The sequence below is a fragment of the Lissotriton helveticus genome, chromosome 5_1, assembly GCF_964261635.1.
Source record: "Lissotriton helveticus chromosome 5_1, aLisHel1.1, whole genome shotgun sequence".
NCBI lineage: Eukaryota > Metazoa > Chordata > Amphibia > Caudata > Salamandridae > Lissotriton > Lissotriton helveticus.
The window spans coordinates 877,997,317-878,141,495 of NC_136065.1; positions in this window are offsets into that span (position 1 = coordinate 877,997,317).

Below are 144,179 nucleotides of genomic sequence, written 5' to 3' on the forward strand. Positions count from 1 at the left end.
TTCCTCCTGCTGATTTAAGGTCCAAGCTTATTGCTATAGCGCATGAGGGTCATCTTGGCCAAACCTTAACGCAGCAAAGACTTAAGCTGAATTTTTGGTGGCCTGGGATGGACTCCTCGGTCTCTTCCTGGGTTGAGGATTGTCCTACGTGTAAGGTGGGGGAGAAAAGGTTGAAAATTTCTGTTGGTTCTCAGTTTGGTGAGTTGCAATTTCCTGAGGTTCCGTGGCATACCATTTGCCTGGATTTTATAGGTCCAATGGATGAGTTACCTGTGGCTCAGAGGTTTGCTGTTGTTGTTGTGGATTGTTTTTCCAAATAGCTGTCAGTCGAATTGTTGAAGGATATCACCACTGATACCACCATCAAACACTTGAGATCCTTGCTTTTCTTAGAAGGTTTTCCTAATTTCATCATTACTGACAATGGCACGCAGTTGGTTTCACATAATATGCGCACCTTCCTAACTGAGGGTGGTGTTTCTCATCACAGAACTTCCCTCTATAATCCTCAAGGGAATGGTTTATGTGAGCGCTTAAATAGGTTGGTCAAAGGTACCATTCAGATGGCCCTCTCTAAAGGCTCTTCTGTTTCTGGTCTTGTATGTGAAATGGTTTATGCCTATTGCACTACTCTTCATGGTGCTCAGCTCAAGTCTCCCTTTGAACTCATGAGGGGTAGGGTTCCTAGCACTAAGTTGTCTCCCTCTTGGCTTAAAGATTTGGTACTACAGTCTGATTTAACGAGGAATGTTCATGAGTCTGTTTCTCCTTCTTCTAGGTCTTTTTCTTCTCCTTCAAATACATCTTCATGTGGGAGGTTACCGAAGCTTGTTTCAAGTGGACTTTCTAAGGGTGACCTTGTTAAGGTGAAGTCTGGTAGAGTTTCTGGTGGATTGTCTAAATTTCGAGGTCCTTTTTCTGTAAGAATGGTTTATCCCCATTATGTTGTTCTTTCCAACGGGGAGAAGTGGAGCTTGAGGAGAGTGGCTCTCTATCAGAAAGCATGTGCTGGTACTGATTCCAAGGTTTCTTGTTCAGTTCCTGTTCTGGTTCAGCGTGATTGTAGGGATGATTGTTCTGGTTACATGTTCATTCCTTCTCATGTTTCTCCCTCTTCAAATTCTGTGCAAATGTTAGGAAGAAGAGATGGTGGGGGTGATGCTCTTGATTCCCAGTCCATAGTGGGGTTTCTAATCCTGGTCCTGGCTCTTCTCAGCCTTCGTCAAGGTGTCAAAGGGCTCGTAGACCACCCCTGTATCTTAATGATTATTGTTGTGACTGATCTAATGTTTGATGAACCGAGGTGTGTTCCCTTCTTCGAATTAACATTTTGTTTTCTAGTTTTCTGTTTGCTTTGTTTTTGTTTTTGTTTTCAACGAGAGAAGATGTGTTGTACATTATTCCTACCTTTGTTTCCATGTTTCCCCTCCTGTGGCCTTATCTCATGTGTTCCACAATGTAGGTGGCTCTGGACTCTTCCTGGCATTCTGGGTTGAGACAGTTTGTGCCTGGCCAGCTCCTTTTGAAGATGTCCTTCTGTTCCTCTCTGAAATAAACCTGCTGTTCTGCACTGGAAGCTTCCGAGTATTTACTACAGAAGGTCTCCACATTATGGGTAGAGAGAGAGCCTTTGGAGTAACCCAGAGACAGCTTGCACCGCTTTATCAAGTGAACAATTAGTCAGAAGCTACGAGGGGTAAACTCACCCAACTCTATGAGAGCTCAGCCATTGGGACCCTCACAGTCACGTTTTTGAAAATAAAGTATAATTACAAATAAGAGCCATGTCTAGATGAGATACAACCAGCATTAGCCAGGAAACGTTATGTACAGTTTAGGCACCGGTCTCTTCCTCTGCGTGCAATTTCTTTTAAATGGGCTGGTAACTCCACCCTACGGTGCCCAGCATGCAATAGTGAAGAGGAATCCAAACTTCATATATTCTTTTTTGCCCCGGTTACAAACAAATTAGGTGGTTGATACAATGGTGCAGGAACCAAGGTACAATGAGCTGTGAAGAAGCATTTAGACTACTGAAACATAACTCTCAAATGCCAATTGTATATGCTCTGTCGCGTTTTTTAACCTTTATGTGGTGGGTGGGTGTCACGAGGTCGAGGTTGACTTAGGGGAAGAGATATACTCCCTGATGTTTGTGGTGAATGAGGTACTATTACTTCCTGCACAGGCTTTGCCTCCTGTCTGTCCCTTTGAAACTATGGAGTGACACATCCGAGAAGAGGGATGTCCTCAAACCATTATGACGAACCTACCCCCTGACCAATGGGGAGATGGAACATCGCCAACGGATCTGGATAAGGACTCAGGAACTGACCCTGACGTCAGTATGAGACCCGGACAATGCAGAGAGATTCCAGAGAACTGGAGATCGTGGAGTACAACTGGGATATCCATTCCAGCAGAAAGCAGAGAAATCGTCCCCGGAGGGGAGGAGACACCAGGACGCCAGCGGTCCCGTGATTGGCCCGCTGCACTCCTGGGGGAGCGTGGCCGGCCAAGGTACGGCTCCGAAAGGAGGGTCATGGGGAACTGGGTGGGGGAGCAAAGAAGTAAGGGGAGGACACACGTCTAGTAATAAGACAAGAGCCTGTGAAAAAATCAGACTTCACTTCGTGGTGGTATATTGTCTTTTTTTGGTTGATACCTCCCACACTGTCACCCTACCCTATAAGCTATCATCAGTTCCCGGACAGTCACCTGTGACTTTCTTTTTCTTTCGAGGTGCATAATCTCTACAACATGACTGAGTAGAACCCCGAGCTCAAGGAAGGAAGAAGAACTCCAATCCGAGGCCCACAATCCCTTGAACTGAAGGATTCTGACTATATGAAGGAAATATCTAGCTCTCAATAAAAACAAGCATTGGCATAGCGAATAGGTCTCAGTTTTGGGACCTTAGAAGTATTTAGTTATGCAGCACAATATCCTTGGTGCAATAACATCAACTTTTGCATGGCTAAAAACGTATAAGCTTCCAAAGGAGAGAGCTATTGGCTATGCCAATGCTTGTTATAGATCCTTCCAGGCAGGTGCACTTGCTTTGGATTGCTGTAGCCCGAGATATAGTTTATACTCACCAGGACAAACAAGAGCAGAATGGAAAAAAGAAACACTAAAGTGAAATACTTGACCACTAGCCTTAGCACTTGAAAGTGCATTTCCAGTGTCTTTTTAGAAAGATGTGTATGTTTGATACGAGATACAATGGCTAAAGTGAACTGAACCGAAGCACCATGCAGAGAACAGCATATTATTCCAGAAGGAACAGACAATAATGATGGGGAGACACGGGGAGAAGAGGTATCAATTAAAGAAATGCATTGGCACTGCCGAGGGAGGATGAAGTGGAGAGGCTATGGGGAAAAGCTTTCAACTACAAAGAATTAAAAAAAATGCAACATTTGTTCTGTCTTGTGTATAAGAACTCTATGCGCACATGAATGCTAACGTTAGCTTATGGAAGACAACACAAGGTTAGTGTGTCTTTCTGGAGACAGACAACGGCGGCTTCGTGGGAGTGAAAGCTATGCTCTGCCCAAGTACAGGAGACACTTCGTGAACACTTTGCTTTTTGTAAAGCAGACTGTTCTTTACGCAACTACAATGCTGGCTACACTCGGATCTAAAAAGCACAAAAAAACAATAAAGGACCAATATAAATGCTTTCTTACATTTTTTTGATAATGTAAATATGAGCAAACAGTGTCATAGCAGCGATTTGATTGGATCATGGCAGTAGATCCATAGGACAAAAAAAATAAACTAAGCCTTTATGTGCTACTTATTGGTGGCACTAAATTACTGAAAGAAGGCTCAAAAGAGCTGTTTTCTCATTACATGGGGGTGAGAACCAGTTGGCAAAACTGTATTTTACCTAGAGCTTCCAATATCCTTGTACATATTGGGGATGGTAGGAGTCCACCGGTACAACAGATGCTATGAAATACTTTGCAGTGAAGCGGGAGTTGTGTGCATGCGCGGCCAATGCTTGGAAAAACAAGCAATGGCCGCGCAGCAATACAAAAAACAAGCATTGGAAGCATTGGCCGCGCGGCCGGACCGCGAAATGAAATAATAAACAAACAAAAAAATGTGAGTTGTGAGTTGTGCGCAATGAAAAAAAGTGCCATGCACGTCGCGCGCGCTTTTGCGTGTGATAGGAAGCTGGCCGCCGCTTTGGAAGCACTTCAAAAACCGGCTTACTAACTGTCTCGGCCAGGCCAGCGCATGCGCTGGATCAGGCCGAGACCTAAAAAAGGGTTAAAGAAGCCAAGTACCACGTTGTTTCCTTCCGGGGTTTTACCCCTTCCTCAAAATCCTGCTGACAGTGCGCAAGGCGTTTTTAGAAACTTGTCAATGGACCTTATGTTTATTGATCTTTTATAATGTTCTGTACTAATTTTTCTGTCTTTTACTGGGTTTTTGTTTTTTTATCTGCTTTTATGCATTGATTGTTTTTGTAATTCTCTGTTATGGTCCACGGACAAAAATAAACAACGAATGGATGGATACATGTTACAATTCTAAAGTGCATACTGTGAAATGAGTCACATCTAGGTATGTGAGTGAGTTCAAGCTGTGGATGAGTTTTCAGGATAGGGTGCACATTGACAGTTATAGAGTTGAGGATGAAGAGGGTGTAAGTCGCAGTGCCTGTCAGTGAGCCATAAAGGTGTCCAGGTTACATGCTCAGCCAGTCTTTGTGAACTCTGCAGAGCACACAGACCATTGGTCACATATGTGCCAAATGTAATCACCATTTTATGTGAAAATGTATGAAGGAGGGGAACAATTATCAACATGTTGACAGCACCAAACAAAATGAAAAAGCTTTCTGGTTAGGAATTAGTGTGTGGATTTGTGTGTGAAAGAGAGAGAGAGAGACAGATATGGTGAAGTGGAGGGGACACGAGGAGTACATGTAGATGGACAGAGTGAAAAGGCAGCGATGAAGCTTTCCTGTTCTGGCCTTTGAAATATACAGCTGGAGAATTTCAGAAAAATGTGGGGAGAAAAAGAGGGTATGTGACTAACAGAGTGGATGACAGATGAGGAAAGCTGTGTAAAGAAGAGAACAGAAGTGACTGAGGGCCAGATGTACGACCAATTTTAGCACGCGCAAACGGGTTAGCGACCCGTTGGTGCATGTTAAAATTGGAATGGCCATGCACTAACACAATTTTGCGAGTTGCAAATTAAATGAGACTCCCAAAAAAGTGATACTCGCTATTTGGAAGGGGCGTTCCCTTCCACATAGCGACTCTGTAACCCAGTACGAATGTTTTGCAACCGCAATTGCTGCATTAAAAGAAAACTGCTTTATTCAAAAGCAGTCCCAGACATGGTGGTCTGCTGAGTCCAGCAGGCCACCATACCTGGGAAGCCTGCCATTCCCAATACGCTCGCAAATTGCAAGAGGCTCATTAATATTCATTAGCCTCGCAATCTGCGACCCCATTGGGAATCGCAAACGGTGTTGAACACACTGTTATAAATCCAGTTTTGCGATTTGCAAATTGCGAGTTGCAATTGCGACGTAATTTGCGAGTCGCAAAATTGCTGGTCGTACATCTGGCCCTGAGACATTTTGGAGACCACTGACCCTTTCACAGAGTGTTTCATAATGCTTAAATCATAGGCGCAACATTTTAGAATTTAAACATTTCCACTTTTCACAACAGACTCGTTGTTGCTATTTTATCTGATACTTCTAGGGGGGACCCGGGGAGAGCCGTGCGCGAGCCGGTCTCTCCCCGGGTAGGTTCGCGCTAGGAGATGGCCACGACAGGTGGGGTCCTGATTAGTGAGGGACAGGTAGGGCAATTAGGGTCAGCGCGAGGCAAGGATTCATTGCGCACTAGGGAGGCGGGCAGAGAGGTTCGTTTCTGTGTCTCCGCTTCCTCGCGCTGCTGTGGGGCTCTGGCTCGATGGTGTGGCTCCCCGCCACCTCCTGAAGGAGCAGACCTGCACACCCCCTCACCCTGGTTTTCCCCATGGCCTCCCCCAGGACCGTGACCATCGTGATTCTGTCCGTGGCTCTCGGGCTCTTCTTCGTTTTCATGGGGACCATTATGCTGACCCCGCGGCTCAGCAAGGATGCGTACGGGGGGATGGTGAGTGCCGCGCCCCTGGGAGCGGGCTTGGGTGCTACAGTGCCTTTTGTCTCCTCCTTGGCGCCTCGATGCCGCCAGGGTGCCTTGGCACGGCTTGGGAAGGGGGCAAATGCACGGGGCGAATGCCTTCGTGTCTGGTGCATTTCACAGTGGCTGAGGTGCTCCTGGCACCCGATGTTATTTTGTAAGACACATGTCAATTAGAAGTGGACATTCGGAATCGGTGTTAGTAAACTAGAAGTTTGATGCATGCATGCATATTTGCCCGTTAGCAACACGCCGTTAATTTATACGGTTATTCACCGGCTGGTGCAGCACTACCGGTCCTCACTCACCGACATCCACATGGCAGATCCTTGTGTGATAGGGTTACCAGGCGTCCCCGTTTTGCCAGGACGGTCCCTGTTTTTAACCAGCTGTCTCAGGTCCCCGCTTTTAGGGAGGGTCAACTGAAAAATGTGAGAGGTGTTTTTTCGGTTTTACAATGCAGAGATTGTTAGCAGTTGCTTCAAGAAAGCAATTTAATTAACAGGCAAGCTACTGGGCTTAAAAATTGCATTTTATGTATGTTCTTACTGCCTGTTCTGTAATTCTCTGCTGAGGAGCGCTCTCATCGCTTGTAGTAAAATTGTAGTCCTTCTATTTTTTGTGAAATGTCCCGGTTTTTGGCTTTACAATTCTGGTCACCCTATTGTATGATGGTGGGCGGGGGAGGGGTGCTGGGGTCATATGGCGACCCCCAGTAAGTGGCTGTCCACTGAGCTCTCTGTCCTCCAGACCGATGTCCCAGCGTGCCGCCTCTTAGTGGACGTCTTCCAGCCGGTGTTCCGCGCCGCCACTTACAGGGCCATGGCAGCTTCGGGACTGAGTTTCTGGGTATCGACACGGAAGGCAGCAGAGTGCCATTTGGCAATGCTTTTCAATCTCGTAGTTAATTGTGGTCAGCGTCTAGGAATATCAGGGGGAGGCGGGGGAGGAACCTGGTTATTGGAGCAGCCCTCGCTCGGCTGTTCCTTTATTTTCTTCTCTCTGTTTTATTTGCTGCGGTTTTGTGTGGCGGGGGTTTTCCCCGGGGGTGTCAGAGCGCTTTGCATGGAAGCCAGATTGCAACTGCTGTTTTCTCTTTGTACTCATGTTGGGAACCTTTTTTGTCCCTTGCACACACCTTTTTCTCTTGTAACACACAGTATGCTTCCTCTCCCATTTTGTTTGCCTTTGATACTTGCACTGGTGCCCCCATTGCCTACGTTACGTTTATGCTTGTGCCTGGTTGTCTTGCTTCTATTGCAGTATTATACCTCTACTTGTTCTTTGTTTGGATGCGCATGGGTATACTCTACGGGTTCCTTAGGAATTGTAGAGTACAGAGGGCTACTGCATATCTCGTGCTTAGAGTTATCTCTTTATATACATGGGAAGGGGATGCGCATGGATATACTCTGAGCGTCGCATCGGCATAGTTCTGGGTACAATGGCCCCCCCTCATGCCCCTGTTTCTCCGGTGAGTAGTGGGGCTGGCCAGGTTTCGCTACGCCTCTCCACTTAATTGGCAGGGCTTATGTGCTGTCCCCCTCTCCCAGCAGGTTCAGCCTGGGGCCCTTGGTTCACTTGTTTCCTCCGTCGGCTTGTTTGTGGGGCGTGGGGGTGTGTTGCCACCGAGCTCTGCTCCTTTTCCTTTGGGGAGCAAGGTGGTTGGGCCTGACTCTATGCTTGCTGCGGTATCCTTGTCCGGGAGCCTGCTTCAGGGGGCGATTCATGCGCGGTTGTTTCCACTGCTGCGGTGGGGGTCTGTAAGTATATCAGTACGGTGCAGTCTGGCTTGAGCGGCTACAACGGCAAGGATACAGCTACAGTACGTCGGTCCTCGGCTGACAGGACACAGTTACGGGCTGAGCAGGAGGCGTTTCAGTCTGGGGCGGAGGGCTCTGGAAGGGGATCTGGAGCGGATTTCTCTTCTGGTTTGTGCGGTGCAGTGCGCAGCGAAGTTATCCAAGGGCAATCCTACGTTGGTGGACTTGGTGCTGGCAAGTTGCCTAGGGGCTGTGGGGTTTATGTTGGACATGATGATGACCTTATTTTGGATGTCTCTAATGACAACATGGAGGGGGGTGAATTACGAATTGAGGATGTTGCACATGTTTAAGTCACAACGGAGAGGGGTGGGTTGGGGCAATCTGTTTCTCTCAGTATTTTGCAGGAGTCCTGTGCGGACCATGAAAAAGTTCAAGTCTCATCGTCAATCGAGTCGCGTCAAGGGGACCCTGAGTTGTTTCAACAGAGACTGTCGCGGTGTCAAAAGGTAAGTAAGGCTGGTGGTCTGTTTGGCACAAAAGGGAGAGTCTCCCAGTTTCGTACTAGATCTATTGGTATTGGGGATGAGGTTGTGGGGGAGCAAGTTGCTCTTCAGACGCTGCTTGTGCGGCAAGCTGATGTGAATAATAAGTTTGGAGTGGACGATGCCGCCATTTCCCGTGAGCGGACAGGGGACTCTGTTGCGGGCTGCCCCAACTGCGTTTTTTTGGGGAGGGGAGAGCGGAAGAGGTTTCTGGAGCGGATTCCTCTTTTACGGAACAGGGCGCAGTGCGCAGTGAGGGTATTCAATGGGAGTATTACGATGGAGGTGTGGGAGATGGGGAGATTCCTGGTGGAAGTGGAAATTATGTTGAGGAGGATGGCTTGCATTGGGATATTGACGATGATGCTTTGGAAGAAGGAGAAGTACGTGCTGAGGAGGTTAGATATGTTCCCCCAAGGGTTTGGAAAGGGGGTGTGGGGCAATCCCATGTTGTTATTTTTTGCAGGAGTCGGGTGTGGACCACGCACAAGTGAGAGTTCCGTCTTCAACAAAGCTACGCCAAGGGGATTTCTGCGGTGTTTCGACAAAAGTTGCCGCAGTTGCCTAAAGGTCAGGAAGGGTGGTGGTCTGTGTGGCAACAAGGGGAGAGTCTCCCCATCCACCGTACTCGTTCTCTTGGTGTTGGGGATGGGGCTGTTGGTGAGCAAGTTGCTTTTACCAAGCTGTCTGAGCGGCATGCTGCTGTGACTTAAGTCACAAGGGGATGATACCGTCGTTCGAGCGGGGCGGACAGGGGATGATGCTCACACAATGACTTCAAGAGAAGGGGACCAGTCTGTTCACAAAAGTTGCCTTACTCTGGCATTGGTATGCCGTTTCGGTTCACACTTATCAGAGAAACCTAAGTCTAGGATTTGGAGTAACGAGTTTGTTGATGTTTTAAGTTGCCATCTCTGGCAAATTGGCGGGGGTCTCTTTTTATGGGCTGCTGCGGTGGGGAAGAGATCCGGTGGGGGGGGGTGTTGGTCAAGGTTTTGAAGGGCATGGGTAGGCTGCAGTCTGTTTCCAGGTGTTTGCGTCGGCCGGTCACTTTGGATTGCTCCAACAAATGTTGTTTCAATTCAGGGGTTGCTGTTATGATGAGTTTGAGTATTTCGACCTTAGGTTGTGTTTTGTGTGGTTGTTTTTCGGGGGGGGGCCTTTCGGGCCTCTGAGCTTTTGGGCTTGCGCACCGGGGGGGCATGACCAGTGAGGAAGTGGTTTTTGAACCAGATAGGTTGCGCATCTGTTTGCGCGCTTCCATAACTGACCAGCTGGGTAGGGGTAAGTGGGTTTTCTTGTTAGGAGTGGTGTTGTGGCTTGTTGCCTGGTGTGTGAGTGGGAGTGTTTTTGAAGTCTTGTGTTTTTTCGTCTGGTGTGCTCTTTTGTCACGCTGATGGCAGTCCCGTCATAGTTGTCCAGTTTTGGCTGTGTTCTGGAAGGTACTGTTGACTTTGAGGTTGGAGCCTTCGCAGTTTGGCACTCATTCATTTAGGATTGGGGCGGCGATGGACGCTGCCCGGCTGGGGTGGGGATGGGTCTCAGATCCGGAGAATTGGGAGGTGGAGGTCCAGGTGTTGCAAGAAACATGTGCAAAAGTAGCCTATCTTTTCTTCGTTAACATTTCTTTTTCTCCTAGGTCCATGGCTCAGGCTGGCTGGATTGAACCGGAGGGTGTGGATTATTGGACACTCCTTCGTGATATGGGCCCCAGTGGCTGCAGAAGGGCAAATCTGTGGCCGATCTTTGGGTCTTAACAGTTCAACACCTGTGGTTGTTTGGCATGGTATTGGGGGTATGCGTTGGGGGGGGTTGTCTCCTTTGCTGACTACTCTTTGTGTTACGGGTGGGGGCCCGCCTGACCTGTTAGTCATTCATCTGGGCGAGAACGCCCTGGTCTCTTTATCTGGCTTAACTTTGATTAAAACAATGCAAATGGATCTGAAAGTACTCCGAGACACATGGGCGAGCACCATGATGATCTGGGCAGAATTCGTGCCTCGACTTCACTGGACTGGTGCACGGGAGGATTCTGCGATGGACAAGGCGCGGAAGACGCTGAACTGTTCTATGCGATTGCTTTGTAACGATTTGGGTATTTATGCTTTGTCTCACCCTCATTTGCAGGTTTCGAATGGCACCTATTTCGTGCGGATGGTGTCCACCTTTCTCGCATGGGTCAGTCAATTTATCTCTTAGAATTACGCGATTTAATTGCAAAAGTTCTTGATGTTCAATTGTGGTGCTCTCAGAGTTCAATTGAACTGTTGGGGTGGGGGCAGGAAAACTCTAAAGGTTTTCCTGGGTGGCGGATTTTAGTGGGGGGTGGGCAGCCTGGAGCGGGTTGGTCCATCCTCAATAGACAGTTGTAGGAAAGGAAGGGGTATACATAAGAGTTAGGGGCTTCTGGTTTGGTTAGGTTTAACTTGGTGGGGGGGTTTATCAGTGGGTAGGAATGACCTGTTAGGCTGAGAGCAATTTGAATTAATAATTAATATATAAATAAAGAAGTGGTTTGATGTTTTGTCTATAACCTGTCTTAATAAAGTGGCCTTTCTTGCTGACTAAGAAGTTGTGGACATGGACTTTATTGCGCGAGGGGGGACCCGGGGAGAGCCGTGCGCGAGCCGGTCTCTCCCCGGGTAGGTTCGCGCTAGGAGATGGCCACGACAGGTGGGGTCCTGATTAGTGAGGGACAGGTGGGGCAATTAGGGTCAGCGCGAGGCAAGGGTTCATTGCGCACTAGGGAGGCAGGCAGAGAGGTTCGTTTCTGTCCCACCCACCCTCCCCCTTTTTTCTTTAGGCCTTTTTTGTTTTTTCCAGTGCTTTCCGTGCTGGTTTAGTTGTTTTTTATTTTTGCCACTTTAAGACAGGTTGTTTTCCTTTGTAGGTGGATTTTAGTGGGGGGTGGGCAGCCTGGAGCGGGTTGGTCCATCCTCAATAGACAGTTGTAGGAAAGGAAGGGGTATACATAAGAGTTAGGGGCTTCTGGTTTGGTTAGGTTTAACTTGGTGGGGGGTTTATCAGTGGGTAGGAATGACCTTTTAGGCTGAGAGCAATTTGAATTAATAATTAAATATATAAATTAAGAAGTGGTTTGATGTTTTGTCTATAACCTGTCTTAATAAAGTGGCCTTTCTTGCTGACTAAGAAGTTGTGGACATGGACTTTATTGCGCGAACAAACATTGAGTAAGCGAATAGGTTTGGCTTTTTTAGGCATATGTTTGTGTTGTGTGGTATGTCGGACCGCAATCACAGAAGATTCACAGAAAAGGGCCCACATACTGGTCAGGTGGCGTGCTGTCTGAATCACAGAATTTTTGGCCACAGGTATTAACCGGAAGCCTTAATTACACCTGACACTCCTTTTGCAAAGGATTCCTAGTTCCACTTTTTTGCCCACTCTCCTTTCAGAAAACCCCCGCCATGTTCATCCCACTTTAAACATTGGTCGTCGAAACACCTTTAAACACTAAACATAAAAAATATATTTTGCTGTTCCTTCACTTACTGCTCTTTCCCACGAAAGACCTGTTCTGTTGGTTATTTCCATCGCTTCTTTGGCGCCTTTTCCCCTTTTTAATTCAGGCCCATCTTTATGGTGACTTATTTATGTCAGCAGGTCAGCTCTCTCTCTCATTCTTCAAAGCGAGGCGTCTACTTCAGAGAAAGATTCAACTAATACCCGCCATTACCTTCGGCCCTGCGACATCGCCTTTCATTCCGGATCCATTACAATTGTCTTTGAAGAGAAAATCGTTCTTTGTCCAGCTCCTTAATTTCAAGGCCTTATTTCCCACCCCTCCTCTTTGGCGCTGCGAGTTATACTTTTGTTTGAACAAGGCCAGCCTGATTCAATTAGAAATATTCTCATGCATCCCCTCCATTAGACTTTTAAATTTCTGTACGAGATTAATCAAGCCACAAGGGGATGCTCTTGTAAGATATTTAAAGTACAGCTCTACTACCAGCTACTCTCGATTGTTGCACTATCAAACTATTTCCGAAAATGGACCGAGGGGCTTTGACCTTGGGATTCCTGCTTTCCTTACTTTATATTAAATGAGGTAGCAAATCGGCTATGATGTCCATCTCAAGAATAGGACTTTGTTATAAAAAAATAAAAAGTGCACAATTCACCCAGGTCCTGCACTGGACCTGCTCACTCGCGTCTTAAGTTCCATAATTTCCAGGTTAATGCAGGAAAGTCATTTTTTATTTGTTCTGATAGTGAAACTTGACAACACTTTGCATTAAACAGTATGGGCATCTTTGTTTTTCTTTGTATTGCATTGGAATGAACGAATGAATGAATGAATGAATGAAAGTATTTGTAAAGCGCGCGATGGCCAAAACGGCTTCCTGGCGCTGGGAGCTCTAAAGAACCGGACAGACAGGGCCAGGAGGATTAGCGGGGGTAGGCCAGGGCAAACAGAAAAGTTTTTAGCGCTTTACGAAAATGTGAAAAGATAGGGATCGAGCGCATAGAAAGAGGAAGAGAGTTCCAGAACCGGGGGGCAAGAACAGAGAAACGGGTTCCACCAGTGCGAGATTTGTGAAAACGGGGAACAGTGAGGAGGGCAGAAGATGATGAACGGAGAGTGCGGGCAGGGGTGTGACGGGAAATCAGAGAGTTGATGAAAGCAGGTGCAGAATGATCAAGGGCCCGATAAACAAGGCACCCTAATTTGAACAAAGATCTCTGAAAAATGGGCAACCAATGAAGGGATTTAAGGACGGGAGTGATGTGATGAGTTTTGGGCAGATGAAAGATGAGACGGGCAGCCTGATTTTGGATAGCTTGGAGCATTTGTATTGTGCTTTCTACCCGCGAGTGACCTCCGAAGCACATTCTGATTGGATGAGTAATTAAACACTCCATTTGTTAAATGTAATGGAAAAGTGTTATTTTTGGTTTAATGTATGAATGGTATGAGTTTTTATGTCTGAGGATCAGAGGTATGGTCCAATCATGCTGCGCATATTGTGTAATTCAAAAAGGTGTTCCTCCTAGGTACCATGGGTATTGAGAATCAATATGCACTATCTATACTGTTGAAGAGTTGTGGCGCCAGTTGAAGTGGTAAACATAGTGCTGTTATGTTATTATAAAGTGGCCTTTCATAGTTCTTAAATTACGCTTTGAGATGTGCTAGGTTAAAACTAATAGCTAGAATGCAGTAGAATATTTTCAGGAAAACAAATGGCAATTGACTTTTATTATTCTGCAATCATTGCATCATTTCAGACACAAAATCAATAATTAAGTTTATTTCTGTTAAAATGTAATCATGAAAACAAATAAGGGAATTCGGCTCTTGAAACACAGTACAGTGCTGTAACATGTTATATTGGTGCGGTGCTAAAAGAGAAAGGATGTCATCCTTGCATCCCTAACACAGAGGTAAGAACATAAACACAAGTCTACTAGCACACGCAATATTATATAAACACAATTAATTCCCAAAATATAGTTTGGGGTGATGATGGAATTGTGAATATAATCAAACATCTAAAACACTATTCCAACATGACTCATGCCTCTTTGTATACATATTAATTTCATAGGTGACATACTTTGCGCCTTCTCAGCATCTCTCACTTTGATTGCCACTACACCCAGTGTGTGTGTCCTTAAAATCTACGTGGTGTCAGCTGAGTACAAGTATCACATACTGTGACTCCAAGCCTTGTCCATAATTGTGTCTTGGTAATGGGACAATTGTCCCATTTGTAATCTGTGTATGTGACCGTCACCAGTCTGTAATATGTACCCGTACTACGTAGTCTCACTCTGTGGAAGGATAAAATAGCATCATAATAATAATATTCTCACATAATCTTGAAGAAGTGTAGTCTATAAATTGTAGCCTCAAGGGGATATTTACTCAAGTGAGTGTCAGAGTTTATAGGTGTTAAACTATATAGTAACCGACTACAAAAGTTAAATTAGTATACTAGGTACACTACTACTGAGCGATACTACTTTTAACATTTATTTTGTTAGTGGCTGTGTGACTGTATCCTTGTGCATATGAGTGTGTAATTGGCTTAATGGGTGTATAAGTGGGACACCCCCGCGCCGCACGGCCACCAGCTGCTGCGTGTGCCCCCTGCCTACCGTGCGACGCAGGTGAGTGTGACCCACTTGTGGGACACCCCCGCGCCGCACGGCCACCAGCTGCTGCGTGTGCCCCCTGCCTACCCTCTGCCCCGCTGCTGCCTCGTCTGCCGGTTGCCGGCTGCCCCCGCTGCAGGGATTGCTTTCCCTTGTTTTGTCAATCACTTGTGCCTGTATTGCTTAACTTCGCCCAACTTCTCTTTTTCCCGTGTTTTTGTCGATCATTTGTGCCTGTATTGCTATCTCCGTCTAACTTCTCTTTTTCCCGTGTTTTTGTCGATCATTTGTGCCTGTATTGCTATCTCCGTCTAACTTCTCTTTTTTCCCGTGTTTTGTCATTGATTTGTGCCTGTTTTAGTGTAACTTCGCTTAATTTCATTTTGCCCGCGTGTTTTGGCTCTCCTTCCTCGTTGTCCGCCTAACTCGCTGCCCTCCGCCCTCCCTTCCCGCCGCTTGTCCCCGCCCCTTTTTTCTCTTCTGTAACCCTCCCCGCTCCCGCCTCCCAGCTGCTCCGCCCACCCGCGCACTTCGCCTTAAATGGAGACCGTGCGAACGCGCAGCGGTGACGCGCAGCGGGCGCGCCGATTGTGCGCCGAAGGCGCGCCAAAGGTAAGCCCGTCTGCGCCCGTCCGCGCCTGGACCGCGCCCAGTGCCAGGACCCCTGTCCCCCACCGACGGAAGCCGACCCGACGAACCTACAACGCCACGGAACTCCTCGCACTCAACTCCGGCCGAACCCCAGGATGCTACCGAGCCACTCCGAAGCACACCCACGGAGCCTTCAGCTGCCACGCCTGCAAGTTCTCCTGCATCCGGACCTGCCTCGCACCAGCACCAGCCAAGCAGAACACCAGCAGCACCCACCTCAAGTGCATCCTGCTCAACACCCGCTCCGTCCACAGACACGCCATCGAGCTCTGGAACCTGCTCGACACCACAGCCCCTGACGTTGCCTTCCTCACGGAGACCTGGATGAACGCCTCTTCAGCTCCCGACATCGCCATCGCCATCCCGGAGGGCTACAAGATCGTCCGGAGGGACCGAAACGCCAACCAAATGGGAGGAGGCATCGCCATCATCCACAGGAGCACCATCCGTCTCACGACCAGCACCGACAACACCCTGACCAGCGCCGAACACCTGCACTTCCAGATCCACACCAACCCGAACACCACCCTCAGAGGCACCCTGATCTACCGACCCCCTGGACCACGCACGCAATTCAGCGAGGACATCGCCGACTTCGTCAGCCCGCATGCCCTCCCCTCCGCTGACTACATCCTCCTGGGAGACCTCAACTTCCATCTGGAGAACAACAACGACCGCAACACCAGCACCCTGCTCGACAACCTCGCCAATCTTGGACTCAAGCAACTGGTGTCCACCCCCACCCACCTCGCCGGACACACACTCGACGCCGTCTTCTCATCCAGCACAGACATCGACTTCAGCCACACCACAGAGCTTCAATGGACGGACCACAGCTGCGTCCACTTCACCTTCAAGAGAACGACGACCCACCAACACCAGCAACAGGCCGCCCGCAGAAGCTGGAACAAGATCACAGCAGACCAGCTCGCCACCTCCCTGAGCCAGCACCCTCCTGCCAGCACAGCGAACCCCAGCCAGGCCGCCGACAACCTCACGAAGTGTATCAGCAACTGCACGGACGAACTCGCCCCACTGAGGGCCCCGCCTAGCAGACCCGGCAGCAAGAAGGCACCATGGTTCACCGACGAACTCAAGAGCTCCAAGAAGAACTGCCGAGCCCTCGAGAAAGTCTGGAAAAGGGAACCGACACCGGACAACAGGACCTCCTACAAACTTGCCACCCGGAAACACCACCAGATGATCCGCACCGCCAAGAAAACAGCATACAAGGACCGGTTGGACAACAACGCACACAACTGCAAGGAACTCTTCAACATCGTGAAAGAGCTTTCCAACCCCAGCGCAGGAAACAACGACATCACCCCTTCGCAAGACCTCTGCAACTCCCTCGCTGCATACTTCCACAACAAGATCACGGACATACACAGCAGCTTCAACAACCAACCAACGCACACCATGACCGAACAACCACCCCCCACCACCACCCTCCACGCCTGGACCCCGATCAGCACCGAAGACACCATCCGCACGATGAACTCCATCCACTCCGGATCACCGACCGACCCCTGCCCTCACCACGTCTTCAACAAGGCCGACGCTGTCATCGCACCCCACCTGCGAGACATCATCAACACATCCTTCGACACCACCATCTTCCTTGAGAGCTGGAAACACGCCGAACTCAGCGCTCTACTCAAGAAACCAACAGCGGACCCCACCGACCTCAAGAATTACCGCCCCATCTCGCTTCTCCCGTTTCCAGCCAAAGTCATCGAGAAGACCGTCAACAAGCAGATGGCCGCCTTCCTCGAGACGAACGGATCCCTCGACCCCTCACAGTCCGGCTTCCGAGCCAACCACAGCACCGAGACCGCCCTCATCGCCGCCACCGATGACATCCGAGCCCTGATGGACAATGGAGAAACAGCGGCCCTCATCCTCCTAGACCTCTCCGCGGCATTCGACACGGTCTGCCACCGCACCCTAGTACGGCGCCTCAGCAACATCGGAATCCAGGACAAGGCGCTGGAATGGATCATCTCCTTCCTCGACGGAAGAACACAGAGAGTCCGCCTACCACCGTACAAATCAGAGGCCTCCGAAGTCATCTGCGGCGTCCCCCAAGGATCATCTCTGAGCCCCACCCTCTTCAACGTCTACATGAGCCCCCTCGCGGCCATCGTACGCAAGCACAACCTTAGCATAATCTCCTACGCCGACGACACCCAGCTGATCCTCTCCCTGACCAACGACCCCGCCGCCGCCAGAGCCAACCTGCACGAAGGGATGAAAGAGGTAGCCGAGTGGATGACGACCAGCCGCCTGAAACTAAACTCGGACAAGACGGAGGTCCTCATCCTGGGCTCCTCGCCCTCCGCCTGGGACGACTCCTGGTGGCCCCCCGCCCTGGGCACCGCACCCAAACCGACAGACCATGCACGCAACCTGGGCTTCATCCTGGACTCCTCCCTCTCCATGACCAGGCAAGTCAACAACGTCTCCTCGGCGTGCTTCAACATCCTACGCATGCTACGGAAGATCTTCTGGTGGATCCCCACCGAGACCAGGAAGACCGTCACCCAGGCCCTCGTCACCAGCCGACTGGACTACGGCAACGCCCTCTACGCCGGCACCACCGCCAAGCTCCAGAAAAGACTCCAGCGGATCCAGAACGCCTCAGCTAGACTCATCCTCGACATCCCACGAACCAGCCACATCTCCGGACATCTGAGAGTACCTTCACTGGCTCCCCGTCAACAAAAGAATCACCTTCCGCCTCCTCACCCACGCACACAAAGCCCTACACGACCAAGGCCCGAGCTACCTCAACAGCCGAGTCAACTTCTACGCTCCCAAACGCCACCTCCGATCAGCCAACCACGCCCTCGCCGCCATCCCCCGCATCCGAAGAGCGACTACAGGAGGAAGGTCCTTCTCCTACCTGGCCGCCAAGACCTGGAACTCCCTCCCGACCGACCTGCGCCTGACCCAAGACCACCTCTCCTTCAGGAAGAAGCTGAAGACCTGGCTGTTCGAGCAGTAGCGGCACCCCCCCCCCCCCCCCAGCGCCTTGAGACCCTATGGGTATGTAGCGCGCTCTATAAGTGTCACTGATTGATTGATTGATTAAGTGGATGTGTGGTGGCTGCGTGGGTGAATGAGATGCTTTGTGAAAGGCTGTACAGCTGTATTGGTGAGTGAGTGAGTGGGTGTGTCAGTGACTGTATGGGTGAGTGATTGGGTGTCTGAGTGGTTGTATGAGTGAGTGACTCGGTGTGTAAGTGGCTGTAGGGGTGAGTGTGTGGCTGTTTGAGGGGGTGTTTGGTCAAGTGAGTTGGTGTGTGAGTGGCTGTGATGGAGAGATAGGGCCTGATTACAATGTCAGTCGGATGAGCATCCGACCAACACCGTAGCAGAGTGGTACCTCTCAACTATTAGCCGGCAGTTCCAACCCTACTCCCAATTTGTATATCTGAGAAATGTTTCAATTTCTCAAGAACTACTTACACCATTTAACAAAAAGAGTGCTTTCTGAACCAAAAGCTAACTTTTTGCCAAATTTGGTGTAATTCCGTTCAGTAGTTCGGGGTGGGTCTAATGAAAATTAACATGGAGAAAAAGTGTTTTGTGACCCCCTTTTTTCTGCCCCCCACTTGATGATTCACCCCAACATTTTCAGCACACCAGCTGAAGTGAGTGGGCCATTAGTTTTGAAACGCTTGCGAAGATTCGTCAAACGGGGCCAAAAATAATGGCAAAAGAACAAATGCTTTTTTAATCAAAACAAGATCCTAACTTCTTTCCCAAGATCTGATTGGCTGCCAACACTTCAAACCAGGAAGTGTTGGCAGTCATCTTGTGACTCGGTTGAACTGAGTCTCAAGAAAAAACATTTAAAAAAAGAAACACCTGGCCCCTTGGGCCTCTTGGGGTGGTCGGGGGTCCCACAGGAACCCGCAGGTCTCAACCCTATGGTTGGCTGGCAATAGAAATTGTTCTACTGCAGCTTGTGCAGTGGCCAGAAAAAGGCTGCAGCACAAGTTGCAATAGAAAAAAAGGATGTTTTCAAACATTCCTGCACCGTGTAGCAGGCACTTCAGCTGTTGTGTTGAACGTTTTGGGGTGATCCATCAAGCAGAGGGCCAGGGGGAAGGGGGACCTTCTAGGGGCCCCAAAGTCACTTTCAACCTGCCTTTTCAGGGTGTGTGGACCACCATGAAAGGGCAGGAGGAAAGCAACATCATAATCCTGATGGCTGAGGCTGGCTCTGCTGCCATTATGGGACTACTATTTTGCCAGCCGCCCTGACGGGCCAAGTGAGCCCATCGAAAGGGGAGCAGAATTACTCTGCGGGTTTCCCTCTGACCTTCAGTACCATAATACAGCAATCGGATGGAAACCTACGATGTGGGGCGGAAAGCCTCCAAAGAACTGTCAAAGGGCATTCTGCCCTACATCATAATAAGGCCCTAAGTGTCTGTTTGAATGGCAGTGAGTGAGCGGATGTGAGAGTGCTTGTATGATGGGTGTGTGAATAGGGATGTAATTGGTTGTGTGGTTGTGTGAGTGAGTGTGTGAGTGCTTGTGTGGGTGAGTGAGTGGCTGTGTTGTAAGGTTGTATTGGTTAGTGAGTGGGTGAGTGAGTAAATGTGTTGGTAAATAAGTGGGTGTGTGAGTGGTTGGTTTTTTGTGTGATGTGTGTATGGGTGATTGCGTAGCTATGTGAGCGGCGGTACGAGTGAGTGTCTGGTTGTATGAGTGCCTGTGCAGGTGAGTAAATGGTTGTGTGAGTGGCTGTATGAGTGAGTGAGTGCCTCTGTGGAGGAGTGTGTGGGTATGTGAGTACTGGGGTGGATCTGTGGCTAGGTATGTGAGTGGTTGTATGGGTGTGTGAGTTGGTGTACAAGAGGTTTTATGGAGTGTGAGTGGGTGTATCAGTGGTTCTGTAGATGATATCATCAGTGATGTAATTTGAAATGTCATCAGTGATGTCATCGGTGATGTCACTGACTATGTCATGAGTTATGTAATATGAGAGTTCATAAGCAGTGCATCGCAGGGGTATAATCAATAGTTAGCTCAGGTAACTCTAACTGCTGAATTTCACTGGTTTCGTATGAGGGAAATCTGAGCGTAACTATAACGTCCCTGTAACATTTGTTTTTTCAGTAAATTTCTAAGGTTGTTTAAAATCTATTTTCTATCTATAACGTCCCTACAAGCTTTGTTTTTGTGAGTGAATTTCAATGCTTTTTTGACTGGTAGTCCTATATGCAAAGTGGTGGAGAAAGGGGGTGGCCTTTGACCAGCTGTCAGAAATCCCACTGTCAGGAACTTACTGGAGGTAACAAGAAAGCTTCTTGCTCCCCATATTCCTTCAGTATCCAAGAGGACTTTATACCCCAATCAGTATTGCACCAGGAGCACATTTGCAGAGTGGTCGAGAAAGGGAGCGTGGCCTCTGAAGTCTTCACAACAATCAAACTCTGTGGAACTTAGTGGATGTGCCAGGAAGGCTCCTGAGCCTCAAGAACCCCCAGCATGCAGGAGGACTTTATCCCTCAACCAGCAGTGTTCAAGGAGAAAGGGACATGGCCTCTGAACACCTCTCAGCATTACCACTGTGTCGAACCTACTGGTGGTAACAGGAGGACTTGTTAACCTCCCAAGGACACTCAGCATCCATGGGGACTTCATTCCCCAATAGTAGAGCTCCAGGAGGCCCTTTTGCAGAGTGGTGGATAAAGAGGGAATGGCCTCTAAAGACCTCTCAGCAATCCTGCTATGTGGGACTTACTAGAGGTAAAAGGAGGGCTGGTTGCCCCCTAGGGATGCTCTGGAGCCAAGGGAACTTCATTTCCCAACCAGCTGTGTGCCAGAGGTGCATTTGCAGAATGGTGGAGAAAGGGGGCGTGGCCTCAGAAATCCTCTCAGCAATCAGGCTGTTGGTACTTACTGGAGGTAACCAGAGGGCTGTAGGCCTCCAAGGACACTCAACATCCATAAGGACTTAATCCCCAGCTAACAGTACACCAGGAAATGTGTTTGTAGAGTGGAGAAGAAAGGGGGCAGCCTCTGAGGACTTGCCTGTCTTATTTCATTTTTTACAAATTATTCAGGAGAGAGGCTGCATGGCTCCCTCCCCAAGCTAAGTTTGCCCCCTAGGTACTCTATCCCCTGGGGAAAGGTATATTTTTAATAGGGAAAAGAGATCCCTGGCCTCCCTCCCTGGGCTGATTTCACCCTGAGGACTCCATCCCCCGAGGCACGGCCATTTAAAAAAACTTTACACTAAATGTAAATGTACAGGAATTTATATAGCGCAAATCACCGAGCGGTTTCTAAGCGCTTGCTTAGGGAATCCGTCCTGGTATTCCCCTGTGAGATAACCCCGGCAGGGTATCCGCAAGGTGAAAGCCAGGCATTCCGCCGCGAGGGGCCGTTGTGGAGATTAAGCAAGCTATTGCCCAGAGTCGCAGAGTGTGAACCCGTGAATCGAGTAGGCACCGGAGCGAGAATTGTCAAGTCCATGGACATTTTAGGACTCAAGACCCCGCCGAGCCGGGAATTAAACCCTGGTCCTGGGCTGACCTCCACTACCAGGTCTGCCTCCTCTAACCAGTGAGCCACACTTCTCCACAAAGGGATGGGGGCCGAGAGGCTCCCTAACTGGGGCGACTTTGGCACCGGGGATCCCATCTCCCGGGCCTGGTCTCTTTTTTACATTAGAGGAAAGGGGCCATGTGGCTACTTTCCTTGGCTGATTTTGGACCAGGGGACCCCATCCCCAGGGCCCGGCCTTTACTGTTGGTGCCCTGGTCTCATCCAGGGCACCCACTTAGAAATGTTGGGGACCACAAGGTTTGCCTCAAGGCCCCCACGGTCCCTGCCAGCTCCCCGACTCCTGCGGGAGTCGACATTTCTTTGACAGAAAGAGAGCTGCTGAACATGCAGCTCCCTTCTTTGAGCAATCAAGAGTAAAATGATCTCGCTTGCTCAAAGCAAAGCACAGTTTACTGTTGATTGACTTGAGCGGTAAAGCTCCCCCCAAGACATAGCCAGTAGCTATGTTCCAGGTGTGGGAACCCCAGGACATAGCAGGAGCCGGCCCTGGGGTTGGCGGTTCCCTAGACCACGTATAGCTGAAGGAGGTGGGCTGTGCAGCCCGCTCCTTTGTTCAATTTGCCTCGGGAAGGTGGTGGTACCCGGGGCTGCTCCCCTGCATATATTTAACTAATCCTATGCCCTAGGAAGATGACACCCCCGGAGCTGCAGAGGGGAGCCGTATGAATAAGCCATGTGGAGGTGGCAGTCCGAGGGGCTGGGTAGTCCAAGAGTCCCCCATCTAAAAGAATAAACAAGCCACAGGGATGGTCATAGCCGGGCAGTGGTGGAGGCGGTACAAGCATTTTTCAAAATTCAAGCCCAGAGAGGCGGAGATCCCCGGGGCTACTATAAGCCCTAGAAGAATGCCCTAGTGCCCCCCTCCTTCTCCAGCCCCCAATGCCCCCCTTGACTTGACCCAACCGTGGGACAACTGAAGCAAAAGCTCAGGAGACTGCTTTTGTTTTAAAGTCTGAGAAAAATGTGCGCATCGCCCATGGATTTTTATTTAAAAAATGCTTTTTAGCCATGACTGGGGTATCTGGAAGACCCCAGTACCATGGCTGGAGTCATGCTTGAAAATTGAAAAATCCCCATTGACATAACATGGGGAAAAAGCATTTTGCGACCCCCACCTCTTTTTTACTCAGCCCCTGCTTGATAGATCACCCGGAAACTTTCAACACAGTAGCTTAACCATAAAGAGGAAGGTTTTTGAAAATTTAATGAAGATTCGTCAAGCGGCGCCATGTAATTCTGCAGATTTAGTGCTGCTGCAAAATAATATATATATTTTTTATGCTCTCTCTTCCTCGCATCGCTGTAACCATCATAACTGCAACCTTTCTTCTGATACATATATATATATATATATATATATATATATATATATATATATATATATATATATATATATATATATCTCAGAGGAAAGGTTGCAGTGATGTTGGTGTTCTGTCAAATCGCCGATGGTGCCTGGAAGACAGCGCCACCGCTGATGAAAGTATTTCAGAATACCTCCCCAAACTCTAGTACGAGAAAGGAAGAGGCACTCAAAGTCAGAGCAGTTAAACCTGTTTAATGAATCAGGTCACTTCAAACACTAGAGCACAAGAGAGATGCGTTTTGGCAGTACCACTGCCTTTCTCTATATAGTTATAGTTAGGACCATGTTTCCACAGAAAGAGCATTTTTTGACTTTCCTATATCTTTGGCGTCATTTTTCAAATCTTCACAAATGTTTCCAAACAAAGTGTCCCAGCTATTCTTGTTCTGCATGGAAAGTTTTGGGGTGATCCGTCAAGTGGGGTCAAAAATTTGCATTTCCCATGTTAATTCCTATAGGAAATTTAGACATGACTACAGCCCACACCTCTGAACATAATTGCACCAAATTTGACTGACACATAGCTGTTGGTCCATAAAGCAACCTTGTACAGAATTGGTGTAAATCCATTCAGTAGTTGCAGAGGTATTAAAAGAAATTCAGATTTATATATATAGGAACGCGGATCCTACGAAGATCCAACCATCCTCGTGCCGAAAACTGATTGGCTGTCAACACTCCAACCAGGAAGTGTTGACAGACATTTTCCAACTTGGCTTCTGCCAAGTCCCACAACATTTTTTAAAAATAAATTGAAGGGGGCAGGGTATGAATACCCTGACCCTCTACGGTCTTGGGGGTTCCCAGAGGAACTTCACCAGGGCAAAAAAAAAAATTAAATGATTTTGATGCGCATGCACAACAGGGCCACAATACTATAAAATAGAAGGGGGCGTACGGCCCCCCCCCCTTACCCTTATGAAAGCCCTGGGGTTGCTATTTCCCCAGTGCATACATATATATAAATTAATGTGTGAGGCTCGTGCACACCCCCCTCCTCAGCCCCATAGACCACCACCCCCCCAGGGCACTTGAAAATATGTAGGCAAGTGGCTCACTGGGCCCACCCCACCCCAAGTACCACCAGCTTCCCGGGGCAAATGACAGTAAAAGAATTCATAGGGGACATGCAGGCAACCTGCAGCCCTTGGGTCCGCCACCTCCCCAGGACAATATATTGAAATTAAGGGAGAGTGCACGTCCCCCCACTGCCCCATGATTGCCACCTCCCTGGGGCTGAAATAAATTAATGTAGGGGCTAGTTGCAGACCCCCAGTCCTCGGGACCGCCACATCCCTGTGGCTAAATACTACAATGGATGGGTCCCCCTTGTTAAGCCATAGATGGCCCTGGAGATCACCAACCCCCAGGGATGGCTCCTGCTATGCACTCAGTGGTCCACTCTCAGTAGGTAGCTATGTGCTTTGGCTGGAGCTGATAGCTCTCACCAAACAAAAGCAAGCATAACTCCACTTTCTGCAAGCACACGCTGTCAAACAGCCCCTGCTTGCAGAAAGCAAAGTATTCATCTGTTCCCTTACACACAAACATGCATACAAAGAAACAGATGAAAACATTGCTCCCAGAAGCAGGCAGCTGCTATTTCACACAGCTCCTTGCTTATGGCAGAAAGGCTGGCTTCCGCAGGATACTGGGAGCAGGCTGGAGACTGAGGGGTCTTTAAGCCTCCCCATGCAGTCCCAATGCACACTGAGAGCCTTGGAGAAACCTAGGAGACGTGGGCGCATGGCTCCCCTCCCCAATTCATTGAAGTCCAGGACCCAGGGAGTGGGGTCCCGAGTGGCAAAAATGGCCTGGGAAGGGGGGCCAGATGGACCCCTCCCTCATTGAAAATAGGTATTTTTAAAGTCTGAGCCCCGAAAGATGGGGTCCATGGAGATGAAATTGGCCCGGGGAAGGGAGTTGCATGGCCCTCCACCCCTATTAAAAATACTTTTTTTTAAAGGTTAGGGAAAGGGGTCAGTGAGACTAAAATTAGCCTGGGGAGGTGTGTAACGCAGCCCCCCCCATACATTTAAATAATATTTATTTAAATGCCGGGTTATGAGGGATTGCATCCCTGGGGCAGAAATCCGCTAGGGAAAGGGGGCCACGTTGCTCTCCTCCCTATTGAGTTATGGTCAGGTCCCAGGGAATGGGGTCCCCGGACTGCATGTGCACAGGAAGGGGGGTCGTGGAGCCCTCCTCCCACTTTAAATAAAGTATTGGCCCCAGGGAGTTGGTGGTTCCTGGGCCCTGGGAGTCTGTGTGGCCCCTCACCATTATTAAAATAAAAGACCCGGGAAGGTGGTGGCTTCCAGGGCCAAAGGGGGGTCCATGTGGCCCCGCTGCATTCATATAAATATAAACCCCAGGGAGTTGGTGGTCCCTGAGGCATACACATTCCAATGGATGGGGCATGTGTGCCCCTTTCTTTAATTGTAAAATAAATGGACATGCTCTGGGAGCTGGCCCACCTGGGGGGCTTTTTCCTAAACAAGTGTGGCAGTCTGCACTTGTTTTTTGTTTCAGTTTTGCAATGACACTCAGTCACCTACTCACAGACCCACTGGGACACTCATACACCTACTCACAGACTCACTCAGAGACTCACACACCCACTCACAGACTCACTCAGAGACTTCCACTTTGACTCACAGACCCACTCAGAGACTCACATACTCTTTCAGAAACCCAGTGAGACATTTATTCAGCCACTCCCAAGCCCACTCAGACACTCACATACCCACTCAACACATTGAGACTCTCTCGCACTCACACGTCTACTGAAACACTCATGTACTCTATCACACACTCACTCTAAAAGGTTACAGGTTACAGTTATGAAATAAAATGAAAAACCTTAGAAATTCACTTAAAAAAACCAAAGGTTACAGGGATATCACAGTTAGGAAACAAAATTTAGAAAACGTTAAAAATTCACTTAAAAAACTGTTTACAGGGACATTACAGTTAGCAAAGGGAATTTAAAAAACCTTTGAAATTCACTGAAAAAAAACAAAGGTTACAAGTATGTTATACTTAGGCTCAGATTTCACTAGTTATAGTTAGGACCTTGTTTCTATTAAAAAAAGTGTTTTTTCTTTCGCCAATATCTTTGACAAAGCTTCGCAAAATGTTCAAAACTAAGGGCCCACTCAAGTCAACTCTGCGCTACTATTCTGCCTGTTACCTGTGTGCTGTACCATTTTAACTTTTAAATCGTTATTGCATCTTATTTTCTATTTTCACTCACCATTTTGGTAAAGATCTTCCAGGAGCACCGGGGACACATTGGGGCTTTCTGCACTTAGAGGGGCTGTGCTCGATCTTTTCCCTGCCCAGCACCGGTCTGACTCGGCAACCAGTGCCGTTGAGCGGAGGGCGGGACAGGAAGAGCCAGTCACCCCACCCCAGCCTCTCGCGCGGTTAGCGCTCTAGTTCTGCAGCAGGCAGGGCATTTAAGGCAGCGAGGAGCAGTGGGCACTTGCGGTAGGGAGGACGGTGGCAGAGTCTCCCCGACCCGCTTGATACATCGTGCTTCCGTGAGTGCTGAGAGCACTCTGCGCTACTATTCTGCCTGTTACCTGTGTGCTGTACCATTTTAACTTTTAAATCGTTATTGCATCTTATTTTCTATTTTCACTCACCGTTTTGGTAAAGAGCTTCCAGGAGCACCGGGGACACATTGGGGCTTTCTGCACTTAGAGGGGCTGTGCTCGATCCTTTCCCTGCCCCGCCCCGGTCCGACTCGGCAACCAGTGCCGTTGAGCGGAGGGCGGGACAGGAAGAGCCAGTCACCCCACCCCAGCCTCTCGTGCGGTTAGCGCTCTAGTTCTGCAGCAGGCAGGGCATTTAAGCCCTCTCGTCGCCCTGAGCGCGCAGCGGTCGCGCGCAGGGGAGCGCCTTTGGACGCGCCTGAGACGAGCCAGAGAGGAGCCCGTCTGTGCCCGTCCGTGACCGAACGGGGCCAGGGGCCATGGCCCCTACATCAGCTGCGCTAAACCGTAACTTAGCAGAGAGAATAAGGTACACCCCTCACGAACTATGTAATATACGGCCCACACTCCACACTAGTTGTGTAGAGGACTCATGGCCACTTCCTGATGGCCCGTTCTCGTGCAAAAATTGCAAATACCAGTCTTTCCCTAGTAAATACAAACTGGACAGGGTGTTACGAGAGAGCCATAGAACCAGGTCTCTTATAGGCAACAGTATCCTCTGCAATATAAGATCTCTGCCGAAACACTACTCAGAGGTTTGGGACCTGATCCATTCTGCTCTCCCTGACTACTGTTTCTGTACTGAGACCTGGCTTAAACCTAATTTGGTCCCAGCGATTACTCTGGGGACCCCTCTGGGATATAAAATAATTAGACTGGACCGCCCTGTCAAGACCGGCGGGGGGGTAGCCATTATCTATAAGGATACCTTCACCGTCACCATCCTGGGCCAAAGCAGTACCAGTGATATTGAAATCCTGGTCTTCAAAATCAGCTCTCATTTGGAGACCAGCTGGAAGGGGGCATTGGTGTATCGTCCCCCGGGCCCTTGCACAGATGCCTCTACAATCCTTATGGAGACTCTGGCTCCCCATATTAGCCTGGGGACCAACTTCCTACTCCTTGGAGACTTTAATGTCCATAGCGAACTGGTGGATAACGTAGAAGCCCAAACCTTACTGGCAGATCTAGCAACTTTAGGCTTCAAACAGTGCAATGAGGGCCCAACACATCGCGCTGGTCACACTCTGGACTTAATTTTGTCGAACTCTCACATGTTGACCTGTTATCCTCCCATACAGGTGGAGTGGACTGACTACTTTGTGATAGGTTTCTCCCTTCCCACACTGACAGAAGATCGCCCCCAACCTGCCCCTCTTTCTCTATGGCGCAGGCAGTGGCACAAGGTGTCCGCGGAGGCCTTTAGAGACATCTTTGTACCCCCGGACATTTCCACCTCGGATACCCCGGACATGGCTCTTTCCAAATACAATGCAGCCCTGAACACTGCTGTTAATCTTATCGCCCCTTTAAGAGTCTGTAATCAGCGGTCTAACCGCCGTCAGGAATTAGGGTATTCTGATCTACTGCGTGCAGAAAAGAAAGTATGCAGGAAGTTGGAGAAGACCTGGAGAAACTCCCATATTGTAGCAGATAAATTCCACTACCACTCTGCCATGAGATCTTACCATAGAAACATCAGAGCTGCTCGTAAAAACCATATTATTTCCCAACTGACTGAGGCAGGCAATGACCCGAAAATACTTTATCAGGTCCTCCAAACCTTCACTAAGCCTGTAGCTTGTGAAAGTCCAGAGACTGTGTCCCAACAACTGTGTGATGACACTGCTGGGTTCCTCTTGAATAAGATCGACTCTATCTATCAAAAAATTGCCCAATCTAGTATTTTGGTCGATACTAGTGATTCCTTCCAAAGCTCTCAGCACAAGACTGTTGAATCTGGCCCCACTAAACTGTCCTGCATTCCTGAGATCAGTTTGGATGATGTTAATACCCTGATCGGCACCATTAAATCGGGTTGCCCGGCGGACCTCGTTCCTGCCCGAGTGATGCATCTCATAGGAGACACTCTTAGTCCAACTATTCAGACCCTGATTAACCGCTCGTTATCTAAAGGTTCAGTTCCACTTGAGTGGAAAAATGCCCTTGTCAAGCCCATTAGGAAAAACACCTCTGTCCCCTGGTCTGATATGTCCAACTTGAGGCCCATCTCCCTTTTGCCGTTTGCCGGCAAACTGATGGAGAAACATGTCAACCTTCATTTCTCCAGTTTCATTGAGCAGGCTGGATGCCTGGACCATTCCCAATCAGGGTTCAGGCCAAAGTATAGTACCGAGACTGCTCTCCTCTCGGTCACGGATACTATATGTATGTCTCTGGACAGGGGTCTCTCCGTGGTGTTGGTGCTGTTGGACTTGTCCGCAGCATTCAACACCATATCCCATGTCATTCTTTTAAGAAGACTAGAGGAGATTGGCTTGGAAAAATCTGCCCTGGCGTGGTTCACCAGCTTCCTCACAGACCGTACCCAGCAGGTGAATATGGGTACTTTCAGTTCCACCCCTTCCAAAATCACTAGAGGAGTCCCGCAGGGCTCCTGTCTCAGCCCTACGCTGTTTAATGTTTATGTTGCCTCTCTGGCCAGTATTATGAGGTCTTACGGGTTTGTACCCATATCATACACCGACGACACTCAGTTGTTGTTTACCTTTAAAACCTTCACCCCTGTGGTAAGGCAAGCCTTCTTGAGTGGCATGACGGCGGTCGCCAGTTGGATGGCCCACAACTTTCTCCAATGTAACGTGGGAAAGTCAGAAGTCATGTTGTTCGGGGAAGCTAAAATCTTGTGGGCCCCTGACTGGTGGCCTACCAGCTTGGGAGCGGCCCCTTCCCCTAAACAGGTGGTGAAAAATCTGGGGGTCCGCCTTGACCAAGACCTCACACTTGTACATCACGCTAACATCACGGTGGGGTCTTGTTTTCATGTCATCAGTCTCCTTCAGAAGGTGTTCCCTCTCCTCCCCGACAGCTCGAGGAAGACCTTGGTTCAGGCTCTCGTGCTGAGTCGCTCGGACTATTGTAATGGTCTTCTCCTAGCGGCCAATGAGGGCGTTTTAAACAAACTCCAGGTAGTACAGAACACCGCAGCATGCCTGGTGACAAATGCCCCACCCAGAACTCCATCCCGGCCCCTTCTCAAACTGCTCCTCTGGTTGCCCATCCGGAAACGTGTTGAATTTAAGACCTGCTGCGTGGTGCACAAAAGTCTGCACAATCTAGGGCCATCCTACCTAGCTGACAAATTTGTCCATCATCGCCCCACACGGAACCTCCGCTCCAGTAACCAGCTGTTACTGCAGGTTCCCCGAATCAGCAAGACCAGACAGGGAGGACGCGCCATTTCTGTGATGGGCCCACGACTGTGGAACAACCTCCCCCTTTCCCTTAGGCAGTGTACCAGCCACTCAATTTTCAGGAAGAGTCTTAAGACCACGCTGTTTCAGTACTAGCGCCTCCCTCTCCTAGCACCCTCTCCGACAGCACTGCGCGGAGATACACCTTTGGGTGTGATTCCGGCGCGTTACAAACCTATAAATAAATAACTGTTGTGCTGAAAGATTTGGGGTAATCCATCAAGCGAGTGCCGAGAACAAGAGGGTGTCCCAAAATGCTTTTACTCCATGTTAATTTCCTTAGCAAACTTAGACACAGCTACAGCTGTATTGCTGAGAGGTGGTCAAAGGCCACGCCCCCTCTCTCCACCACACTGTCAAAGCACCTCTTGGTGCACTGCTGGTGGGCAAATGACATCCCCTTGCCTTCTGAGGGCCTCAGGACTAAGGTAGACTTCTTTCCCCAACCAGTAATGCACCACAAGGCATGTTTTCAGAGTGGTGGAGAAAGGGGGCATGGCCTCTGGGGACCTCTGATGACCTCTCAGTAATCCAGCTGTGTGGGTCCTACTGGAGGAAACAGGGGGTGTAGTTGGCCCTCAAGGAACCTCAAGAGCCAAGGGGACTTCATCCCCAACTAGTAGTGTGCAAGGAGACATGTTTGTAGAGTGGTGAAGAAAGGGGATGTGGCCACTGAAAACCTCTCAGCAAACCCACTGTTTTGGACAAAATGGAGGTAACAGTTACCCCCAAGGAGCCTCAATAGCCAAAGCGACTTCATATTCACTCATTCATACATGCAGTCACTTACATACCGTATCACTCACCTATGCTGCCTTTTCTATACCCTGTTACACACCCATATACCACTGACACATTCACTCACTCACCAACAAAGCCATACACATGCTCACTCACCCATACAGCCCCTTACATATGCACTCACTAACCCATACAGCCACTTACTCACCCAGTCACTCATCTATACAGGCAGTCACACACACCCTCACTGACCCACACAGACACTCACTTACACATACATCTACTCATTTACCCACTCAAACACCCATGCAGTCACATAGACACCAACTAATAGACTGATAGACAATCACACAACCAGTCCCTCACCCATACATTCGCTGAGACACCTAACCACTCACTTTCACAGTCAGTCCTGTGTCCACTAATTCATCGATACAGGCACTGATTCACCAACACACCTTGGTGTATATATTTAACTCTCATAAACTTTTAAAAAACTTTCATAGTCACTGGATGATGTCATCAGTGTTGCCATTTGAGATGTCATCAGTGATGTCATCAGTGATGTCACTGATCATGTCATGAGTGATGTGATATATAAGGTCATAAACAGTGCATTGCGGGGGCGTGAGTTATAGTTAGCTCACAAACAGCTGAATTCCTCTGGCTTTATATGAGTGAAACGTCAGCTTGTTGTATTTCTATCTAGGACCCTAATTCAATATTCCTGATTGATGCCCTTATATGGCTATAATAAATAATATCCTTATAAAGGCATAAGAATCATATCCATATTTAGTAATAGCCCATGCAGTCCAAATACGGCAAGGCTACTCCCCTAGACTCCTAGAAAGTACAACGCGTTCTTTAAACAAACCAAACCTCCAGCAACCTGGGAATTCCCCTTGCTTTTGTTTTGATTTGTCGAAGAACTCCTGTGAGCACTGATAGAACGGCCAGTTCTTAGTGACATCTTTATTGACGTCTTATGTCCAACCTTACGTCAAACCCGGCACCTTTCAGGTATAAATATACCAATGTTGCCTTAAGCAGACACACGGTGGTTTGGAGCAGAGCGGCTATCTACTTGCCCGAGAGCCCAGCTGATGCGAGAGCCCACGGACGCCGCCCCTCCCTTTTGACGGACTGAGAAAGACGCTGTCTTTTTCTCCAGCCGAGAAAATCCAGCTCCGGTGTTTTCAGCCGCCCTTGCGGGTTGCTGGGATATCGAGTCCTGAGAGAGAGATACCAGACCTCCTGCTTTCTATTACCCAGGTACGGAGCTGACTAAACCCTTAAAGAGAATTCTTGATTCAGATTCTTGGCAAAACCAACTTAACTTAAACTGCTACTTACTTACTCCTTCCCACGTATTAGGCTTAGGTCAGGTACACCGGGGTAGGCGTATTTAGAAGCACCAGTTGAGTACGTTAGTCAATGTATTTATGTATATATATATTTTATCTATTTTAAAGTATCATATGGCTAAGAAACCATATCAATGCTTTTACAGTATTATTTTATAATACTCCTTTTACTGTACGCACTTTACTTTATACTAAGTATTGCAATTGTGGCAATTCATTTCTCTTGCATGAGAAAGAAGACTGCTCAATAAATAACACATTTTATTGAAAACGCCCGTCTCTCTATTCTCTGCACTCAGGTGAAACTAAGTATGCACGATTGACTGAGTAAAATAGCTGTCTATTGTTTTCACATGACTCTAGAGATACACTCTTATTCTGAGGGAGCAAAGTTGTCATGTTTTATGGTTGTCAGAAGCTAATCCCTTCTTGTCTATCCAGGGAAGTTAAACTCCTCCTTGTTTATTCGAGAAAGTTTCTAGTGACCTCTGAGCTAGCTGGCAAAACGAATTAAGTCTAATATAGTCAGCAGAGACCTAGTCGACCTCAGTCCTAAGTCCACACTGCTGTTTATATTATTCGATTGCGCAGAGCCTATTGAGAATATAGGGCCAGATGTAGGTGGCCATTTACCGACCGGTAACAGCCGATTTCGGCCGTCACCGACCAGTAAATGGGTATTTGTGATGTAGGGGCCGTATTTTACCGATTCGGTAAATTTACCGAATCGGTAAATTTACCGAATCGGTAAAATACTGAATCGATATTTTTACCGATTCGGTAACTTCCTGATGTGGGTGGGACTCTTCTGAGTCCCAAAGGCCTTACAGTTTCGGTATTTTACCACCCAATCCAATTGGGTGGTAAAATACCGAATCCAGGTGTGCATGCACATTTGTGCATGCACACCTATGCCATGTGACAGACAGACATGCCCTTAGGCAATGTCTGTGTGCCACATGGCACACATGCCTGTATTTGGGGTGCTAGAGGGTGTCAAAGTGACACCCCCTGCACCCTTGCAGGAATCGGTATTTACCGATTCGGTAATTACCGAATCGGTATTTCCCATTGATTCCTATGGGCTTCACAGCCCATAGGAATCAATAGGAAATACCGATTCGGTATTTACCGAATCGGTAAATACCGAATTTTAAAGAATCGGTAATTCAATTACCGATTCTTCCTAAATCTCCCTCCTTCATATTTACCGATTCATAAATGCCGAATCGGTAAAATTCGGTATTTATGAATCGGTAAATACGATTTTACTACATCTGGCCCATAGGAACTACACTACAAGCTTAAAAAACATTCCTGCATCCTTTGTTTTTTTTCAGTGAAATATATATACACACATACATATATACGTGTATTTATATATATAAAACTCAAAACATCACTGAGATATTCACACACATCAATAAAAACAAATCTTCTTGTTCTGTTTCTATTTGTTGTCATTTAATTTTCTTAAGCAGTCAGAAAAAGCCAACACGTGTTTTGCGCTCCACTGCACTTCTTCAGGGCTGTTACAAACACAGAACAGTGCAATTAGAATCTAAACGATACATAAAATAATAATTGTATGCAAATTTATTCATGAGAGAAAACATGTTTGGAAATTTGGGGAAGTCTATGAAGAGAATGTTATATATTGGGTAAGATTCATATATGTTGTGTTTATGATTTGAAAAGGAGATGAGTAGTAACAGAAATTATTCCATAATCCTTTGAACAACAACCAATATAACATTACACTAACTTTAGACTACAGTAAAGAACGTATTGTCTTTCTGGTTGTAGAAATGTATGTCACAGAGGGACGTATGGAATCTAGACTGCACAGGAAATCCACATCAGTAAATTCAATATTGCATGCGAGATCAGGACAATTGAAAAGACAAATTGATAATATCCCTTATGGGAAATTCCTACACACACAAATAAATTGTAGTGAAGGAAGGGAGTATTTTGCTGTAACCAAAGAGATTATTGAGATATTTTTATAAAGAGGTTATGATAAGAGTTGTGTAGAGAAAACAAGATTAAGGGCTCAGAAAGTAACACAGAATGAACTACTGAAGGATAAGAACAATCCCATAGGAGGTGATGATGATGTGATACGTTATATCCCTACGTACAATGAAGGGAATGCCAGGGTTTTCAACACCCTATGTAAACATTGGGAGTTGTTAGATGTAGCGAGAATTCTGCAGAATAAACCCACAATGTTATACAAAAAGGCATAACTTTAAGAAGCTTGTTAAGTCCTAGTGACACTGTAAACTATGAAATTCCTAGTGTAGCTAGTAGAACATTAACAATTTTAGGGAGTGTGTTACGATCATGTTCTTACAGATGTAACCAATGTATATGTTGTAAACAAATAGTGGACAAGACACAGACCTTTCATGATAGTAGACATCAGAAAGTGTTTGGAATTGGTTCATTTATTAATTGCAATACCAACAATTGTGTGTATGTAATGACTTGTATACGTGGAAAGATGTACGTAGGGTCAATCGGTGAGAAAGTTAAAGATTAGATGGATGGAACATATCCGGGCCATTAAAAATTGTGACTTTAAATATCCCATGGCGGTCCATTTTAAAGAGAGAGACACTCACGAACAGATGACTGGGTGAAATGTGCGCAGAGTGACAATATATAAAACAACCTCCAAGCTCAAAGGATAAGAAAATTGCCATCCACCATTCACCAAATAGCGTGACAGACTTCATCAGGGCTAGAATGTTACAAAATATACAATCAGAATGTTACAAAATATACTATCAGTCTGTGGCTGTTGCCACAAGAGACGAAACACGTGTTGGCTAGACTCAAGTGCGAAGATCTACATTGAAAAAGAGCAATAAACAAAGACTATAAGAAGACCGTGTGGATTCTGATTTGATATAAACGTTTACTACTGTGTGTTTTAGCTCAGGCTATATTGTAGAGTTCCATTTTAAAGAGACTCACAAATTGACTGAGATAGGAGGTTACTCTAGAAAGGAGGGGTGGTAACTTGGAAAGAAAACTACAGCGCAGAGAAACTTTTTCGCTCAACAAGTTACGTATGGTCCAATATGGTTTAAATATTGATCGAGACCTATATACTTCAATTGGAAAGAATAAACCAATTATGATGACTTATCAAATAGGATATGTTTATTAATTTGGAATATTAACTAAAGAACAAGACATTAGACTGAAAGAATGCTCTCCCTTGTTCAGGTTATGTGGGAAGTAGTGTTACTCATAATAAAAGAAAAACATTTTTGGAGGAAGATAAAAGAATAATTAAAATTGTAGGGCGTCTCCCTTTCCTTTCTTTTTTTCTTGTATTTGGGAACAGCGCTTTGAAAGAAATGCACAGAATAGTAAAAATAATAAAAGGCTTGAACGGGGCCATAAAAAACTGAGTTTTATCCACTCGCAGTCTTAATTGACTCGGTTTGCGCCCGACCAGGTGGGGATCATTAACAAAGTAAAGGTATTTAAGGAAAGAAGAGCAAGGAGCTCAGTACCCGTTAGGAAACGAAGGGAGATGGACAAGGAGGCTTCCAGCCAGTTTTGAGGTAAGAGTGAGGGACTTGGTTAGTACTTAATTTTCCTGGGGGAATGGACTCTGGGCTTTAAAGAATACGAGTGCTGTGACCAATGGGTATGCACCCTGAGTAGGGAGGGAAAGGCAACAATGGAGATTGCAGAGTGGCTAGTGGGAATAATTTTGAAGCATCTTGGCCATTAATACAGAGGATTTGTGAGAAGAGAAATATGCATACAATGTTAGGTGAGAATGAATTGAATTCTACAAGTGATATGTTTATCTTCACAGACCTCATCAAAGAGAACAATCCATAAAAATCTTGCGAAAGTATTACAATTTATCATAGGACAGTGACGAAGTTAAAACTTGGAGTAAAAATACATTTTTGAGATGAGAATACAATTAATATGCATGTGTGAAGGGAGTATTCAAGCACACAAAACATATAGAAAAATAGGGATTTTTTGTACTTGTTTTCTTATAGAAATCGATGGAAATCTATGCCTTTTTAAGAAAGGAAGAAACAAGAATAACTTGACTCAAGAAAATTCACAAGGTAAATGTGATAAAAATCATACCCAAGCAAAGTGCTAAGAAAAATAGGGTCCATGGGTGTTTTAATTAAAAGAGGAGGCAGGATAATGTTGTGTGAACATGAAATAATGTACTCTCTGTAGCTCAAAAGAGTTTATGAACAAAGAAATCTTGGTTATATTAAGTGTGGATAAAATCCACATGTGTGTTGTTCAACAGATTTATTGTGTTGATGATTATTATTTTATGTATGATTTAGATTCTAATTGCACTGTTCTATGTTTGTGAGAGCCCTGAAGAAATGCAGTGGAGCGCGAAACACGTGTTGGCTTTTTCTGACTGCTTAAGAAAAATAAATGACAGCAAAAAGAAACAGAAGAAGAAGATTTGTTGTTTATTGATGTGGTGTGTGTGTGATTATCTCAGTGGTGGTTGGTGTTGTATAACTTTAAAGAATACTGGTGGGATCTAGTATCTGAGGTACTTTTGCTCCGAACAGAAATCCTGTTACATAACACTGTATGTGTGTGTGTGTGTGTGTGTATATATATATATATATATATATATATATATATATATATATTTTTTTTTTTTTTTTCAAACAAACACTGCTCCATCATCCGTTGCGCCCCGGGTGCTCGCTCAGCGCACGGTGGAGTGCACAATTAATTCCACAACACTGGTTCTCACATCACCAGAACCATCCTCCAACAGAGCTCACATCTGAGCCATGAACAGTGTCAAAGATTAAATTAAATGTATTTAGTCGCTTCTGCAGAAAGTTAAACTCTGCATCGCTTCATGGAAGCGAGAGCAGGAAACCTGCTCTTACTTCTATGAAGCAAAGCAGAAATGTTTTTGGGAAGGGGAGCTGCATGTTAGCAAAAATGGTTAGAAGGTTTGATGGATGCCCTGTTGTGAAGTATCTCAGTGCAGTCTGGTAGGAGAAAACCGCTCGAGGAGGCGTTATTTTTTAGAGAGCCTACCCAAAGGCGGGTAAAATGTTGTGGATTGTGCCCCCTCCCCATATCCTGCGGGATGATTCTTAGAAAACAAAGACAGGGTGGTAGGTAATAGCTCAAGCTCTATTTTCCTTGTTTTTTCGACGAATTGAGCTGTAAAACCCTCACCACTGGGGAGCAGTGATATCGGAGTAAAGTTCTGGTTAGAAGACTGGTTAGATTGTTCCTTAATGATCTCAAAGAGCTTTTTAGGTATATTTTTGACTCCATCGAGTTGAATTCTGAGGTGGTCGGTTTTTGCTAAGCGGATGTGTTTGTTGTAGGGGCTTCTCACTTTTCTCAGTTGAGAGAGATTTGTGGTGGAAGGCACATTTCTCCAGAGTCTCTCATGAAGCTTATGATTGCACCATTCATCATTTAGGGAACCATTGAACCATGGTTTGGAGGGTTTGACTGGAACTATTTTGAGCAGTTTCGGAGCAATAGAGTCAAGAATGTTAGACACTGTGTTAAAGTAATGCTCGGAAAGAGCGTCAAAGTTGGTCAAGTTAGGGGAGCTGTAGTCTATTTTTGGTGATTGAAGTTATCATGTTGACATCGAGATCTCTCATATTGCGAGTCAGTTGCTTTGCTTTAAGGGGTTGACCTTGTCTACCCAGACCCTTGTCTAAGATGAGGAAGGGAATTTGAAAATGATCAGACCAGTCACAGGGCAGGATGTCCCCTGTTTGTATGACATTGTCTTTGTCAATGTTGAGGTCAAGAGTGGATTTCTGCATCCCTGTTGGTTCTTTCTGCACTGCTCAGGCTTCTTTTAGCACCTCTTTTGCAATTTTCTGTATCCTTATTGCCGCTTTCTGCACCCATGTTCCCTCTTTATGTACCTTTCCTGCTTGTTTCTGCACCTCTTTTGCTTCTTTCTGCACTTCTTCTGCCTCTCTCTGTACCCCTATTGCCTCTTTCTGCAACTCACTTCCCTCTTTCTGCACCACTCGTGTCTCTTTCAGCACTTCTCTTGCCTCTTTCTACACTTACCTTATACCTTTCTATACCTCTCTTACCACTTTCTGCAGGTCACTTGCCACTGTCTGCTCTTCTATTGCTTCTTTCTGAACGTTAGTCTCTTCTTTCTGCACCTCACTTGCCTCTTTCTGCACCTCACGTGCCTTTCTGCATCTCTCTTGCCTCTTTCAGCACCTCTATGGTCTTTTTCTGCACTTCTCTGCCTTCTTTCTGTACTCCTCTTGCCTCTTTCTGTACCCTTCTTGCCTCTTTGTGCACCTCTCCTACCTCTTCCTGCACCCCTCTTACCTCTTTCTGCACTTCTGATGGTGTTTTCTGCACTGCTCTTGCTTCTTTCTGCACCTCTTTTGCAATTTACTGTATCCCTTCTGCTTCTTTCTGCACCCTGTTCCCACATTCTGCACATTTCCTGCCTGTTTCTGTACCTCTCTTGCCTCTTTCTGTACCTTTGTTGTGTCTTTCTGCTCTTCTCTTGCTCTTTCTGAACTCTTCACACCTCTTTCAGTACCTCTGTTGCGTCTTTCTGCACTTCTCTTCCTTCTTTCTGTACTCCTCTTGCCTCTTTATGTACCTCTCTTGCCTCTTTGTGCTCCTATCCCACCTCTTTCTGCACCGCTCTTGCCTATTTCCACTTCTTTGTTGGTTTTTTTCTGCTCTGCTCTTGCTTCTTTCTGTACCTCTTTTGCAAATGTCTATATTCCTATTGCCTTTTTCTGTATACCTGTTCACTCTTTCTGCACCTTTCCTGCCTGTTTCTGTACCTCCATTGCCTCTTTCTGCACCTCTGTTGCTTATGTATGCACTTCCCTTCCTTTTTTCTGCACCCCTCTGCCCTTTGGGCACCTCTCCTTCCTCTTTCTGCACCTCTCTTTAATTTTTCTGGTGTTCACTTGCCTCTTTCTGCACCTCTTTGCTTCATTCTGCAATTCTCTTCCCTCTTTCTGCATCCCTCTTGCATATTTCTGTACCCCTGTCCCCTCTTTCTGTACCTTTCCTGCCTGTTTCCACACCTCTCTTGCCTCTTTCGGTACCTCTATTGCTTCTTACAGCACTTCTCTTCCTTTTTCTGTATCCTTCATGCCTCTTTCAGCACCTCTATTGCTTCTTTCAGCATTTCTCCACCTTCTTTCTGCATCCCATCTGCCTCTCTCTGTACCTCTCTTGCCTCTTTATGCACCCCTCCTACCTTTTTCTGTACTCCCCTTGCCTCTGTTTGTACCTCCGTTGGTTCTTTCTACACTGCTGTTGCTTCTGTCTGCACCTCACTTGCCACTTTCTGCACTTCTCTTCCTTCTTTCTGCAACCCTCCTGCCTCTTTCTGTATCCCTCTTGCCTTTGTATGCACCTCTCCTACCTCTTTCTGCACCACTCTTGCCATACTTTACACCTCAGTTGGATCTTTCTGTACCTCTTTTGCATCTTTCTGTATCCCTCTTGCCTCTTTCCGCACCTCAGTTGCTTCTTTCTGCACTTCCCTTGCCTCTTTCTGCATTCCTCTTGCCTCTTTCTGTACGCCTCTTGTCTCTTTCTGCACCTCTCCTTCCTCTTTCTGTAGCTCTCTTGCTTTTTTCTGAAGTTCTCTTACCTCATTCTGTATCCTTTTTGCTTCTTTTTGCACTTCTCTTGCCTCTTTATGTACCCCTCTTACTTTTTCCGCACCTCTGTTGGTACTTTCTGTACTGCTCTTGCTTCTTTCTACAACTCTTTTGCAAATTGCTGTATCCCACTTGCCTCTTTCTGCAAACCTGTTCCCTCTTTCTGTGCCTTTCCTGCCTGTTTCTGCACCTCTCTTGCATCTTGCTGTACCTCTGTTGCTTTTTTCTGCACTTCTCTTTCTTCTTTCTGCACCCCTCCTGCCTCTTTCTGAACCTCTCTTACCTCTTTGGGCACCTCTCCTAATGTTTTCTGCACCCCTCTTGCCTCTATTTGCACCTTTGTTGGTTCTTTCTGCACTGCTCTTGCTTCTTTCTGCACCTCATGTGCCTCTTTCTGCACTTCTCTTGCTTCTTTCTACACCTTTTTTACCTTTTTCTGCTCCACTCTTGCCTCTTTGTGCTTTTCACTTACCTATTTCTGTACCTCTATTGCCTCTTTCTGTACCTCTCTTGCCTCTTTCTGCACCTCACTTGCCTCTTTCAGCACATCATTCTCTCTTCCATCAGCACCTCTCTTGCCTCTTTCTGCACTTCTGAAGCCTCTTTCTATACCTATCCTGCCTCTTTCTGCATCTCAATTGCCACTTTTTGCTGTTCTCTTGCCTCTTTCCGCACCTCACCTGCTTTTTTCTGCATCTCTCTTGCCTCTTTATGCACTTCTCTTTCCTATTTCTGCACCCTCCTTGTCTCTAACAGTACCTCTGTTGTTTCTTTCTGCAAGTCTCTTCCTTCTTTCTGCACCCCTCTTGCCTCTTTCTGTACCTCTGTTAGCTCTTTCTGCACTGCTTTTGCTTCTTTCTGTACCTCTTTTGCATCTTTCTGTATCCCTCTTGCCCTTTCTGCACCTCTGTTGGTTCTTTGTGCACTGCTCTTGGTTCTTGCTGCACCTCTTTTGCATCTTTCTGGATCCCTCTTGCTTCTTTCTGTACCCAAGTTCCCTCTTCCTGCCTGTTTCTTCACCTCTCTTGCCGCCTTCTGTACCCCTCTTGCCTCTGTGCACCACTCCTACTTCTTTCTCCACCTCTTTCTGCATCTCTGTTGATTCTTTCTGCACTTTTCTTGCCCCTTATTGCACCCCTCTTGCCTCTTTCTGTACCTCTCTTTCCTTTTTCAGCAGTTCTCTTGCCTATTTTGGTACCTCTGTTTCTTTCTGTACTTCTCTTGCTCATTCTGCACCTCTTTCAGCACCTCTGTTGCTTCTTTCTGCACTTCTCTGTCTCCTTTCTGCACCCCTCCTGCCTCTTTCTGTACCTCTCTTGCCTCTTTGTGCATTTCTCCTACCTTTTTCTACTCCTCTTGCCTCTTTTTGCACCTTTGTTACTTCTTTCTGCACTGCTCTTTCTTCACCTCACTTGCCTCTTTCTATACTTCTCTTGCTTCTTTCAGCAATTCTCTTGGCTCTTTTAGTTCTTCTTTCTGCACCCCTCTTTCCTCTTCCTGTACCTGTGTTGCCTCTTTGTGCACCTGTCCTACGCTTTCTGACCCCTCTCACTTCTTTTTGCACCTCTGTAAGTTTTTTCTGCACTGCTCTTGCTTCTTTCCGAACCTCACTTGCCTGTTTCTGCACTTCTCTTGCTTCTTTTCACACATCTCTTGCTTATTTCTGCTCCGCTCTTGCCTCTTTGTGCATTTCTCTTGCCTGTAACTGTAGATCTCTTGCCTCTTTCTGTACATCTCTTGCCTCTTTTGCACCTCACGTGCATCTCTCTGCACCTCACTCTCTTCTTTTCTGCACCTCTCTTGATTCTTTCTGCTCTTTTCTTGCCTCTTTCTGCACTTTTTATTTATAAAAAATCTTGGGAGTACAAGCATTTTTATGAAGGACACTTGGCCCGCGAGCGAGAGAAGATGTAACCATTTCTCAATCTGTGACTCAAACTTGTGAACCGCCTAGCCGTAGTTCAGTCTGATTACCTGTGCCGTGTCTATGTGGCTATGTATGCCTAAAAACTTGGTCGATTCCTCACACCATTTGTGTGGGAATTCGCCATCCCGTTGCTTAGTGCTGGAAGTCGGGAGGAATATTACGGATTTGTGCCAATTAATTCCCGGACCAGTGAAGCGCCCAAACCTTATGATTTCTCTTATCAGGGGATCAAGATTTATCTGCAGCTGGTGGACATAGAGAATGATGTTGTCTGCGTATAAGGATACCAAAATGGGACTGGTGTTGAACTGGAGCCCTCTTTGTAGATGTTTCTCTTGGGAGTGGCTGACCAGCTGGTCCAACGCAAGTATAAACAGGAGAAGTGACAGGGGACAACCCTGTCTGGTGCCTCTAGAAAGAGAAAATGAGCAGGATAGTGTGCCGGTGAGTCACAGTCTTGCAGTAGGATCGCTGTAGAGGTGCGCCGTGACAGTGATGAACCCCCCCAGGCCATATCCATCCTGCACATCACTGAGAGAAAGAAGGGCCACTCCAGAGAATCAAACACTTTTTCAGTGTCCAATAGGATTGAAGCTACGGGAATGTCCAGACTTATTCTATGCAGGTCTGCAAACAATGTTCTAAGATTTAGAGAGGTAAATTGGTGGGGTACAAACCCTGAATGTGCCGGGAGATAAGTTTATTAATCAATAGTGCGAGTCGAAGGCAATCATTTTGGCGAGGATTTTATAATCTAAATTTTGCAAGGATAACGGTCTGTATGACCCACACAATAAAGGATCTTTGACTGGTTTAGGCAGCAGAATGATGACTGCTTCCCTGAGGGTGGGGGGGGGGGCAATTCTCTCCACTCCAGCGCTTCATTGTACACCTCAAGAAGCTGTGGAGTGAATACATCCTTATAAGACTTTTAAAAGTTCTTGGTGAAACCATCCAGACCTGGTGCAGTAGAAACCGTTCAGTGCCTCGATTGCGTTGGCAATCTCATCACCTGAAAAGGGCTCAGCCAGGAAGTCTTGAATGTATTTTTCCAAGTATACTAATGCAATTTCTGCAAGGTAGTCTTCCTGGGCTGTGGGGTCTTGTTTGACTTTGGAGGTATATAGAGTATCATAGTATGTCAAACTCATTGTGGATCTCGTGGTGTTGGTTAGAATTTGCCCTGAGTAGGATCTAAGTTCTGTAATACAGGACTTGCTATATAGGGGTCCCAGTAATTGCCACAAGGTAATTCCTGGCCTTTCGCCCTCTCTGTAGCGGGCAGGCAGGCAGTTACATATTTGCTTAGAAAGAGGGCTTTGCGTTCTGTTGCTTCTCTAAATTCAGTGAGAAGCAATAGTCATTGCCTCGATACCTCCAGGTTAGGGTGGAGCAATAATTCCCTGTCCAACGCCTCTGATTAGTGCTTGGTGCGGGCCAGTGTCGTCCTCAGGTCTTTTAACACCCCAGTGTGTTTAGCAATGCTGTCCCCCCATATGTATGCCCTAAATGCCTCCCAGAGAAAGCCCAGCTATCAACTGTGCCAGTATTTAAGTCAAAGTAGTCCTCTATTGCAACACCAATTTCAGAATAAAACAGATCGTCAGATCGGCTCAGCTTGGGAACCGCCACTGTCACTCATCTGGCATAGGGACGCGGAAACAGAGCACCACCGGAGAGTGGTCGGAGTATGTCCTACAAAGCGTTGCAGTAGCCTTGTAACACGGGCACAGACTAGCAGCCAGTAGTCACTCTAACCTAGTCCATGTGTTATATGGAGCTGAGAAGTGTGTATACCCAGCGATGGATGAATTATGGTGTCGTCATATACCTAATAGTGCCAGGGAATCACAGAGTTCTAAAAATGCCCTACGCGCAAGTAGCTTAGTGTCAGGAGAGGAGGAGGAGCAGTCTAGTGGTGTGTCGGGGAACAGGTTAAAGTCCCCACCCATAATCGTGTTGATCACTCCCAGCTTTAAGAGTTGAGAGTGTAAATCATGGAACAATTCAGGACTGTCAGTGTTAGGAGCATAAACACATATGAATTCTACGCTATGTTCCCTGGTCTGATATGTCCAACTTGAGGCCCATCTCCCTTTTGCCGTTTGCCGGCAAACTGATGGAGAAACATGTCAACCTTCATTTCTCCAGTTTCATTGAGCAGGCTGGATGCCTGGACCATTCCCAATCAGGGTTCAGGCCAAAGTATAGTACCGAGACTGCTCTCCTCTCGGTCACGGATACTATATGTATGTCTCTGGACAGGGGTCTCTCCGTGGTGTTGGTGCTGTTGGACTTGTCCGCAGCATTCAACACCATATCCCATGTCATTCTTTTAAGAAGACTAGAGGAGATTGGCTTGGAAAAATCTGCCCTGGCGTGGTTCACCAGCTTCCTCACAGACCGTACCCAGCAGGTGAATATGGGTACTTTCAGTTCCACCCCTTCCAAAATCACTAGAGGAGTCCCGCAGGGCTCCTGTCTCAGCCCTACGCTGTTTAATGTTTATGTTGCCTCTCTGGCCAGTATTATGAGGTCTTACGGGTTTGTACCCATATCATACACCGACGACACTCAGTTGTTGTTTACCTTTAAAACCTTCACCCCTGTGGTAAGGCAAGCCTTCTTGAGTGGCATGACGGCGGTCGCCAGTTGGATGGCCCACAACTTTCTCCAATGTAACGTGGGAAAGTCAGAAGTCATGTTGTTCGGAGAAGCTAAAATCTTGTGGGCCCCTGACTGGTGGCCTACCAGCTTGGGAGCGGCCCCTTCCCCTAAACAGGTGGTGAAAAATCTGGGGGTCCGCCTTGACCAAGACCTCACACTTGTACATCACGCTAACATCACGGTGGGGTCTTGTTTTCATGTCATCAGTCTCCTTCAGAAGGTGTTCCCTCTCCTCCCCGACAGCTCGAGGAAGACCTTGGTTCAGGCTCTCGTGCTGAGTCGCTCGGACTATTGTAATGGTCTTCTCCTAGCGGCCAATGAGGGCGTTTTAAACAAACTCCAGGTAGTACAGAACACCGCAGCATGCCTGGTGACAAATGCCCCACCCAGAACTCCATCCCGGCCCCTTCTCAAACTGCTCCTCTGGTTGCCCATCCGGAAACGTGTTGAATTTAAGACCTGCTGCGTGGTGCACAAAAGTCTGCACAATCTAGGGCCATCCTACCTAGCTGACAAATTTGTCCATCATCGCCCCACACGGAACCTCCGCTCCAGTAACCAGCTGTTACTGCAGGTTCCCCGAATCAGCAAGACCAGACAGGGAGGACGCGCCATTTCTGTGATGGGCCCACGACTGTGGAACAACCTCCCCCTTTCCCTTAGGCAGTGTACCAGCCACTCAATTTTCAGGAAGAGTCTTAAGACCACGCTGTTTCAGTACTAGCGCCTCCCTCTCCTAGCACCCTCTCCGACAGCACTGCGCGGAGATACACCTTTGGGTGTGATTCCGGCGCGTTACAAACCTATAAATAAATAACTGTTGTGCTGAAAGATTTGGGGTAATCCATCAAGCGAGTGCCGAGAACAAGAGGGTGTCCCAAAATGCTTTTACTCCATGTTAATTTCCTTAGCAAACTTAGACACAGCTACAGCTGTATTGCTGAGAGGTGGTCAAAGGCCACGCCCCCTCTCTCCACCACACTGTCAAAGCACCTCTTGGTGCACTGCTGGTGGGCAAATGACATCCCCTTGCCTTCTGAGGGCCTCAGGACTAAGGTAGACTTCTTTCCCCAACCAGTAATGCACCACAAGGCATGTTTTCAGAGTGGTGGAGAAAGGGGGCATGGCCTCTGGGGACCTCTGATGACCTCTCAGTAATCCAGCTGTGTGGGTCCTACTGGAGGAAACAGGGGGTGTAGTTGGCCCTCAAGGAACCTCAAGAGCCAAGGGGACTTCATCCCCAACTAGTAGTGTGCAAGGAGACATGTTTGTAGAGTGGTGAAGAAAGGGGATGTGGCCACTGAAAACCTCTCAGCAAACCCACTGTTTTGGACTAAATGGAGGTAACAGTTACCCCCAAGGAGCCTCAATAGCCAAAGCGACTTCATATTCACTCATTCATACATGCAGTCACTTACATACCGTATCACTCACCTATGCTGCCTTTTCTATACCCTGTTACACACCCATATACCACTGACACATTCACTCACTCACCAACAAAGCCATACACATGCTCACTCACCCATACAGCCCCTTACATATGCACTCACTAACCCATACAGCCACTTACTCACCCAGTCACTCATCTATACAGGCAGTCACACACACCCTCACTGACCCACACAGACACTCACTTACACATACATCTACTCATTTACCCACTCAAACACCCATGCAGTCACATAGACACCAACTAATAGACTGATAGACAATCACACAACCAGTCCCTCACCCATACATTCGCTGAGACACCTAACCACTCACTTTCACAGTCAGTCCTGTGTCCACTAATTCATCGATACAGGCACTGATTCACCAACACACCTTGGTGTATATATTTAACTCTCATAAACTTTTAAAAAACTTTCATAGTCACTGGATGATGTCATCAGTGTTGCCATTTGAGATGTCATCAGTGATGTCATCAGTGATGTCACTGATCATGTCATGAGTGATGTGATATATAAGGTCATAAACAGTGCATTGCGGGGGCGTGAGTTATAGTTAGCTCACAAACAGCTGAATTCCTCTGGCTTTATATGAGTGAAACGTCAGCTTGTTGTATTTCTATCTAGGACCCTAATTCAATATTCCTGATTGATGCCCTTATATGGCTATAATAAATAATATCCTTATAAAGGCATAAGAATCATATCCATATTTAGTAATAGCCCATGCAGTCCAAATACGGCAAGGCTACTCCCCTAGACTCCTAGAAAGTACAACGCGTTCTTTAAACAAACCAAACCTCCAGCAACCTGGGAATTCCCCTTGCTTTTGTTTTGATTTGTCGAAGAACTCCTGTGAGCACTGATAGAACGGCCAGTTCTTAGTGACATCTTTATTGACGTCTTATGTCCAACCTTACGTCAAACCCGGCACCTTTCAGGTATAAATATACCAATGTTGCCTTAAGCAGACACACGGTGGTTTGGAGCAGAGCGGCTATCTACTTGCCCGAGAGCCCAGCTGATGCGAGAGCCCACGGACGCCGCCCCTCCCTTTTGACGGACTGAGAAAGACGCTGTCTTTTTCTCCAGCCGAGAAAATCCAGCTCCGGTGTTTTCAGCCGCCCTTGCGGGTTGCTGGGATATCGAGTCCTGAGAGAGAGATACCAGACCTCCTGCTTTCTATTACCCAGGTACGGAGCTGACTAAACCCTTAAAGAGAATTCTTGATTCAGATTCTTGGCAAAACCAACTTAACTTAAACTGCTACTTACTTACTCCTTCCCACGTATTAGGCTTAGGTCAGGTACACCGGGGTAGGCGTATTTAGAAGCACCAGTTGAGTACGTTAGTCAATGTATTTATGTATATATATATTTTATCTATTTTAAAGTATCATATGGCTAAGAAACCATATCAATGCTTTTACAGTATTATTTTATAATACTCCTTTTACTGTACGCACTTTACTTTATACTAAGTATTGCAATTGTGGCAATTCATTTCTCTTGCATGAGAAAGAAGACTGCTCAATAAATAACACATTTTATTGAAAACGCCCGTCTCTCTATTCTCTGCACTCAGGTGAAACTAAGTATGCACGATTGACTGAGTAAAATAGCTGTCTATTGTTTTCACATGACTCTAGAGATACACTCTTATTCTGAGGGAGCAAAGTTGTCATGTTTTATGGTTGTCAGAAGCTAATCCCTTCTTGTCTATCCAGGGAAGTTAAACTCCTCCTTGTTTATTCGAGAAAGTTTCTAGTGACCTCTGAGCTAGCTGGCAAAACGAATTAAGTCTAATATAGTCAGCAGAGACCTAGTCGACCTCAGTCCTAAGTCCACACTGCTGTTTATATTATTCGATTGCGCAGAGCCTATTGAGAATATAGGGCCAGATGTAGGTGGCCATTTACCGACCGGTAACAGCCGATTTCGGCCGTCACCGACCAGTAAATGGGTATTTGTGATGTAGGGGCCGTATTTTACCGATTCGGTAAATTTACCGAATCGGTAAATTTACCGAATCGGTAAAATACTGAATCGATATTTTTACCGATTCAGTAACTTCCTGATGTGGGTGGGACTCTTCTGAGTCCCAAAGGCCTTACAGTTTCGGTATTTTACCACCCAATCCAATTGGGTGGTAAAATACCGAATCCAGGTGTGCATGCACATTTGTGCATGCACACCTATGCCATGTGACAGACAGACATGCCCTTAGGCAATGTCTGTGTGCCACATGGCACACATGCCTGTATTTGGGGTGCTAGAGGGTGTCAAAGTGACACCCCCTGCACCCTTGCAGGAATCGGTATTTACCGATTCGGTAATTACCGAATCGGTATTTCCCATTGATTCCTATGGGCTTCACAGCCCATAGGAATCAATAGGAAATACCGATTCGGTATTTACCGAATCGGTAAATACCGAATTTTAAAGAATCGGTAATTCAATTACCGATTCTTCCTAAATCTCCCTCCTTCATATTTACCGATTCATAAATGCCGAATCGGTAAAATTCGGTATTTATGAATCGGTAAATACGATTTTACTACATCTGGCCCATAGGAACTACACTACAAGCTTAAAAAACATTCCTGCATCCTTTGTTTTTTTTCAGTGAAATATATATACACACATACATATATACGTGTATTTATATATATAAAACTCAAAACATCACTGAGATATTCACACACATCAATAAAAACAAATCTTCTTGTTCTGTTTCTATTTGTTGTCATTTAATTTTCTTAAGCAGTCAGAAAAAGCCAACACGTGTTTTGCGCTCCACTGCACTTCTTCAGGGCTGTTACAAACACAGAACAGTGCAATTAGAATCTAAACGATACATAAAATAATAATTGTATGCAAATTTATTCATGAGAGAAAACATGTTTGGAAATTTGGGGAAGTCTATGAAGAGAATGTTATATATTGGGTAAGATTCATATATGTTGTGTTTATGATTTGAAAAGGAGATGAGTAGTAACAGAAATTATTCCATAATCCTTTGAACAACAACCAATATAACATTACACTAACTTTAGACTACAGTAAAGAACGTATTGTCTTTCTGGTTGTAGAAATGTATGTCACAGAGGGACGTATGGAATCTAGACTGCACAGGAAATCCACATCAGTAAATTCAATATTGCATGCGAGATCAGGACAATTGAAAAGACAAATTGATAATATCCCTTATGGGAAATTCCTACACACACAAATAAATTGTAGTGAAGGAAGGGAGTATTTTGCTGTAACCAAAGAGATTATTGAGATATTTTTATAAAGAGGTTATGATAAGAGTTGTGTAGAGAAAACAAGATTAAGGGCTCAGAAAGTAACACAGAATGAACTACTGAAGGATAAGAACAATCCCATAGGAGGTGATGATGATGTGATACGTTATATCCCTACGTACAATGAAGGGAATGCCAGGGTTTTCAACACCCTATGTAAACATTGGGAGTTGTTAGATGTAGCGAGAATTCTGCAGAATAAACCCACAATGTTATACAAAAAGGCATAACTTTAAGAAGCTTGTTAAGTCCTAGTGACACTGTAAACTATGAAATTCCTAGTGTAGCTAGTAGAACATTAACAATTTTAGGGAGTGTGTTACGATCATGTTCTTACAGATGTAACCAATGTATATGTTGTAAACAAATAGTGGACAAGACACAGACCTTTCATGATAGTAGACATCAGAAAGTGTTTGGAATTGGTTCATTTATTAATTGCAATACCAACAATTGTGTGTATGTAATGACTTGTATACGTGGAAAGATGTACGTAGGGTCAATCGGTGAGAAAGTTAAAGATTAGATGGATGGAACATATCCGGGCCATTAAAAATTGTGACTTTAAATATCCCATGGCGGTCCATTTTAAAGAGAGAGACACTCACGAACAGATGACTGGGTGAAATGTGCGCAGAGTGACAATATATAAAACAACCTCCAAGCTCAAAGGATAAGAAAATTGCCATCCACCATTCACCAAATAGCGTGACAGACTTCATCAGGGCTAGAATGTTACAAAATATACAATCAGAATGTTACAAAATATACTATCAGTCTGTGGCTGTTGCCACAAGAGACGAAACACGTGTTGGCTAGACTCAAGTGCGAAGATCTACATTGAAAAAGAGCAATAAACAAAGACTATAAGAAGACCGTGTGGATTCTGATTTGATATAAACGTTTACTACTGTGTGTTTTAGCTCAGGCTATATTGTAGAGTTCCATTTTAAAGAGACTCACAAATTGACTGAGATAGGAGGTTACTCTAGAAAGGAGGGGTGGTAACTTGGAAAGAAAACTACAGCGCAGAGAAACTTTTTCGCTCAACAAGTTACGTATGGTCCAATATGGTTTAAATATTGATCGAGACCTATATACTTCAATTGGAAAGAATAAACCAATTATGATGACTTATCAAATAGGATATGTTTATTAATTTGGAATATTAACTAAAGAACAAGACATTAGACTGAAAGAATGCTCTCCCTTGTTCAGGTTATGTGGGAAGTAGTGTTACTCATAATAAAAGAAAAACATTTTTGGAGGAAGATAAAAGAATAATTAAAATTGTAGGGCGTCTCCCTTTCCTTTCTTTTTTTCTTGTATTTGGGAACAGCGCTTTGAAAGAAATGCACAGAATAGTAAAAATAATAAAAGGCTTGAACGGGGCCATAAAAAACTGAGTTTTATCCACTCGCAGTCTTAATTGACTCGGTTTGCGCCCGACCAGGTGGGGATCATTAACAAAGTAAAGGTATTTAAGGAAAGAAGAGCAAGGAGCTCAGTACCCGTTAGGAAACGAAGGGAGATGGACAAGGAGGCTTCCAGCCAGTTTTGAGGTAAGAGTGAGGGACTTGGTTAGTACTTAATTTTCCTGGGGGAATGGACTCTGGGCTTTAAAGAATACGAGTGCTGTGACCAATGGGTATGCACCCTGAGTAGGGAGGGAAAGGCAACAATGGAGATTGAAGAGTGGCTAGTGGGAATAATTTTGAAGCATCTTGGCCATTAATACAGAGGATTTGTGAGAAGAGAAATATGCATACAATGTTAGGTGAGAATGAATTGAATTCTACAAGTGATATGTTTATCTTCACAGACCTCATCAAAGAGAACAATCCATAAAAATCTTGCGAAAGTATTACAATTTATCATAGGACAGTGACGAAGTTAAAACTTGGAGTAAAAATACATTTTTGAGATGAGAATACAATTAATATGCATGTGTGAAGGGAGTATTCAAGCACACAAAACATATAGAAAAATAGGGATTTTTTGTACTTGTTTTCTTATAGAAATCGATGGAAATCTATGCCTTTTTAAGAAAGGAAGAAACAAGAATAACTTGACTCAAGAAAATTCACAAGGTAAATGTGATAAAAATCATACCCAAGCAAAGTGCTAAGAAAAATAGGGTCCATGGGTGTTTTAATTAAAAGAGGAGGCAGGATAATGTTGTGTGAACATGAAATAATGTACTCTCTGTAGCTCAAAAGAGTTTATGAACAAAGAAATCTTGGTTATATTAAGTGTGGATAAAATCCACATGTGTGTTGTTCAACAGATTTATTGTGTTGATGATTATTATTTTATGTATGATTTAGATTCTAATTGCACTGTTCTATGTTTGTGAGAGCCCTGAAGAAATGCAGTGGAGCGCGAAACACGTGTTGGCTTTTTCTGACTGCTTAAGAAAAATAAATGACAGCAAAAAGAAACAGAAGAAGAAGATTTGTTGTTTATTGATGTGGTGTGTGTGTGATTATCTCAGTGGTGGTTGGTGTTGTATAACTTTAAAGAATACTGGTGGGATCTAGTATCTGAGGTACTTTTGCTCCGAACAGAAATCCTGTTACATAACACTGTATGTGTGTGTGTGTGTGTGTGTATATATATATATATATATATATATATATATATATATATATTTTTTTTTTCAAACAAACACTGCTCCATCATCCGTTGCGCCCCGGGTGCTCGCTCAGCGCACGGTGGAGTGCACAATTAATTCCACAACACTGGTTCTCACATCACCAGAACCATCCTCCAACAGAGCTCACATCTGAGCCATGAACAGTGTCAAAGATTAAATTAAATGTATTTAGTCGCTTCTGCAGAAAGTTAAACTCTGCATCACTTCATGGAAGCGAGAGCAGGAAACCTGCTCTTACTTCTATGAAGCAAAGCAGAAATGTTTTTGGGAAGGGGAGCTGCATGTTAGCAAAAATGGTTAGAAGGTTTGATGGATGCCCTGTTGTGAAGTATCTCAGTGCAGTCTGGTAGGAGAAAACCGCTCGAGGAGGCGTTATTTTTTAGAGAGCCTACCCAAAGGCGGGTAAAATGTTGTGGATTGTGCCCCCTCCCCATATCCTGCGGGATGATTCTTAGAAAACAAAGACAGGGTGGTAGGTAATAGCTCAAGCTCTATTTTCCTTGTTTTTTCGACGAAGTGAGCTGTAAAACCCTCACCACTGGGGAGCAGTGATATCGGAGTAAAGTTCTGGTTAGAAGACTGGTTAGATTGTTCCTTAATGATCTCAAAGAGCTTTTTAGGTATATTTTTGACTCCATCGAGTTGAATTCTGAGGTGGTCGGTTTTTGCTAAGCGGATGTGTTTGTTGTAGGGGCTTCTCACTTTTCTCAGTTGAGAGAGATTTGTGGTGGAAGGCACATTTCTCCAGAGTCTCTCATGAAGCTTATGATTGCACCATTCATCATTTAGGGAACCATTGAACCATGGTTTGGAGGGTTTGACTGGAACTATTTTGAGCAGTTTCGGAGCAATAGAGTCAAGAATGTTAGACACTGTGTTAAAGTAATGCTCGGAAAGAGCGTCAAAGTTGGTCAAGTTAGGGGAGCTGTAGTCTATTTTTGGTGATTGAAGTTATCATGTTGACATCGAGATCTCTCATATTGCGAGTCAGTTGCTTTGCTTTAAGGGGTTGACCTTGTCTACCCAGACCCTTGTCTAAGATGAGGAAGGGAATTTGAAAATGATCAGACCAGTCACAGGGCAGGATGTCCCCTGTTTGTATGACATTGTCTTTGTCAATGTTGAGGTCAAGAGTGGATTTCTGCATCCCTGTTGGTTCTTTCTGCACTGCTCAGGCTTCTTTTAGCACCTCTTTTGCAATTTTCTGTATCCTTATTGCCGCTTTCTGCACCCATGTTCCCTCTTTATGTACCTTTCCTGCTTGTTTCTGCACCTCTTTTGCTTCTTTCTGCACTTCTTCTGCCTCTCTCTGTACCCCTATTGCCTCTTTCTGCAACTCACTTCCCTCTTTCTGCACCACTCGTGTCTCTTTCAGCACTTCTCTTGCCTCTTTCTACACTTACCTTATACCTTTCTATACCTCTCTTACCACTTTCTGCAGGTCACTTGCCACTGTCTGCTCTTCTATTGCTTCTTTCTGAACGTTAGTCTCTTCTTTCTGCACCTCACTTGCCTCTTTCTGCACCTCACATGCCTTTCTGCATCTCTCTTGCCTCTTTCAGCACCTCTATGGTCTTTTTCTGCACTTCTCTGCCTTCTTTCTGTACTCCTCTTGCCTCTTTCTGTACCCTTCTTGCCTCTTTGTGCACCTCTCCTACCTCTTCCTGCACCCCTCTTACCTCTTTCTGCACTTCTGATGGTGTTTTCTGCACTGCTCTTGCTTCTTTCTGCACCTCTTTTGCAATTTACTGTATCCCTTCTGCTTCTTTCTGCACCCTGTTCCCACATTCTGCACATTTCCTGCCTGTTTCTGTACCTCTCTTGCCTCTTTCTGTACCTTTGTTGTGTCTTTCTGCTCTTCTCTTGCTCTTTCTGAACTCTTCACACCTCTTTCAGTACCTCTGTTGCGTCTTTCTGCACTTCTCTTCCTTCTTTCTGTACTCCTCTTGCCTCTTTATGTACCTCTCTTGCCTCTTTGTGCTCCTATCCCACCTCTTTCTGCACCGCTCTTGCCTATTTCCACTTCTTTGTTGGTTTTTTTCTGCTCTGCTCTTGCTTCTTTCTGTACCTCTTTTGCAAATGTCTATATTCCTATTGCCTTTTTCTGTATACCTGTTCACTCTTTCTGCACCTTTCCTGCCTGTTTCTGTACCTCCATTGCCTCTTTCTGCACCTCTGTTGCTTATGTATGCACTTCCCTTCCTTTTTTCTGCACCCCTCTGCCCTTTGGGCACCTCTCCTTCCTCTTTCTGCACCTCTCTTTAATTTTTCTGGTGTTCACTTGCCTCTTTCTGCACCTCTTTGCTTCATTCTGCAATTCTCTTCCCTCTTTCTGCATCCCTCTTGCATATTTCTGTACCCCTGTCCCCTCTTTCTGTACCTTTCCTGCCTGTTTCCACACCTCTCTTGCCTCTTTCGGTACCTCTATTGCTTCTTACAGCACTTCTCTTCCTTTTTCTGTATCCTTCATGCCTCTTTCAGCACCTCTATTGCTTCTTTCAGCATTTCTTCACCTTCTTTCTGCATCCCATCTGCCTCTCTCTGTACCTCTCTTGCCTCTTTATGCACCCCTCCTACCTTTTTCTGTACTCCCCTTGCCTCTGTTTGTACCTCCGTTGGTTCTTTCTACACTGCTGTTGCTTCTGTCTGCACCTCACTTGCCACTTTCTGCACTTCTCTTCCTTCTTTCTGCAACCCTCCTGCCTCTTTCTGTATCCCTCTTGCCTTTGTATGCACCTCTCCTACCTCTTTCTGCACCACTCTTGCCATACTTTACACCTCAGTTGGATCTTTCTGTACCTCTTTTGCATCTTTCTGTATCCCTCTTGCCTCTTTCCGCACCTCAGTTGCTTCTTTCTGCACTTCCCTTGCCTCTTTCTGCATTCCTCTTGCCTCTTTCTGTACGCCTCTTGTCTCTTTCTGCACCTCTCCTTCCTCTTTCTGTAGCTCTCTTGCTTTTTTCTGAAGTTCTCTTACCTCATTCTGTATCCCTTTTGCTTCTTTTTGCACTTCTCTTGCCTCTTTATGTACCCCTCTTACTTTTTCCGCACCTCTGTTGGTACTTTCTGTACTGCTCTTGCTTCTTTCTACAACTCTTTTGCAAATTGCTGTATCCCACTTGCCTCTTTCTGCAAACCTGTTCCCTCTTTCTGTGCCTTTCCTGCCTGTTTCTGCACCTCTCTTGCATCTTGCTGTACCTTTGTTGCTTTTTTCTGCACTTCTCTTTCTTCTTTCTGCACCCCTCCTGCCTCTTTCTGAACCTCTCTTACCTCTTTGGGCACCTCTCCTAATGTTTTCTGCACCCCTCTTGCCTCTATTTGCACCTTTGTTGGTTCTTTCTGCACTGCTCTTGCTTCTTTCTGCACCTCATGTGCCTCTTTCTGCACTTCTCTTGCTTCTTTCTACACCTTTTTTACCTTTTTCTGCTCCACTCTTGCCTCTTTGTGCTTTTCACTTACCTATTTCTGTACCTCTATTGCCTCTTTCTGTACCTCTCTTGCCTCTTTCTGCACCTCACTTGCCTCTTTCAGCACATCATTCTCTCTTCCATCAGCACCTCTCTTGCCTCTTTCTGCACTTCTGAAGCCTCTTTCTATACCTATCCTGCCTCTTTCTGCATCTCAATTGCCACTTTTTGCTGTTCTCTTGCCTCTTTCCGCACCTCACCTGCTTCTTTCTGCATCTCTCTTGCCTCTTTATGCACTTCTCTTTCCTATTTCTGCACCCTCCTTGTCTCTAACAGTACCTCTGTTGTTTCTTTCTGCAAGTCTCTTCCTTCTTTCTGCACCCCTCTTGCCTCTTTCTGTACCTCTGTTAGCTCTTTCTGCACTGCTTTTGCTTCTTTCTGTACCTCTTTTGCATCTTTCTGTATCCCTCTTGCCCTTTCTGCACCTCTGTTGGTTCTTTGTGCACTGCTCTTGGTTCTTGCTGCACCTCTTTTGCATCTTTCTGGATCCCTCTTGCTTCTTTCTGTACCCAAGTTCCCTCTTCCTGCCTGTTTCTTCACCTCTCTTGCCGCCTTCTGTACCCCTCTTGCCTCTGTGCACCACTCCTACTTCTTTCTCCACCTCTTTCTGCATCTCTGTTGATTCTTTCTGCACTTTTCTTGCCCCTTATTGCACCCCTCTTGCCTCTTTCTGTACCTCTCTTTCCTTTTTCAGCAGTTCTCTTGCCTATTTTGGTACCTCTGTTTCTTTCTGTACTTCTCTTGCTCATTCTGCACCTCTTTCAGCACCTCTGTTGCTTCTTTCTGCACTTCTCTGTCTCCTTTCTGCACCCCTCCTGCCTCTTTCTGTACCTCTCTTGCCTCTTTGTGCATTTCTCCTACCTTTTTCTACTCCTCTTGCCTCTTTTTGCACCTTTGTTACTTCTTTCTGCACTGCTCTTTCTTCACCTCACTTGCCTCTTTCTATACTTCTCTTGCTTCTTTCAGCAATTCTCTTGGCTCTTTTAGTTCTTCTTTCTGCACCCCTCTTTCCTCTTCCTGTACCTGTGTTGCCTCTTTGTGCACCTGTCCTACGCTTTCTGACCCCTCTCACTTCTTTTTGCACCTCTGTAAGTTTTTTCTGCACTGCTCTTGCTTCTTTCCGAACCTCACTTGCCTGTTTCTGCACTTCTCTTGCTTCTTTTCACACATCTCTTGCTTATTTCTGCTCCGCTCTTGCCTCTTTGTGCATTTCTCTTGCCTGTAACTGTAGATCTCTTGCCTCTTTCTGTACATCTCTTGCCTCTTTTGCACCTCACGTGCATCTCTCTGCACCTCACTCTCTTCTTTTCTGCACCTCTCTTGATTCTTTCTGCTCTTTTCTTGCCTCTTTCTGCACTTTTTATTTATAAAAAATCTTGGGAGTACAAGCATTTTTATGAAGGACACTTGGCCCGCGAGCGAGAGAAGATGTAACCATTTCTCAATCTGTGACTCAAACTTGTGAACCGCCTAGCCGTAGTTCAGTCTGATTACCTGTGCCGTGTCTATGTGGCTATGTATGCCTAAAAACTTGGTCGATTCCTCACACCATTTGTGTGGGAATTCGCCATCCCGTTGCTTAGTGCTGGAAGTCAGGAGGAATATTACGGATTTGTGCCAATTAATTCCCGGACCAGTGAAGCGCCCAAACCTTATGATTTCTCTTATCAGGGGATCAAGATTTATCTGCAGCTGGTGGACATAGAGAATGATGTTGTCTGCGTATAAGGATACCAAAATGGGACTGGTGTTGAACTGGAGCCCTCTTTGTAGATGTTTCTCTTGGGAGTGGCTGACCAGCTGGTCCAACGCAAGTATAAACAGGAGAAGTGACAGGGGACAACCCTGTCTGGTGCCTCTAGAAAGAGAAAATGAGCAGGATAGTGTGCCGGTGAGTCACAGTCTTGCAGTAGGATCGCTGTAGAGGTGCGCCGTGACAGTGATGAACCCCCCCAGGCCATATCCATCCTGCACATCACTGAGAGAAAGAAGGGCCACTCCAGAGAATCAAACACTTTTTCAGTGTCCAATAGGATTGAAGCTACGGGAATGTCCAGACTTATTCTATGCAGGTCTGCAAACAATGTTCTAAGATTTAGAGAGGTAAATTGGTGGGGTACAAACCCTGAATGTGCCGGGAGATAAGTTTATTAATCAATAGTGCGAGTCGAAGGCAATCATTTTGGCGAGGATTTTATAATCTAAATTTTGCAAGGATAACGGTCTGTATGACCCACACAATAAAGGATCTTTGACTGGTTTAGGCAGCAGAATGATGACTGCTTCCCTGAGGGTGGGGGGGGGGCAATTCTCTCCACTCCAGCGCTTCATTGTACACCTCAAGAAGCTGTGGAGTGAATACATCCTTATAAGACTTTTAAAAGTTCTTGGTGAAACCATCCAGACCTGGTGCAGTAGAAACCGTTCAGTGCCTCGATTGCGTTGGCAATCTCATCACCTGAAAAGGGCTCAGCCAGGAAGTCTTGAATGTATTTTTCCAAGTATACTAATGCAATTTCTGCAAGGTAGTCTTCCTGGGCTGTGGGGTCTTGTTTGACTTTGGAGGTATATAGAGTATCATAGTATGTCAAACTCATTGTGGATCTTGTGGTGTTGGTTAGAATTTGCCCTGAGTAGGATCTAAGTTCTGTAATACAGGACTTGCTATATAGGGGTCCCAGTAATTGCCACAAGGTAATTCCTGGCCTTTCGCCCTCTCTGTAGCGGGCAGGCAGGCAGTTACATATTTGCTTAGAAAGAGGGCTTTGCGTTCTGTTGCTTCTCTAAATTCAGTGAGAAGCAATAGTCATTGCCTCGATACCTCCAGGTTAGGGTGGAGCAATAATTCCCTGTCCAACGCCTCTGATTAGTGCTTGGTGCGGGCCAGTGTCGTCCTCAGGTCTTTTAACACCCCAGTGTGTTTAGCAATGCTGTCCCCCCATATGTATGCCCTAAATGCCTCCCAGAGAAAGCCCAGCTATCAACTGTGCCAGTATTTAAGTCAAAGTAGTCCTCTATTGCAACACCAATTTCAGAATAAAACAGATCGTCAGATCGGCTCAGCTTGGGAACCGCCACTGTCACTCATCTGGCATAGGGACGCGGAAACAGAGCACCACCGGAGAGTGGTCGGAGTATGTCCTACAAAGCGTTGCAGTAGCCTTGTAACACGGGCACAGACTAGCAGCCAGTAGTCACTCTAACCTAGTCCATGTGTTATATGGAGCTGAGAAGTGTGTATACCCAGCGATGGATGAATTATGGTGTCGTCATATACCTAATAGTGCCAGGGAATCACAGAGTTCTAAAAATGCCCTACGCGCAAGTAGCTTAGTGTCAGGAGAGGAGGAGGAGCAGTCTAGTGGTGTGTCGGGGAACAGGTTAAAGTCCCCACCCATAATCGTGTTGATCACTCCCAGCTTTAAGAGTTGAGAGTGTAAATCATGGAACAATTCAGGACTGTCAGTGTTAGGAGCATAAACACATATGAATTCTACGCTATGTTCCATTAACCTCCCGTTCCGTCACGAGCCTCGGTGGGCTGTGCTGGTGACGGAACGGTTCCGTCACGGCCGGCTCGCCGCGCCTGCGCGGCACGAATTCCGCGCCTGCGCTGACGTTCTAATGGGCGGGCGGGTCCGTGACGGAACAGCCGCCGCAGCGAAGGGGTTAATTTCCCCTCCACAATTCTGTAGCAGCCATGTCCGTCGCAATGGACTTTATGCAAGTGAAAAGGGTTACGTTTATGTATCAATATCGTCGTGCCCCTGGCGTAATAACTGAAGTTAGCAAAATATCAATGTTGTCCCCAACCCCTTGCAAACTGTGTAGTGTCTGATTTGGGTAAATGTGTTTCTTGTAGAAAGACGATATCTATTTGATGTCTCTGTAGGTAGTGTAAAATGTGTTTCCATTTCCACAAAATCAATGACAGATCGGCGGGACCGGGAAGATTGCCAATTGTAGTCATCAAGGCGCTTTGGCTAATAATGTAGTATTAGTGTCATGGAAAGAAATAAATGGCTTACCAGTGAGCATAATGGTAAACAAGTAGTAATGGTACAATCTACATCCTATCCCCTCTCCCACCCAGCCTCGCAGACCCTAACGCAAGAAACAATTCCCATCGAACAATAATCCAATGCATCTAGAAAACTTCCCAACGGTAGTACCAAATGTACAAAAAGATACATTATACATTAGAATCAGTGGTAACATCTAAGTGATATACACCCTGGGGGGGCAATGCCCCGTTGAGTACCCAGAATAGTAATACTATCAACTCCAAACTAATATTCATACTATCTAAAAAAAAAGAATCAAGAAACCCAAAGCGCATGTCAGCAAACCTTGTCTCAAAATCTGGGAATGGGCTCCTTCATTGGAAAAGAGTTTGACGCTGGCATTTGATCCACTGAGAGGGAGGGAAGTCCCGGGTCCATCAGGTATCTGTTAGCTGCCAGTGTTTTTATAAGTTCTGCAGAATTCCTGTATTGCCGTAGGTGTATTAAATTTGCGGGCCCCGCCTCCTATGTCAACGCGTAGACGTGCCGGATAAAGCATGCGGTATTTTAGTCCCATATACAATGCAACTGTTGAACCCTGCCATGTGGTTTCTCCCCATTCTTTGATGAGTCTTAAAGCAGTGTCTCTGTCCCCGAAATTCATGATGCAGGCAATAATGGATCTGGGGGGACATCCTGGGTTTGGACGAGAACCAGCGAGTGATGGGCTCGTTCAACAACAAAGCCGGGAGTGAAGGCCTCCCTGCCAAATAGGTTGGTGAGTAAGGATTCCACCAATAGGTCTATATGGCCAGTATTGGTCGATTCCGGGACCCCAAGGATTCTAAATCTACATTTTTGATTGCTACAGCCTTCAGGATATGTTCCTCTCGCTCCCGGCATTAGAGAGATTGAGCTGCGCCGTCTTCAAGTTTAGAGATTCTCCCCTCCGCTGTGTATAGCCTTTTATCATGAACGTCAATTTTGGCCCCAGGTTCCCAAGTCTCTTATCAAGAGCATCGAAACGGCTATCGAGTGCCTTAAAGCCAGCCCTGAGCTCCTGTAGTACAGAGGGGGAAGAAGTTGCTGGTTCATCCACGGAGGGGCGCGTCCTGACCATCCTCTGCCTAGTGAGGGGCTTGGGCCAGCTTTTGTGTGCTTTCTCAGAGAACTTTTCAAATGGCAATACCCTTTGCTTGGGGTCCTTACGGCTCATGCTGCTGTGGAGGCACCCACTAAGGAACTTACTTGAAAGTATGCTTGTTGTAAGGTGACGTCTTGGCTGGGCAGGAGGTAAATTCTTCCAAAGGACCAGTAGGTAATTGCCACTGCAGTCTGCAGGTTTTTCTTTGGCAGCAGTGCGATAGTAATCGACGGGCAACCAGCTAGATGGCGTACTGAATTGTTGTGCTGCTAATGAGGTATGGATTGTGGACCTTTAAACAGAGGGCATCTACCGCCATGCCACTCATTGGGTGTCTACGGTGCCAGTACTGGTAGCTCAGGGCTACTGGGAGTGACCTATGAGGCCATGTGAGAAGTGCCCCTGGACGCTCGTGAAAACAACCCGGCAGCTGCCTTCAAACTCTTCCGCAGACCATCTCTCTACGGGGCCTCAGGGATATGCACCAGTCTCTAGCGCTGCCTCCCAACCAAAATAAGTGGAGGAGCGTGTTGCAGCAATTGTAAAGGGGGAACAAAGGGGCCCGCTCCCAGTGCACTCACCATGACTGAAGTCTCAGCAAATTTCTGTGCTCTTGGTCACGGCAGTCTGGAGAGTCCCAGTCAGGCACGGACAGCCAGGCCTACAGGCCGCTGTGTCGGGCGAGGCTCTGCTCTCCATTGGCGCAGTACCGGTATCGATATGAATGAAGCTTCCTGTTCTCCGCTACATCGAGGTTCAGTCGACACGGCTCAGGGCAACCATACTAGTCTGGTGTAGGAGATAGACCATCTGGGCAGACTCGGCGGAGCTTCAGTGCCATGTTGCCATCTTGGTTGGCGGTCTGGCCACACCCCCTGGAGTTGTACATCTTTACATGTTTCAACATACTTGTTATGCCACACATATATTTCTAGGCCATACCACTGAAGAGGGTCTTGTCATATGCTTTGCTATCACTTTCTTTTGCCTGGAAGAGATGGTGTAAAACATCCATGCAATTGATAGCCATTTTGCTAGGGGTTGTTCATTCAAAGAACTGTTTTCAACAGGGTATAGCAACTGATATTCACTACCACCAGATGCCATTATGTTGGCAAATTATGGAATAGGCAGTAAAATGTAATTTAGAAAAGAAAGAAAACAGGGGCTCAAATGAGAAAGGGATTTGTTTTACAGTCTTTATGATTGTTTTTTTCTCCACTGTTTAAGGATGAAACTTTATGCAGTACATTGAATATGGCGTGTATGTACAAAAGCTGAGAACAGTAAAAAGGGAAAAGAAAAGGCTTTACTATAACAAGAAGTACTATTACAGGTTCAGAAATGTCTACTGTTTGGTTTATAGTATAAACTTGTTTATTGCAGAAACTAAACTTTTATCATGGAATTTTGCAAAAAATAATTCCAACTTATATGTGTGTTGTTGGACTTGGCCCTTTTTGCAGGGTCATCCCTGAACTTTTTGCTTTCATCCTAGCCTTTATTCTGACATGGTGTTGGTGGTTTTAGGACTCTGGGCACTTTAGCACTGCTGTCCAGCGTAAAGTGCATGTGCTCTCTCGGATAAATATGGTAAGATTAGTCTACACCTGTTTGGCATTTTTAATTTACCTGTCAGTCCCTTGTAAAGTGTTATCTCATACCTGGGGCTGGTATATTAAATGCTACTGGTGGGCTTGCAGCGCTGATTGCACCACCCACTAACGTACCTTTCAAACCTATCCCAGGCCTCTGCCATTGCAGGGCCTGTGGGCGCAGTGTAGCTGCTACGGTGACGTGGCACCTAGAGTGTGTGCCAAGTCTGTGACCCCCTTTGCTACTTGTCAGTTACCCCTAAGGTAGGCCGTAGCTAGCCCTATGGGCTGGTGCATTGTAGGTGAAAGGTAGGACATGTACCTTAAGTGTGTGACATGTCCTGGTAGTAACAAACAGCCATTTTAGTTTCTCACTGCTGTGAGGCTAGCCTCCCCTAGGACTGCATTGGGGATTCCCTGATAAGTGTTTCAGTGGTAATTCCTGATATGAGAGGAGCAGCATGGTCAAGTTTAGTATGGTTGGAATAGTAATAATAAATACTACACAATGGTATGTGCAGATTTATTATCCCTATTTTAGAAATGCCACTTTTAGAAGCTGGCATTTCTGTGTGTTGTGTGTCTGCCTGCCTGATGTGGATTGCATGTCTGACTTTAGAGTGACAGGGTCTGGTGAGGTGTGTGTGGCTCCAGGGAGGTCGGGTGAGTCAGAGCTAGGCTGAATAGGGGATCTGCATTTGGAGGAGTGGGACGAGTAGTCCCCAGACCCTGAATAGTTCTGTGCCTACCTGGGTGAATGCTGGCTCTGCCCCCCCTGTTGTGTGTCTGATGTCGAGCCCCCACCTGAAGTAGGGAAGAGGAGTCCTGTAAACAGAGTGCTCAACAAAGAAAAACAGAACCAGCTCAGGCTGGTTCCCCCAATCCCTGTGCCAAGGGCAGACAAAGGAAAAGGGTGTATAAATATTGGGGCTGTGACCCCATAAAAAGTGTTTTGCTTTTGTACTGCTGCTGGGCCCCAGGAGGAACTGCCATGAGGGAGTGCCTCCCTGCTGGGGGAACCTGTGAGCTGGCCTACCTGGGCCCAGTCTCGTGTCCCTAGATTTCTGGATGCTAGCACCTCATGAGCGCTAGATCTTTAATACTGGAACCCCAAAGTGGACTCCAATCCGTCCAAGGAAAAGCGGAGTGTGTGAGCCCTGCAGCGCTGGGCTACAAAACTGCCTCTGTGTAGGGATTCCCCCACACTGCCTCCGAGAGAAGCGGGAGCCCACCCCGCAATTGCTTGCACTTTAAAGATGGCAGCCTACCCCACGTCTCGCCCATTTGAAAAAGGGCCACCGCATCATGAACGGTGACACGGAGGACAGGCAAGTTGCCTGGTAGTAGGTGGGCAGAGGAAGAGGAAGCGCAGGAAGGAGGGCGGGAGTCTACCCCACCTCCATAAGCGTGAGCCGAAGAAGTAGCCGAGCCTTGTGGCCTCCCATCAGCTGGAAACTGCCGGAGGCTCACTAAACCCAGTGATTAGAGGGAGCCTACTCTGGTTTGCCCAGGAGAGAGGGAGCCCAAGAACAGGAGACTTCGCTCCAGGTCGCCCAGGCCCCTGCCAGAACTCAGGCAATTCCACCTGATCAGGGGCGGAGCTTCCCTTAACGCCGATGGAGGACCGAAGTCTTGTGGGCTCCCTGCCGGATGCTGCGGTGTCCAGAAGGGAAGTGAGGAGAGGCCCATCGAGGCCCATTGTCAGTGCCTGAAGCCAGCAGAGACCTGCCCTGGTGAGTGGGGGGCAGAGTGGAGCAGTGGTTGACGAATCTTGCTTTCATAAATATATTTTTGGTTTGTACTGTCCAAGGTATTGCTAGATATGGTTGAAATTTAAGAATAGTAAATTTATTCACTATCATCCAGGCATGCGTTTGCTTAATAAACAATTCTTTATCTCACAGAAGAGATGGATGTTTGGTTGATTTATTAATTATTTTCTTTAAAGCTTGCGGTCTTAGCAACATTTACCAGATCTCGTGAATTGACAATTCTTTCAATGCCATGTGAAGATATTTATAAATCTTTACATATTGACCCATCCTTGCAATTTGCTGGTTGCAGAAGCCAAATTCCAGTCGAATATGGGGTGGCGATGCATTAGCCGGAAGTCAAAACAAATATTTGAAAGTTTTTGTTACAGCGTTATTCAATAGTGTGTAGTCTGTACCGCAAATAAATTCACTTCCATAGGTAAGGCTAGGGAGCAATTTCACTTGTATTGCTTTTAGTAGTAGAAGATAGGTTGGATCTCCCAAGGAGCTATGTAGTGAGCGAAAGGCACCTCGTAAGTTACTACTTTTTTTCATCTCTGTTTTATGATGTGAAAAAGATTTGTTCTCGTCAAACAGTATACCAAGGTATTTATAGCATTTCACTTTTCCTAGCTGCTGCTTTTGCAGATACAATTTGTGTTTACTGGCAGACAATACCCTATTACTAACTTCCATTACTTTAGTTTTTGATTAATTTATTACCAGCTTATTCTTTAATTGAATACATTGATATTTTGTTTATAAGTCGCTGCAACCCTATCTATGTTTGACTGAGCAAATCCACATAGTCCGCACATAATACATTTGAAATATGTTTATCAACCAGTTTCGGGGAATGAGCCAACTCGTTGTCCAACGATTCCGTAAAATCGGATACAAATTAAATAAATACGTTGCTAAAACACAACCTTGCTTTGGACCTTGGGATGCATTAATTCTTCCAGAAAGCCTTAAGCCACTGCCTAATCAAACCTTAGTCCAAATCTCAGTATATAATAATTGAATTGCTTTTAAAAAGACCCGGACTAATACCATAGTGATCCAGTTTTAACTGGATCTGTTTATGTCGTTGACTAGTGCCCAGACTTCTCTTGCGTTATTCTTTTTACTGGTATATAAAGCTCTTGCCCCTAGCGCTTGTTTTGCTTGCATTTCATCGTTCCAGGTTAATTTCCTTACATCTGCATTTATCTTCTTTAGTTTTTCTCCGTAGATTTGATTACCTGGGTGCTTCTTTACCAGTCTTAGGGTTCTATTACGCTCTTTTTTTTAATAGATGACTTTCAGAAGATAATTTAGCCAGTGATTTTCTTTTCTGATGCCCTTTATTTCCATCTTTTTTGAAACTGACCTGAGATTAGTTTTTATGTAAAGAGGGACAATTTTTCAATAGCATTAGAGAAGTCTCCTTTAAATAAGTCTCAACCGTTGCTTGTGCCCTATCGATGATTGATTCTTTGGAAGTTTCTGACCAATAAACTTTCTTATAATTTACCGTTGTTATATCGCTCGGAAGTGTTGTATATTTTTCATGCCTTATATAATTTAAGTTTAACTCTAACATTTGTTGATTATGATCACTCCCATTTGGTTCTCCAATCACATAAGACAACATTTTATGAAATAAGTCCAACAATGCTATTGTATAGTCTATTCGGGAGTTGTTACCCAAAGCTTGATTACTCAAGGCGGGTGGCGAATCTTGCTGAAATCGTCCGTTTAGCACCCTTAAACCTATACATTCTAAGGGGCCCATTAGGTTGGCGGGCAGATTGCCATGCCGGTCCGGCGGTAGCCGCTGACGGCCCGTTGGGGTTGATCCGCCCGCCATCCTGCTATGAATGACCCCCGCCACATTAGGATGGCTGGGTGGTCCGCGGCGGATGAAAAGACCGTCCGCCGCTTTTCAGCCGGTCGAACCGTCGACCGGGCGGAAAACATGTTTAATAGGGTGGCAGTGTCTGCAAGACACTGCCATCTGTATTATGATCATGGCGGTGAGCAGCCTTTCCATGGCAGCGTTGCGGCCATGGAAAGGCATGCGGTTTCTGCTATTGGGGGTGCGTTGTTTGCCCCCAGGGTGTTGGGGGGTGTACTTGGGGGAACCTGTAGTATCCCCCTACATGGCATGGACAAGGTGGCAGGCACCGCGCGGTGCCTGTCACCTTGTGCATGCCTAAGCCCAACGTGCATTTCCAGCATTGTGGCGGGCGGTGTTGTGAGCACCGCCCGCCACAATGCTGGAAATAGGGGGATGCCACCGCCACGGTAGTGGTGGCATAATTGCAGGTGCTGGACGGCAGCATCCCAGGCCGACTGTGCCGCATACCATTACGTAGCAGGCAGACTTTGTAATGGTACCCATAGTCTTTTAGAAAACTCTTACCAATTTTCCCTTTCTTTCTCCCATAATATCTGCTGTAAGTGGGAAGCTGGGGATTGACCATAAATAGGTCTGTTGCTGAACTGCAGCATCTCTAACATAAAACCACAACATATTCATGTTAAAGTCACCTGTAATGATGATCTCAAGTTAGGCTTCATTTACCAATTGCTGCAATATCATAGCTGTCAATCTGTTAATCATTGCTCTTCGTGAACCAGTGTCATGGTGAATATATACGTTAATTATTAAAAGGGATTTAATTATCTTTTTTTCTTTGTAACATATTTTGACCGTCAAATACTCCTTTATACTTTGAGCTTCTATCTCACTCTCCATTTTTAGCTCTGTTGAAATAAAAACAGCCAATCAATCACAAGATCTACCATATTTACCTGTTTTTGTGGCCAACGAGTAGTAACCCATATAACGTTCTAGTCTGAAAGGGACAAAATTAGAGATGGCAGAGTCCAGAGTCAGTAGCAGGGTTGTTGGAAGTCGTTTATGTCACTGAGACTTCAGAACCATGGGCAACCCAGCAACCCCTCTGAGTCACTTTGGTATTGGGGATTTAGAGATACAGGTCCAGTCCTTCTCACTACTAGGCAAGGAGAGCAGCAGGCAACAGGGTAGGGACAGCAAAGCAGGAGTCCAGCAAAGTCCAGCAGAGTGAGAGTCCTTTCAGAAGCACAGCAGTCCTTCTTCCTGGAAGAATGTCTTCAGACCCAGAAGTGTACTGTGTGTAGTGGTGTCAGGGGTTAAGTACTTATATCCAGTTGTGCCTTTCAAGTGAGGGAGACTTCAAAGAGAGGCCTTTGAAGTGTGCAATGTCCCGGCCCTTCCTGCCCTGGCTTCTGCCTCACTACAGGGGGGTATTAAGCTCATTGTGTGGGGACAGGCACAGCCCTATTCAGTTGCAAGTGTCTGCTTCTCCCTCCCATCCTGCCCAGGATGGCATATCAGCCTGGTGATCTGAGACAGGCAGAGGCACAGCATGGTTAAAGTAGGAAAATGGTGACTTTCTAAAAGGGCCATTTTCAGACTTGCAATTTAAACTCCAACTTTACCATAAGTTGTGATTTTAAATTGTGAGTCTAGAGACACCGAACACAAAATTTTAATCTTTGCCCAATTGGAAATTACACTTATAAAATGTAATAAGGTAATCCCAATGTAACCCTATGGGAGAGATAGGCAATACAGTAGTGAAAAACATAGATGTCTTCACTACTCAGGCATGTAAAACTTAAAAGTAAATGTCCAGCTTTTTAAGTACACCACACCCTGCCATTGGGGCTGTCCAGGGCCTACCTCAGGGGTGACAAATATATATTAAAAAGGAAGGTTGTCCTCCTGGCAAGAGGATTAACTTGACAGGTCAAAGTGACAGTTTAAAACTGCACACACAGGCTCTGCAATGACAGCCCTGAGACATTTTTAAAGGGCTACATGAGAGAGTGGCATAATCAGTGCTGCAGACCCACTAGTAGCATTTAATTTACAGAAACTTGGCACATGCAGTGTACTTTACTTGGCACTTATAAGTAAGTTAACTATTCCGGTTGTGAATAAGTCAATGTTGCCATGTTTTAGGGAAAGAGCATATGCACTTTAGCACTGGTTAGCAGTGGTGAAGTGCCCAGAATACTAAGGCCAGCAAAAATGGAGTCAGCAAAACAGGAAGTCAAAAGACAAAAAAGGAAACCCACGCCAAGGATGCCATGTCTAACAATCATGAACTCAAGACAACAAGAGGTGTCTGACTGATTCATGCACATTTTTACTTATACATGAGGGACATTTTACTGAATAAACATGGCCTCTAGTTCCTTTTGTACATTTGATTTGGACACATTTAAAACTCAAACATTATTACAAGAAAGAGAGAAATTACCAATAGTCAGATCCCAAATGTGTAAATTTATCAAAAACTATTTCGCTCATTGTGAAGAATAGGAACATATATTTGATACAACATACAGAAGATAAAGCAAAAACATTTAACTATTCACATTTCACCAGTCCCATGATTGAGAACACCAAAGAGATGGATTCACAGCTAATGCTCTTGGTATACATTGAGGGGGTCCAGGCAAATCTAATATGGGCTTAGAATTTTTATTCTTTTCCTACAACTTAATTAAAGTCCTCCATATTGATGTCTATTGTGCTAAGATCCCCCGTGGGTAATGGTCTACGCATTTCAAACCCCTAATTCCTTTACGGGTTCTCCTCAGGACAAGGGCTGGCTGAATTCTGACGCACAAAATTTAGGAAAGTATATTTCTTGCAGCTTAGGACAGCGGATCTATGACAAAATATCGACAGACAAAATATCGACCTACAGAAACATCAACGCTGAAATATCGAAGGCAAGTATATCGACATCCTATCTACAACATGGTAAGTACAAAAATATCGAAACAAAAATATTGATGTTAAAAATATCATAATTAAAAATATAGTTTTATATCTGTTAAAATATAATGTGTAAAATAAAGTAAATAATACTTATGAATAAAATAAACATTGTTAATATTTAGTAATGTTTAAAATTAATAAATAATAGATATATAATAATATAACATTAATTAAACACATATATAAAATATATATTATAAATGTACTTAATAATACATTTTAATAATTACTTTAATTACTTATACATTATTTAAAAACGACTATAAATTACAAATAGATCTCCACACATAAAATATTTACATAAAAAGTTAAATAATAATTTTAATAAATAAAAAAAATTGAATATACTTTCAATATTTTTTAATTAATAACATAATACATAATCTAAATTCATTCTAAATAATAAATAAAACTACTATTTAATGACCCAAAAAACTACAGTATTAAAAACATTGGATAGCGTAAAACGTAAAATTACTATTCCCACTCCAGAAAATGCAAAATTAGGGAACACATTGTATAGCATAGAGATAAAAAATACTATTACCACTCCAGAGAGTGAAACAGTAAAGAAAACATTGGATAGAGTAGGGGTAAAAATTACTATTCCAACTCCAGAGAGTGAAACAGTAGGGAAAGCGCTGGAATTCGTAGGTGTAAAAATTACTATTCCCACTCCAGAGAGTGCAACAGTAAGGAAAGCGTTGGATAGCGTAGAGGTAAAAATTACTATTCCAACTCCAGAGAGTGAAACAGTAGGGAAAGCGCTGGATAGCGTAGGGGTAAAAATTACTATTCCCACTCCAGAGAGTGCAACAGTAGGGAAAGTGTTGGATAGCGTAGGGGTAAAAATTACTATTCCAACTCCAGAGAGTGCAACAGTAGGGAAAGCGTTGGATAGCGTAGGGGTAAAAATTACTATTCCCACTCCAGAGAGTTCAACAGTAGGGAAAGCGGTGGATAGCGTATGGGTAAAAATGACTATTCCAACTCCAGAGAGTGCAACAGTAGGGAAAGCGTTGGATAGCGTAGGGGCAAAAATTACTATTCCAACTCCAGAGAGTACAACAGTAAGGAAAGCGTTGGATAGCGGAGGGGTAAAAATTACTATTCCAACTCCAGAGAGTGAAACAGCAGGGAAAGCGCTGGGTAGCGTAGGGGTAAAAATGACTATTCCCACTCCTGAGAGTACAACAGTAGGGAAAGTGATGGATAGCGTAGGGGTAAAAATTACTATTCCAACTCCAGTGAGTGCAACAGTAGGGAAAGCGTTGGATAGCGTAGGGGTAAAAATTACTATTCCCACTCCAGAGAGTGCAACAGTAGGGAAAGGGTTGGATAGCGTATGGGTAAAAATTACTATTCCAACTCCAGAGAGTGCAACAGTAGGGAAAGCGTTGGATAGCGTAGGGGTAAAAATTACTATTCCCACTCCAGAGAGTACAACAGTAAGTAAAGCATTGGAAACCATAAAAATTTAAAATAACATACTTAGAAATAATTTTTATATTTAAATGTATTAATATTTTAATTTTAAAAGAACTAAACATCATTGAAAAGTACCCATTAATATAAAATGAATATAAAAAAATAGATTTGAATAAATAATTAACAATAAATATCAATTAATAAATATTTCCCAAATAATAAATATTAAGCAATAAAATACTGTAAAAAACAAAAAAATATTAATAATTGATTACCAATTAAAAAACATTAAACAATAAAATTATTTGTATACCAAAAAATACTTTTTATTGCACATTAGTTTCCAATTATTTACAAATAATTTCCAATCTTTTTTTTTTTTATTAAATAAATTACCAATTACAAAAATGTATTACAAATTAAATACATTAATTACCTATTACAAATATTAACTACCAATTACAATCTTTAGCTACCAATTACAAACATTAATTACCAATTAAATAAATTAATTACCAATTACAAATATTAATTACCAATTAAACAATTAATTAACAAAATGATTAAGTGCCAATTAATAATTATCAATACCAATAAATAAATATAATTCATTACTTAATTACAATTAAAATACGTCTCACCCAATTCCCCTATAAACCCACTACCCGCTACAGAACCTAAACGCAAAAATTAAGTACAATTAATTTATCATTCCTAAAAAGTAATAATTAATTTAATATAATTAAATTACTTCCCACCCTATTCCCATATAAACCCACAACCCGCTCCGGTACTAAAATATAAAATTGACTTAAAAATAACATTATAAATATATGAAAATAGTTCACATATAAAAGTAAAATACTTAACAAAAAAAATATAACACATACATATTAAATATTTACTAAAATACATAACAATAGTACAAATATCGATATTAGTAACATCGAAATTACTAACATCGATATATTTGCTAGATATTACTGACTTCGACATTACTTACATCGATATCAAAAAAATCGATATTTCTAACTCAATATTTGTGTAGGTCGATATATACAACTCAATATTTTGACTGTGTACCAGGACAGCTTGACAGTGATGTTGGAAGAGAAGAATTTGAAATCTGTCTGCCTCACAGAGGATACCAGGCTTATAGACGTTGGAATTTAGCTCAATTAGGGATTTCTGGTGGCAGGCACAATGTAGGGCGCTCCTCTTGAATGACTGTATGAAATCTTTCATGGTCCCAAGTTTGTTTTTGTGGCAGTGTCCAGGCGAAGCAATCCTTTTTTTTAAATAAACTTTATTTCATATTGTTGACAGCATGGGTGCTCAGTATACCACTTCCTGTGTTTCTTCCAACTTGTAAGAGCCTAACAACCAGCCATTGACCCAAAGCAAGAGAAGGAGAAGCAGAAAAGGAAGGAGGGGGCAGGAGAAAGATAGGACAATTGTGGCAAAGAGAAAGAGCAAGGATGAAAAACAATCTACAAGAGTCAGATTAGGAAAAAATAAATATAGGCCGTGAAAGACGTGATATGGAATCAATATTAGGCTGCCTTTGGTATTCGAAAACCCTGGCATATGGCAGCACATGTGTGCAGAGACAGAAGAAAAATCTTGCAATCAGTACCTCATGTTTAAATAAATCATTAGGAAGCTGTGAATGTTTTAAGGAGTGCCATTCTTGGTAATTCGTGCATTCATTGTTCTCCTTTCCCCCCACATTCATTGCCTCTGTGCTCTGGAAACCAAATAATTATTAAGGGATGATGTGCTTCGGATAAAACACAACAATCAGTTCATCATTTTCATTATGTGCACCTTTTGGCCAGTGCATACATATACCTATCATCATGTGCAGACCTTGAGAGGTACTTGGAAATGTGAAACGAGCAACAAGTTCATTTTTCAAAACGGCCGTTGCGTAGTCAAATCATCTTTATTTCACATTAAGATAAATGCATAAAAAGTACACAAAGGCATTAATAGTATATATCCGAGACATCTTCACAGCCAGACAATTTCTAAACAATAGCGCATTGATTTAAAAATCCTTTTCAAACACTAGAAAATTACATGATTAGAAAAGGTAGAACTGTCTGTAAGCATTGAACAACCAATTGACAAAATTGTACTAGTCTATGGTCAGTAGGTATTGAGCGGATCACTGCGGTGGAAATACCAATATAAAATTCAATCAAACTTCTAGTGTACATAGGCAATTAAAGACACAGAGAGAGTTCAAGCTCTTAGAACGTGCCCCTTATGGTGTAATGTTCACCTTTCTGATCTTTAAAACAGCTAATAAATCAAACGCAATCGTAAAACATATATATGGAGTTTCCAATAATGGTAATGCTTCCAAAGCCTGATTATGTGAGCATAAGTTAAGTTTTCTTAGTAGTGGTATAATACATGTTTTCCTCTCAGCCTTATAAAAAAAAAAAAGAATAAAATAAGCTAAATAGATTGGGTGGAAGAACTATCACAAGTACATAAAGACAACTGGCTTACTGAACGGACCTGTGCAGGATACCCAACCATTAATGGAATATAATTCAATGTAAATATCACCAAAACGAATCAGTGTTGGTGACAAATGAGAGATAAGATAAGTGCTCAGATACCGCAGTTGCTAATGCTCAATAATTAATGACTGAGGTTTTGGTTTGATTTTTTTTTGCCAACTATCTTGGATGCATTAAGCAATAAAAAGTTTGTTTAACCTGGTTTTAGAGAAAGATATACATTGGGATGGTGAGTCAAACAAAATCTCTAAATCCAGATCCCAAAAAGGTTGCTTCACATATGCCGTCCAGGTGATTGAGAAAGCTCGGTCCAAGGACAGAATATCCTTTAACACAGTTTGATTTAAGAGGACTGTTTCCCTTTTCCAAATCAATAGCCTCACCATAAGCGGTGCCAGTTTTATAGTGTTAGTTATAAATGGGAAACCAAGGGGCATATTACCAACCAATAGAGATAATTTTTGTCTCTAACTTGTTTAGAGTCAAAAATTATCGCCGCAAATCGGCGATTTTTATCGCAGATAAACCTTGCTATTAGCAAGATTTATCGCAAATGCGATAAAAAACGGCCGCAATGCATGAATATCGCTGAAAAGTCAGCGATATTCATGCATTATCGAGCAAATGCTCTTAGCCATGTTATCCACCTCCCATTGGTTAACATGGCTAAGAACTGCTCAGGGCAGGTGTTAGCTTTTGGAGATATTCGCGCTTAGCGCGAATATCTCCAAAAGTTGGTAATAGGAGATAGCGATGTTAGCGACTGTTTCCAGTCGCTAACATCTTGGCACGCCCACTTTGCATGTCATTAGTGATAAATATCACTGACATGCAAAGCGGGGCCCAAGATGGTCGCTATCTCCTATTAGCTGTCGCTAACTGGTGTTAGCGACAGCTTGGTAATAGGGAGATAATTTTATCTCCGCTTTCTTGGCTTTTAAAGCCAAAAAAGCGGAGATAAACCCCCTTGATAATATGCCCCCAAGTTCCTTGTGGACTAAAATATTTGAACATGATCTAGGAATAGTCAATGGGGCATATTACCAACAACTAGCGATAATTTTTGTCTCTAACTTGTTTAGAGACAAAAATTATCGCCCCACATCGGCGATTTTTATCGCAGATAAACCTTGCTATTAGCAAGGTTTATCGCAAATGCGATAAAAAACGGCCGCAATGCATGAATATCGCTGAAAAGTCAGCGATATTCATGCATTATCGAGCAAATGCTCTTAGCCATGTTATCCACCTCCCATTGGATAACATGGTGAAGAACTCCTCAGGGCAGGTGTTAGCTTTTGGAGATATTCGCGCTTAGCGCGAATATCTCCAAAAGTTGGTAATAGGAGATAGCGATGTTAGCGACTGTTTCCAGGCGCTAACATCTTGGCACGCCCACTTTGCATGTCATTAGTGATAAATATCACTGACATGCAAAGCGGGGCCCAAGATGGTCGCTATATCCTATTAGCTGTCACTAACTGGTGTTAGCGACAGCTTGGTAATAGGGAGATAATTTTATCTCCGCTTTCTTGGCTTTTAAAGCCAAAAAAGTGGAGATAAACCCCTTGATAATATACCCCATAATTCTTTTGAAGAATTTATCCTCAATAACTTGAAGGGAGTCAACTTGTGCTATGCCCTGGATTGCTGCACCATAGGTCGCTTTGGATAGCGTTTTTGCAGAATAAATTTCAAACATATCTTTAGTCTCTCTGGGGCATATTATCAAGGGGGTTTATCTCCGCTTTTTTGGCTTTAAAAGCCAAGAAAGCGGAGATAAAATGATCTCCCTATTACCAAGCTGTCGCTAACACCAGTTAGTGACAGCTAATAGGAGATAGCGACCATCTTGGGCCCCACTTTGCATGTCAGTGATATTTATCACTAATGACATGCAAAGTGGGCGTGCCAAGATGTTAGCGACTGGAAACAGTCGCTAACATCGCTATCTCCTATTACCAACGTTTGGAGATATTCGCGCTAAGCGCGAATATCTCCAAAAGCTAACACCTGCCCTGAGCAGTTCTTCACCATGTTATCCAATGGGAGGTGGATAACATGGCTAAGAGCATTTGCTCGATAATGCATGAATATCGCTGACTTTTCAGCGATATTCATGCATTGCGGCCGTTTTTTATCGCATTTGCGATAAACCTTGCTAATAGCAAGGTTTATCTGCGATAAAAATCGCCGATGTGCGGCGATAATTTTTGTCTCTAAACAAGTTAGAGACAAAAATTATCGCTAGTCGTTGGTAATATGCCCCTCTGTTCCTCATCTTTAGGGCAAATTTCCAAAGGCCAGCTAGGCTTTTGATAATCTGATTCACTCTGTTTCCGAACCATTATGGACCAATTTCGTTTTTCATTAAAAAAATGCCTAAGTACATAAAATTCTCCACTCTCTCCAAATTTCTACCATCTATATGGAATCACATTAGGTTATTCTTCTTATTCATGCCCCAAACCATCACAAAGGACTTAGTTGGGTTAACATATAAGCAATGCTGTAGGGCTAATGGGGTTCTGGCCAGTAAAACTGCATCATTTGCGTAAAGCATGGCAGGAAAGGGTAGTGGGCCTGCCACTAGGACATCCTTAGTTTTTTGCTGGACACCTCAGATAGCTTGTTTGTATATAAGGAGAAGAGGAAGGGAGCAAGGACACAGTCCTGTCTCACCCCCTTTTACATCCTGAATGATTTTGAACATTCTCCATGTTCCCTGTACCAAATCACAGCCTCTGCTTGACTATAAAGAATTCTTTTTTTTTCTTTTTTTCCCCTAGATTCTTCATACTCTTTTAAGTCTTTGAGTCTTAAAAGAATCCATGTTAATGTGAATACAATTCTTAACTACGATGTGTCTTGCAATGAGTGGGGGAGATTTACAAGACCCCCGGCCACCCTTTAACATGGGAAAAGTGACGCAAAAGTGGCGCAAGGGGCCCGCAAATCTGCTGCAATGTGTTTTGATTGAAGATTGCCGAATGCAGATTTAGGCTAACTTTGGTTTTGCAAACAAATGAAAATATTTTCCTTTTAACATTCTTCTCCTAAAAGGTCCCTAACATTTTCTAGAACTTTTCTTGGTGAGCTCGCATCCACTTGTATAATAATATGCATTTATTTATAACTTATGTGGTTTTATAAGCGTTGTAACTTTCAGGTGCCGCTAGTTCCCAGTTTTTAGTTAAAAAAATATGCTTATTAAGGAAAAAAGAGAAAACAAATCACAATATAACAGTCAAAATGACAATGTAAAGTCGCATAAAATATTATTGAACACATAAGAAAGGTAAGTATATTGTCAATTAAAACTAGTCTGTCTGCATTAAAAAAAAAACTTTTAAAAAACTGGTATCAATCAAAGAAAAATGAAAAGAAAATCATATAATACATAAACTGTAATGTAAAGGGACATCAGTGAAGCATATGAAAGTTACAATAACAGAGACTCAAGGAGGCTTGGAAACTTCTTGTTGTTTAATCTTTTCAATTTATTCACAGCTGACTTAACATCAAATTTAGACCAGACCAACGCTCATCCACCACGGCTTGGTCACCTGCGTGTTACACACCTATCCTACGCAGATGATGTGGTTTTATTCAGCCAGAGCAAAATTGGCCTGCAACGTCTACTGCAAGAACTGACCAGATACACAAAATTAAACTTACTAGAAATAAACAGCAAGAAGACAAAGATCATGGTTATAACTCGTCGCCATAAAGCATCACCAGCATTTGCAATAGAGAATAGCAAATTGGAAGTGGTCGACAGTTATAAGTATCTGGGGATACAACTAGACAAGCGCCTAATTTTCGCAACACATTTTAATGCCATCGAATAGAAGGGGATCGCACTGCTACACGCTTTCAGCAACTTAGCAACCAAACTTAGAGGCCCTATGTTCAACCCGCTCTTATACGTAATGAAAGCTACGTTACTGCCAACAATATCTTACGGGAGCGTACTACATCACAGGAAGAGTACATAGCTAATAGAAAAAATACAAACAAAAATCTATAAGCGTGTATTTGGTTTGCCAATTGACGCATCACCCGCACAAGTACGACTAGAATTTGGCCTGCAATCTCGAGTTCTGCTAAAAAATTATGAGTCTGTCAAATTTTGGTACGATGTCTGGATGAACCAGGAAGTAGAGATTTATCGTGCCATGTGGGAGGCAATCAATAACAATCCGAATTCCCAGTATGCAAAATTTTTAAAACTCTCTCTAGAAACAACAGAATTGGCCCCACTCTGGGAAACCAGGCTTCCGGTACCATTGATAAAAAAAACAGTAAAAAAGGCGGCCGGCAGGCATTCTTTACTTAACGGTAAGTCATCTCTGAGTGACAATACAATCATATAAAAACCTGGCTCCGGCAGCATATTTTCAACTCGCCTTCTCAGCGCATATCAAACATAGATATCTAAAATTAAGGCTGGGTAACCTCCCGACAAATTATGATCAACCAAAATGGAGGATGCAAGAAAATAAAGGGTGCGAATTATGTGGAGCAAGAAAACAAGACCTAATTCATCTGATCTGCATCTGTCCCGCCATGAATTTGGAACGCCGGAGCAGACTAAAGGCGAAGTTTAATGAAATTGGAGCACGCACCTGTCGGTCTGCAATTATACAAACACTGTGTTCTGTGGATCCTCAACTTATTTGCGGAGCAGTCCAATTCATAATTACTTTTGAGAAAAAGAGAGGAATCAGGATAAAGTCTTAAATCAAAACACGAACTCGTACACTTAGCATGATTGTTTTCCATGTTTCAGTCACTGCATTTTTTAAAGATTAATTTTCACAAATCTTATGACTTATTACTTGCATATTTGTGGTTCAATGTTCATATCCAGTTTTTTAAATATTCAGGTATTGCATATTTTTGTAATGGTTTTTATTAACTGTACAATAAAGTATTTATTATTATTATTTTTGTTGTACAGGAGTTAGGGAAGATGGGCGCTGGGCACTAGAATCAATGAATGTTGTAACGGGTAACCATAAACATAAACGCTTCGTAGCCAGGGTGATAGGGTATACAAAAGCTGTGTCTAGTCTATGGTTATAACAAATAGCATACCACCAAGCTTAATAAGATAATTTAGTAAGGTCTTTCCAGTTTTTAGTAATCTGTTGAAAAGCAACTGCCAGTAAAAGGTCTATGATTCTTATATTATACGGTTGGTCTGACCATATCTGGGTCAAACTGCCCAAGAAAATGTTAGGGACAGAAAAAGGAAATTGAGAATGAAAAATTAAGTTGATTTGGGACCAGACCTTCTCCCAAAAAGTATGTACAGGTGGACATGTAAAAAGTAGAAGGTGTAGGTCTGTCTAAGGAGATGAACATGTCCAACAGGCATCTAAAACACATGTATGTTGTTTATGTAGAGCAACTGCAGAAAACAATAATCTATTATAAATGAAAAAGAGCGTTTGCGTGGTGTTAGCAGTTCTCGATGATTTCCTGATCTTGCCCCATATTTTGCTCCAGATAGTAGTGGACCAATTAACTTGCAGATCTTTCTCCCAAGCAAGCTCTGTCTTAGATTTATCCTGTGAAGCGTAAGACGTTTGTAAATAATTAGAGATGGCAGATGCTTTAGGGTTAGCTAGTAATAGGGCATGTAATGTGTCGACCAGAGGAGTAGAGGAGGTAGTGAAAGAGGTGGGAGGTGTACAACGTGCAAATGTGTCCAAGATGGTCTGCTTTAAAAGTGTATATTTAGAGTGATAGGAGGATGGGAAATCAAACCGACTTTTGAGCTGAGTAAAGGATATGGATTGATCTTGTTCATATTACGGATGAACCCAAATTAGACCCTTCTTCCTCCATGTTTTCCAGTAAAAGGGTTTATCCTGTATCAATATCCACTTGTCGTGCCAAATCGTGGAACTGGAAAGAAGAGTACAGTTTATGAAGTCATTGTAATGTGTGTCTTAGATGTATATTTAATTATGGGGGTCGAGAGATATTATGGTTTCCGCGAGAACATAAGGTATTCTTGAAAGGAGAAGGGCGATAGAAAGGATAGTTCAAGTTTAGTCCACATTGGATGTTGTGCAGTAGAGTGTGAGAGCCATCTAGCTGATTGTCGAGCAAAAAGGATTTTTGATATGTAGGAAAGTTAGGAAAGTTAACACCGCCTTCCGATTTTCGACGGGTCAGTTTGGAAATGGACATGAGAGTTTTTTGTTGCTCCAAAGGAAATCGGAAAACAACAAGTTTATTCTGTTAAAAAAAGTTTGGAAGGAATGGACAACGGAATATTGGATATTGTATAGAGAACTATGGGGGAACAGCATCATTTTTATGCTATCAAGGCGGCCCCACCGAGATAGGTATAAGGGATGCTATCTAGTAGTTAGAGTTGATCTTTTCTGGATACAATTATCCAAACATTTGGAGATTGTAGTTGATATGTTGGAGGTAAAATGGAGGCCCAGGTATTTAATATGTTGGAGGCACCATGCAAAAGTTGAGAGAGTAAAATCCTCTTTGAAGGTATACTTAGTCAGAGGTAATGTTCCACATTTATCTTTATTTAATTTATAACCAGAAACTGCTGCAAATGAGTCTACTTCGTTTAAAAATGCAGGAATAGATGTTTGGGGTTGGGAAATAAATAACAAAATATCATCAGCATACGCTGCCAATTTAATATGAGTGTCTTTAAAATAAAACCTTGAATATATTTATTCTGACGGATTCAGAGAAGAAATGGTTCTAAGGCTAGATTAAAAAGAAATGGAGACAGTGGACAACCCGGACGTACACCTCTCCCTAAGTTAAAAAAAGAAGAGGACATACCATTGGTGCAAACTGCTGCTCTTGGATTAGAATGTAAAAGTGAAATTAAGGAGATTATTTTGGGGCCAAAGCCAAACCACTTGAGGGTTTGGAAAAGGTATGACCATTCTGCTCTATCAAAAGCTTTTTCAGCATCTAATGCTATGGCAGCTAAAGGGTCTGAAATATATGAGGATTTGGATAAAATATCAAAGAACAAACATGTATTATCTGTGATAAAACGTCCTTTAACAAAACCCGATTGCTCCAGACTCAACAAGTCAAGATGAATTGAGTCGAAAGGCTAAAGATTTAGAGAACATTTTGTAATCCACATTGACTAAAGAAATGGGTTGAAAAATCTTACAATATCTTGGGTCTTTTCCTTCCTTAGGGATAAGGTAAATGAGAGCTTCGGAAAAAGAACCAGAGGATTTGCCTAAGGATTAAAAATGAGTTGAGCAAGATATACAACTTTGGGATTAATAGATGGGCAAAGTGTGTGTAAAATTCAACAATGAACCGGTCTGGACCAGGAGCCTTGTCTTTTCTAAGTGCCAAGAGTGCAGTATGGAACTCTTTTTGTGAAAGGTCAAGTTCCAACATAGAGAGGTCAGAATGAGGGGAGGGTGTCGGGTGTATTTCAGACAAAAACCTAGATATGCGCTGCTCTAAAGGGGATGCTTCTGAAGTATAAAGCGTTTGGTAAAAGTGGGAAAATGTGTGTAAAATGTCATCATCTTTAAATTTCAATCCTGGCTGAGCATTCATAATAGAGTCTATGTTAAGCTTGTTGTGCTTAACCTTCAAGTAATTAGCTAGAACCTTGCCAGCTTTGTCCTGCTCTCCATAGAACTTTGCACTGGACTTCAGTAGGTAAGTAGAAGCATTGTTTGTTGACTCTTTGTTAAATTGAAATTTGAGATTAATAAGTTCTGATAAACAATCTTTTGATCTGGATGTATAAAAGGAGTGTTCAAGTTTTTTTATCTTGGCCAAAAGAGACGCGGTAAATTCTTTTGACTTATTGAGTTTTCTAGAAACATGATACAAACATGTACACAAGGGTTGAGGCAATAGAACCTGCACCTGTTGCAGTCCGTGACTTTGTAGTATGACGATGGTGCCCAAGAAACCAAGGAATACAACTCTGTCTATTCCTTTAAGGGAAAACCCTTAGCTACAGAACAAGAAATGTGGAATCAGCACCCATCAAAAAGTCTCTTCAATAGTCTTTTAGCAATCTTTAGTAAATTTAACAGAATTCACTGCAAATGAACAGGTCCGGACTTGCGAATAGTTGTTTTTCAATTCTTTATTCAGTCAGTAGAAAAAATGATCCATAGATTTCTCTTTTTTTAGCCAACGCGTTTCGTCTCAAGAATGAGACTTTTTCAGGGCTCTAGAGAACAAACTGAGGATATAGTATAGAAAGAAAGGAAAGAAAAATAATAGAAGATAGGATAAAAGACATGATGAAAAGAGTCAATATATAGGGACAACTTCGATATCTGTGAATGAATGAATGAATGAAAAGCAATTTGTATTGCGCAACTAAAACCCAAAGGTATCAAGGCGCCTATCAAAACAGATCAAAAAAGGCAAAGCACAACTACATATATGTCCGCACAAAAATACGGGTTTTCAGGGCATTTCTAAATAACTGAAGGGTGGGAAGAGACCTTAATTCCAGTGGGAGGGCGTTCCACCACTTAGGTGCCAAGATGGAAAAGGCTTTACCACCCCATTTGGTTCTCCGAATACGGGGGACTGATAAAAGGAGTCTGTTAGAGGAACGTGCTAAGGCCCTGTAGGTCATGCACATGGTCTTAAAAAGTATACGGTCCTCTAAGGGAAGCCAGTGAAGCAATTTCCTGGCAGAGTTAGCCGAAGTGCGCCGGGGTAGATCCAGAACGAACCTGGCCGCTGCATTCTGGACCACCTGCAAGCGCTGCAGCGGACTTTTATTCAGTCCCGCATACAGCGCATTGCAGTAGTCCAGCCGTGAGCTGATGAGAGCAACAGCAAGTTGTTTCCTTGCTTCCTGTGAGAGATAATGCCTAATCTTCCTCAGTATGTGAATAATACCCCAACAGGTAGATACAGTCCTATTAACCTGTTGGCACATACTGAGGGTGGTGTCAATCACGACCCCTAGGTTTTTTGCGGAAAAAGCAGGAACAGGACAGGCTCCCAATGAGTCTGGCCACCAATCGACTGACAATACCTCCTCCTTTCCTCCGAACACCATCACCTCCGTCTTCTCCCCGTTCAGTTTTAATGAATTGTAGATCATCCATTGACCGACTGCCTCCGTGCAAGATCTAAAATTGGAGGCAGTTGAAGTAACTGACTGGGAGAGAGAGACGAGGATCTGCGTGTCATCCGCATAGGAAACTACCTCCATCCCAAAGGATCTAATCAGTCTGGCAAGGGGGGTTACATATATGTTAAAAAGGGTCGGGCTTAGCGCCGATCCCTGGGGGACCCCACATTGCACAGACAGGGATGGAGATAGGAATTTTCCCAGCTTCACTCTTTGCTCTCGTTGATCGAGGAAAGAGGTGAGTAGCCCCAGGCGCGCCCCCTGAACCCCGATCTCCCTCAGACGAGATGTTAAGATTGAGGGAGAAAGGGTATCGAAGGTAGCCGTGAGGTCTAAAAGAATCAGGAGGGAGGTCTGTCCCCCATCAACTCTAGTGCGGATATTATCCAGCACTATGGTGAGGGCCGACTCGGTACTATGCTCCCTCCTGAAACCATGCTGGGAATGGTCCAGACAGCCCGAGCAATGAATGAATAAAGAGAAGTAAAGAAATTGTTGAGAATAGAAAAAGAAGAAGGACGAAAAAAACAATACCTAAGACGAATCCAAGACATAAGAAGGATTGGGGAGGAAGGAGCCACATGGAATGATGACACGTCCGGGCTCCACAAGGTGAGACGACACAAATTCGGGAGGAGCTACCACAAACATGAGGAAGGAACAATGTGAAGAAAAACCTGTGAAGGAAGGAAAAAAGAGATTAACAGAAGAACTGCAGCGTATTAAAGATATAAACATCTGCTATAACTGTAAAAAATGTAAATCTGCGTGAAAGCTAACAATGAATGACCTTGAATATAATATAACAACATATTATTTGTATAATGTCATTGAAATACACCAATGTTTTCAGTAAGGTAAAAAGTCTAGGTTGGTTTCAGAAATCTTGCATTGGGGCACAGATCAATGACGTGATTTCAAAATATCCATTTTGTCAGGGCAGTGAGCATTGAGGAAGCTTTTGAGCTTAATCGGATCCTCGTAGGTAACTGTGTGATTGTTGTAGGTTACTTTGAACAGACATGGATAGAATAGACCAAATTGCGCACCGATAGAACGCAGAGCAGGCCTCATTGAAAGAAATTCTTTTCTTCTGTCTGCTGTAGGTTTTGCATAGTCTTGCGAGAAGTAGAGTAGGTTTCCTGACAATGAGATCCGCTTCAAAGAGCGTACTGCTGCCAAATTCTTGAGGAGGTGTGTGTACTCTAAAAAGTAAAGTATAACACCTCGTGGTTTGCGTTGGGTAGATGTAGTGGGGTGCATTGGGCCAAGTCTGTGAGCATGTTGAATGTTCAAGACAGTAGTTTTCCGGCAACTTGATAACTGTCGGTAGAAAAGATTTGAAGAAAGCAATAGGATCCGGCCCCTCGTAATCTTCCGACAGGCCATAAATGCTTAAGTTATTCCTTCTATTTCTGTTTTCAAGATTTTAAATTTGCTTCTGGCAAAATGCAACCTGTGATTGAAGAGAAGACACTTGAACAGAATTCGAATTCAAAGAGTCCACACGTTGTTTCACCGTGGAAATTCTACCTTCCATTTTCGACCAGCCATCAGTTAAGAGTTGTGTCTTAAAGTTAGTCTCCTCCACAAAAGGACGCAATGCCCGTATTTCTTCCAGAAGAATGTCCAAAGAGACAGAAGATGATTGCTTAGGCGGTGATGATGTATCTTTTTTTAACTGCTTGGATGAAACTTTGGGAATTGTGGTGGAAGAGGTAGTAACTCCCCTTGGAGAGGAGGTCAGAGAATCCTCCATTGTGTGTCGGTGAACGAAAGAGGGCGCACGAGAAATGTGAGACAGACGTGCAGCAGTCAGCAAGAGTTAAACTGATTTAAGCCTGCCCATATACAGAAACTACATAGAATACATAAATAAACTTGCCTAAAATAAGGAAAAACAATTATGGAAGTGCAGTTGAGATAAGATATGAATAAGGGCAAAACCTGGAGAACAACATTGACTTTATGATGGAATAATATGTATTCAAAAAGAGAAGTGGGTGACCAGCTGAAGTAAATATAAAAACATGCAGCATGTGAAAAGTATCAACAATGAGGTTTGCAGAGATAAATAGGAATTCCATATGAATGGACAAAAGATTGCCTCATGGTAAAATCACATTAATCAATCTTTCTGTATTTACATGCGCTAGAAGATGACGGATAAAACCATATCACAGCTGGAACCTTCAATGCACCAACTTTGAGAAAATATGCACATGCCAGGATAAAAGACAGAGGTGGATTGGAAACATTAATAAATTGAGCACTTAACAGACTGAGGAAAGTCCGACATTCGTGGCCTCCTTGAAGCTAAGATGGCCGTTGGTGATTGAGGTGAGAATTTCTATCACAGGTGGTAAAAACAGTGAAGCAATGACATATGAGCCACTCGTTTTTAGTCAACCTCTTGTTATTTGTATGTGGCTCTGCAAGATAAATTTATGAGCGCATTCTCTCTTAATTAGGCAGAGACGCAGGAAGAAGAGAATACCTTCACGTCGTGCTAAAAACAAAATGGCGGCTGTCGTTAGATGCGGAGAGTGAGGGAGTAAAAGGAAACTTCAGATCAAATATCCTTTTTCCCGCAGCAAAGATTACACCACTGGAAACCGTCCTGATTCCGACGTCCGCATAAGAAGTTTCGCCGGTTTTCTTCACCTTTGGAGCATCGCAAGACCCTCGTCTGCGCCGCGGTCACCGGGAGCTCTACGGAGCCGCCTTCATCCTCCGTGGGCGCTAGCCATGCCCCCCAACTATAAAGAACTCTGATTTTAAAGTTATGGAACAATCCATGCCCATTGAATCCATGATGTCCCACAATTTACAGAGGGACACGTGGTCAAAGGCCGCGGTCAGACCCATAAACGTCATATACAACTGTCCTTTCTTTGTGATAACAGCTTTAGCTGTGATTAGAGCAAGGTTGAGGCATTGGTCCATTGTCCCCCTCCCCTTCCTGAAACCGTATAGAGCTTCCACAAGTAGGTTGTTCTTCCCTGCCCACTCCTCCAACCTATTTAGTAACAGTCTGCCCATTAATTTGGCCGTGCTGTCTAATAGGGAGAGTGGGTGATAATTAGCAGGATCTGCGCCATTCCCTCCCTTTCTTATAAATTGGTATTATCACACACTGTCTCCAAGACAGAAGGGGGGCGATTTTAGCTATAGTGTTGAAATCTGTGGTCAAGACCTGGGCCCACAAGGTTTTGTTGGTAAGAAAAACATCCAGTGGGACCCCGTCTGTCCTGCAGCCTTCAGCGCAGGTGATTGGGACGGCACAAGGTTTACTTTGTCTATAGAGACCTCGGCAAAATTGCTGAGCGGTTAGTCAACAAGCAGCTGTCAGCCTTTTTGGAGTCGAATGGACTCCTTCGGCCATCACAAACTGGATTCCGCCCAGGTCAGGGTACAGACACGGCCCTCTTGGCGGTCGTTGATGAAGCGAGACGTATTCTGGATTCAGGAGGGTCAGTGGCAGTGATCCTCCTGGACCTCAGCGCGGCGTTTGACACCGTGAGCCATCAGGTGTTGATTTACCGGCTGGCTGAGGTAGGGGTGTCTGGGGTGGCCCTGCAGTGGCTGAGATCTTTTCTCTCGAATCGTACGTACCAGGTTTGGGATGGCCCTGAGAGGTCCAAATCTATTCCCCTCCAGTGTGGAGTGCCACAGGGCTCTTCGCTGAGCCCTACTTTATTTAATGTTTATATGGCCCCCCTGGAGGACGTAGTATCCCCATACGACATCAAAATCGTCAGCTACGCTGACGACACGCAGCTAGTGGTTTCCTTATCCCACCTGGCCGACAATCCGGATACCCTGAACCTCTGCTTGGCAGATGTTCACACCTGGATGGGAGAATCCTCCCTGAAGTTAAATGGCTCAAAGACGGAAATACTGCTGCTGGGAAGTAAAACCACCCTTCTCCCGTCGCTTAGCTGGCCGGGATGTATGGGTGATCCCCCGGCCCCCAAAGAAGCGATCAAGAGCCTTGGAGTCTGGCTAGAACCAGACTTGTCATTTCGCACTCAAGCTAAGAAAACAGCAGGAGTGTGTTATGCCCTGCTTAGGTCGGCACGTAAAATCTTTCCCCTCCTACCGTCAACATCGAGGAAGCTGCTGATTCAGGGTCTTATAACATCTAGACTCGATTATAGCAATGCCATTTTTTTGGGCGCCCCTGAATCGGCTTTTAAGACTCTTCAACAGGTCCAAAATGCAGCGGCAAGGCTGCTTATGGACATTCCAAGGACGCAATCAGCGAAACCGGCTTTGAAGGCGCTGCATTGGCTCCCTGTGCGGGAGAGAGTGACCTTTAAGGCACTTTGTACTGCCCATAAAATCCTCGCAGGTAAAGGCCCCCTCATTCTAAAAAACCTAGTTACCCCATACAAAGCAAGCAGAACGCTGCGATCAGAAGGGAAACATCTTTTACAAGTTCCTAGAGTTAAAAAGGCCCGTACTGGCGGGAGAAGATTCTCATTTAATACGGCAAAGCTCTGGAACTCGCTTCCTCTAAAACTACGCGCTGAGCCCTGCACACTGCGTTTCCGTAAAGGGCTTAAAACCTTTCTGTTTCCTGTATAATGCGTCAACTTTGTCCCCATTACCATCGGATGTTGTCTGGAAAGCGCCGGGATGCCCAAGGGTAGCTGCGCGCTATATAAGATTTTAAATAAATAAATAAATAAATAAATAAATAATAATGCCGGGGGGGGGAGCAGAAAAGTGGAGCCAAAACCTCCACAGTAATATCTATCGGATTCTGAAATATATTCTGGAAGTGTGTCAGCCATGTATCCTTGTCTATGTGGAGGTCCAGAAAAGCCCCGCTTTCCCCATGGAAGAACGGGTAGTTGACCACTTTCCAGAAAGCCTTGTTGTCTTTGGATAATGAGGCTGATCTCAGATTCGCCCATGCTTCCACAGAAATCGCCCTTTTTCTCTCCTGCTTTGCAGATTTATATATATTTCCAAGACTTCTATTAAGGTTTTGGTCTCTAGCTCGCAATTTAAGTGCATTGCGTATCTCCACTAAGGCCGGAGAGCAGGTTTTTTCAAACCCCTTGGGGGGGGGAAGAATTATTTCTGGAAATCTGGTGGGTTAGTAGATCTCATATAGCAGTTAAGATACCAGTTAGGGCTTTGACAACTTGGTTATCATTGGTTGTTAGGTCTAAGCATAAGCTAATCTCCTGGTAAGACAGGGAAACAATTTTAGATAGCATTAGGTATGGGTCAATGTTCTCCCATTTGAAAATAAAACAATTTTTCCTAGTTAAGGATGGTTTGGGGGCAAATGTAGCTCCCACTTTCATAGGGAGACACCAATTAAATGAAAAATGTAATGAAGCATGATCTCTGAGTTCAGACATCACAACCTCAAAATTCTTGGGAGTGATGCTCAACAACAGAGGGAACACTATAAAATTGATACAAGAGGTTGAGCCTGTCCAATAAAACATTGGGGACATTTGACCTGTTTTGGTGCAAATTGGGTTGGCAATTCCCAAGTCCCAAGCCTTCAGCAAACTATTCATGGCATTACTGTCATTTTGGGGGTTACAATGGGTAAGCAAATTTCCCTTTATATCAGTAACCCCGCATATGCTTGAATTAGTGTGCCTGCAAATATGTGTGTTAAAATCATTAACCCAAACAATAAATAGCGGTTTAGGATAGCGAGAGAGCAATTCCTCCATGATGCGCCCCAGTTCGTCGACCACTTCTTTTTGGTTTACCAAATTATTGTTGTTAAAATTTATTAGCAATAGATCTAACCTCATTCTGCCTTTTGCTACAACAATAAGGAAGTAAAGAAAATCAAGCATTTTGAAAGAGATAGTATTAGCAATGGGTTATTAAGCCCCCTTTTGCTGTACCAGAATTCGAGGGAACTGCTGGAGTAAAGAAGGAACAATAGCCATTTAAAAAAATCGGGTTCTGTTCCCAAGATTCCTGTATGGAGATAATTACAGCATTCCGCAATTCGCTTTCCCATGCCAAGCTACCTTTTTTGCTACCTTTGTTGTTGCTAAAGCCTGCTATGTTCCATGAGAGGAGTGAAATCTCCCCTTATCTGGGCTGGGAAGGAGATTTCCCCTTTGGACTAGTGGCTACCCTGCTACGTGGATCAGTTATGCCAAGACTCATAGAGACCGAGCCACTAGTTCTGTCCCCATCGCCCGCTTGCACTCTATGGGCTCCAGGCTCCTATACACTGGGCAGGTGTAATGTTTTAGGAGAGAGAATGAGTCAATTGCAACTAACCAAAATAAATCTGTTCCTTTCCTCGACGGTGGTCCCTAAGCAATGGAAGCACGCCAAGGTAGTCCCTCTATGAAAAAACCCATCATTAGACATTTCAATGCCAGAAAACTCCATCCCATCTCGCTGCTTACATTTCTGTCCAAAATTTCGGAATCTTATGTTAACTCTCTCTTGGCGCGCTATCTGGAAGATAATTCTATTCTTGATATTTCTCAGAATGGATAAAAGTTTGATCCGCACACATTGAAAATGTAAGGAAACAATTCCACCAGGATGTCATAATTTACATATTCCTTTATTATCATTTCTTTCTTCAAAGTAGCCAATGCGTTTCATCCTGTTGGGGACTTCTTTAGGGCTCAATAAATGCCCTCTGAGTAGTACACGTTCTCTTCTTACTCCGGTTGTCAACCACCTTGTATCTATCCTTTCTGTGTCACAGGGATATCGTTTGGCAGGTGTTTAATAAAACCACTCCTTAGGTGGATGAAGTCATGGTCAACTCATACATCATGGAATATGTTCCGGGTAAAGTGTCCCTCCTTCTGTATACAGCACCAGTAAACAGAAGGAGGGACATTTTGCCCGGAACGTATTCCATGATGTATGAGTTGACCATGACTTCATCCACCTAACGAGTGGTTTTATTAAACACCTGCCAAACCTGGGAGCATAAAACGTGAGCACAGCTCTTGATGCTGCCATCACTTCGGAAGAGAAAACATAGAAGAGAACATTAGAAATAGTTTGTTGAGACTCGGAGGACATTTGATGAGCCCTGAAGAAGTCCACCAACAGGACTAAACGCGTTGGCTACTGTGAAGAAAGAAATTATAATAAAGGAATATGTGAATTATGACATCCCGGTGGAATTGCTTCCTTACATTTTCAATGTGTGAGGATCAAAACATTGTGTAGTTGTTTGCTGTGAAAGCTCCTTTCACTAATCTAGGAAACTAAGGGGTCTTGCTTCCTTTGATCTTCGCACCAAAAGCGAACAATATTCCCACGTTTAAAATAAGTGAGGTATTACATTTTAGACCCATTTTGTAAATTATTTCTCAGAATGGAGTCTGGCCTCGGCACAGCAAAGGGTCTGCGCTGTTGGCAGTCACAGAGCAACTACGGACTTCCTTGGATGTCGGCTAAAACACAACATTAATCTTGTTGGACCTGAGTGCAGCCTTTGACACGGTCTCCCCTGAGATCCTGCTACTCCAGCTGAAGGAGATCGGTGTCAAGGGCCTGGCCATCTCTTGTTTCGCTTCTTTCCTGGAAGATGGGACCTTCCAATTTTCCACCGCCATTCCACTCTCGCACTCATCCACTGTGCTGTGTAGTGCCCCAGGGTTCAGCACTAAGCTCTAATTATTCAATGTTTATGTGAGGCTGTTGGTGTTGCTGGACAAAACCTGGGGCTTCTCCCTGGTGTCTTACGCAGATGACACCCAGCTGGTGTTTGCCTTCTCCAACAACCCTATAAGGATTCGGTGAAATTTAGACAGGATTCGACAGTAATCTTGGAGTGGTTGGCTGCTTACTATCTGCAGCTTAACTCGTCCAAATCCGAGATCCTCTGGTAGGCAGAGATCGCCATCACTGGGACACTGAATGGTGGCCAGCTGATCTCGGAGCCCCTCCACCCTGAAATTGGTGGTGAAAAACCTCAGCATTATGATGGACAGTAATCTCACTTTTGAATCCCATGTCAAATCAGTGGCAGGGAAAAGTTTTGGACTTCTGCGTGGCCTCAAACAGATATTGGGTCTCTTTGATTCCAAGACTCGTCAATTGATCATTCAATCATCTGTCCTCGCTAGACTACATTATTGTAATGTGCCTCTCTTGGGCACCAGCAAATCTATTGTAAAAAGGCTGCAGCGGCTTCAGAATGCAGCTGGCCGTGCTATTTTTGCCCTCCCTAAGCACTGTCATGTCCTTTGTCGACTTCATTGGCTTCCCCTGGAACAGCGAGTGCACTTAAAAATGCTGTGCATCACCCATAGAATACTGGGGGGGGGCACAAGCCCCAGAATCTTGAGTGATCTATGCCTTCATTATACTCCTACACATTCACTGAATTCAGCTGATTTGCTCTTGGCCAGAGTTCCGCATATACAGAGGGCCAGAGCAGGCGGGTGCTCTTTAAGATGGTTATCTCCTGCCCTATGGAACTCCCTCCCTATCCACATTCGGAGTGTCCCTAACCACTTCACCTTTAGAAGACTGGTGAAGACTTGGCTATTTCTCAAATGTAACCTTGTTTGTGCTGTTGTCTTTCTTGGTGCTCATCTTCGTGCTGGGATGCCCCATTGCTGGGGCAGCCATGCGCTCTATAACTACTTTAACATTAACATATCACCCAGTACGGCAAATCTTTTTGCTAATGGTATATTACTAGTAGCATGCTGTAAAGTGCAGAGTGAATAATTTTGTGCAGGTTGTCTCAAACTTTGTGCATTGTTTTTGTACATTGAGGGGGATTATAAAAAAAGCCCAGTGGACCAATAAGAATCTGGGAATGTGAAGAGGGAGCTGTCAGTAAATGCAGTGGCATGTCTTCCACCAACCAACGATTGTCAAAGCTGAGAACAATACAATAGTGTTCTATTGATTTTTGGTCTGGCCCTAACCAGGGGATTCTTCTAGCCATAATCAGATGCTCTTGTATTAGATTACTTATATCGGCGGCTTGCTACAACAATACCGTGCCTTGGCACTCAATTGAGCAGTTGTTTTGATTAGATGAGGTCTGAGTGGTGGAACATTAACCATAATTAAAAGAAAGGACATGCTGCAGGAGGTAGATAAAGAGTCAGAGGATTGCTTCTCTCCTTACTAAGAGGGTGCTGGTCATTGGAAATACTGTTACTATGGTCTGGGCACTCTTTAGGTGTATTAAATGCAGAGCCTGCCTGCAGCCTGCTGCTATTAAAGCTGGCACGGGCTGGTAATAGCAGGGCTGTATTTCTTAAATTCCCTGTGTACTTTGAGTGAATTTCATCTGCACTATGGGGATTTACAGCTGGATTTTTATGTAGCCCCAGCCCAAAATATGAGCAGTGATTCTCTCACTCACATTTACATTGGCTGATACTGCCAAGCTACCTCTGCGTCCGCCCCCCCTCCGGCTGTGTTACAGGTTGTGGCCATAATTTATTAGCTATTAAGTCAGCAAGGTCACGGTGAATAGCATCCAGTCGAGTAACAATCTGGTCTAATAACTTTTGCCAGTTCACAGTCAATATAGCATTGTTCTGCTGGAGAGTGAGAGTGGATTTTGCTCCGTGGGTTGGATTGCCCTTTCTTGCTTTTTAGGTCGAGGTAATATCCGGTCTGCCGAAGGCAGAACAGGAAGTACCGAGATTTAATGTTTCTTAGTGTGGACTATTTGTCCCGCCTCGGTTTTTGCCTTTCTCCCATTGGCTGGCTTCCTAAACGGAGGCCAGCCATTGGAGGAGAGAGCTGTCCCTTCGAATAGGCTCCGTCTTTTTCGGATTTGGGGGCGTACATTTTGCTGTTCTTTCGCCAGTGACGTCACCCGTCACTCAGAACAACAAAACACACGCCCGAATGCGAAAATTACCATGCTTTCTCTAAGGCATTTCTGCTTTGCCTCGGAGAAAGATGGTGGTGGTTTCCAGAGCTGCTCTGCTCGTCCCCCCTCCCTCCGCCCGCAGCTCTCCTCTGTCCCGCTCCCCCCTCCCTCCGCCCGCAGCTCTCCTCTGTCCCGCTCCCCCCTCCCTCCGCCCGCAGCTCTCCTCCGTCCCGCTCCCCCCCCTCCGCCCGCAGCTCTCCTCTGTCCCGCTCCCCCCCTCCCTCCGCCTGCAACTCTCCTCCGTCCCGCTCCCCCCTCCCTCGGCCCGCAGCTCTCCTCCATCCCGAAACGTGAATAACATTTGTGCAGCCGACGTTTAACTGATGGGTGTGGCAGCTCTTCTCAGAATGCTTTGGCTTTTATTTCCGACAGAGATGCAAATGTTTACGAGGATTAGTCTCAATTTAAGGCCAGGGATCGCATATGAAGCCTGTGGCTATAATTTGGTCCTCATTACGAGTTGGCCCTCAAGTTTCTATACATTGTGTACAGCTAATTATAATATATGTTGGAATTAGGAGTATTGTGATAAAAATCACACCACCAGTTTACATTTTGGCAGGTTAATCTTGCCTTTATTTATCAGGTAAAAAATGGCAAGTAAGTACCGTGGCATGCAAATGTTGCCGCGGTAAGCACCTAAATATGCATGTTACTGCCCATTATATGGGAAAGATTTGTAATTCGGTGGTATTTATTACACTCGATAAATTACAACTCTCCGGATTTGATCGGGTGCAAGAAATATTGCACATATTACCAGCCCACTTGTAATGAGGGTGATAGTGTCCTATTTTGTTCCTTGCACATTGTAATTCTTATGTTTCGAAGCAGTCTAAACAGTTTCGTTCTATAAGGGTTTCACGCTGAACAAAGGCGACACCTTAAATTGATATATTTAATTCTGTTTTGCCCATAGAAGAGCTATGGAATTTAGCTGTGCATTAGTGAGGCCTCCTAAACAGCAGTGTCAAAGGAATCTAATAAACACTGCTAAATTTGAATTTCACCCACAAAGTTTACTAACTTTTCTAATTAACTAAACTTCCCCTGTAGGTGAAAATTCCACACATTTTTTATTAGCAGAATTTCTTCACGGGTGTTTTGTGTGGTTGTTTCTCGCAAAAGCTACCATTTTACCATGCTTGCAAACTTTTGAAAACAGGTTCCAGAGTTTTTATAAGACAATCTATGCAAATGTGTACATCCCTAGGCAGAATACTCCAGACCCGCCCACTCATTCAAGCAACACAGCACATCAGCTACAAAGAGAGCTCTGTCTCAGTTGCAGACCACACCTGACAAAATACAACTCTGACTAATGTGAGCACATGTTGCGTAATTAAGCCTCATCCCTGCAACATTTTCAAAACAGTCCATCTAATACCGTACACGACACTCCACTGTATCACTACAACACCAAGATCATGTACAGCATTAACCTGCTTGCCAGGCTGAAAGCAGTCATCAGTCGCCAAGAAGCATATTGGTAAAGTCCATGTGACACATCTGTCACCCACTCACACACAAACACTAACTCTTCATAAGAATAAGTACATGCTAGCAAATAACTAACAGAGCTACTTATGGGCGAACCGTTAGTTCAATAGCAGATAAGCGCCGTCTTCAGGATGCAGAGTAGTGAGTGCAGAGTAGTGAGTGCAGAGTAGTGAGTGCAGAGTAGTGAGTGCAGAATGCAGAGTAGTGAGTGCAGAGTAGTGAGTGCAGAGTGAGTGTGCAGAGCAGTGAGTGCAGGTGCAGAGTGGTGTGTGCTGTTGAGTGCAGAGTGCTGTGTGCTGTTGAGTGCAGAGTGCTGTGTATTGGCAATGTAAATGACAATGCCATTTATTTATGATTTAAAGAAAAAAAAAGAAATGTCATGAGCAATGCCAATAGCTCTACTTTTAATGATGCCGAGACCATTGCATTGTAAATGCTTGTTTAGAAGTAGTAGCTGGGGTGGTTTAGACAGACCTCTTTGCCTTTTAGGAGTAAGAACGTTTCTTTGGCCGTTGGCTGTGCCGGTGTTAAACACGAAGATAGAGGCGGGACTGCTTGAGGGGGTCTCACAAACAATGGGCTGATCGGCTGATAGTATAAAGACCAGTAGCAGTCGGTGGTGGGAGTAGCTGCCGGGCGGTGACTTGGGGAGGGGGAGGGGCAGGGTGGGGGGTAGTGATCTATGGATTACGGAGGATTACAGGTAAATCAACATATAAATAAATATAACGAATTTCGTTGGGCGCACTGCATCCCCAAATGCAATACAGTGCACTGAATGTTTTATTTATTTATTTGTTTACTTACCTGTAATCCACCGTAATCCATAGATTACTATCCCCCACACTGCCCCTCCCCCTCCCCATGTCACAGCCCCGCAGCTACTTCCACCACCGACCGCTACTGATAAAGACCCGACTAAGTGACAGCAAAGCACCAGTTGGGTAGTCCCCGATTCGCAAAGACAGTCTCCTTTCTGTTATCCCAATTTCTTTGTCCAAGGCAGTTGCGGCTTTAGCCAAAAATTTTCTAATGAAGTGATAGTTACCTACTCTGTAGCTGCCTGAATCACCTTTCTCCTGCCCATACTGCTGAAGACTAGTGGAGTAGACACGTTAGAAGGGGCCCAGCCAACCTCCTCCAGGCTCCAACAAGCAAGGATGGGCCCACCCTTGGTCTGGGCTGTGCCGGGGCAAGTCCTGCGTGCGTCCCGCACCACGGGTGCGTAGCACGCTTTTAAAGACGAATCCTCTGCAGGGGGTGTTGGAAGTTGGAGTCTCCCCCGTGGTGGCTGTAGCAACACAGCTCTTCCCAGGCTGTTGGCTGCTAACACAGCCGCAGGAGCGTGGTGCGCTTTTAAGCGTGATTCCGCTGCAGGGAGTGATGGGAGTTGGAGTCTCCCAAGAAGTGGCAGTAGCAACAGGGCTCTCCTCGGGAATGGAGGAAAAGGCTGTTGGCAGCTTACACAGCTGCTGGAGTGTGGTGTGCTTCTTAGCGCAAATCCTCTGCAGGGGGGTGTTGGGAGTTGGAGTCTACCCAGCGGTGGCAGGAGCAACACGGCTCTCCCCAGGAATGCAGGAGCAGGCTGTTGGCGGTTTAGACAGCCGTGGGAGCGTGGCTGGTTTTTAAGCGCGAATCCTTTGCAGGGGTGATGGGAGTTGGAGTCTCCCCAGTAGTGGCAGTAGCAACACGACTCTCCCCAGGAATGCAGGAACAGGCTGTTGGCGGGTTACCGTAGTCATTCATTTCTCCGAGCAGTTAAAAACTTGAACATTTCCAACTCAGTCTTATTTTAAGTTGGTAATTAGCCTAGCACCTGAAGTAAAGGCTCGCATAAACCCAGTGCAGCTATTTCTCCAGCAATTCCTCTCCCTTTTTCCTGTGAATAGAAACTGAGCCACCCTCTACTAAAACAGATGAACACTCCTTTATTTAGAAATGTGAAGGCGAAATGTTCTGAAAACATTTGAATAGAAGTAAAGCATATAAAAATGATTTCTGGGTGCTTGTCAGAAGTTTTAATTGCAAAGCTTACATTTTGTCAGCACTTTCTTTCCCGGTGGGTCAACGTGACACGCTGCGATGATTTATAAAAGAAAAAATAATGAAAAGTGTCAATCTGCAGGCATCCACACTGTCTCCTCAAATCAGTTTCTATACTAAGGAGGAGGAGGAGAGGAAACTATGTATCTTTCAGTCCGAACATGACTCAGATGTAGAGGTGGGTGAGCTACAGCATTTAATGAAAGAACCGAGCCACAACCGAGCCAGGGGTCCTGTTTATTTTAGTATTTGATTTTCCTACTATATCTCCAAGTCCCTCGATGCAGAATATTGAGAAATCTGGGTGCCCTTCCTCCATTTCAGCACCCATAATAACCCAACATTGATGTTTTTGATGATGTCTCAAATGCCTATGTATTGTGCAGCATGATGAGCACACAACTATCACATATGCAAGCTATCTCTGTGGGTTAATGCACATGCCAAATAAGTCTGTGGGGCAAATTTACAAGCCCTTATCGCCACTAGAACGTTTCTTTTTTTTAACGTTGTGGTGGCAATATGGGCTTCGACTCATTTACAAGGCAGCGTTAAGCCACTTTACGTGGCTTAATGCAGCCTTGTAAATAGGGCACCCTTTCACTCTATACATAGCGTGAAAGGATTGGGCATTGGGTTTTGCGGTGGGCTCTCTGCTGCAACACCCATTGATTTTGACGCTGCCCCATATTTATAAGAGTGGCGTAAACATGGGGCAGCGCCAAAATTAAGACCAGAGAAAACCTGGTCTTAACAGGGTGTAACTTGGAGAAATGCTTTATTTCTCTTTTTTTTGCAGTTTTTTTTGGGGTACTGATTAGTGCAGGACACATAAAAACAGAAAAACGCCAGGCATGATTGTTTATGTACAGGATTGTGTCCCTTCCTGCACATAAACAATCATTTTAAAAATGACGAGTTGAGACTTCTATGTGTGCTTCACACACTACACACATAACGTGCAGCCCTGCGTTTTAGAAGTGGCAGAGAGCGGCCTTCAGCCAAGAAGGCTTACGCCATGCTCCGTCACGTCTTTGTACATATGCCCCTAAGTGTGAGTTGCAGGTAACTGGTTTCAGTTCCAGCATGAATGACTCCGCATTTACACTTCCAAGGTCAATGTATGTACCGATGAGAGGGGTAACAGGTAAGAGTAGGTACATCTGTGGGTTATTACACCTGCCACAGTAGTCTGTGTTTTAGCTTCAGAGCCTTGTTTTCCAGCTCAGCTACGCCAAATCAGCCTTTTAAAATTCTAAGTTTGTAATTACCAGGAGCTTCGTAACATTAAATCAGGAATCAGCAAAGGTGTGAGGCTTTGACATGCTAAATTCCAGAATTAAGGATCGTATTATGGGGCATATTTACAAAGAGATGATTGAGTGCAGCATTAGCCATCTTGGCTCAACGCCGCGCTCCACAACTTCTGAAAAGCAGGGCTACCAGCCAAAATCATGGAGGGCATACTAAACACTCAGCTGAGCACCTTCCTGGGGACAGGAGAACGTCTGTATCCATCTCAGTATGGATTCCGGGCGGGGCACAGCACGGAATCGGCATTGATCAAGTCAGCCGAAGACATAAGAATAGTGATGGACGCAGGTGGTAGAGCCGCCCTGACACTGCTGGATTTGTCTGCGGCCTTCGACACGGTCCACCACAAGTTACAGGTGGACCGGTTGGAGGCCTGTGGGATTCAAGGAAAGGCACTTAAGATCTTGCAGGCCTTCCTATCCAGCAGGACCCAGACAGTGGCCCTGAGGGACTTTGAATCAGATCCATGTGTGCTCCCCTGCGGAGTTCCCCATGGGTCCTCCCTGAGTCCGACCCTTTTTAACGTGTACGTTTCTACCCTGGCGCCAGTTATTAGATCCTTTGGATTTAACCTTACATCATACGCAGACGACACACAGATTGTGGTGTCGCTGCTTCAGGGTGAAACAAAAAGTACGGCAGATAGGTTCAGATGTTGCATGAGGGAGGTCAGCAACTGGATGGCAGAAAACTGCCTTAAGCTCAATTCAGCAAAGACGGAAGTTTTGCTATTTGGATCCAGAGATAACTTCTGGTCCCCACGATGGTGGCCAGAGGAAATGGGGGCCCCCCCTTCACCGTTGACGAAGGTCAAAAACCTGGGTGTACTAATGGACGACTCTCTGTCCTTTAGGCCACAAATTAACGCGCTGTCTTCTGCAACCCACTATGTGCTAAAAACCATTCGAAAAGTCCTGCCGTTTCTTGCGGATGAACACAGGAAGACAGTGGTAACAGGACTGGTGATGTCCCGACTCGATTACTGCAACAGCCTACTGCTGAATGCCCAACAGGGGCTGCTAAACAAACTTCAAATCTTGCAGAACGCTGCAGCCCGACTGATTACGGGTACACCCAAGTTTGCATCGGTAGCACAAGATCTGGTGAAGCTACACTGGCTACCAGTACGTAAAAGAATAGTTTTTAAAACGCTCTGTGTGATCTTCAAGGCATTGCATGGCCTAGGCCTCCAATGTATGACGCCGCTCTTCCAGTGGTACAAGCCTGTGAGATCACTAAGTTCGTCTGAGCAGGGGTTGGCTGTAGTCCCAAGAGTCAGGAAAGCTCGCTGGGGGGCAGGAGCTTCTCCCTGGGTGCTGCGAAGGCCTGGAATGCGCTGCCATTGAGCCTCAGACAGACATCAAACCTGCTGTCGTTCAGGAGAGCCCTGAAGACGTGGCTCTTTACACACTAATTCCTCAGCGCACGCATACTAGTGATCACTCAGCGCCAGGACACATTCGGGTAACAGTGCGCTTTAAAAATGTGAAAAATAAATAAATAAATAAATACTACACAGTATTTACAACAATACGGTTCAGCTTTGTGTTTCCCTATGTGCTGGTGCTAAACTTAGCTGCCTTGTGTCAACGCAGGCACCCTTGCACCATAGTGCAAGGATGCCTGCATTGTGGGGAATGATTGTTTATGTAGAGGAAGGTGTCCCTTCCTGCACAATGCAGCACACATAAAAACAGCAAAAACAAGGAGAAATTAAGCATTTCTCTTCGTTGCGCCCTGTTAAGACCAGGTTTTCACTGATCTTAATTTTGCCCCATATTTAGGCCACTCTTGTAAATATGGAGCAGCATCAGAATCAATGGGTGTAGCGGCTGGATGCACACCGCAACACACATTGTCCACCCCTTTCACGCTAAGTATAATGTGAAAGGGAGCCTCATTTACAAGGCAGCATTAAACCACGTTAATTGGCTTAACAGTGCCTTGTAAATAAGGCGAAGCCCTGTAACGTCATCACAACCAGTGGTGGCTGGTGGGCTTGGAAAGTGGTGGGGTGGAAAAAAAATGAGGGCCGCCGGGGGTAGGTGGGAATTTTTGTTTATAACGCATCTCTCAAGCTGGGAACACATGTCCTGACAGAGCGAAGCAGCACATGTCCTCCCAGCACCTACTTAACAATTCATTATAAATGCACATAGTCTGTTCTCATTATAAATACAAGCACACACTACACACCTTACCTGCTATAATGCAGAAAACATCACAAACACACACAGTTTGAAACTAAATGGATATTATCAAGAAATTTAGTATTTTCTCCACGAGAGCCCTTTCAAGACAGACACCCAGCACCAAAGACTTAAACGTAACCAGCAGTGACAGTAGGTGAGTAAAAACTCATCTTAGTGCACCCATGACGTGCTGCACGAAGTCCCACAAAAAGAGAAGAGAGCCTCAGAATAACAGAACAGAGCATTTGAAAAGAAACAAATAAACAATACCAATTAAGAAATGGGAAGGTACACGATCAATGGCTGATAGAAGGGAGCATGCGATACATTGTAGTGCCCTCATTTCAATAAATTCATAAAACATGCCCTCTCAGCCAAGCTGCTGGATTGAGCCAAGACTTTGGTGTACAATGAAACACATAATGGCAAAATATAAATTTACACTTTTATGTCCCAGACTCCAGCAGCCACCCCACCTAATAGAGCAGTGGTCTTCAAACCGTGGGGCGTGCCCCCCTGGGGGGGGCATGGAGACATCTCAAGGGGGCGCCAGTCGACCATTTGCAACCATCAGTACTGCATTGTTCTTCACAAACTGCATCCACTTGCTGAATGCGGTTAAAGTAATATCCATTGTAGGACAACTGGGGGTGATTTACAGATGGTGGGTAGTATAAAATTCGCAAGTTCTGCTCGGATGGGGTAAATATGCCTTCAGTTGGATTGCTGATGGTTGAATTACCGACAGCAGAACCGTACAACGGTCATTTAAATTACAGAAACATAAACAAATTGTTGCTTATTTAAACTATGTACATCTGTCAAACACTGTTAAAACGTGAGAAACACTGCCCTGTTTACTGTACAACGACTTTCAACGACATTAGGAATTATGCATCACCCCATTCAAAGGCCTGTCCTTCTGCCTCACACTTAGCGCAGTGCCTTGTCAAGACCGTCAATATGATGAAAAATAACCATTTACACATTTCCAGCACTTAATACAGGCTGCCACCACAGTGTGGGGCAGAAATGTTTCACAGAGGCACCAGTTATTTCAAATATTAGCTCCACAGGTAGATCACGCCTTGTATACACAACCAAACACACAAACATATTTAGTGTAAATACTGTTTTAACACCTTTTCTCATTTGCTTGGTGGTAATATTTCAATTTGGTTGGATGCCGCAGTTGGTTTGGCAAAGGCGGTACAGCGTCTAGAGCGCCAAAGGTCTAATGCGATTCTTACTGTTTTCAAACAATTGCACACTATTTAAATAGTTATATCGGGCAATATAATTTAAAGGGCGCAGTTTTCACAGTTATCTACCTATAAAACATAAAGACAATCTAAGCATGTAGAACAGTCAACTGTTTGTTACTTCAATATTACATTTCGGAGCTCGAAAATTCTCACACTCAAAAGTAATTTGTACATAAAAGTTTAAAAATGAAAAAATTATCTTCACTAAAAGGCCACCCAATGACTAACATAAAAGAATTATTTATGTCTTGATAAGCTTTATACATTTCCATAAATTGTACATTCACATTAATGGGACATTGTTGACTTAAAGGATGATATATAATATTTTCTACTTTATGATTGGCTGATGCACGGAAATTCAAGCATCTGGGCAGACGTGTAGTTTTATTGATAGAATATGGCATTTATTCATGGCACATTTTCGTGAAGTTAAAAAGTAGTTTGCATATTCAGCAGTGGCAGTTTTTTTAGCCCGGGCACTGGTTTCAGTGGTGAACCAAGTGCCTAGATAAAATATGGTTATCATGGGTGAGGTGAGGATTAGTTAATCTAACTGATTTTTTCACTTGTGCAACACTGATAGCGGGTGTATATAGGAAAAGAAACTTGCCACCTTCCATAATGCATTAGGCCTCACCAAATCATCAGCCTGTAGATTTATTTTACAGCCTTGCTTAAAAGAGCCATGCAAAAGTTTAGATAGTAATTTATGACCCTTGACTTGAAAATGTAAGTGCATCACCAGTGTTACAAGTTCCCCGTCCCTTTTTCAAGAGAGTGGCCAGACTGTTAACCAATAGGGAGGGAGGAGCGGCCTGGATTACTACTCACCCTCCTATGCCATTGTCATTCCTGCCCCTCGATCTCTCCCATCTTATTCACAGACAGTTCGACAGAGAAGGATGAGAGAAAATGTGAAAATGTCACTTTTCAGTGTTCTGGGATACCAAACTAGAGGGGGGGTGGAATTTGTGGAATCTGCGTTTGTGAAATATGTATAACTACCCAAAATTCAAATCTGTCATTTAGCTCAATATTTTTGTGAAAACGTGTTGTTGTACCAATTTTGATGAGAGGACATACTTTGCACTGAAAAAAGTGTGAAAAATACAAGTGCTGCTAGCGTTCTGGTCGCTCGTGTTCTTGCAACGCTCCAGCGCTATAACATTACCTCAAACAATGGCATAATTACGAGGTTTGGCATAATGGCATCATTTTGGGAAGCTTGTGTAATATGAGGCTCCTGAAATTACGCAAATTATGCCAGAGCATTTAAATTTCACCTGGGCCCATACCAAAACCACTGTGATTTTTGACTGCTCCCTGAAACTGGATTGTACCCAAAATGTAAAGCAAGGCTGCGCAGCACCCCTGTAGGGACCAGATTTACTAATGCTTTGTTACAGGTTTCCGTTAATTTTGCAAAGCAAACCTGATGCAAAGTGTTATGCTGGGATTTACTATTTAAAGCAAGTCAAGATTTGCATTGGATAGTTCCCCAAAGTAACACAAAGTTTTGCTACATGCTGCCTTGCATTACTTTGCATCAAGGGCGCCTTCCATGAGTGGCTCATGGGTGTCTTTACAAAAGGGAAATTAAGGCTCATCTTGCTTGGTAGTAGTAGAGCAGAGGGATCCCTTGCTGCAGAAGAGACAATGTGTGGGTTCCCTTTTTTTCTGAAAGGTAAAGAGAGCCTGTGTCAAGACTGGAGTGACGGCTAGGCGCGGAGGGGAAGGGGTGAAAGAGGTACATGTGACTGCTTGCTACTCAGAAATGCAGCTGTCATTAGTGAAGCAGGTGGTGTTGCATTGGGGCCCTGGAGTGTGAAGGGTTCACAACTCTCCCAGATATGAGCAGTGTTTGTTGATCAATTTTTGTTTCAAGCATTTACTATTATTATTATTATTGTGTATTTTATATAGCGCGCAGCTACCCCAACGGGGTGTCCCGGCGCTTCTGAGTGAAAGCAGAGTGATAATCCTGGGGGGGTTAACAAAAGAGGAAAGTTTTTAGTGCCTTACGGAAGGGTAATTCTTCCTGAATCATCCTAATTGCGATCGGGAGTTTGTTCCAGAGAGTTGTGGCACAGACCTGGAAGGTTTTACCTCCAGAACGTGCTTTCCTGAATCTTGGTATGGAAAGCAGATGTTGGGAGTTGGAACGGAGGTTCCGAGAGTTACAGTAAGGACGGATGCTAACAGAGAGGTAGGCCGATCCCCTACCCCTAGTTGCTCGATGGGCTAAGGTCATGGCTTTGAATGCAGCTCTTTGATGGATTGGTAGCCAATGTAATGCTCTGCGATGTGGCGAAATATGGGTGCGTAGGGAAACCCCACAGACCAGCCGAACCGCCGCATTCTGGACTGTCTGGAGCCGATGTAGCAGGCCCGCGGGCAACCCTAAATACAGGCCGTTCGCATAGTCCAGGTGAGATGTAATCAATGCCTGGACTATGGTTTTCCTGGTGTCACTGGGGAGATAGGTGATGAATTTCCTAATCATCCTGATCTTGGAAAAACAAGCGGCAGAAACCGTCTGTATTTGGTTACTAAAGGAAAGATTTGAGTCCCACTTGACCCCTAGATTTTTTACAGAGTCCTTAGGGACAGGGGGAAGGCTGAGTTCCTGTGGCCACCAGAGAGTTGCATCTAGAGGGGAGGGTTGATGGAAAAAGAGAACCTCCGTTTTCGCCGCATTCATGCGGAGGCAGTTATGGTCCATCCATTTTGAAATGTCCCGCAGACAATTCTTCAAAGGATCAAAAGTAGTTTGTGTGGCACTCTCATAGGAGAAAAGCAGCTGAATATCATCTGCATAGGAAGTAGCTATAATGCCCGACCTAGCAATAAGTTCGGCCAGAGGAGAAAAATAAACATTGAACAATAGTGGGCTCAAAGCCGAGCCTTGAGGGACACCCCATTTCAGGGTACGGCTAACAGAAGTAAAAGGGTGAGTATAGACTGCCTGGGTGCGATTAGACAAAAAAGAGGTCAGCCACTCCAGGGCCTTCCCCTGAATGCCCTTCGACCGAAGACGGTCAATCAGGATGGGGTGAGAGACGGTGTCGAATGCTGCCGACAAGTCGAGCAGCACCAGCACCGCTCTGGAACCCCCATCCAGTTTCCACCGCACAGAGTCGGCCATTTCTATAAGGGCTGACTCAGTACTATGGCACTTTCTAAAACCATGTTGGGATTCATGAAGTAGACCGTGGGATTCAAGAAAACCTGCCAGTTGTTGCTGCGCTAGCTTTTCAAGGACCTTGGCAGGGGCTGGGAGCAGAGAGATGGGTCGATAGTTCACCGGCTCATTAGGATCTGTATTAGCTTTCTTTAAGATAGGGACCAGTTGGGCATGTTTCCAAGACTCCGGGAAAATTCCGGTTTTGAGCGAGTCGTTCCAGATGTAGTTGAGGAAGGGATTAAGAAAAGAGGCCAATGATTTATATTGCTCGGCTGGCCAAGGGTCAAGTGGTGAGCCGGAGCGGCATCTAGACAATTCCATCAGTGAGTGTTCCAGTGAGATTGCCTCAAAGTCTGAAAAGGTGGAGGAAGACTCGATGCAGTCAGGTAAAGACGTAGCACTCCCTAGATCATTATTCTTGGGGAAGGTGTCATAGATCTTCGCGATCTTGTCTTCAAAGAAGTCAGAGAGGCGGGAGCAAAGGGCCTGAGAGACTGGAAGACACTGTTTAAGAGCCAAGGGATCTGTGAAAGTCTTCACTTACTCTTTTAGAAGTCTCACATTACTGTGGATTATGAGCTACAGAAGAAGCACCCTTGCAATGGTCTCACAAGCCCAAACCTCTGTGCTCAGCCCTGCCCCTCCAGCTCTTCCAGTTCTTGCCATAAAGTTTTGAAGAGGGGGGGTCTGCCTTCAAAATAGTTAGCATAGGGGGGCTCAATGCAACAAAGTTTGAAGACCTCTGTAATAGAGGATCTACACAGCATTTTTCACCTCGAGGTTGCCAACCTTTACTCCTTTCAATGTGCAACAAGTTTTTGTCCCAGAAGTCCCTTTTAAGCCTGTATTAAGGGCATAGCGCCGCTTGTAAAAATGCTGCAGTACAATGCAGGCCTTGGTTGTATTTTCACAAAAATACACAATGGCAATTGACTGCACACAATAAAGCGTGCACAAAAACTTCGATAAAGGGACACTGCTTCAACGCCTGGCAGAGTGGCAGTGGCACAACCAAACACATGTACATGTTTTTAGGCCTGTCTGTAGTATTAAATCCCGAAAATAACTTGTATTGGTCACGATCATAGATGTGATGTAGTGAACACTGAGGAGATTTAGAGCCACATGCGTCAAGGCGCTATTTTTGTACATGCATTTACACGAGAGTCACTGAGTTGAAATATAATAACAGAAAAGTAACCGGTCCGCGTCACCTCTGCTTGACTCCTCGCAGCCCGGGTCCCACGCTCTTCAACAAACAGGAACATCCGTGACGTCACTGTCAACTCCTGTACTGACGCTGCTCCAGCAGCGCCAGGATTGCGGACAGGGATACTCCCTGCCCATTAGGAGACCGGGGGCTGCTGCGTGAAGCAACCCTCGGTCTCTTAAGGGGAAGGCTAGTGCGCATGTTTCGGGCTGATCGTAAAAATGACCAGCCCAAAAACAAACATGCGCAAAATTGCTGTGACTGCCCAGTGTGCTGCTATCACTCAACTCCCTAAGTGCTGCCGCAGCCCCGCCCCCACCCCCTTCAGCGTCCCTTGTGCTACTTCTCTGATGCTAATTCCAATCAGGAGTCCTGATTGGAATTAGCGTCAGAGAAGTAGAATGAAGAATTTGAATGGGGCCATGGCATTAGTGGGGCAATGCCCCAGCTCCCCCAATGGACGCACCACCACTGATCACAACGTCAGAAAAGTGACGTTCTAGTGGCGATAGCGGCTTGCTGATATGCCCCAATGTTTTTTTCACCATGGAGGGATAAGGCTTTATTTGTTTTTGGCTTGAGAGTGTCATGGTCTGGGACTACCGGCCACCCCCCTCCGTAATGCATTACTTAATTCAACCATTCAACACAGGGGTCTTTGGAAGTCAGGGGGTCAGGGCCCCCCCTGGCCGTATTTATTAAAATATAAAAGCAAAATTAAAATTTTAATAAAATAAACATTTAGACAATTATTAAATGCACATTTCAGAACATTAGATTAACATCCGTTTGACATGGTATGATGGGCTAACCTTAACAAATATCTAGTACAGCGTGTTTCCTAACCGAATCTAACATCCTGAAAATTAAACTGCATTCTAATAATTAAGTCGTACGGCAAGGTCGCTAACCGGTGTCAGATCCTTTTACAGCTACGCTCTCACGTTCAAGATGCGCATGCGCAACCCAGGGCACGTTTCACCCACGTGCGCTCCCTGAACTCCATTTAACCATAACAGGAGGGCCCTGACACTCGCGCACCTTGATGACATCATAGTGTCTGTGAGGGGTGGCTACCAGCCTGAGGAAAGCGTAGACTCCCTCCCCCGCACCCTTCTAAGTAATGGATATCATATCCTGCCCCTGAAGTTCTGGGAGAGACCAATGGCCCCTCCCGACGGGCGGCCCCTTTCGTGAATGGGCCCGCCCCCCCCTAAGGACCTTAAAATGCTGCTCACCGATTATGACCTTACCGCCAGACACACATAATAAATACGACATTGCTATACTAAAAGGGAGCGCGGGCACAAAGAGGCCGCTTGCCGCGCTCCCCAGGCTCTTAACCCCTTCGCCGTCGCGGCCCCGCCCCCTCGCCCCGGAAGTGCACAACGACTTCCGGGGCGAGGGCGGGGGGCAAGCGACCACGAAGGAACCGGGTTATGGGAGGGGCCGGGCCCCGCCATGCATGCGTGGGGGCCGATTGGCCCCCCCTTTTCTAATAGACCCTCAGCTGACCCAGAGCCAGTCTTCTGGCTTGAGTGAGGTATGAGGCCTCAAGGACATGCTCACCTCTACTCAGATTTTTATATTAGACTCATTACAAACACCACCCCCACATCAGTGACATGTGTGCAGCTAAAGGAGAAATGAGAGACAGCACTTGTTCCTGCAACATTGGTTTCCTGAAGACACCCAGAGACACATAATGACATGCAGTATGATATCCAGTGGGAAGGCCTCAATTTATGAAAACACAGAAGCTTTGGAACTTAAACAAACATGATGGAGAGATAGTGGAGACTGTTTGCTTTTTCACTGCAAGTTACTTTAAATATGCAGGCATCATTTCACTTCACAAACATTGCAAGACGTTTGTCAATCGTGATCTCGCAAGTAGGCCTGGGCGGGATTTCATTTACACCTGAGTAATCGGAGTGATTTAGCTAATTCTACATCACTCTTTGACGCAGAATTACTGGTAATTACAAGATTACTCCACCCTGCATAATTTGATGAAAACATCCTACCACAAGAGCGTTTGGCAAGCGCAACCAGCCGCTCGTCCTCATTGTGTGTTCTCTGCTGCATTTAGCGCTATTTCTTATGGCAAAATGAATCCTCGCATTCATTTTGGACATGTGGGTGTATTCTTCACTAAGTTAATAGTGATAAATATATGGAGTAATTGGGAAAAAATCCTGCCCCAAAAGCACATTTTGCAAGCTGCTACTTACCTTTGCTATTTTTCTTTCATGGCATTTAGCACTAGCATACGACAAAATAAACAAGAGGTAACATTTTGGTGGAGGCTCCTCCACTAAGGTGGAGAAGAGTTGCCCCACTGCTTTTCAGCAATTAAAGAAGGAGATATAAAATGAAATTAACTTGATGTAATTATCAATTTATTTTTCGCTTATGGGGTAATTTGGCTAGGCGGGGCTTGCCTACTGCCAGAAGAATAGGGGGAGGAGTGGTGATCACTCTGTGAGTGGTATGACAGTTTGTCCGGCCATGTTGGGCCCCGTCCGAGTGCCCAATCACAATGCTCAGACCAACCACAATGCTGCATTGCAGCATTGTGATTGGCTATGGGGAGCTTGGGTGCTTCCTGACCGGAACAGTTGTGGAGAGATGACGAAGAGATTCGTCATGATCAGGTAAGTTTATTTGTCTTTTTGTGCAACTACCTGGGATTTGCGCAGAATACTGGCTTTTTGTGCAGAAGCTTCTTCGATAGTTCTCTCAAGATATGGGTCCGGTATTTGCAGCACAGGACAAGAGATGGGTGAGTGCACTGATGTCTCAGAGCTGCCATGGAGAGCATGACAGCATCTGTTTTGACATGTTTACATAAAAGTGTCAGAACCTGGCTGCAGCAACACAGCGTGCACATCGCCAGGTCTAGTGGCTGCAGTCTCGTTAATGCAACCTACCCCAGAGGCTCTACCAGTGGCGTAGCAAGTGGGGGGTTGAGGGTGCGGTCCACTCAGGGCAGCACAAGTTTTGGGGGTGGCTCCACTTCCCACCTCTTACATGCATTTGCTGCGGTGGCGGCAAACGCAGAATTTATCAGCAGCACCCCATACCCCACCTCTTCAGCACGGCCGCAGGCGGCAAAGGCAGAGACCTCCACGGGTGGCAGAGTGCCTAGCTATGCTTCTGGGCCCTATGGCTGCAAACCCCTTGCTATTGTGGGGGAGACAGGTAAGCCCCTTTAAACGTTTCAACAATGCTATATGCCCCCTTTCTCAAAGTGTCCATGGGACGTGTTTATGGTAAACGTGTCAAAACAAATTCACTTACCGGATTCAGCCCCGCGGCTACCCCAGATCAGGCAACAGGTGTGACTGTCCACATGTTATCCTCAGAGCAGGCTCCCTCTGGGGGCCTGATTCACAGAACTAACTGAAGACTAAATCCTAAACTTACTACCATTTACTCATTTTGGTATTCACAGAAGGCACTTACTCATTTTGGTATTCACAGAAGGCATTTACTCATCAATGAGTAAGTGCCTCTGTGAATACCAAAATGAGTAAGTGCCTTCTGTGAATACCAAAATGAGTAAGTGTCTTCTGTGAATACCAAAATGGTAGTAAGTTTAGGATTTTGTCTTAAGTTAGTTCTGTGAATCGGGCCCTATATGCGACCATCTGTGCTTCACTGGGTGGGTGCCTTCTTTTCTGTCTTGGGTTATAAGGAGTGCGTCTTTCCCTCTGGGGGGGAAGCGTCTGATTAGGCGTGCTGTGCTACCACCTCGGTACAAAAGGGGGTGGTGGTGGACGGAGCATCTGAACCAATCAAACACTCACACCCAGTCAAAAGATCTGGGTTTAATCCATCACCGTTAGATCTGTTGACTGGGTGTGAATGTTTGATTGGTTCAGATGCTCCGTCCATCACCACCCCCTTTTGCACCGCTGTGCTACCACCTCGCCAGCCCTGCCAAGTCCACTAATCTTGCATCAGTAAAATGCATTCTATACTTTTTTGCAGGTGAGACCCAAGGCCTCAACTGGCTGAATGTGAGGGTGGCAGCCAAAAAACAGGCCGGATACAGAGAGCTCATTACACCCCCACTGTATCAAACATTCCCAGCACGGTGGTAGATAAATGAGCAAAGTGCATATTATGTTTTTAGAAAACATACTTTTTTTCGTTCTGTAGTTTTTTTACCATTTAAAATGTTTTACGTTTTGCACATTACCCAATAAAAAATATTTGTTTACACAAAGCATAAAGTACCAAACCATGTGTATGCTCAATTTTATGAATGTCCTGATTTGATTCCTTACTAGAAAGCCCCCCCCACCTCAGGATTAGGAGACGAGAGGCCCCCATGCACTGTGGAGCATGCAGAGCCCTTCCATTTTTGGTGCTTTGCAGCAGTAAGATCTTAGTTTCACGTTCCTCACATGTGTATAACCTCTGATATCTATGTTTTCCTTGTCTTCATTGCTTGATTTTGCTAGCGAGAAAGTGTCTCTTAAGTCTTTAAATGTCACTCATAATCACACTAAAATTGTGAAAATTTCACACAAGCAATCTGAAACCTTAGCAGCTATGCCGCTCTCTATATCCCAATCCCAGGCCTTTGCACCTGCACCTGCCAGCTGCCCTCCATGCTCACTACCACACTCACCTGGCCATACATATCAAGTTAACCGATCTCAAAGGCCAGGAGCCCCCAAACATTTGCATTCTGGGACTCGTAGTTCTGGGTTTATGCTGAAAGCTGGGTGGCCTAATCACACTTCACATGGACCCCTTGAGATCGTGTACCATGCCACTCACCCGTCCTGGTAGCTGACAAGGATTAAACACTGTTGAATGAGATGCAGCCTGTTTAGGAATATGTCTCCTACATCTGTCCAGATTGAGGACATCCTCTCAGTTCATTTCCATACTCTTAGATCCTACACTTTCATTATCCTAGAACCCTAATACGCGTCAGGCATCACCACAGCGCAATAGAAATACCATCTATGGTAGCAAACTACTTGCACACTTTACATATCGCTGCTGAAGCAACGCCTATAGTGGCTAAAATCGCCCTTGTGCAGCGCCCTCCTCCACCAGAAGGTCTCCACTTCATGGTCAGTTTCAGCACAGGGCAGAAGTGTTTCTGAAGGCTCAGTCAATGGCTACTTTAGAGTATCCTTGGGGTACACTTGAATGCATGCCTCTCAATGTGAGTCTTTTACAAAGTTATTGCCCTGAAAATCTGGGACAGAGCCTTCCCTCTTAGAACGATGATGGACACCCATAGAGGGGTAAAGCACAGCTTCCATAGCAAAGCCTTCCTAATTACTGTTGCACCCTCCCTGCCCGACTATCTTTCCTCCAAGTATCTTTTTAGGTCGAGCTTGATCGACCTGTTATTATCTATTCTGTGTGGTTTGGCTCACCCACCACTTGCCATTAGCTGTTAACTAGTGTCCCTCCGTTGCAAGCGCAATAATTGAGACACTATTTCTACTTTCTTTGTAAAGTATGTGTTGCTATGGAACTTTTTTTTGGTTTACCTCTGCTTGTGGATTGCAATGATATCTTCGTGTATTATTTTCTTTGTGCTGGCTTGATCAAAGAAACATTTGCAACCGCGTACATACACTCCACTCCAATATAAAACACATGGGTAAAATACATTGTCATTTATAACACCAATACCTCTAACTCTCACAAATGCGAGACCAATTTGCATTGCAAATGCTTGTTATTACAAACTTGCTTTTCTTTCTGTTAAGGTCTGAGTTCAGTGAACTTGAAAAAACCCTTGTTTCTGCTACTGAGTAGAGACCCTTTGCGTCTGTCATTCACTGAGGCCCACTGCTGACGGTCATGCAGTGAAGTCACTCCACGTCTGTCACTCATTCACAGGCCCTGCAGAGTCTGTTATACACGGGCGGAAGTCAATCTCTCTGTCACCGGTTGAAACGCTGCAGTATCTGTTGCTGAGTGAAGCGATGTAGCGTCGGTCACTGCATGGAGCTCTATTAACTTGATTTTGAGTGAAGTTTATCTGATCTGTGGCTGAACGAAGCGCGACACCATCTGCCGTGAAGGTTATGGCTCCCGGAAGTGCATGTTAAGCAAAGCACCAGCCTGGCCCTCGCCATGTGTCTAGCTCGGATCTGGGGCTGACAAACAGCAGAAGAGCCGAGCACAGCATGCCAGACTCTGCCCTTCCCTCCTTAAAGCAGTTTGAAGCTCTAAAAAGAGTGAAGCTCCTGATAAATTAAAAAGTATCAAGGTGGAGGAGAAGGACCTAGCTAAAGCAAAATGCGTGCTTTTCTGCATGAACCGTGCACTGTAACAAGTGTTCAGGGACGTTTACAGTCTGCAGCTTCTCAGATGTGTCCCATTTAGGGCCAGTGACCGGCCTGTTTGGTGTGCTCACGTATTTAACGCCTCCAGTGGGGTACTCAGATTCTCCTGGACTGCTTGCGTTTTTTCAGCCAGGACTGCGCAGTGGGATTAATTTGTACAAAGACATCTCTTCCTTCCTTGCACTTAAACATTATGAGAATGGCAGGCACATTTTTTTAAGTTTGAAAATAAATTGTATTAGTCAAAAAACAAGGTGTCAATACATAGTACATGGCAGGCACATTTTTAATGCATTTCATTGACTTAATTCCCTTGTATGCTTCCACTCCTTCCTAAGCTTAGCCACATAGCATTTTCCTTTGGGAAGCCTGGTAGTAAAAGAGCAGATGGAGAAGCTGGTGATGTTGTGGGGACAGCTGTGTGGAGGGGCGACTGGTTTTTGACAAACACGTGTCCTTGAACCACTGCATATGTGCATTAAATCCTGGGGCAATTAATGAGTGCACTGACCACAAGTGCCAGGTACAGACTAAAGACATTCATGCACGTACGGTCGGAGCCATGTGAGAGGCCTCAAACGGTGCCTTGAAGAGTGGGTGACTTTTAAGAGGCAGCAGGGGACAGAGAGGGGCTTGTGCTGAAAGAAACGTGACAGATTTGTCAATTGATGGTAAATAAACTCACCAAAAAATGCTGTGCACCTTTGGTGTGAACACCTCCCACCTCCCCCTCGGACCAAGCCCAGACTCCCCACACACAAACCTCACCATCCGCCACTGGTTAAACGCTAAACTACTCTTTTTGCATAATTCTGCTTGATCTCACAAAATTCTCCGGTATTCAACATGATTATGCTTTAGGGAATGACACAAGTTACGTCTACCCCTAATCCAAGATGATGAAGGGTCTGAATAGTGGAACTGAATTGATGAAGTCCAATTTATAAATTAATATGTGGTTTCATATTTAAGTTGTGGCCCCATGGATATTCAATGGCCAATAATGGAATAATTTAGGATTCCTCTGTACGAAGTTACAGTTCGCGACCCCCCCACCGCCCCACCCAGGTGCTCTGCAACATGGCTGATCCCAGTAAAGCTAAGATCTTTTGAGTCTCTTTTATGCTTGTTCTAGGAATGGTTCACTGTAGTAAGCCGGCTCTCTATATAATGTACTGAAAAGAAGTACATTGTGCAGAGAGTCCAGAGAATCCCAAAATTGTAAACGTAGGTGAAAGCAGATAATTTCGAATGCTCTTTTTGTGCTAGTGTAGGCAAACAGTTAGCGTTATCAAAGGGTAGTGCTTAGCATTTGTTTTACTCACAGAGGCAATAAATGACAGACATACAGAAAAATAAATCTAGACCAATTTGTACAAATAAAGTCGATTTTTATGCATTTTTTAAGACCGGGATCATAGTTCTAAGTTAAAACTTTCAGAGTTATGATTTTTGAAAGTTCAGAAAAAATATCACATTTGCGCTTGATAGCGCACCATACGAATCAATGGGGAAAAAGAGAAAAAATGCATATAAGATCAGGCAATGCTTTCACAAAGTTCACCTTCTTGTTTAAGGTTGATGTCTGGACCAGGTCCAAAGTTCCAACAGGCGAAGTTCAGAAGTGTCCTGGATCGGGCCGGAGCGGAGTGCTGAGGGTCTTGGAAATTGATGTGCAAAGACGAAGGGGCCCACTTGAAAATGCACAGGACAGGTGGACCTACAGGTAAGTCCGGTGGTCTCCTTAGAGGAAGGAGGTCACAAGGTCCTGGGAACCAAGGGTGCAGAGCTCGTTAGTCAGTAATAGGGACGGGGGGCAGGTGCAGAGTGAACAGGTGAGCTGGGTGTTTCTCTGTGATTTCTCAAAGGTTGGAGGTGCTCCAGAGCTTTTGGAATCCTTGAAGGTTCAGGACAACACAAAAGGCAGCAATTGCTCAGTTTTTAGAGTAGCTGGCAGGGTTTGGCACCATTTTGTTCTGGAGCAGGTCTTCAGTTCTCATGCAGCAGCTCTTCTTTGTCCTGGTCCGATAAATCCGACGTTCGGGTCTCGGGAATCCACCTAAATACTGAATTTAGGAGAATTACAAAAGGAGAAAAGGTACTAGCAAATGGGCAGTAACCAAAAAGTATCCTTCTCCTAAGGGTGACAGTATTCCGAGGGAAGGAAAATAAGCTACACCTATACACCACCACACTTAGTGGCTGTAAAAATGAAAACCCTTTTTTAATATAACTCTCACCTACTCTATTAGTGGTGTGCTTCATCACCGAGTTCACCCTGACTCCTGAAGGTCACAGTGGGCTAATGCTCCAGGGAGCTCATTGGGGTGTGTTGGGGGGGGGGGTGTAATTTACAATTAGATAAAATTTAACTAATGAATGCACTGGACCTTTGTTAGGCTAGTAGATCAGTGCATAACCATTTCAGCTTTTTAACATTAGGGTCATAGGACCACAATAGCCTGTATGCCCCCTGAATACATGGTTTTTAAACTTTTCCATTCTCCCTGTCAATAAACAACATCGTACAGCCGGTTTTTGGTCCACTTTGGGTTTTGTGGTCGCCGGGCGCCAGAGCTAGAGTAGAGTGTACAGTGAGCACAGCGAGGCGAGCGTGAGGAGGCAGAAGACGAGATATCTCTTCACCGCTCCATCGCCCCCCAATATATCTTCCATCATCCTCGTCTGCCGGCCTGGTGTTTTGGGTGAAAGGGCCCCAGCTCTCCCTGCAACTGGACTCCCCCAAGCCCCGCAGCTTGTGGTCTACAGCCTGTAGTCCACAGGGCAGCAGGGCGGCAGCAGCACAGAAGGAGCCAGGTCTCAGGAGCTAAACGCAGGGCGTTCCGGCGGTGATACCATAAGGTGAGGGGGCGCCATACCAATCCTCCCCAGAAAAACAACACGCAACACCCAGCAACAGCCCCCAGACCCCAGCAGTCTTTGGGGGGGGGGGGTGTCTGGGCTGTCTTGACACGCTGACCCAGTTAATAGGACGCATATTTGGAGTGCCTGGAAAAGAGTGCTTGGAGTACCTTAAAAAAAGAAATGGGGGGGAAACAACTGGCTAATACTCATCTAAGGAGCCCAGGGGGGGGGGTATAGGAAAAGGCGCAGTAAAAGGCCTAGATGCAAAAACTTCTCCTCCAATCAGCCCAAAGAGTGAAGAGCTAAGAGCAAAGAATAAAAGCACAAAACATCACTATTCCAGCTCAAGATTCCGGCTTCTAGTTTCAACATCAACACCAATACCAATATTAACAACAAAACTCAACTCATCACCAGTGCCTGCTAATAGCACATCTATATTCCTCGGTCAAACAGAACCGAATTAGAATCCAGTGAGACAAATACCCCAGGCAGGACAGCTAGGACAGCCAGGCCAGCTTACGCCAGTCCAAATAGAATCTCGACACAGTCATAGCCAAACGGGCAGCAGAAATCAAGAGAGCGGGCCAAAGACTGGGCACATAGGGTAAGGCTGCAGACTTCAGCATTCCATACCAACTAGAAAATCTCACACAAGATATTTGTGGCACGCAGGAATTGGGCAACCATCAAGATAGCCACCAAGATAGCCTCAGGAAAAATGAGGAGCACAGGATCTGCCAATAAGTAAACAAGAGTGCGGCAACAATGGTGAACAACAAAAGGACTGAAGAATCTGCAAGACTTGGCAATCCCTCAATAGGGAGCCTTCCGATACATCAATACTTCACAAGGCTGAAGTCAGAATCCAAAATCGACAGTGCAGGCCACTGGGAGGAGGAGGGGACCGCCATTAGCCCCAGTCTTAGCCAGAGGCAGTAACTCTGGGAGAAGACTCCCCCTTTGTCCCAAATCAATCAGCCGAGAACAGCCTGGGTGAATCAATAATTATAGAGGTGGAGAGACAGCAAGAGACAGTAGAAACAGCAGAAACGGCCATGGTCAGTAATGACACCTTAAATACCACCAGCAAATACAACGTTCATAATAAAAATTAAGCAGAACACCGGTCAGAGCAAAACAGGATCATCGAGATTTCATCAACTTTAAACGATGGCAAAGCGCTAATTAAAGGGCAGGACCCAATATCACCTGGTCATATTTACAAAAAGAACGTCACCGAAATAGAGGTCCTCATCCATTACAGAAATGATCCGCACCAGGAAACATTGGGAGGCTCTATAAACCTCTGTGGTCTGGGAATTGAACAGAATTGCTCCACGCCTGTTAACAACGTTGGAAGGACACTGCAACCTCAAAAATTAGTCGACCTCTGCTCCCAAGATCCACCATTACCTGACCTATTAAAATCAAAAGCAAGCCCAGCCAACAAATTGCAAATAATGACAGAGGAACCAATGGGATTAGCCACTGACCAACATCCCGGAATACAGTATGACCCCCAAGACTCAATAAATAAGGACGGCCCAGAACTTATCTTAAACATAATAAACACATCACTACAAGCAGCAGTAAAAGCTCTCACATGTCAATCTCATAAATTAGAGATACAGGTGGATGCAATGCACATGCTAGCACAAAGTGTTTTGACAATCAACAATAGGGTTGACAGGATAAACTAAGAAATGAACCAGTGGTTTAACAGAAAAAAAAGTCCAAGGGGGGACTGCAAGTTCAACAAAAAACTTCAGTGAACCAATAGTGGAAAAATTAGCCACTCTCTCTGACTTGTTAACAACCTTAATAAAGGAATGCAGTCAAGCTAGACCAAGCAACAAACAAAACAGGAAAAACCCAGAAAAAGGGGTACTACATTCTGGACAAGCAACAACATATAACGAACCAGAAGTAACAGATGATACAGTAACTACAATCAATAAAATGCCTCCAGGCAAGACCTGGAGCTCAGCCTCCAGCTCTGAGATAAGACACAATGGCAGGACATTAGATCAAAGACCAATCGAAGGACAGCTCTCCAGACGGCAAAAGAAAAAACTAAGGAAATCGCTGAAAACAAACAAAAGGAAAAGCGCAATGTCACTCATACAAAAAAGAATGAAAGGCCTTCCACACTCAAAAAAAATGCATTCAGCAAGACATCGGCATAGTTAGCCCAGACAAGGGTCCAACGATCTGTCCCATTTTTAAAAATGAGAAATAGCACTAGAGCACTATTCACCGGCAAACAATGACCAGGAAACTTCCTTACCAAATCACTCAAACAGGAAACCAACTGAAGGCCCTGTCAAGGCGACTATCACGCTGCATGAAACCCATACTGTCACCAACCCCCAAATACAATCTTAAGCTGAGGTGGTGAATGTCAACCATAATAACGCCTCCAAAAGAGTAGATGGCTTGGAGGCAGAGGGACTACCCAAGACTAGTAAAAACATGAAAAGTCCAACAATAGGATATAAGGCTGCAGAAAAGATAGAGAAGTCGATAGTAGCTTCCGTGCAGGACCCTTGCTTCCTGAAAGGATTCCCACCCATAATAAAAACACAATGCAATGGCCATAACACAGCAGCTTTACAACCCACATTAGCATGGAAAATGCCGCAGGACATCCTGCGCCAGATCTGTGAGCAATCTTTTAACAATGATCCGGATGGGAATATGCAAGTCGTTCCTTGCCAGAACAATGGCCAAACATGGCTCCCAGATCACACAACTGCGCATGATGGGCAGAGTGTTGAGTGTAAGGGAAACAACTCGGGAAATGGTCACCCGCCAGATACAGGGCATATAGTGATCCTCACACCTGAATTTGAGACAAGAGGCCCGGGCAACATCTTAAATCGCTCAAACATTTAATACCTCTTGTTGTGCATATCCTCATTGGCCTACCTAAAATCAGCCCATCTCGAATCGGTACACTTCAAAAATTACCCCTGGATAAGCCATAGGGAGTAAACCCTAACAAAGTGGCCCAACAAGCAGGATATCCATAACGTTATGGCAGAAAAAGATCTACTTAGGGATTGGGGGATCCGCGTAGATAAATATCCAATTGAAAAGTACCCCCAAATACTACTACAGCGGCTGCCTATACAAACTGCAATACCACCACAGAAAAGCATTCTCAGGGGCATTAAATCAACCCAGAGTCTACATTGCGATAACATCAAAATCAAGCTCACAAAGGGGGACACTACAAGACACCACTTAAGATGACTGGGCCTGGATCTCAACAACCTTGCACACCAATGGGAGGACAAATCCCTATCACTCAAGAAGCAAGAACAAGAACCAACCTCAGACTAATAAGCTGGAACGTGGCAGGCCTTAAATCAACCCTAGTGAATAAGGAAACCACAGATATCCTATGTCTACCAGAAACATGGACGATAACATCAAACCCCATCAAAGGCTTCCAGGCAATACATACTTTGGCCGATAAGAAAAATATCTTTGGAAGACCGACTAGTGGGGTATCAATCTTTGTAAAATTAAACCTGCAAGTACAAATTGAGGAATGGCCTACGAACACCTCTGACGTCCAGATCGTCACTATAAAGGGAATTTTAGTAGAGGGTATTCCAACCACAATTGCAGTAATCAACCTCTACATCAACCCAAATAATAAGGTAGAAACAGCAAGGAAGGCCACTGGCCTAATCAGAGAATACCTCTATGAAAACCCCGGCCATGAATGTATCATCAGTGGGGACTTCAACATGAGAGATCTATGCCACCCATATCGACGTCAAGGAGATAAAAGTCGGAACCTCATGGAAACCTGAATAAACGAATTTAACCGGGAGTCCGTGAACCAAGTGGGGCAGCCATATTAGAAACAACAACCAACACTCAAAAACATTTCCACGCTTGACTAAATCTTTCTGAGCCAGATCTTATTGAGGAGGTGTAAAGCATGCAAGGTGACACACACTACCGCGAGCAACCACTATTCATCCTGGTCAACATAAGCACAATGATGCACGTTCAACAGTTAACTGCGGGAAAAAAGCTTCATTCACACGCTGCTACAGCACCGATAAAATGCATAAAATGGGGTTCAATAAGCCAAGTGAGATACAACACTTGGAAACAGGCCATATGCATAACCAGCCCATAGAAAAGATGGCCAGATATAATTTCTTCGTCATCTAATGCACTGACTACAGGAAGACAATCCAAATATAACAGAAAACACAGCAGAAATGGGCCAACTAACCTCTCTGACTTCAAAGAATTTAAAGAGAGTAAAAGGAGGTGTCATCTGGCAGAGCAACAGCATAGGAGGAAAAAATGCACACGGTCAGAATTACTCTTGAAAGTAGCCGAAGATTGAACAAAAATATTGTCTGGCAGTTGAAACAAACCATCACAGATGACAAATGGAAACATATCCATGCATTGCTTGCTCCCAAAAAGAGCAGGGAATTTTGGAGCCATGTCAACGGTCTTAATGGTGGATGCTACACACACAATGCTGTGAACAAATCCAGGGCAAAAACTATGGAGGCTGAAGGCTATCACATTGATGATCAGGAAATCGAGGATCTCAGCCACACAGAAAAATAAACTTTGAATATATTGAAGGGAATCAGGAAGGATGGGGCTCCTGGGCCTAATGGGCTACCAGGAAGTGTCTTCAACGAAGATCGGGACTTCTGGGTCCCCCACTTGCGTGACCTATTCCATCACTGCTACAACACCTCTGGTGTACCAGACTCGTGGAAAGGCTCAACCCTGCAACCCCTCTATAAGAAAGGAGATGCTTCACAGCCAGAGAACTATAGACTAATTGCATTACTATACGTTGACGGGAAGGCATATGCAAAAGTGCTCCTGTAAGAGTGAGAGTCATGGTTAACAGATAACTAAATCATACCGCAATACCAAACAGGATTTCGGACAAACTCTTCAACAATGGATAACACCATTGCATTATCATATCTGGCAATTAAGGCCACAGGGGGCGCCCCCCTACCCTATATGCTTGCCTTGTTGACTACAGCGCTGCTTTTGATGGTATCGATCGCAACATGCTGTGGGCTAAACTTGCAAAGTGGGGCATACCGAGGAAACTCCTGGCGGCTAGCATGTTGCTCCACACTGGCACTTGGGTCCACACTAGGCTCACACAGGCATGAACAACAGCCAAGATATACACAATTAAAGGATTAAAGCAGGGCTGTGTGATCGCTCGGACATTGTTCAACTCATATACAGCCGACCTGGGAGATGATCGTTTAAAAACCAACATCTTCCCAACCAAATCGGGACATCTCAGACTACCAATTATGCAATACGCAGATTACCTTGTCATATTGGACCAGAATAGGCATGAAAAGGGCATTGGAGACACTACAATTCTACAAAATGGAAAATAAACTTGAAACCAATGCAACTAAAACTAAGGTACTGGTCTTCAGCCGTAAACCAAAAAAATCCTCGTTGGGCTGGCATCTCGGACCATTAAGAAATGCTACAGCAAACAAGTATACCTACCTGGGAGTACAATTCTCAGATACCTGCAGAACAATACTACAAGCCAAAACACTGGAGACAAAAGCGGCCAAGGTTACACACACACTATGCAGATTACACCAGAAACTTGTAAGCCATTCAATGGAGGGCATACAACGAGTAATGCAAGCCAAGCTTCTTCCAACACTGAGCTACAGCCTCCTTGCCTTCCCAGGCCTATTGACCGACAAAGTGGAGCATCTTCACATCATGGCCTTCAGAAAGGTTTTTAGGTTGTCATACTCAACAAGGCACACATTGATTTGCCTAGAGTTTAATTTAACAACAGTGGACATAGAATGTAAGAAAGATATAGTGAAATTCCATCATCAGGTGACTAAGGCAAGCCCAGGCACCTTCAGGAAAGCACTCCTAACAGTCTTTGTCGACAACACTAGCCGATGGACAAGGTACCCCATGTCAGCCAATAACACACTGTGCCTGCGAGCTGATTCCCTAATGGACACCCAACTGCCAACAGACAGCTTGAAAAACCTGCTAAAGAAGCAGGGAAAGATCATCTCAAGACACAAGACCAGGACATTGAAAGGATTAGAGACTTTCGTGGAGCAGAGGGCCTTGTTCACTCACACAAAGCTACTCAATGCCAACCATACCTGAAAGCCGGACTGGGTACTCAAGCTGTTCAGAATATCTTGAGGACCAGGCTTCTAACTTTACCAATACAGGTCTACAGGGCACACCGGAAAATGACACCAACAGGAAGCAGTGGATGCCGTTTGTGCCAGTATCATACAGAATCTGCAGAGCATGTCGTCTGTTGCTGCCCAGTTTTGTTAAGCCTGAGGCGCCTTTACCTAAGAACATTTTTCATTCAAAACAAAGTAAGAACATGCAAGGAGGCTCTAACATTTATCTATACCACCACAGTGCCAATGGAGCTTGCACATGTCGGGAAGTTTTTTGCTGTCGCTGGAAATATAATAACAGCAAAACTACACACTAGTTACACTTACTGTTGGGGTACAATATCATCACTGCATCATCTTGCATCATGTCTTACCTATTAGATGCACTAAAAACATTGCACTGAGTTTTGAAGTAAAAGTCATCAGCTGTTTTTATAACTCTTTTTGATGCTATTTTTAACCAACCAATTGCTTTTTAATTATGAAAGTAATATGTACCGTATTTGTAAATGATTTTAGGTAATCATACAATAAAGTTAACCTTGGAGTTGAATGATGAATGTTATCTAATTCTAACTTATCCCCCCAAAAAACTAAAATCTTCAAAGAGCTCCCTGGAACCTGGTCGAGCCCACCCTGACCTTTAGAAATCAGGGTGAACCCAATAATGAAGCATGCCATTAATAGAGTGTGTGAGGGTTGATTAAAAAAAAAAATCCTTGTTCCCACCACTGAGTGTGGTGGAGTATAGGTGTAGCTTATTGTTCTTCCCTATGAATACTTATGGGGAGGATACTTTTTTGCTTGTTGTATATTTACATAGGGAGCATGTATCCCCTTACCTTTCAGACAGGATCTCTCCACCCTCCCAGGTCCAGGAGCTCTTTGGTCCTTCTGCACCTATTTTATTGAGTGGCCAATGGGCTACTTACCTAGAGGGTGTCTGCACCCACTAGTGACCACTTCCTGTTCGAAGGGGCCCTACCCTAGCCCCGATTGGAAGTTTTCTCACCATCTCAAGATGGTGGAATTTCAGGAGAGGGTTTCACTTCACCTGCCCCACAGTAGGGGTGGTGCAGACTGATGGGGAATCCTCCTCCTCATCTAACTAATTAACCCACCTTTGCTCCAGCCAAAAGTGGAGCAGGAAAGGGGGTTTGGCCTCCCTCACTATCTGGGGCTTCTTGGATTGCTTATCAAAGGTGATATTTTCTTTGAATCTTCCTGTCTGGGAAGGCAATCCTGTCATGGAGGAGGTGTGAAAGAACCCTGCCTAGAGTGCTGGCTCTCACCCCATGAGGTCAGAAACTTGTCTGGTGGTGACAGGCTTGTGAAAACCGACCAGCAACCCCACTAGTGTCTGGTAAGTTTTCAAAGGACCCTCTAAAAGGGTCTGCAGTATGAATTTATTAAAAAATCCAACACTGACATCAGTGAGGATTTATTAAGACAATGTCTAGTACCAAACATATTAGAAATTAGTGAAGGCATATTGGAACTAGGAAACTCGTGTTGGCAAGTATCCAGCCCATGGATTCTTTATGGCTTCCCAGTTCACTTATAATATCAGAAAATGGACTGGACATTGTGGGGGCATATCTGCTCATGCTGATATGCCTACACGTAGAATATAGTGCACCCTGCCTTAGTGATAAAGACCTGCAGTAGGGGGACTTACATATACCTTATTAAGTGTATAGTTGGCATGACACACAGGGTTGTGTATCATGTCGACTCTTCCGATTTTCCAGCACCAAGACACGCAGTCTGCAATGGCAGAGTGAATTGCCTTGGTGAGGGGAAACAGCCTTCATAATGAAGGCTGAACAACAACATACCTTTACAATGAAGGCAGACCATTGACAATGTTTTCAACGCAAATGTTTTTGCAACAATTTTTTTACGAGTATGCCTTCACCAGGAATGCCTTAACAATTAATTTAGTTGTAAATGCATTAAAGGTAAAGGCATACTGGTAGTAAAAAAAATTACATTTAAATGCAAGTATTTTGGTAAGTATTAAAGGTAAGTATTACGTGTATTATACATATATATAGTTCAGGGCTACAAAGGCAGAATGAATGTAAGTTTCTAAAGAATGAACATCTAGTTACCCCTGTCCTCTATCTAATTCCCAAGGTCCATAAAAATCCTGAGAGACCGCCTGGCAGACCCATCATTTCTGCCCACAATGGCCTGTTGGAAAACATCACTTTGTATATAGATAAGTTTCTTCAGGAATTTGTAACCAATCTGCCATCCTTCATACAGGATTCTAGCGATTTTGTGAGGAAACTTTCTGGTGTCACTTGGGACTCAGATTGCTGGCTAATTACTTTGGACGTATCATCATCATACACCAGCATCCACCATCAAGATGGTTTGAGGGCAGTCCAATATTATCTGAGCAACAGACCTATTCAGATGTCAGAACACAATAAGATGATGTTAGCCATGATTGCCTATTGCCTTAATAATAACTACGTTATGTTCAACAACCAACACTTTCAGCAGATATGGGGTATTGCCATGGGGGCCTGCTTTTCTCCCAGTTATGCCTGTCTTCAAATGGGTTACTGGGAGAGGCAGGTCCTCCATGGGACATATCATGACATCTGTCTTGAACACATTGTACATTGGTATAGATATATCGATGATATATTCTTAATATGGTGAGGTTCTCATGAACAGGCTATCACATTCATTGAGTTGATCAACAATAATGCTTTCAATCTGTCATTCACGTCCAGTATCAGTCAGAAAAATGCCTATTTTTTAGAAGTGGAGGTTGTTGTAACCAATGGGAAACTTGAGACAATGTTAGACAGAAAACCCACGGCGGGCAACACGGTGCCGCACGCCAAAAGTCATCATCCTGCGCATCTGATACGCAGCATCCCCTATGACTTCGAGCCATTGATGAAGGGAACTGGTATTCCCGAAACGCGTCTGGCAAGGTCAAGCACTTTTGAATGGACTTCACTGCCCTGTGTCTGCTTAAGCTGCCTTCAATAAATTCCGACTACACCCACGTACCTGTTGGCCTCTCTCCTTGGGGTAACTCTTTTTGGTGATATATATATATATATATATATATATATATATATATATATATATATATATATATATATATATATATATATATATATATAAAACACCAACTTGCCACGATAGTGCTTCTCCGCACCAGCAGGTACTCAGACTACAGAATAAGCAAAAGTCAGTCTTCCGTTATAGTTTCAAATATTTATTACGGTGCAAGCCATCAGACGCGTTTCGGACTTCACGTCCTTGCTCACTGATGGGGAGTGTTGAAAGTAACCGCCATTTAACCCAAGACCACAAGCAGATTACGCGCTCATTTTTTGAGTAGTAAACATCAAAAGAGGACCATTTTTACTTAGGTGGTTTTATTACTACGATCTTATGGGCGCCATTTTAGCACAGTATTGTTATTATGGAGCATTAAACATATAGGTTCATAAAACACATTGTACAACAACAATTACATTGCATATCCTAATCATTTAGTACATTCATTGTGTTCATTGTTTTTTCATAAGAAACTATAATTCATTTATCGCGTAAAGAATAATAAAGCATGGTCACATGGTATACCTTCATATTGCTAAATCCAATGACTGTAAAATACATATTATTTGTTATTTGGTCAGTACAAATACTCAGTAATTGATTTAACAAATATATCAACAGGTTATACATGTGATTAGACTGTGCTAATAGGTCTGCGTGTGTTTATAACTCAATATGCGGTACTTAAAAGAGAGTGTGTGTGGCTAAAACAGGTGTACACTGTAAAAATAATAAGTGGGCCTGATTATACGTGCTGGTTCTATGTGAAACATTGATGTGATTTGTGCATAAAAAGATTTTTTTATATACTGATAATGTCTCATTCTAGAATCTGCTCTGAAGTGCATACTGAATTGAAAAAGTCAAACTCTTGAACTCCTATATTAGTGCCAATATTTTAGTATAAATTGTACATCTCTTCATATAGTGAATTTAGGTGACGGAACTCCTGCATAAGTTACATATGTTTTATAAGTCGTGGACATAGGTCTGATATTGAGGCAGAGCATGCTCTCCAACCATTTGCTGATACTTGATGTTAGCTTGGTTATTAGTTATCTCTATAAAAAGTTGTGAAGATCTTGCCCCATGTTCAAGCCCCCTAGGCTTTTACTATTAAGGAGCAAGATATATTTTGACTCAAGCTGTCTAAGGCGTTTCTCATAATCGCCCCCCCTTTTATTAAGAATGACAGCATCAATAACAAAGTATCTGATATGGTTGGGATTTTGCTTATGAACACTCTTAAAATGTCGAGCTACAGGGTAACTGAGATCGGCATTTACTATTGCTCTAAGGTGTTGAAGTATACGTTGGTGGACGGGTAACTTCGTGCTACCAACATATGTCAGTTCACAGCTGCATATCAGCACATAGACTGCCAGTTCTGTGCGGCAGGTATAATGACCTTTGAGGGTGATAGGGGTAGTGTCGAATGGAGTTGGGTGGGTTTTAACATTAACTCCAAATTTACAAGCTCGACAACTACTACAGCGGAAAAAACCCCTGCGGGGGGATAACCAATTGTCACCTTTGGTTAATTCTGGGCTGTTACATACCAAGTCATTCCGCATACTATATGCTCGTCTGTATGTAACTGTTGGTGTTTTGGGCATGATGTCTCTCAGTACCTGATCTGTAAGAATGATAGGCCATTCTTTTTTAATCAATCGTGTGATTTGCCGGGCTTGGCGGCTGTAACCTGTTATAAGCCGTATGGTGGTATCTTTGATCTCTTCTTGAGTTTTGGAGTTTAGTGACCTATTGGGTTTAAGTAAATCAGACCTGTCTATACGGTTTGCTTTGGCCATGCTTACTTCCAATTTTTTGGCATTATACCCTCTAGCAAGCAATCTATCTTTGCAGTCCTGTTGGTGTTTATCTCTCATTTCTAAAGAACTGCAGGACCTGTGGACTTCGAGCCATTGATGAAGGGAACTGGTATTCCCGAAATGCGTCTGGCAAGGTCAAGCACTTTTGAATGGACTTCACTGCCCTGTGTCTGCTTAAGCTGCCTTCAATAAATTTCGACTACACCCACGTACCTGTTGGCCTCTCTCCTTGGGGTAACTCTTTTTGGTAATATATATATATATATATATATATATATATATATATATATATATATATATATATATATATATATATATATATATATATATATATATATTCACTGAAAAAACCATAGGTTATAGACCATATATAGTTAGGAATTAGCATTTAAAAAACCTTATTTTACTCACACAAAACCATTGAAATTCCATATATAGTTAGTTGCACTAACTATATATCGCGCACCCGCAATCCACTGCTGATCATGTCACATATTACATCATTCATGACATGGTCAGTGACATCACTGATGACATCACTGATGACATCTCAAATGACATCACTGATGACATCACTGATGACAACATCCAGTGACTGTATGTTTCTGTAAAGTTAAAATATGTCTTATATATTGAAGAATGAGTGGATGTATAAGTGTCTGGATGATGTATTTAGTAGGTGCATGACTGACTGTATGAGTGAGTGATTAAATGTGTCTCACTGAATGCATGGGTTAGTGACTAAACTGTCTTAATTTGTGCATCATTATGTCTGTTGTTCTGTAAACTGCTGCATGTGTTGATCATTAGCTATACGAGAGGCTATATGTGTTATTAATTGGTTGCCCAAGTATTTCTATGGGAGATTGAGTTTGTGTGGGGGTGGCTGGAAGGTGTGAGACTCTATGCATAGATGTGTGAGCAGTTTATTCACTAGGTGTATGAGTTCAAGAGTGCATGTGGAAACAGCTACATGGGCAGTTGACTGTGTGCATGAGTGTATTGATGAGTGAATGGATATCTCAATGCTACATGTCATAGTAAGTACATATGTAAAACACAGTACATGTGAGAGTTGGCATATATAAATAACTGTGCATGAGAGCCACTGAATGAGTGAGTGGTTGTATCGATCATTGTGAACTTGTATCAGGGATTGTATAAGAGAGTAAATATGTGTTAGTATATGTTTCAATAAGTAAGGTGTGTTTAACTGTATAGTTGAAGAAATGGAGGTGAGATTGTTTCTTTGCATGACTGACTGGGTGTGTGAGTAACTCCATGGATGAGTGGCAGTGTGTGAGTGTCTGTATACACTGAGTGTATCTAAGGTTATATTAGAGTCTGAAGAGGTTTATCGTATTAGCACAAGAATGATGTCAAATGAGATGTCATCAGTGATGTCATCAGTGATGTCATTTGAGATGTCATCAGTGATGTCATCAGTGATGTCACTGACCATGTCATGAATGATGTAATATGTGACATGATCAGCAGTGGATTGCGGGTGCGCGATATATAGTTAGTGCAACTAACTATATATGGAATTTCAATGGTTTTGTGTGAGTAAAATAAGGTTTTTTAAATGCTAATTCCTAACTATATATGGTCTATAACCTATGGTTTTTTCAGTGAATTTTCAAGGTTTTGTAAATGCTAATTCCTAACTATATATGGTCTATAACCTATGGTTTTTTCAGTGAATTTTCAAGGTTTTGTAAATGCTAATTCCTAACTATATATGGTCCATAACCTATGGTTTTTTCTGTGAATTTCATTGGTTTTTTAACAGCTAATATCTGTAGCTGTAAAATGTATTCTTCTTTAAATCCAAAAATATATTTTATATGTTTATGAATAATTTTTTTTTTAAATATTTTTTTTTCTTCGTTCCCGCTTCGCAAATCGGGAAGCTTCCCGTTAGCTGACCTTGATGCCGCGAAATAGACCGCGAGCCGGTAAACGTTTCTTTACCGCAAGTGCCGCGTTACAAAACAACATCGTGACGCCTCCCGTCCGCATGACGTTTCACGTTGTCGCGTGATACGTCATATGACGTACTACGTTAGCGAACTGGTACGCGAAGCGAGTCGCAAAGCGCAGGTTTCTGGAAGCAAACCGGGAGGCCCTGCAAAGCGCTTAACGTAAACACAGCAAGTCATGTGACTTGGTAATAACACTTTTCATTGGTTCATTTCACTTTTGGTTTCCTAATGATGTAAGACTAGGTCATATAATCTAAAATGAACACTTTTGATTGGTTGAGAACTCTTGTTTTTCCCAAATGATGAAAATCCCTCCTTCTTTCCTCACTCTGACTTTCATCATTGTGAGAGAAAGACCCTTTGTGATCACTGAGCAATGGCTTCTTTAGTAGCTTCAGCTGGTGCTTCCCCACCACCTCCACCACATCCAAGGAAGAGTGGACCACCTGCTCAAGTTATAATTCAACAAGAAGAAGAAGAAGAGGAACAGGAGGACGAGCACGAAGAGAGGCAGTTTTTGCCTGAGCAGCCCAGGACGTCTCACCGGAAAGAAAACTTCATTTGGCAATTTTTTAAAATTCCCAAAGGTCAGAAAAAAGTAAATGCAAGATACGTAACTTGCCTTATATGTCAAGATAGACTGTCCAGAGGGACCGACAAAAAATACAGTTTCGGAAACTACACAATGCATCGCCATATGACTAGGTGGCATCCTAACAACTACAGTGCTGCACAGTTTCGGAACGACCTAGATAATCTCCCTATTATGGCCAGAAGATCTGTTGTACCGGAAGTAACGGGACCAGAGGGCAGGGAGATGGTGCCAAATATACAAATGAGATTTGGTGAAGTAAAACACACCTGCGTATTTTGCGATGGATTCATTTCCTACGGAGAAAGAAGCATCACTCTGATCAACAGAGCTATTGACTATCATATGCAAGTTTGTCCGAAACGCCCAAAATAATAAATACTTCTTTTTTTGTTTTGTTGCTCCTGTTGAGCCCTTTACAATGAATCGTTTTCATTGCCCCCTCCAAGAAAAACCCCAAAAAATATAAAACTGTTCCGAAAAATTCAAAAACAGTAAAAAAATGTTCAGAAAAATAAAAAAAAAAGTTCTTTTCAGAACTACCTCCCCGTTATTAAAAAATTGGTACAATATTTGGAACTGTGCCAACCTCTATTTCTCTTAGTTCGCTTCCTAGTTCGCTCGCCGGTACGCGAACTGGAAGCGAACCAAAAACAGTAAGTATAAGGGAGGGAAACACACACTTATGTTAAAATAAAGACAGCTATAGGGGAGTAAACTAGAGATACTATTACCCGTAATCCACTGCTGATGATGTCACATATTACATCATTCATGACATGCTCAGTGACATCATCAGCAGAGGATCGCAGGTTTTTTGACAACATGCCTTATCCACGGTTTAATAACGCTGCCTTTTGCTTTATATAAGTTTTCAAATTGTATGAAATATATACCAATAGGTCGTTATGAACCTTTAGGTAGTGCTTTTCTTCATGAGGTCTGGTCGCTTCCATACACATACAGATGTTTCAAAGATGATCAAGAAGTTTATCTGAATGGAGAGGAATGCACTGAGACGCCAGATCATTCACTAATGTGTAGGCACATACAGTTACACGGTTCATGCAACAAACACCGACCAAATATGGCTTGCGTGTTGCAAGGCACGCCAGTTCCTGCTATCATCCCCACGTTCAAGTTGTTGGAAAATGGTAGTTATTTGATGCTCAATAATGAAGATTGTTCTGAGTTAATTAAAAGTATTCCTTTTATCGTAACAGTAAGTGAACGGGTTATTTGCTGCAGAAATGTTCTATTTCCTCCCACACATGAACATAGGGAGTTTTCAATCTGGCCACAAATACCAACCTTGGGACACGTTTCAACGGCATGGCAAGAATAAGAGCTCTTTTGTCTCAGAGAAAGGTGGCCTTGAGTTCGGCCCGTGAAACTTTCGTACTTCACATAGCGAACACCCGTACAGAGGTGCACACCCTTTTCAATTAAGATTTGCCTTTCAATTTCAGCAACATGTTTCCGACTATCTTTAACGCATCCTCCACAAAGTCCCTGACACACTTTTTTAAAGTTGTTACCAGTGGTCTCGTGACTTCATTTGAGAAAATCTTTGGAGTCATCCCTGCTTCCTTTCATTGTATTTTCTGCACTCTGGTTCGTGGATTGGCATTTTTACTTGCATTACCAGCGGACGCTCTTGTGCTTTTTTACATTTTTAAATATGGATGTCCCTCCTATGCAACCTCCGACCCTGCAGCTGCTGACACTGTTCCGCAATCGCATGCTAGAATATTATGGCACAATGCCGTTGGCGATATTAAGCACGGCATATGGATTATCTTTTCGGTTCTCCTACTTCACCTGTGTCCAGCCTGTATTTCACTGCCTGACCTGTGATTTCGATTGGGCCATTGATTTGTGTCTCTGCGGACCGGTTTCTCCTGACGTCGACTTTAATCAGCTGATGACTCCTATCATTACTCACGAGTTGGTTTGTCCTGGCGAAAGGATTATGGCTGTGGCATTGATGCATGGACTACTTGGTCCCTGGAATTTACTGGCAGCAGCACAGTCTTTCTTGGAAGAGAGCTTTCTTGAAAACCCACCGAGCTGTCCTCTGATGGTGATAGAGGATCCGGTGCTGGGAGAGCACGTATGTTCTTTTCCGCTTTTAAATTGGATGGCTGAACTGTTTTTGGATGAAGACGGTGACTTCCTATTGGAGGCTGTTGCAGCTTATTTTGCATACACAGTTATGTCATAGACCTTTTTCATGTTTGATATGCTGAGTACTAGCATTTCATTGACAATTCATTGACTTATTTGTCAAGTTTTTATTATTTACCTTGCCTATTGGCTTAAGACTCGATAAAGTACTTGGCTGTTTTATTTTTCTTTAGCATTAAATTTTCCTAGTTTTTAATGCTTTACCTTGCGGACCGTCCACATATAAACTTGCAATCTGCTCTCATGAGATGGCACTTCTATTATCTTATTCAGTTCGTTTCCGGATCATGAGGAGGTGTCATCTAGGTCCTGGATATCTTTACACCGTGTTAAGTTAGCATGGGCTCATTACCGGTTTAAACGCCATTTTTCCTTTTTTGCAACTTCTGCACACGACACTTAGTTGTTGCTTTAGCTTTCCACCTAGTAGTTCATCGTGGTTTACATGAGAATAATATGTTATTGGTCTACTATCTGCTTTACTTGTTAAACTATATCTGTACAGCGAGTGCTAAAGTTTCAAGAACAACACGATACAGAATTGTTATGAGGTCTGATCTCCACGACTTCATACTCATAACATAAGTGCAACTTCTGCCAATTCTGGGCATGAGGCGGGTTTTATATTGCTTTGCCGAACACACATACACAACAGTTGATGCGGTTCACATGAAGAGAGAGCTGGTGTATGGTGATGTGATTCCTTCAAATCTAAGACACTAAAGTATGGGCACGCCCTAAACCAACACAAAGAGACCTTCTTAGCAAATAATATAATATGTGTATTAGGGAGGGTGAGATATAAGCAGCCGCGGGCCGTGGAGGGAGTTACGATGGGGCAGGGAGGCGGGGAGGGGGAGAAGCAGGGTGGAGCCCTCTCTACCTTGCCCCTCCCCCTCCCCGCCTCCCTGCCCCACCGTAACTCCCTCCACGGCCCGCGGCTGCTTATAAGTGTTGCTAACTCTTATTCATTTACAGCATGTTAACATACTGTCACCATTCGCTTTTTATGTACTAGTAACTATGCTGGTAATTTTGCTACTGATAATATGTGTACTTGTATTCTCCACCCTGCTTCTCCCCCTCCCCGCCTCCCTGCCTCACCGTAACTCCCTCCACGGCCCGCGGCTGCTTATAAGTGTTGCTAACTCTTATTCATTTACAGCATGTTAACATACTATCACCATTCACTTTTTATGTACTAGTAACTATGCTGGTAATTTTGCTACTGATAATATGTGTACTTTTATTATCTAAGGTACTACGCCTGAGAAGACGGCATTAGTAAATAAACATTTCAAATACACATCTGTTCTTCTTAACTCCATGTTCTGGTTTCTAAGAAATCTATAACGACCGACTGTTCATGAGTTCCACGTATCCTGAGGTACTATAAGTTCATATTCTGGATTGTCTAAACATTGAGAGTTTGTTATATCCAATGTGACACTGTACCTAGCTTGCTAAGGAGTTTTTGATTACTAACGTGAGTTTTGGGACACCCTAATTCGCCGAGGTTCCAATCCTCTGTCCACAGTTCTGTGTGACAACAGAAACCCTGCGACAGGGGCACCCCCGACCCTTGCTGGAGCTTCATCACACTTGCGATACAACTCCAGCAATGCATTCGCCGAGGTTCCAATCCTCTGTCCACAGTTCTGTGTGAGAACAGAAACCCTGCGACAGGGGCACCCCCGACCCTTGCTGGAGCTTCATCACACTTGCGATACAACTCCAGCAATGCGCCACCTTTACGGCACAGATACATCACGCATCTGTGCTGTTTTTGCCCCATGATGCGCCGCATTGTAAATGCAGCACACCATAGGTGACGGAACAGCGGCACAGAATGACTAACACATCCCTGGTGATGCGCCAGTCATCATAAATGTATCCCTATGCTTCTTATCTTGTTAGAGATGAACCGCCATATATATCATCAAAGTTTTTTGCATTTCCTAAATAGCGAACTTTAAGGAATAAATAGCGATTCTTTACCATTCCTAGTTTGCGATGAGCTATTTGCTAATTAGCCGAATGTAGCCCAATGAAGCCCAATGTAGCCCAATGTAGCCCAAAGATGGCCGCCAGACACACAAAAAAACAAATGTAGCCCAAATATCAGCCAGATGTAGCCCAACTATAGCCCAGTGACAGAATGACCAATCAGCTTCGCAAACCTCCGTTACGCGAAGCGGAGCGCTGTTACAGATATATATCTTTTTTTGAACGTTAATTTCTCAAAATCCACTGGAGCACATATATTGAGACCTAGCAAAGGCACATCGGGCTACCAGTCCCTAATATTTTGCCAAGTTTCGTGCAAATCCATTCAGCCGTTCAATTATTATTATTATTATTTTTTTTTGCCCCGCGGGGCCCTTTTAAAACCTCCACATCAAACCTAGGGGGTCAGCGAGGATCTACTATGCCCCCTTATAGTTATTTCCCCCTTTGTTTTGACCTCCTCTTGTCTCTCGATCCTACCGAGAGACAAGATGGCGGCCGCTACGGACTGTTTGGAATGTTGACAGACGCCGGAGAACCAATCAGCTTCGCTTCACAAAGCTCCGTTGCGCGAAAAGTCCGCGAACCAGAGCGCTAACCGGTCCGCTGTTACAGATATATATCTTTTTTTAAACGTTAATTTCTCAAAATCCACTGGAGCACATATATTGAGACCTACAAAAGGCACATCGGGCTACCAGTCCCTACAATTTTGCCAAGTTTCGTGCAAATCCATTCAGCCGTTCGGGCTAAAAGTGAGGCCAACCGCCCTATGGAAAACTCAATGTTAAAAACACGTTTTGGGACCCCCCTTTTTTCTCGGCCCCCACTGGACGACCCCCCCCAAAATTTTCAAGGGCTGCTCAGAAACAAAATGTGCCATTTTCCTGAAAATTTCAGCCAATTCCGTCCACAAACGCCAAAGTTATTAGACATAGAATTTTCAAAAAACCCATAGAGAAAAAATCCTAACTATATATACCTACTGGCGACCGCCAGTAGGTAATATATATATATATATATATATATATGTCCAAAACCTCCCTCCAAAAGGAAGAAGCAAAAGCCCAAGGGGAACAGTTCAGAAAGGCTTAAATTGTATGATTGTATGGTACAGCTCCCATGGCGGCGGATGCATTTCGGCTTGCGCCTTCTTCAGCGCCCAACAACGGAATGAAAATCATGGTAAGTTCTTCCCTGCTGCCTGTAAGGTGACTGGTGTGGGTCCACTCCTCCCCCCTACAATCACGCTCACCTGTTGCAGGTTGTTTCAGATCCACCGAACTGCAACTCCCAGGATGCCTCATGTCACAGCAAACCGGGTTGGTGAAAAAATGGGGGGAGAGAGAGTAATAATCTTGTTGCAGAACCAAAATGTAGCAGGACAGGTTGCACAACCAAACTGTCCCAAACACCTCCAGCCTCTCCTCGGGTCCCCTCATACCGTCACAGCCCCCGGAATAGGAAGTCCACAATGCAGGGACTAACTATATATAAAGTTCCACCATGCCACGAATCAGCATGTGAGCACTCCCTTTGAAGGAACACCGTCACTCAAAGTCTGCTGTAAAACAATTTATTCCGCATCAGCCAAGAACTACCCTACGCGTTTCGGCGTGAACCGCCTTGCTCACGGGTAACATTATCGACATATGCCCCCGGAATAGGAAGTCCACAATGCAGGGACTAACTGCGGAATGCAAGTTGCCCAAAAAGAGGTGCAATACCTCAACTGCTCAGGTACTCCAATAGCAGGGGCGGGTACCGGACACCTTCCATTACTGAAAGAATAGAAACTGCCGTGAAGTGAGCCAGCCAAAGTCCAGACCCAAAACGTGGCGGGGACTTCCGAAATGCGCTACTGGCCAGCGCAAACAATGTGTCCAAAACCTCCCTCCAAAAGGAAGAAGCAGAAGCCCAAGGGGAACAGTTCAGAAAGGCTTTAATTGTATAGTACAGCTCCCGTGGCGGCGGATGGCATTTCGGTTTGCGCCTTCTTCAGCGCCCAACAACGGAATGGAAATCATGGTAAGTTCTTCCCTGCTGCCTGTAAGGTGACTGGTGTGGGTCCGCTCCTCCCCACTACAATCACGCTCACCTGTTGCAGGTCATTTCAGATCCTCCGAACTGCAACTGCAACTCCCAGGATGCCTCATGTCACAGCAAACCGGGTTGGTGAAAAAATGGGGGGAGAGAGAGTAATAATCTTGTTGCAGAACCCAAATGTAGCAGGACACGTTGCAAAACCAAACTGTCCCAAACACCTCCAGCCTCTCCTCGGGTCCCCTCATACCGTCACAGCCCCGGAATAGGAAGTCCACAATGCAGGGACTAACTATATATAAAGTTCCACCATGCCACGAATCAGCATGTGAGCACTCCCTTTGAAGGAACACCGTCACTCAAAGTCTGCTGTAAAACGATTTATTCCGCATCAGCCAAGAACTACCCTACGCGTTTCGGCGTGAACCGCCTTGCTCACGGGTAACATTATCGACATATGCATTTGAATATAAGCAAACAATACAGATTATGTGCAACATGAAAAATAAACATAAAAAGTGGATTATTGACATGGGAAACTGTCGGCCATCTTGGTGTGGTAAACACGCAATCATTGTTATTAAAACTCAAAAAACCCTGTAATCTTTTATATACATTCTTTCAAGTTGCCTAGATAAATTTATCATACACAAGATTGTCATGTTTAAATCATATATAACGTAATTCAAACTGGCAGACAAGATGTTCAGCCGTCAGTTAAAATCCATAATCCAATTAAATACTCTGATCCACAATTTACTAACTCTATTCATGATTCATAATCATGTGCATAATCTCATCTCCAGATGGCACTTCCACATAAACAGAAAAGAGAAGGGGAGAACACACATTTGTAAATAGTTGCCACTACCAATACAGTTTCTACAAACCTATTCTAGTGAATCTAGTGCTAGTGAAATAAAATAAAATTAAAACCAATACAGAATCATCACCCCAGGAGATTATTTACAATTAATGTTAGTTTGCACATTATCGGACTAAGACTAAAAACATTGCAGAAAGAGATAGGACATCAACATTATATACGTGATAACAAAAAATTCTATTCTTAAGGATAATCAAATCGGCCTAGACCAGTACCCTAAGCATGGTTAAGATGTACTTATTCCCCTAGGTGCCAAGAGAGTTCTTCCTCTTAATTGAAACCCCCTGGAATCTTGGTATCCAGTTTCATAATGTACCTGGATACGAGTTGGCGTAATTTATGAATTCTGTCACCGCCTCTGTTAGATGGAATCACTCTATCAAATACAAAAAATCGCAACAAATTGCGACTACTTTTGTGAAATCCTTCAAAATGCCTGGCCACCGGGGATAGCTTGTCTTTAGTATGGATGGCCCTCATGTGCTCCAGGACGTGCTTTTTTGCAGCAAACATGGTACTGCCCACATATTTTTTTGCACATGGGCAGATCAAGACATAGACGCAGTGATCTGAGAGGCAGGTAAGATGTTTGTCTATCAGCCTCTCAGTATCAGTAACTGGATAGTATACGTTTTTGATATTTGTGCTGTATTTACATGCTTTGCATGATATGCAGGTAAAAGAAAACCTGAACGCCTCTTTCAGAGGTTTTTGTGCGTGAGACATCACTGCTACACAATCTGTCCTTCAGTGAATCTGCCTTTCTATATGTGATCTTTGGAAAATCTCTGATCACATCTTCTAAGGCAGATTCTGTTTTAAGAACTTTCCAGTGCCCATTAAAGCATTGTTGTACCTGCCAGGAGCCTGAGTTAAAAGTTGAAACAACCTTGCCTTCTTCTAGTTCTGTCTTTTCCACAGGATCTAGCAGCTCATTCTGTGTAAACTTGGCCGCTTTGGCCTGAGCTTGTGCAATCACATTAGAATCATATCCCCGCTCCACAAATCTTGTAGTCATAAATTCACATTCAGCAATAAACTCCACTTCCGTGCTACAATTTCTCCGGGCCCAGAGTAATTCCCCGTAGGGGATACTGCCTATCAGAGTGCTAGGAAGGTCACTCTCTGCGTGCAGAGAAATCAGCTTATTATCTACTACTTCCACACACACGTAAAAAAACTCAATCCTTCGATCACTTATTGTTTCCTCAAATTTCTTTTAAAAAAAAAATCTTTTATTGAATACAAATAACAAAAAACATAGAGAAGAAAACAAAATATAAGGCAGTACATTACATCTGTGTCATTTCGGCGCTGGGGGGGGGCTACACATTCAAATCAGATGTCAGAAGTATGTGATGAGATTGGGGAGGGGGGAGGAGACCAGGAATAAACAAAATATCTAGAGTCCCGTGGAGAAAACATCAGGTTGGGAGGATGACAGGTCAGTGTCCAATGCTGAATGAGGGGGGTACATATATCACCTCGGTATGCGTTCCATTGATTCCAGATTTTCCCCCATTTACGGGGTGTGCCACGGGAAACATACACTGTCTTTTCCCTAAACATGCACCAGTCCATGTTTGTTGCCACACCAGAACTGTCGGTGGCTTCTGGGCACCCCAAAGCTGAGCAATGTCTCTCTTAGCAATCATATTACCCAAGGTCACCCATCGAAGCTGCGCCAGGTCATAATCATTCGGCTCCCAGACATTCAACAGACACCTCTGCGCCTCAGGCATCGATTGCACCCCCGTGACCTCACTCATAACCTCATGCACGTGAGTCCAATAGCACATCACAGCAGGACATTCCCAAATGATATGGAGAAACGTACCCACCAAACCACAACGAAAAAAGATATGGCCACTCCAGCGTATCAAACACCATGGTGGCGTCCAAAGACGCCAAGATGGCCGGTTCACGCAGATTCGCCGCTCGCGCAAGGACTCCATGCAGGCGCCGGAGATTGAGTGCCGTGTTACGATGGGGTATGAATCCGGATTGGTCCGGGTGAACCAGGTCGCCTATGACAGTGACAGTGACCAAGCGGTTGGCAAGCACTTTGGCCAGGATCTTCGGTTCAGCGTTAATCAATGATATGGGCCGAAAGGAGGCGCAGCGGTCACGTGGCTTGCCCTCCTTGTGGATCACTACTATGGAAGCCAATCTTTGGTCAGGAGGGAGGGAGCCTGCCTCCAGTGATTCCAAGAACATCAACCGCAGATACGGTGCTATCACATCCGGACGGAGCTTGTAGAGCTCTATAGGGAGCCCATTAGGGCCTGAGGCCTTCCCCGAACGAACCGAGCGGATGGCAGTCGCAACCTAATCAACTGTAGGCGGAGCCTCTAGGAGATCCCTTTCAGGGTCGGACAAACGTGGCAGCGAGATATCGCACAGGAGCAAGTGGGAGTCCTGCTCAGGTCTATCAGAGACGGAGGAGTACACTTCCCGGAAATAGTCAGCGAAACATTCGACAATATCAGCAGGGTCGGTGATACTCACGTCATTCACATCCACAATCACAGGGACCACCCGACTCGCACATTCCCTCTTATCCAGCCAAGCAAGCAATTTCCCCGCCTTATCCCCTACATCATACAGACGTCCCTGCTGTTCCCTGCTTATCTCTTTCGCCGCATCAGTCACCATCGCCCTATATTCGAGTTGTTTTAGACCCAAAAGGTGCAGCCTCTCCGGGGTGACATCGGACTCCAACTCCCCCTCAAGAACGGCGATGTCATTTTCAATATGGAGAACCTCCTCCCGCCTACGTCTCTTAACATTGCCAATCAAGGAGAGGGCCTGGCCCCGAATAACAGTTTTATACGCTTCCCACAACGTGACAGAGGAGGACACAGAACCCACATTTTCAGCAAAGTATTGATCAATCGTTTTAATTAGTTCCGCCCTAACCTTGGGATCGCGGAGATACCAGGGGTTTATCAGGGCCACTCTACCCTCCGACCCCAAGTGGGCGTCCACTACCAACCACAGTGGGGAATGATCCGAGATACCCCTAGCTAGATGTTTCACCTCCCTTATGGAGGAGGCCTGGGAGGAGGACATCAGCACATAATCAAGCCTCGAAAGACTGCCGTGGGCCCCAGAGTGGAAAGTATATTGCAATTGCCCAGGATGAAGCAGGCGCCAGCAGTCGGTAAGCCCTAGAGCCTCCAGGAAGTCCCCCAACCAGGATTGGGACTTCGCGATTTCCCGGGGAGGGTAGCGATCACACATCCCCGACACTACAGAGTTGAAATCCCCACCCACTACAAGCAGACCCTCGGGGACTCCCAAGATCACTCTTCCCAGATCCGCATAAGTGGTAGTCTGGAGACCCGGCGGCACATAGACGGAGAGCAGGGTAATAACCCTCCCCTCCCAGCGCCCCACAATGGCAGCGTACCGTCCCCTATCATCAAGGATGATTTCGTCAACAGCAAGAGGGAGGGAACTCTGAACCAGAATGCCCACCCCCCTGGAGCCAGAAGTGAAACCTGAGTGCGCCGTGAGACGATAGCCACGCCTATTCATTGCATGGCACGTATTGCCGAGCAAGTGCGTCTCCTTAAGCAAAACCACATCAGGGGACAAACGTCTCAACAGTTGCAACACCACACCCCGCTTGATCCTATCCCCCAACCCATTAACGTTCCAAAACAGTACCTTAAGTCCCCTACCCCCATCCCAGAGATCAACCCCATCCCCACCCTGCACCGGAGGCGACACTGTACAGCAGGAGATCATCGATAATATGCCTTGAAAAAAACAATGAAATGCGAACTGCAACCCCCGACCCCCAAAGGACCCCGTACATCATACCCCCCACCCCGCACCCCTGCATAAGACTCGAAGGCCCTCCCAACTTGCAGTGTGCCTGTCGCCCTAACATACAACTATTCTACGAAAAGAACCCCAGAGGAGGAAGACTCACCCACCCCCCCGCCCACACCCCAATAAGACAACATGTCAGCAAGCAATAGTAGTATAGCACCAAACCACTGCCAAAAGTCAATACGATGGACCGGGAGCCGATTCCGCCCCCTATTCCTGCTCCACCGGGCCTCCCTCCGCTCCACCGGAGTGTCCAGAGTGTTCAGAATGATCTGGTCCCGGAGGCAGCGTGTCCAGCCAGTCACTTGCCGCCCCAGGATGATCAAAGAAAAATGTTCGTTCGTTGTACACCACACGTAACCGGGCCGGGAAAAGCATGGCATATTTTATGTCTCTAGTCCTCAGTCTCTTTTTTACACCCTGGAATCCAAGTCGCTGTTTCTGAACCTGCTGGGTAAAGTCCGGGTAGAAGCTGACTGTAGTGTTCTCATAAGCCGTTGGACCAGATAGGCGTGACGCTTGCAGGATCGCATCCCTGTCCCGAAAGTGAAAGATCCGAGCAATGATGGGACGCGGAGTGGCTCCCTGCTTAGGCGGGCCACCCGGGATCCTGTGTGCACGTTCCACAGCAAAAAACTTGCTGAGGCCCTTGGTTGCCAGATGATTCAGGACCAGATATTCCACCAGCAGGTCCACCGAGGATGCTTCCGATGTTTCCGGGACACCAACCAGACGGACGTTGTTTCGTCTTGCACGGCCCTCAAAATCGTCCAGGCGTCGAGTGAGATAGTCACGGGCGGCTCGCAAGTTACCGACCTCTGCCTTTAAATCGGAGACGTCGGCAACGAGACTAGATGTCTTTAGATCGAGGGATTTGACCTTTTCATTGGTTTTCGCAAGGTCAGCCCTGATCAGGGTAACATCGATAGCGACCGTATCCAACTTGTGGGCCAGGGCATCATACTGTTGACCCAGAGTGGCCTTCATCCCAGCAATGGCGCCCATGACGTCCCTCAACGACAGTTCTTCATCCATCAGGGAGTCTTCTCCCACAGTGGCCGGGGATTTAGTCGATCCGCCCGGGGAGCCGTTGGCGAGGGTGTACCTGTCCATGACATTTGATTGCACGTGGCCCCCTCTCATTGCCGGTCTGGTCTTACGTTTATCTCCCTCAGGCTTGGTGGCCATCTTAGTTCGTGCGCCCCGAAGGGTAGTCTGAGACCTAGTAAAAATGGCTAAACTCGGTGCACCCGCAACAATGTGGAAATGAAGATGAGAACCTATCACCAGGTGATGAGTAACAGGAGGCCAAGTCGCCAGTTGGTGAATCGTGGTTAGGTTGAAAGCAGCAAGTCAGGGCGATCAAGACAAAGTCAAGTAGGTCTAAGTGCGAGAAACGAAACTGAAAGTAGACGACCGGGCGATGGAGGCTTGCATGATCCGTTGTTGTTCAATTACTGTCCGGCTGGCAGAGAAACCGGGCCCGGGGGCAGCACCATGGAGCAGGCCGGAAAAGTTCAACAGGCCGTATCTTCGGCTCCCGAAGTCCAAATCGAAGTCCGAAAGCGGAGAAACGATCAGCAGGGCCGTGCAAGTAATAACCCATCTTCCAAGTCAGGATAGGGTACAGGATAGTTGGTGGAGGTGGCGAAGGTCCGGGAGCCCTAAGCTCACGCGACCATCTTGGGTGCGCGCTAAGCTCCTCCTCTTGTTTCCTCAAATTTGAGGTTGTTCTCATTCTTATTGAGTTCAGAAATTAATTCCTCATCCTGCTTTTGCGACTCTTCTCAAATGATGAAAAGGTCAACAATATACCGCAGCCATAACTGCACATGGCTGCAGTATTGCTCCTGCGCTATGGACACCTGCTGCTCCCAGCTACCCATAAATAAATTGGCGTAACTGGGAGCAAAACAGGTGCCCAATGCCATACCCTATTTTTGTCTATAGAAAACATCATTAAAAATAAAATAATTGTTCTGCAGGCAAAATTGAATCATTTGCAAAACATTTTGTTATGATTAAAAAATGAAATAGAGCAAGAGCTGAGGAAATGTCTGCATGCCTGCACACCATCAGTGTGTTTGATTGATGTATACTGGCTGCAGACATCCAACGTGATCAATAAAAATCCTTCCTGCCATTGTACATTCTGAATCTTCCTTAGAAAATCTCTACTATCTTGAATGTAAGACGGTAGGATTTCCACATAGGTCTCTATGTGTATTTGGCTTTAATACTCCTTGCTGTCACCCGCTTGTGAATCCTAGGATCCTTTTGTAGGACCTCTATATACTATACGGGCAGGGTACTGTGTCTGATTCTTTTTTGCCGGATTTCCACATAGGGTCACAGAAAATAATCAATGTACTTCGAGGCTTTCTCTAGAAGAGAACCCATCGAAGACACGATTAATCTTACAGGAGGCGAGTTAGCATGTTTATGCAATTTAGGTGATAAGTACAGAATGACTACCTTGGGATTACGGTTGAACAAAAAAGAATACTCGGCCCGCTCCAGAATATCTTGGGAATGCCATTCCTTCAACATATTATAAAAGATGGCATTGCAGTTGTCAACAGCATCTTTAGTCACTCGTTCATAGCAATCCTCACAGTTTAATTGCCTTAACCCTTCTTGTATATAATCAGCCACGTTCATTAAAACAACATTGCCACCTTTATCCGACTGGCGGATATAAATATTCTGATCTGCTTGTAATTACTTCACCGCCAATCTCTTTTCTTTTATCAAGTTGTCATAAAACCATTTCCTCTTTTTAGCCACCCTTTTCAGATCATTAATGGCAAGCATTTCAAATGTGTCTATACCACATGGAGGCAACATAAGGTTAAAAATAGATTTGGGTTTAAAGGTATTGGGATAGCTTAAGTCAACTTTGTACCCTAATATTTGTGCAGTGATCGACACAGGGTCCATATTGTCCCACTATAGCTCTTTCAACGCAATAAAGGTGTTAATCTCATTGATGGTTTCAGTTGCAGGCAGAGCTCCCTTAACCTCCATTGCTTGTAAGGTATTCTTAACTTTCAGCTTATGCCACTTATGTAAGTGCAATTTGCGAGTAAAATAAAATAAATCTATTCTTTCTTGGGGGTAAGAGAAAGTGGAAGTAGGGCAAAAAGAAAGGCCAAACTGTAAAACATCATGCTCAACATTATTGAGAGTACGTGAAGAGAGATTTACAACGTTTCTGCAGTCAGTAATTTTCCACGTCTTTTCTGGACCCTTGTTTCTACTCCCACCGGTGTTGTTGCTGCTCTTCCACCATCCGCCCCTCCTGACTTGTTTGCGGACGGTGTTGTTTCTCCTATAGCTTTTCCTCTTCCTCTGCCTAGTCCTGTATAGCCCTTTCCTCTTCCTTGACCCCTGTTGATCTGACAATTCTGTTGATTTGATGTTGCATTCATTAATCTGAATTCCTCCCAAAAATTTGTCGATTTAGTCATTGTCTTGACTGGTAGTGGTGTGCCATCCTCAGAGATATCACTCTCACTTAATTCACTGTCAGCCCCACCAGTGACTTGTGTGGTAACAATGCTCCCTTGGATTCCTCTCTGACTGACATTGTCATATTTGCGGCTAAAAGTAAAGACTCTTCCCGCTTGATAGTCAATTTTATCACGTAAAAATGTCCTCTCTTTCTTTGCAATGATTTCTTCCTCATGCTTGTCTATCTTCTTGCAGATCGCATCCATTTTTACTGGAAATTACATCTGCTGTCTCTTCTTTTTCTATTTCACCCTTGAGATCTGCAATGGTTTTCAGTAGCAGTGCTCTTTCCTTCCAGGCAAATTTGATTAATATAGATAACATGCGGGTGGAACAGTCCATCAGATTTTCAGCCCATTCATCTGCTAATTCAGGATCAGGAACCTCATATGAACGAGCTATGAGGATGCTTAGTCCCCGTGGGATTCTCTATTGCTCCTGATATTTCTCCAGTGTGATTGCCTCCCACCACTTAGAAATGTATTTCCTCATCAGCTTTTCTAACTTTAGATATTTCTGATGTAAAGTGGTGGGTCCAGCCGTGTTACTTTGCCCCTGTAGTTGTTCCATTGATTTGACAAACATAGACTTCGCTCTCAGTCTCCTGCGTTTCTAAATCCATACTAATGGCTTTGTCGTAGATGCTCATATATGGTCAAATTCAATGATCAATTTTTCCTTATAAATCGATTTGTGCGCCTCAATTGTTATGTTACCACCAGCCGGTAGTCACAGGTGTCTGTTCAAAAGCCCCAGTACTCTCAATACCTTATGCGGTACAGATTTTCGGGGAAACGCTGCGCTACATAAAGTAAGCAAGAGAAAGTTCTCGTAAAAATCACCATGATGCACTTGAGATAGAAGGGTCTCTGGGTGATGCACTTGCGGTCTAGGATTACTCACAATAGTAGCGGGATTCGTTCTCCAGCGTCCAACCTTTGACAGCAGTCAATCAACTCTGCCATCTTGGCAAATCGTGGTAAAGGCATAGTAGTTGTAAAAAATAGTTGTTGTTAAAACTTTAGTAGTTTAGACTAAGTACTGGTTAAGGAGTTGTTGTTTAGACTGTAGTTGTTCAAGTGGTCCTTGTTCTATCATACAGCCCTTGGTGAGGGAGTCCTGGGGTGGCACAACCAGTGCTGCAGCCCCAGAGGACCCTCTTTGGGTACCCATGCACTATGTACCAAGAGTACCACTTACTAGGGACTTATAGGGTAGCTTAAGATGTGCCAATCATGGTACAGTGTTTTAGGAAAGAGATCTGGCACTGGGAAGCTGGTTTGCAGGGACCCAGTGCACTTACAAATCGAAATCACATCAGCCATCAGGCAAAACGTGTGGACTAACCATACAAAAAGAGGCACTTTCCTACATTCACAATTGCATAGCTAAAGTTGTTTTTATTACTCAATGATCCTTTTGTATTCTCAATTTAATTTTATTTGACGTGTTACCCACATATTTCATCCCCTGGATGCATTCCATGACATATATATCACACACTCTGTTTCACATATAATCAAGTTGTTGATTTTTTTCTTCTTTCCGTCATATGTTTTAAATTGTGTTTCATTAATTCCTTATGAGTTTGTCTTGCACAGCCCATATTTTGAGATGCCTGCCGTTTCTTATTCCAAACATCCACCTGATGTGGTTCTTTTCTCTGCTTCCAGGTGGCTCTTGGTCAATGTGTCTCACAATGCCATCACCTTACTATAGCTGACTAGAGAAAATTGTGCAAATACATTCTTAAGGGGTTCATCCCCAATGGGCAAATCCCACTATTTTAAATCAGAAGGTTCTTTATTTCCCATTGAGCTTTTTTTAATTGAGTTATGAATCCATGTGTGCTCCTTTGCTGTTTTGTGTTGCTTTAAACAGTAGATCATCTCTTTTCCTGGACTGTAACTTAAGTTTTGCATTTTCTAGCATTGATTGATGGTATTTTATCTGGCAGGCCCAGGTGCATGTTCCTGTTCCTGTGGGTCCCTCATAGTTGAAAAATGTAATACTCCATTTCAGGACTTAAGGGTGACCACTGTTGGCATAGAAAATGCTGTTACTTGCTGTAGCTCTTCTGTGGCTGTTTGCGCAGATGTACTTATCCTTGTGATAAAATGTGACATGAAGATAGTCAGTTTTCTTGAGGCATGTGTTGCTTGGTAGTCGGATATTATAATAGTTCTCATTTAGTTTGCCAGTAAACTTTCTTAGAAGGTCCTCTTCTCTGTCTCATAGTAGGAATAAATGATCTATAAATCTTGTCCTAAGACACCAGCATAGGTTAATTATCAACTGTCAAGGCTATCTACTTTTCCCACCACCCCGTGAATAGGTTTGCATATTTTAGGATGAAAGAAGTGCCCATAACAGATTCCCCCTTCAGCAAATAAAACAAGCCATTGAAGATAAA